The 132,654-nt window shown below is 36.3% G+C and overlaps 3 protein-coding genes across 3 annotated transcripts; 1 reads left to right on the forward strand and 2 right to left on the reverse strand.

The window, feature by feature from the left end:
• Positions 1-49,857: 49,857 nt before the first annotated feature.
• Positions 49,858-54,796, reverse strand: LOC117315687 (sterile alpha motif domain-containing protein 9-like). Its single transcript, XM_033869999.1, has one exon. The coding sequence runs from the start codon at positions 54,500-54,502 to the stop codon at positions 50,804-50,806; it is 3,699 nt and encodes a 1,232-aa protein (XP_033725890.1). The 5' UTR covers positions 54,503-54,796; the 3' UTR covers positions 49,858-50,803.
• A 2,055-nt stretch (positions 54,797-56,851) lies between these two features.
• On the reverse strand, positions 56,852-82,939 carry LOC117315332. The gene is made up of 6 exons (XM_033869481.1): positions 82,899-82,939; positions 59,783-59,875; positions 59,317-59,388; positions 58,593-58,694; positions 58,324-58,419; positions 56,852-56,964 (listed from the first exon to the last, which is right to left on the reverse strand). Exons 3-6 carry the CDS (start codon positions 59,354-59,356, stop codon positions 56,852-56,854), a joined length of 351 nt encoding a protein of 116 aa, XP_033725372.1. The 5' UTR covers positions 59,357-59,388; positions 59,783-59,875; positions 82,899-82,939.
• Positions 82,940-93,012: 10,073 nt separating this feature from the next.
• Positions 93,013-104,332, forward strand: LOC117315333. The gene is made up of 6 exons (XM_033869482.1): positions 93,013-93,058; positions 93,476-93,736; positions 95,437-95,529; positions 96,916-96,978; positions 98,698-98,793; positions 99,310-104,332. Exons 1-6 carry the CDS (start codon positions 93,013-93,015, stop codon positions 103,308-103,310), a joined length of 4,560 nt encoding a protein of 1,519 aa, XP_033725373.1. The 3' UTR covers positions 103,311-104,332.
• The last annotated feature ends 28,322 nt before the right edge of the window (positions 104,333-132,654 follow it).

Here is a 132,654-nt window from a genome sequence, read left to right on the forward strand (position 1 = left end):
AATAATCACTCGATCATTATTTCAGTAGGCAGTCCCTGAATGGTCTTATATATTGAGTTGGATACTCATTTACAATATAAGTTGGTGGGACCCCTTCGTTAATGTTCAATTGACATTTCCTTCGAGTCCAGAAAAACAAATCGTTGTGTTATTATGAGAGTTTGAATGCTATACCCTTTTCAAAGGTCAAAATTCACTATTTTTCAAAATGGCTGTGATATCAATAACTTTGAAGGTGTTGGACAAGCACTACCGGATAAATTTCATTCTTAATATTTAAGAAGTTTATTTGGTGGTGGAATCACTCGCGGATGTCATACCGCCGAGAATCGACGCAACAAATTCAGGAAGAATGTATTGTATATCAAGTTGCAAATATGAAACATGTCGACACAATGAATGGCGCGACTGATACATTCTCACACGCAGACGATCTAGAATGTAGAAAACCTGTTGATATTGGACACAACATGAACTGGGGGAGTAAGTCTGCTGTTTGTAGAGTCTAATTAACTGTGCACGATACCAACCTGTTGAATAAGGCGTTATTGCATCGCAGAAATCTTCCCATTTTCCTCATTTAAAAATATCAAGATGCTAATCATGGCCATTAATCTCTGTAGCATCTTTCACATTTTTCAAAGATAACTTTTCTGGAACAGGATAGAACCATAGGATATGCTATTAAAATATGCAGTGTCTGACTGCAAGTCTTAGGCTGGTAGGTTGATTATTCTATTGGTACCGGATATGAAATTCTTAAGAGAAAACCACATTAAAATTGAGTTAATTTTGAAATGTAAATTTTAATATCTTGATAAGCTTTGAATTTAAAGTGATGGCTTTTGGTTAATAGCCAAGTATAGAAATCGTGCTACTCAGAAATATAAACCAATAAGATATAGAATAAAGATCAGGGGGAGATAACTCAATGTTATCTCCTCCACCCCCTAATTTCTGGTCTTTTTGTAAAAAATGAAGAAAAAAAGGCCGAACGAGAAAAAAAATTAGGAGTGGAGCCATTATTTAGATAAATAAGTCGAAACACAGACACAGAACACGGAACTGGGCAAGTGACAACAAAAAATAACCAGATATATCACCAAACACTGAACTGGGGTAGTGACAACAGAACAACCAAACATATAACCGAATACCGAATCGGGGTAGTGACAACAGAACAACCAGACACACACCCACACATTGAACCGGGGTAGTGCCAGCAGTACAACCAGCATACCACCGTACCCCGAGCCACGATATATACCGCTACAATTGAAATATAGAATGTATGTCCGTATCTGTCCGGTCTATGGTCCTCCTTGTAACACTACATGTGTCATATTTTCATCATCAATCCCCCCTGAATCTCAATTTCTCTCTAAATTCTGCTACAATGCCTCCAAGATGAGAATCCCGTCCGAAAATGTGCTAGTCGGTCCCATCATCTGGTTTCCAGGGACGCTAGATGGCACAAAATGTCATATGCGGTAGCTATATGTAGCATCTTTCACATTTTTCAAAGATAACTTTTCTGGAACAGGATAGAACCATAGGATATGCTATCAAAATATGCAGTGCCTGACTGCAAGTCTTAGGCTGGTAGGTTGATTCTTCTATTGGTACCGGATATGAAATTCTTAAGAGAAAACCACATTAAAATTGAGTTAATTTTGAAATGTAAATTTTAATATCTTGATAAGCTTTGAATTTAAAGTGATGGCTTTTGGTTAATAGCCAAGTATAGAAATCGTGTTACTCAGAAATATAAACAAATAAGATATAGAATAAAGATCAGGGGGAGATAACTCAATGTTATCTCCTCCACCCCCTAATTTCTGGTCTTTTTGTAAAAAATGAAGAAAAAAAGGCCGAACGAGAAAAAAAATTAGGAGTGGAGCCATTATTTAGATAAATAAGTCGAAACACAGACACAGAACACGGAACTGGGCAAGTGACAACAAAAAATAACCAGATATATCACCAAACACTGAACTGGGGTAGTGACAACAGAACAACCAAACATATCACCGAATACCGAATCGGGGTAGTGACAACAGAACAACCAGACACACACCCACACATTGAACCGGGGTAGTGCCAGCAGTACAACCAGCATACCACCGTACCCCGAGCCACGATATATACCGCTACAATTGAAATATAGAATGTATGTCCGTATCTGTCCGGTCTATGGTCCTCCTTGTAACACTACATGTGTCATATTTTCATCATCAATCCTCCCTGAATCTCAATTTCTCTCTAAATTCTGCTACAATGCCTCCAAGATGAGAATCCCGTCCGAAAATGTGCTAGTCGGTCCCATCATCTGGTTTCCAGGGACGCTAGATGGCACAAAATGTCATATGCGGTAGCTATATGTAGCATCTTTCACATTTTTCAAAGATAACTTTTCTGGAACAGGATAGAACCATAGGATATGCTATTAAAATATGCAGTGTCTGACTGCAAGTCTTAGGCTGGTAGGTTGATTATTCTATTGGTACCGGATATGAAATTCTTAAGAGAAAACCACATTAAAATTGAGTTAATTTTGAAATGTAAATTTTAATATCTTGATAAGCTTTGAATTTAAAGTGATGGCTTTTGGTTAATAGCCAAGTATAGAAATCGTGTTACTCAGAAATATAAACAAATAAGATATAGAATAAAGATCAGGGGGAGATAACTCAATGTTATCTCCTCCACCCCTTAATTTCTGGTCTTTTTGTAAAAAATGAAGAAAAAAAGGCCGAACGAGAAAAAAAATTAGGCAGTGGAGCCATTATTTAGATAAATAAGTCGAAACACAGACACAGAACACGGAACTGGGCAAGTGACAACAAAAAATAACCAGATATATCACCAAACACTGAACGGGGTAGTGACAACAGAACAACCAAACATATCACCGAATACCGAATCGGGGTAGTGACAACAGAACAACCAGACACACACCCACACATTGAACCGGGGTAGTGCCAGCAGTACAACCAGCATACCACCGTACCCCGAGCCACGATATATACCGCTACAATTGAAATATAGAATGTATGTCCGTATCTGTCCGGTCTATGGTCCTCCTTGTAACACTACATGTGTCATATTTTCATCATCAATCCCCCCTGAATCTCAATTTCTCTCTAAATTCTGCTACAATGCCTCCAAGATGAGAATCCCGTCCGAAAATGTGCTAGTCGGTCCCATCATCTGGTTTCCAGGGACGCTAGATGGCACAAAATGTCATATGCGGTAGCTATATGTAGCATCTTTCACATTTTTCAAAGATAACTTTTCTGGAACAGGATAGAACCATAGGATATGCTATTAAAATATGCAGTGTCTGACTGCAAGTCTTAGGCTGGTAGGTTGATTATTCTATTGGTACCGGATATGAAATTCTTAAGAGAAAACCACATTAAAATTGAGTTAATTTTGAAATGTAAATTTTAATATCTTGATAAGCTTTGAATTTAAAGTGATGGCTTTTGGTTAATAGCCAAGTATAGAAATCGTGCTACTCAGAAATATAAACAAATAAGATATAGAATAAAGATCAGGGGGAGATAACTCAATGTTATCTCCTCCACCCCCTAATTTCTGGTCTTTTTGTAAAAAATGAAGAAAAAAAGGCCGAACGAGAAAAAAAATTAGCAGTGGAGCCATTATTTAGATAAATAAGTCGAAACACAGACACAGAACACGGAACTGGGCAAGTGACAACAAAAAATAACCAGATATATCACCAAACACTGAACTGGGGTAGTGACAACAGAACAACCAAACATATCACCGAATACCGAATCGGGGTAGTGACAACAGAACAACCAGACACACACCCACACATTGAACCGGGGTAGTGCCAGCAGTACAACCAGCATACCACCGTACCCCGAGCCACGATATATACCGCTACAATTGAAATATAGAATGTATGTCCGTATCTGTCCGGTCTATGGTCCTCCTTGTAACACTACATGTGTCATATTTTCATCATCAATCCCCCCTGAATCTCAATTTCTCTCTAAATTCTGCTACAATGCCTCCAAGATGAGAATCCCGTCCGAAAATGTGCTAGTCGGTCCCATCATCTGGTTTCCAGGGACGCTAGATGGCACAAAATGTCATATGCGGTAGCTATATGTAGCATCTTTCACATTTTTCAAAGATAACTTTTCTGGAACAGGATAGAACCATAGGATATGCTATTAAAATATGCAGTGCCTGACTGCAAGTCTTAGGCTGGTAGGTTGATTATTCTATTGGTACCGGATATGAAATTCTTAAGAGAAAACCACATTAAAATTGAGTTAATTTTGAAATGTAAATTTTAATATCTTGATAAGCTTTGAATTTAAAGTGATGGCTTTTGGTTAATAGCCAAGTATAGAAATCGTGCTACTCAGAAATATAAACAAATAAGATATAGAATAAAGATCAGGGGGAGATAACTCAGTGTTATCTCCTACACCCCCTAATTTCTGGTCTTTTTGTAAAAAATGAAGAAAAAAAGGCCGAACGAGAAAAAAAATTAGGAGTGGAGCCATTATTTAGATAAATAAGTCGAAACACAGACACAGAACACGGAACTGGGCAAGTGACAACAAAAAATAACCAGATATATCACCAAACACTGAACTGGGGTAGTGACAACAGAACAACCAAACATATCACCGAATACCGAATCGGGGTAGTGACAACAGAACAACCAGACACACACCCACACATTGAACCGGGGTAGTGCCAGCAGTACAACCAGCATACCACCGTACCCCGAGCCACGATATATACCGCTACAATTGAAATATAGAATGTATGTCCGTATCTGTCCGGTCTATGGTCCTCCTTGTAACACTACATGTGTCATATTTTCATCATCAATCCTCCCTGAATCTCAATTTCTCTCTAAATTCTGCTACAATGCCTCCAAGATGAGAATCCCGTCCGAAAATGTGCTAGTCGGTCCCATCATCTGGTTTCCAGGGACGCTAGATGGCACAAAATGTCATATGCGGTAGCTATATGTAGCATCTTTCACATTTTTCAAAGATAACTTTTCTGGAACAGGATAGAACCATAGGATATGCTATTAAAATATGCAGTGCCTGACTGCAAGTCTTAGGCTGGTAGGTTGATTCTTCTATTGGTACCGGATATGAAATTCTTAAGAGAAAACCACATTAAAATTGAGTTAATTTTGAAATGTAAATTTTAATATCTTGATAAGCTTTGAATTTAAAGTGATGGCTTTTGGTTAATAGCCAAGTATAGAAATCGTGCTACTCAGAAATATAAACAAATAAGATATAGAATAAAGATCAGGGGGAGATAACTCAATGTTATCTCCTCCACCCCCTAATTTCTGGTCTTTTTGTAAAAAATTAAGAAAAAAAGGCCGAACGAGAAAAAAAATTAGGAGTGGAGCCATTATTTAGATAAATAAGTCGAAACACAGACACAGAACACGGAACTGGGCAAGTGACAACAAAAAATAACCAGATATATCACCAAACACTGAACTGGGGTAGTGACAACAGAACAACCAAACATATCACCGAATACCGAATCGGGGTAGTGACAACAGAACAACCAGACACACACCCACACATTGAACCGGGGTAGTGCCAGCAGTACAACCAGCATACCACCGTACCCCGAGCCACGATATATACCGCTACAATTGAAATATAGAATGTATGTCCGTATCTGTCCGGTCTATGGTCCTCCTTGTAACACTACATGTGTCATATTTTCATCATCAATCCCCCCTGAATCTCAATTTCTCTCTAAATTCTGCTACAATGCCTCCAAGATGAGAATCCCGTCCGAAAATGTGCTAGTCGGTCCCATCATCTGGTTTCCAGGGACGCTAGATGGCACAAAATGTCATATGCGGTAGCTATATGTAGCATCTTTCACATTTTTCAAAGATAACTTTTCTGGAACAGGATAGAACCATAGGATATGCTATTAAAATATGCAGTGTCTGACTGCAAGTCTTAGGCTGGTAGGTTGATTATTCTATTGGTACCGGATATGAAATTCTTAAGAGAAAACCACATTAAAATTGAGTTAATTTTGAAATGTAAATTTTAATATCTTGATAAGCTTTGAATTTAAAGTGATGGCTTTTGGTTAATAGCCAAGTATAGAAATCGTGCTACTCAGAAATATAAACAAATAAGATATAGAATAAAGATCAGGGGGAGATAACTCAATGTTATCTCCTCCACCCCCTAATTTCTGGTCTTTTTGTAAAAAATGAAGAAAAAAAGGCCGAACGAGAAAAAAAATTAGCAGTGGAGCCATTATTTAGATAAATAAGTCGAAACACAGACACAGAACACGGAACTGGGCAAGTGACAACAAAAAATAACCAGATATATCACCAAACACTGAACTGGGGTAGTGACAACAGAACAACCAAACATACATGTATCACCGAATACCGAATCGGGGTAGTGACAACAGAACAACCAGACACACACCCACACATTGAACCGGGGTAGTGCCAGCAGTACAACCAGCATACCACCGTACCCCGAGCCACGATATATACCGCTACAATTGAAATATAAAATGTATGTCCGTATCTGTCCGGTCTATGGTCCTCCTTGTAACACTACATGTGTCATATTTTCATCATCAATCCCCCCTGAATCTCAATTTCTCTCTAAATTCTGCTACAATGCCTCCAAGATGAGAATCCCGTCCGAAAATGTGCTAGTCGGTCCCATCATCTGGTTTCCAGGGACGCTAGATGGCACAAAATGTCATATGCGGTAGCTATATGTAGCATCTTTCACATTTTTCAAAGATAACTTTTCTGGAACAGGATAGAACCATAGGATATGCTATTAAAATATGCAGTGCCTGACTGCAAGTCTTAGGCTGGTAGGTTGATTCTTCTATTGGTACCGGATATGAAATTCTTAAGAGAAAACCACATTAAAATTGAGTTAATTTTGAAATGTAAATTTTAATATCTTGATAAGCTTTGAATTTAAAGTGATGGCTTTTGGTTAATAGCCAAGTATAGAAATCGTGCTACTCAGAAATATAAACAAATAAGATATAGAATAAAGATCAGGGGGAGATAACTCAATGTTATCTCCTCCACCCCCTAATTTCTGGTCTTTTTGTAAAAAATGAAGAAAAAAAGGCCGAACGAGAAAAAAAATTAGGAGTGGAGCCATTATTTAGATAAATAAGTCGAAACACAGACACAGAACACGGAACTGGGCAAGTGACAACAAAAAATAACCAGATATATCACCAAACACTGAACTGGGGTAGTGACAACAGAACAACCAAACATATAACCGAATACCGAATCGGGGTAGTGACAACAGAACAACCAGACACACACCCACACATTGAACCGGGGTAGTGCCAGCAGTACAACCAGCATACCACCATACCCCGAGCCACGATATATACCGCTACAATTGAAATATAGAATGTATGTCCGTATCTGTCCGGTCTATGGTCCTCCTTGTAACACTACATGTGTCATATTTTCATCATCAATCCTCCCTGAATCTCAATTTCTCTCTAAATTCTGCTACAATGCATCCAAGATGAGAATCCCGTCCGAAAATGTGCTAGTCGGTCCCATCATCTGGTTTCCAGGGACGCTAGATGACACAAAATGTCATATGCGGTAGCTATATGTAGCATCTTTCACATTTTTCAAAGATAACTTTTCTGGAACAGGATAGAACCATAGGATATGCTATCAAAATATGCAGTGCCTGACTGCAAGTCTTAGGCTGGTAGGTTGATTCTTCTATTGGTACCGGATATGAAATTCTTAAGAGAAAACCACATTAAAATTGAGTTAGTTTTGAAATGTAAATTTAAATATCTTGATACGCTTTGAATTTAAAGTGATGGCTTTTGGTTAATAGCCAAGTATAGAAATCCGTGCTACTCAGAAATATAAACAAATAAGATATAGAATAAAGATCAGGGGGAGATAACTCAATGTTATCTCCTCCACCCCCTAATTTCTGGTCTTTTTGTAAAAAATGAAGAAAAAAAGGCCGAACGAGAAAAAAAATTAGGAGTGGAGCCATTATTTAGATAAATAAGTCGAAACACAGACACAGAACACGGAACTGGGCAAGTGACAACAAAAAATAACCAGATATATCACCAAACACTGAACTGGGGTAGTGACAACAGAACAACCAAACATATCACCGAATACCGAATCGGGGTAGTGACAACAGAACAACCAGACACACACCCACACATTGAACCGGGGTAGTGCCAGCAGTACAACCAGCATACCACCGTACCCCGAGCCACGATATATACCGCTACAATTGAAATATAGAATGTATGTCCGTATCTGTCCGGTCTATGGTCCTCCTTGTAACACTACATGTGTCATATTTTCATCATCAATCCCCCCTGAATCTCAATTTCTCTCTAAATTCTGCTACAATGCCTCCAAGATGAGAATCCCGTCCGAAAATGTGCTAGTCGGTCCCATCATCTGGTTTCCAGGGACGCTAGATGGCACAAAATGTCATATGCGGTAGCTATATGTAGCATCTTTCACATTTTTCAAAGATAACTTTTCTGGAACAGGATAGAACCATAGGATATGCTATCAAAATATGCAGTGCCTGACTGCAAGTCTTAGGCTGGTAGGTTGATTATTCTATTGGTACCGGATATGAAATTCTTAAGAGAAAACCACATTAAAATTGAGTTAATTTTGAAATGTAAATTTTAATATCTTGATAAGCTTTGAATTTAAAGTGATGGCTTTTGGTTAATAGCCAAGTATAGAAATCGTGCTACTCAGAAATATAAACAAATAAGATATAGAATAAAGATCAGGGGGAGATAACTCAATGTTATCTCCTCCACCCCCTAATTTCTGGTCTTTTTGTAAAAAATGAAGAAAAAAAGGCCGAACGAGAAAAAAAATTAGGAGTGGAGCCATTATTTAGATAAATAAGTCGAAACACAGACACAGAACACGGAACTGGGCAAGTGACAACAAAAAATAACCAGATATATCACCAAACACTGAACTGGGGTAGTGACAACAGCTCAAATTTTCTCCAGGGTAGCCATTTTGAAAATAGGTGAATTTCGCAGTAAAAATTCTCAAAAATCTTAAATGTTTACCTGTTTACTATTATTACGTGAACTTTTGGGAAAAAAAACAATCGGACTTAAGAAATTTATATCAACATTTCTTATTGATAGTTACCTATCAGGCTACATATCTATTTTCTCACTTCATAACATACTGGCCAATCAGTGGCTGCCAGACATTTTATCCTTGGCTCAACATTCTATACACAGGGGCTGTTTCAAAAATATATTTTTCAATTGGTTGGTTGTTCCCAATAGGGGATTAAATTCAGTGATAAAACACTATTATCTTAAAAATGTAATTAACTGTATGTGTTATTCATTTTTACATATTTGTTTGAAAGTGTTTGATTTCAAAGAATTAATAAAACTAACAATGTTTTTATGATATTTGGGCAGATATAAATACATACATGCAACAATAAAAAAACCCAGCTGAAATGTCACTTTTCCGTCGACCCCTAGTAGCTTCATTATAATACTCGTTCAACTAGTTTTGAACATTCTACTTAATATGCATCTTGTCGACATTGGACACTGTATACCGTTGTGACGTCAGGAAATGTCCCCGTTAATACCGGAGCACACTTCAGCTAATTTGAATTCTACTCGTCTTTATCCCGAGGGGAACCTGTTATCTGTAAGCACTGTAAATAATGCAACTGGCCCTATCGAGTAGAATCGTAACGCTCCCTTAATCTATGGCCATAGAGACATGTATTGTGTGTCAAAATTTGCATTTTTGGAAAAGAAAAGAAAAAACCTACATAACATGTGTTAAAAATATCCAGTTACGGTTTTTGATAAAGTATTGCTTTAAATCTAAAACAGGAATTGTCATAATTTAGAATTATGGAGAATCATGTGAATGGTTTCATGATAAATAAGGATGACTTTGACTTTTATCATGCCTGAAACGAGGTACGGAGCTACTATAGTCCTGCAGAGAAGGCCTATTACCACGTGTGTGTCGTCAACATTCACATATCCCATGGTCAAATCAGTCCCAACCTAATCAAACTTGGTTATACTAACATCACATAGTGGACATTACAACACAGCTTTGATGGTACAGTCACTGAGCATATTAGGGCTGCTGGGAAAGTGAACTTAAAGATATCATTGTTATTTTAACCAAACATAAAATATATATAATAATAGATATATATAGTTGTACTGTAGTATAGGCATCTCAACATATCCTACAGATTGGACGAGTTTTAATTTTTGCTGAATTTTTAGCTTAAAATCTTAGATTTTAAGAAACTGATATAAAATCTTCACTACCTCTAAATTGGTTTATAAAAAGACTATAATGAATGCTACATTATCATATTGTACATGTACATGTAAGTCAGATCGGTTGAATTTTTCTCTCCATTTTTAGAACGAGTGATTTTTGTATCAATACCTTTACATGTCTATGGAGTTAAAAGGGTCGATCCATAGTGTCAAGTGGATGTTTTATGTTTAGAAAATTTTAGATACACATTAATATGACTATACTGAAAAAAAAACGAGTCTGGCGAATTCTTATTTTACATATGAGCTACATTGTAATCACAAAGAGTTAAAATGACAGTCTGTAGCAAAGTGAATGGAAATCAAATTCCCTGAAATCCAATCCATCCTTATCTTTCGACATGCTTTATAAAACTAATGCTATTAACACAACATGTTTCTGCAGAAATTAGACGACATTTCTGTTTTAAACGTTTAATCAATAACTTAAATAATTTAAGATTTTTTGAAAAACCTGATAAGAGCCTGTTTGTGTGCTATAGGATTCAAGAAAGATTGAATATAACATCTTGCCTTTCATGTTATAAAAACAAGACACGATTTAACATGATGTGGTTTTTGAGTTCTTATACAAGAGAATGAAAAGAAAATGTCAACTTATGTGATTCTAACATATGCTTTCAATGATAATATGAAAACAAAATGATGCATTAAAAAACAACAAAAGTCTAAAGTGTCTCAACAGTATAGGGTAAGTAATAATGACGGTATGGATTTAAAAAGGTACTGGATCTTAACACAGAGATGTTTGCTGGACGCGTATTACTAGTAATAGATCATTAGTCATGTAGTAATAACGACAGTACAGACAAGTGAATTGTCGAATTTTCGAGGTAATCTGCTCCTTTATCAAGACAAGAAAATTACAAACGATCGCATACAGTCATAAATCATAAAAACAGTTACACAAGGCCAGAGCCGTCTTCGGCAAAACCGCTCCATTATATTTATTAAGGTAGGGCATTTAAAGAGACAAACACAAACGGTATCCCAACACACACACGAATAAAACACACTCATGCGTCTCACACCCAGGGAATCCATGGTTAAATGCCATTAGCTGTCAATAGAACGTTTAACAATCAAACCAAACACCGTCCATAAATGACACTACCTGTTGATAGGACGTTAAACGATACAAACCAAACCAAACCCACACCCACACCATAACAGTTCAAATGGCGCAAATTCGGAGGAATTACAGAAGTAATTCATTCACTAATTGCAACGAGACTTGCATGTGTTCCGAGCTAGTGCAAACGTGTATAACCATGTGTTCTATTTAAATTGTAAACCGTAAAATATAAGGGCCAAGTGGAAAATACAGTAGCCAAAGGTACAGAATTAGAATTCCGAAGTCGTTATACTCTGGTTCAATGTGCAACTCCAATAAGCAAAGCGGAGTCGGTGGGTGCTATGGTGTTGCTCCGGAAACATTTACGAGGTGCAAGTTCATAAAACAGAACTTAATGAATCTAATCCAATCATGAGTGCTTACGTGTATAAGGAAGAATTAGCAATAACACATGACCTTCAATATATTATATTATGGTTAATACATTCATTGTCTCTTTGTATCTTACCAGGTCATCAATACTTAAGTTATATCGGTCCAATAATAAAGTAACATCAGGTCATTAATGACGTCATGTCGGGCCTATAATATAGTAACATCAGGTAATTAATGAAGTACAGACCAGTTTATTGTCGAATTTTCGAAGCAATCCGCCCCTTTATCAAGACAAGTAAATTAATAACGATCGCATACAGACATATAACATGGAACAGCTACGCAAGGCCAAAGAGGCCTTCGGCGAATTAATTATCGACCGAAATGATCATTAACACAAACATAACGTTATTGTTAGCTGTTTATCTACTAAACCTTTCCATTATATTTATTAAGGTACGGGCACTTAAAGAGACAAACGCTAACGGTACCCCAACACACACGTACACTACAAGCATTCATCTCACACCCAGGGGAACCATGCTTACATGCCCATAACTGTTGATAGGACGTTAAACAATACTTGATCTACACAGGCAAAAGTGCCACACATGTGCCACATGCGTAAAACGCAAGAAAATCATATGGAAATTTACATGCGTGGTTAAGCAGAAAAGAGCACGCGCGTAAATCGTGCGTTGAGTTCATATGAATATCGTGCGTAATACGCATGTGTCTCGTGTGTAAATTTCCACGTGCGTGGATCATGCGTAGTTACATGCGTAAATTGTGCGTATCATATGCGTTACACGCATGTAAAATCAGTCATGCGAGAATCGTGCGAATCAATACGCATGTGGAGGAGACGAAAAGAGCTACGCACGTATCTCGTATGTAAATTACGTGTATAATATGCATGAAAAGAGCACATGCGTAAATCACATGATCTCTGAGAAAGTCTTGAATTGTTCTAGAATTAATTTAGAAATGTACTAGATAATTCTCAAACAATTCTATTACAACTCAGAATGTGTCATGTCAGGGTCCGCAGTGGCCGAGTGGTTAATGTGTCCCAACATTGTTCTATTATAACCCTTCACTTCTGGATTGCGAGTTTGAAACTCACATTGGACAATTGCTAGGTACTGATCATAGGTCTTTGGTTTATCTCAGGTACTCAGGCTTTCCTCTATACATTCAACACCTGACATCCCTTTAATGACTCTGGCTGTAAACAAAATAAAGCAAATCAAACTGAACAATGTCAGATGCCCAATGGACATATTATCTTAAAGTCTAATCAATAATAACCAGATAAAAATTTGTCATTTAGATTGAAAATATAATTCATTTAATACTTGCTCATGTAAAGTAAATCCATACTAAAAAAGTTACACTGTAAATAAGACTTCTCCAATAATTTACAATTAATAATGTCAGTTTATGTTGTGGTAATACAGATAATAAAGACTACACATGTATATACACATTAAAAACCACTATCCATGTCCTTGGCCTTGGCATTATTGGCATAATCACTCGTATAGAGAAAAACATCACTTTTTCAACAAGACCGAGATTCTGTTGTCTTATTCATATTGTTTGCCTCTCCAACATCATTACTTCTAGTTCCAGAAATCACTTTTGTTGCATGGAGATATTTATACAGAATCATATGATATACAGTTCCTTGAATCTTTTACCTTGAAGCTTAAAACACTGTTGACATGGGTTTCAAAACTGCTGAGCCTTGCCTGCTGTGACTGACTGACTGTCTATTAATAATGCTAGTCCTATATAACTTGCTGAAAGCAGCTTCACCATGTTGCAGATCTGTCTTTCAGCTTCTCCAGATGTTCACCTTTGTTGAAGTTTCCCTTCTGTAAACAAAATTAGGAGAACAAAAAATCAAAATTGGGTTTTCATGGTACATTCACACATGATGAATTATATTTAATGATGAGATGATAATCAACATCTCAATAATATGACTACATTACTTTTCAAAATGGATTATTTGGAGAATTAATCACTGAATCATTGCAATGACAGTATCATACAGCTTTATCAGCAGAGGTTAAATGCCTTCCCTATATAAACTATAGTAAATTTTACCCCTTCTCAGTGAAGACGCTTGACCCCAGGGTTATGAAATTCACAATTATGGTAAAGGAACTTAAGACCTTTCCATCTATGTATTTGATACAAAGAGTATTTGATTCCAGCTTAATCTGGGAGTGGAGAAGAAGATTTTCAAAATTTCAGTCAATTTGACCCTTTTTGACCTGCCCCTCAGGCTTCTCTGTTGTGAGTTTGAAACCCAAGTGGGGCAGCTACTTGGCACTGACCAGAGATCAGCGGATTAAACACTGGGGTTTCCAGCGTTCCTTCTCCTCCAAACCCATTACATCCTTAAATGATATTGGCTTTCAACAGCTAGGGCGTAAAAAGAAACCAAATTGACCCGGACGTTGGAAAAGTCAAAGTCAGTGCTTACACATTGATGTTTCATATTTATTATTCATAGAAATTTATAAAAATTATCACATTTTTTATGAGCTTGATGTCAAGGTAACGGTGATCAAACAAACAGCAGTTGGTTAAGTGTCCAATTAAATAAGTGTTTTTTAAAGATCATTATGAAGTTACAAGACATGTGTGATTACCTAGACTTGAAGCTGACAGTAGTTCTTACAGCTGGTGTCCCTCTAGGAGCTGGATGTTGAAGCTATCTAAAACATAAAGACAACAAAATAGTTTTCAGAAAATAAAAATATCAATTCAGCTTCATTTAATCATTGATGTCAATTTGTTTGTAAACTGTATGAATAAATAAATGTTTTTAACCTCTTATATGGTAGCAGTGTATACCAGTTTTAATAAGATATCTAACAATTGCAGTTGTATTAAATAGGTGAACAAGAGGCTCATGATTTCAAATACTTCAGTTAATTTAATTGACCCTTCTTGGCCCCGCCCCAAGGGGTTAGTCAGGGCCAACATGTGTATCCCATTAAGCTGTCATCCCATGCTGAAACAAATCATAGTCAAATATGTGATTTCCCTATATAAAGTATAGTAAAATTTACCCCCTCCCCAGGGGCAAACTTGTGACCCCAGGGTCATGAAATTCACAAATTTAGTAAAGCACCATTAGACCCTTCCATCTATGAAGAGTATTTGATTATACCTTATTTGGGTCTTGAGAAGAAGATTTTTGCAATTTCAATCAATTTTACCCTTTTAAGTCCCGCCCATCAGCCCCAGGGGGTCAGTCAGGGCCAATATGTGCATACCATCAACTGCCATCCCAAGCTGATAATGTGAATGAAATTAGAATGAATTCCAATAGAAATCAAACGAATCATAATCTATAATAAAATTTACCACCTCCCCAGGGGTAAATGTGTGACCACAGGGTCATGAAATTCATAATTTTAGTGAAGCACCATAAGACCCTTCCATCTATAAAGAGTATTTGATTCTACCTTATTTGGGTCTTGAGAAGAAGATTTTTGAAATTTCTGTCAATTTGACCCTACAGCCTGAGGTACAATTTTCCTCTGGGCAGCAACCTATGTACAACTTACCTGTAAAACGGACCTGTTGGAACTACATCGTTTTCATTTCCCATTCATTCAATATATATCATAGTATGTGTCACTCTTACATTTTATGTAACAGATACAGGTCATGAATGTAGGATGGTTGTTCAAGCCAATTATAAAATCATAAATTCAAATGTTCAAACTTTTAAAAAAATGACATAAGGCCAGCTGCAGTTAGTGTATGGAAAGTTTGATAAGTATTTGCTTAACTCATACATGAAAATTATATTAATCTATGATATTGAAAAATTTGCTATAACCATTTCATTTTCCGAAATTTTGACCCCAGACCCCTCGCCAAAAAAAATTACTGGACAACACCATTTCATTTCTCCAGTTTGCTAAAAAAAATTGCCTTAAGTTTATAAAATATTGTACTCTTCAGCCAATTTATACTTGAAAACTCTTGGCTGTTAAATATATCTAATAATGTACATTCTTCAAATATATTTTTCACATGTCTCAACCAGGACGAGTTATAATATGACATAATCGTTACGAGTTTGTTGCTCAACTTATTCTGTTTATTTTTTGTCAATTTAGCCCAAAATCCAATCATTCTGACTTTAACATTAATATCAAGTGGGAACCGACCAAGTTCTCCATATATCATAAAAAATGGGCGTAGATGTTTTAACATTAAGAATATGTTTACAAAATTTTAGGTGCAAACGTTCAATAAGTTTATAGTTACAGAAACCCCAAACTTCACATCCATATAAAACAATAGGTTTTATAGCTTTATCAAATATATCAAGTTGACAATCTATAGACAAATTATGATCTCTACATTTAGCAATAGCACCATACATTGCTTTAATCCCCTTTTTATAAAGCTGCTTGATATTGAATTGTGTTAAACCAGTTTGGTTAAAATAAACCCCAAGATACTTAAATTCTTTGGTTATTTCTAGATTATATTCACCGTATGTAAAATTCAGATCGTTAGGAATTATTTTCCTTCCAAAAATCAATACTTTGGTTTTACTGGTATTAACTATAAGATGCCAAAGTTTAGAATATTTCAAAAATATATTTAGCTGCTTTTGCAAGTCATCAGCATTTTCTGATAGTAAAATAGTGTCATCAGCATATACCATTACATACAATTTCAAATATATATTCAATTCTTGTTCTAATTTGTCACTTATATAAGACAAACCTTTACAATCATGTGACTTATTAAATCTTCTAAATCGTTAAGAAATAGTGAAAATAAAAACGGGGATAGGTTATCGCCTTGCCGGACCCCGGATGTACACAAAAATACATTTGAGGATACACCATCTTTACCTACTTTGGCCTTGATACCATTGTACATATTTTTAATAATCCGAAAGCATTTACCATCTATATTATTTATCAAAAGTTTATTCCAAAGACCAATTCGCCATACACTATCAAATGCCTTTTCAAAATCTATAAAGGCACAAAATAATTGTTTTTTTAAAATGTTTAGATAACTCAATTAATGTATAGAGCGTGAAAATATGGTCAGTTGTGGAGTGGTTTCTTCGAAACCCTGCCTGATTTTCGAGAATGAGTTTAACATTATCAGCATATTTATTTAAACGTTCGTTTATTATAGCTATAAACAATTTACCCAGGCAGCTAATCAAAGTAATAGGTCGATAATTATGGGGATCATACAAACTACCATTATTTTTAAAAACATGGATAATATTTCCCATAAGCCAGGATTCGGGCACATGACCAGTATTCAAAATATAATTGAATAATTCTACATATAATGGCATCAATAAATCAATAGTTGATTTGATATACTCGTTACATAGCATATCGTCACCAACAGCCTTATTATTTTTAAGCATTTTGACACAATTCATTATTTCATTCGGTAGTATTGGTTCATTGATAAAACCATTACCTTCAAGTGTAGAGAGCTCAGTGAGCTCATCGATAGTCAACACGTGATTATCTTCACCTTCAAAATTTTTGTTAAAACATGTCTTAAAAATTTTGAAAAGATCTTCAATATCAGCTTTACAACTATTTTTTTTGGAGCAGCCATTATTATTATTTTTCAGTACTCCTTAGGATTTCTTGATCTCAGTGATCGGAGTTTATTTTTAATATATACCTTATGATTATTTACACATCGATTTATTGTCTTTTTATATGACTTTTCTTTTACATACATTTCCTCTCTGAGGTAATCATTACCAAACTTTTTATACAATCGCTTTGCTTTTCTGTAGTTTTGTCTAGCAGACTGACACTCTCTATTAAACCACGGTTTTTTAAATTTAAATGCATGTTTATTTACAGAGTTTGGTTTAGTGTATATAGTTCCAAATGCATGTTTGGCACCATCTATAAAAAGATTGCATATATCATCTACTATAGAGTCGATGCAATCATTGTTATCTTCAACAGTTATATGATTGTGTAATTTATTTACAAGTTTATTTATGCAAGAGCTTTTTTCAGTTAGAAAATTTACAAAAACATCTTTCTGATCATCATTCCACTTTCTGGGTTTGCATGTATTATATCCAACATCCGTATCAAAGTTATCGCCTACGTTATTTGTTACACACAATAGTAGGCCTATATGTATCGGAGAATGTACATCGGATAGTAGGGGAGAAAACTCGTTAATAGTAAATTCATCCACAATACTAAATGTATCAATATTACCTATACAGTAATCAATTACACTTACATTTTTGCATGTCGTATTTCCTATACCATTATCATCTCCCATTCGGCCATTGAGTATACATATATTACAATGTTTACATAGCTCAATTAACCGCTTCCCATAATCATTATATAAAATATCTTTTGATGACCTTGTTCTAGGTACATTAATATCAATTAGATTATCAACATCTGAACAATAGCCATAGTCACCACTTTCGGGTTCAAAGAAATCTGAAAGAGCCGCCGTCCTACCATTGAAATCCCCAAGCAGGCAAACATACTTGTTATTTTGTGTTCTGAAAGATAATAAATCATTTTCAACGTCATCAAAAAGGTCAGGTGAGGATTACTTGGAGCTACTGGGCGGGATATAGACGATTCCAAATAGCATATGCCCTTTGTGTTTAAAGACGTCCCCCTTCATTTGAAGCCATAAAACGTGACTACAATCAGTTTTGATTACATTTACATGTTTCATATATTCATGTTTACAGTAAACAACTATACCACCAGATTTCACAGAGGACAAACATTTTCTGTGTTTACAAAATGCTGTACAACCATTTATATCAATGGGGTCAGCATTATCAGTTTTAGTTTCGGTAAGACATATTAAGTCATAGCTGGAAAGATACTCAATAAAATCGGGACACTTAAGCTTACCAACAAGACCATTGACATTAATACTCAGGATTTTAAATTGTTTTTTTATTATTACAGTCTATGTGGACTCCCTCCGCGGCATTGTAACGCGCAGCACGTGTACCGCAGGGGTGCCACGTGTGTCGGACTGCTACCAAGTTTTTGCCCAGGGTTCGACTGCCGCTTTCGCTTGCAGATTCCAAACACAAATGAATTTTCAAGTAATAGACAGCATTTAGTAAACTGGTGAGAAAGAAAATAGACTCGTCATATAAAGTTCAACAATTTATTAACATGTGTAAAAATAACAAAGTACCAAAATAATACCCGCGAGGCACAGTGAGGAATTCACAATTATATACGTCTAGCCTGAAACATTTACCAACCATCTTTTAATCACAACTAACCATATAAATGAAATAAATGTAGTTTACCCCGAGTCTCAAGCACGTGGCATGTCCGGTCAGAATACAACATTTGCTAACCACCCGTCTTTTCTCCCGTATCTACTTACGAGGTTACCAACAACCATCCCTCGCTTAACCGGTATAGAAACAGCCCGAGAGGCGGAAATATTCACTAGCCACTCCGCGAGTGCTCTCAAAATGGAATAATCCCTTCAAGCAACAACCTGACTTCCGACATGACACAGGCACACGAGACTCAAATTAAACAAAGTTCTATACATCGAAAATACATCAAAATACTACACGTGAAAATAAAAATACATGTACGATAGTGGCAAATAATATCCAGCAGACAAATTAATATGAAATTTAGGAAAGGATGGGCGACGGTTATCTAATTAATTTCACAGATTAAAAGTCAACACCACTTACCCTGCTGACACCCGGACGAAAAGTGCTTGACCCCAGAGCAGCACGGGTATCTTGCGTAACCGGATGTTACAATTTTCCGGAACGAGTCCAAAAATAAACGAGCGAAACGCAACTGCGTTACATACCCCCCAACCACCTGAATAGGCTACGACCCGTAGCCGGTAACAGTCAAAGGGGAGATAATTTACAAACAGCCAAAGGGAGATAATCTAGGTGAAAATGCTGGACATCAGTTGCCACATCAACATGTTACCTAATTGCCTACCAGGAAAACAAAATTAAGTTCACAAGAGAAGAAGTTCCTCACTGGCCCACGATACATTTCATTTTCCACAAAAATACACCAGGTAACAACTGGTACAACATATTGAAAGAAAAATGGAGGCGACTCCCTGCAATCAGGTTTTACAACCACACAATTTTAGTTATATCAACACATATACATTTGTATCATTTAAATTAGATTCTAATGCATTGTAGTTAGCACAATATCAATTCATGATCAATAATTATACCTATATTTCCTTTGTATTGTCAATCTACAAGGACAAAGTTAGTTTTACAGGCAATTAGTACAGAGGTGATCATAGCACCCTAAGTCATGATCATCAAAAATTGTACATAATGACAAACTTTCCATAAAATGTCTATTCAGAGAATGTTAAATTTTAAAGGTTCAGCTGCTTTTTATACAGTGTTCCTTTCTTTCAAGCTCCTGGGAATAATCTAGTTCAAGGTGTCATTTCGGATTACACAATTCTGTATAGTGGACATACTCAACATCCTTTTGTTTTCACATAAATTTTCTTCCAAATTATGATTTTACATCCGAGATGCTCGCCCATTATAGTTGCCAGTTTACATGATTCAGCATTTCTTATGCCTAATATAAAACATGCTCGCCCATATTATATTTGCCAGTTTACATGATTCAGCATTTCTTATGCCTAGTATAAAACAATATTTTTGTTGTTTTTTTTCCCTGGCAGCATTTCTTAGGCCCAGTATCAAACAATGCATAAATGTGTTTAGCATTGATAATTAGGCCTCAAGCACTCTGAGCATGGAATATGTAGACCTTGAGCATTTCCATTCAAGTTCTGGATCTCAAGCATATTGAGATTCAAGTATAAACAAAGTATATGTTTAGTATTTAAGCCTTGAGCATTGACATTTGGCTTTCAGCATTTTGAGATTCACTATTTGGGCCTTGAGCATTTTGAGCATTGAATATTTGACCCTTGAGCATTTTGATTCACTCCTGAGCACATAAGTATTTCAAATTCCAAAAATGAATATTGTCATTTTCTTTTCTTTTCTATTTTCCAGCCTGTCATTCAATAGGAATATAGTAACCATATAACATCTGGTCACATAAAAAAATAAGTTACACATTACATTAACAAATTGCACATGTTACTTTCCACTGTGCAACCAAACTTGACACAATAAAAAAACCTAGACTTTCACAGTTGATGCTGGGTTATACTCAATAATATGTAGACAAGTGCCTTATTTCATTAGCAGAGATCAAATTCTAGGTATAACTGGTAATTTCTTTATCCTACAGGAACCCTGTGGCCAAATATCAATTTTAGGAGAACTAGGTGTTCCTTAAATAGAACAGTTAATGACCTTAAATTTAACTGGAGAGAAACCTCAAGGATGTAATTTATTTATAAATTTCGCACATGTAGAGTCAGCACATTTGTCAGGGGTCCAGCAACAGCTGTTAGTTTGCAGGGATTTAGCTGTAGTTCACCTCCATAACTACATATTACACCAAAAAAATAACACATTACACACTACAATACAAACATAAAACCCCAAAATGAAAAAACATGGACTTTTGTCCGGTGTCAGCACTTAACCCCCCACCCTGACTAAATTTGGGGAAGCCACTCCCATTATATATAATTAACCACTATAGACATTCTAAAACAATCTGAACTTCCTCCTTGAACTTAATATCTTGCCCGATCAGAGTTGACACAGTAGCAGACTATACCCACCCAACCTATCTATAACCATGCAGTCGCCCATACCCTGTGTTGGTCATATCAACTCTAGCCACAAGGACCAGAGCTCCTGCAACGGTTACACTAACCTATGTGCCAAAGAAAACCCACCCGAACAATTTAGGGGAGGGAGTGTCTTGGTTGAGTTTGCCTCTCAGTGTTGGTCATATCAACGCTAGCCACCGAAGGGACAACCCCAAACCGGTGACCTCCCAGCTAAGAAAAAAGACCTCTAATCTACAATACCCTTACTGAACCCCCCCCCCCCCCCCCCCCCCCGTCATCTCTGATTGAGCCCCAATATCTAGTAAATAATACATTTAGTGATCACTTACACACTACTACAAATAAAGTGACTCCATACACCAACTATTGAAAAATTCCTTCCCCCTCCAGTATCCAGTTGATGTCTACCCCCCTCCCCTCCCCCACTCCCATTCTACCTACTTCAGAACCCCCCCCCCCGCCCCCAAACTAAATCTTTCTCAACTCCCTGATGGCCACGTGCTGCAGCTCATGGTAGTATCTCCTCATGCCGGTTGGGTTCAGGTGAACCCCATCGGCCAGCAACCGAGGGGACATGAGGCGCCTCCGGGCGACCCAACTTTGCCCACGGTCCCTGAGCTCAAGGGACATGGCAAAGTTGAGACGCGCCCGGCGTGCCCCATATTCCGCCCCAGTTACTGCCCGAAACCGGGTGCGAGGGAATACCCTCATGACCGCAACACGGGCCACCCCCCACCTATCCAACTTATCTAAAATCATTCGCAGTACCCCCATAAACTGCTTCCACCCCTCCCCCCGTGAATCTAGGTCGTTCCCCCCAATTTGTAGAATAACCACCCCTGGCCGAAATCCCTCCCCAATCATAGTATCCACTAACCCGACTACGTCCCATATCCTCCCCCCGGACCTGCCATACATTCTAACCTCCACCCCCCTCAATCCTAAATTCTCCCTATAATGCCCACCCCTGTTAGTCTTTATCAAACCCCCCACCCGGTTGACAAAACTATGCCCCACAAGGGCCACCTTGCCTGTTACTTGTCTATCCATGTTTAATTGTACCTACAATAAAAAAAAAAGAAAAGAATTTTTACAATTCACCTCAATACATTACCATACTCCTCACATCCAGATTAATACAACTATAATTACTGTCCATGGTATTACTGTCACTAAAGCGTCACTGGCACACCTCCTGGGGAAGGGAAGGAATTCCAGGGGTCGACTCCAGTGTCCTCCAGGCCCCTGCCCATGTTGCCTGCCCGTGCCAACAACTTCACTCAACCACCACATGTATTAGAACAACTGTACCTGTTATATTTCTATGAAAGTTCCTCCAGCCGTCTTTGGATGGACCTTCCAGTCACATATATATATAAAGCACTGCGCGGTTGGGGGTCACGGTCAACCAGGGGGCAAAGTTGACTACCCCAATGTCCTGTGTTCACATCCACCACCATACAGCTCAACCCTGGCGGCCGCACAAGGTATTTTGCAAAAGTTTGTATGCAATTCCTATGTGGTTATTTCACATGCACCATCAGTTGATCAAACGCCATGTGCTGTCTTAAGGTCATAATCATGGTACCTCTGGAAGCTGAGTGTCTATGTCCGGGCAGGTCTACTGCATGCAGTCGTGTTGGAGCTCCATATGGTCACAGGGGCCTGGGTCCTCTTCCGTGGTTCCCTCCCCCAGGTCAGAGGGGTGCCAGCAACACAGGATTTTACATGAAAGTAAATAACAAATAATCTATTAGTTATATAATTATGACTTAAAACATTCTCTCACATGATAAATATCCTACACTACAGGAAGTGAAAATTCTAATTAGGTGAGGTCATAGGCCCCAGACCTCATCCAGTCGGGCGGACGCCTCCGACGTCCCCCGGCACGAGGGGCTGGGTATCCCAATAAATTCAAACTCCGGCTTAAGTCCCAAAGGATTATCTATATTACCCCCAACCCCCATACTAACGAGTGGCTTCCCCTCGATAAATCCGTCGCCCATCCTTTCAGAACCTTCCATTCTCACCAGTTTTTTTTTAACAAAATTATCCCGGCAAGCTCGATCAATATTACATCCAAATTTATTCCTTAATAAAAAAAAAACTACTGCTTTACTTTACAAAACGGAGACCGCAATATCACAAAAATAAACCGGTCCCGCCGGAGGTTCCAATTGTAACGCGCAGCACGTGTACCGCAGGGGTGCCACGTGTGTCGGACTGCTACCAAGTTTTTGCCCAGGGTTCGACTGCCGCTTTCGCTTGCAGATTCCAAACACAAATGAATTTTCAAGTAATAGACAGCATTTAGTAAACTGGTGAGAAAGAAAATAGACTCGTCATATAAAGTTCAACAATTTATTAACATGTGTAAAAATAACAAAGTACCAAAATAATACCCGCGAGGCACAGTGAGGAATTCACAATTATATACGTCTAGCCTGAAACATTTACCAACCATCTTTTAATCACAACTAACCATATAAATGAAATAAATGTAGTTTACCCCGAGTCTCAAGCACGTGGCCTGTCCGGTCAGAATACAACATTTGCTAACCACCCGTCTTTTCTCCCGTATCTACTTACGAGGTTACCAACAACCATCCCTCGCTTAACCGGTATAGAAACAGCCCGAGAGGCGGAAATATTCACTAGCCACTCCGCGAGTGCTCTCAAAATGGAATAACTCCTTCAAGCAACAACCTGACTTCCGACATGACACCGGCACACGAGACTCAAATTAAACAAAGTTCTATACATCGAAAATACATCAAAATACTACACGTGAAAACAAAAATACATGTACGATAGTGGCAAATAATATCCAGCAGACAAATTAATATGAAATTTAGGAAAGGATGGGCGACGGTTATCTAATTAATTTCACAGATTAAAAGTCAACACCACTTACCCTGCTGACACCCGGACGAAAAGTGATTGACCCCAGAGCAGCACGGGTATCTTGCGTAACCGGATGTTACAATTTTCCGGAACGAGTCCAAAAATAAACGAGCGAAACGCAACTGCGTTACAGCATACTATACATTTTCAACATAGGTTTCATCAGAATCGACTTCGTCGTGGTCACCTCCATGTTTGGGACGTTTAGCAGGTGGTGTTACTTTGTGAGTCTGATAAGTAGACACTGGTGTTGCGTACTGGTTAGACTTATCGTATGACGTCGGGTATGACTTGGGCGTTGCAAATGACGTTGGTGGATACTGTTGGTTAGTCAGGTTAGATGACCTTGATCCAACGGCGGTGGGCTGCGACCTAGTGACGTCACTGTATTTTCAATTCCCGCTGGCGTCATTAGCAGTTGTACCAGCGTCGGGGGACTAATTTTACCCGTTTCCCTTGCTGACGGAACTCATCACGGGGTAGAGCGCACGCCGTTTTTCCTCGATCTCCATGGGAAATTGTTCATTTATGAAGTACGGAGTACCTTTCAGGCGAAGCGCGTTGTGGAGAATATTAGCCCTCTCGTGATGATATATGAATCTTGCGACAATTGGGCGAGACTTGCCTCACACAAATTTACCAAAGCGATCAATCAAAATTGATTTCAATTCTCTTTTCAAATGGTAATGCTTATACAACAGTCAGAGTAGCATTGGATGTGCTCGTTCACGAGAAAATGTCCGAGAGCACACAGTTCTCTGTACATTTGTGACCTCAATCTGGCGATTATCGTTGATATTTTAGACGTAAACAATCACTCATGAAGCTAGTCACAAAAAATTACACAGACTAGGCCTATCGAAATCTAAAATTAATTAAATTTGGAGACAAAGTATTACTGCAGTAAATATCAAATAAACGGGAACTGTTTTTCTTGCATATTTAGCGTCGTCTGTTTACATCAATGTCAACAAACAAGTTTACTTACAGTCAGCGGTACCGGTACCAGTAGGCCTACGAGCTCGAGGCTACGGGAATTCGTTTGACATTATGAACGCTGGGTTGATTTTTTGCACTCGTGCTTGTGCAAAGCAACATACAATGATCATGACAAAACATCCATATCCTGGAACATCGTCTCTGATATTCAGATATTGTAAGAAATACTGGCAGTGACAGTAAAATACAACAGCCCATCGACCAATACAACTTCACTCAGACAGGCGGAGCAAACTTGGTGACGTCACGTTTGACGTAACATCCGGAGTAGACGCTACTCTGGAAAAAAAAACACAAAAACGCATTTCACTTACCTATCTGTTATCTTTTTCCAGCATTTATTTTTCACCTCGTTGCTTACGTTAAGGGAAAATTTGCCGCGAATCACAGATATGTTTTCCGCCACGGACTGCGCTAACGATTTTCCGATTCTGTCAAATTTGGTTTTCCATGTTTAAAGTGACAGTACAACTAACCACCCGAATCCAAACGCAATGGACCGAAAAGACCACATATCTTTTATTGTGTTTTATTCTTACATCGTTTAAATTAAGAAAACTAGGCATATTATTTCCCAAAACCTGTTATATGTTATTCAAAATTCATTATTTATTAATTATAAGCGGTAAAATATATGAAAATAAATGTTGTATTTTTTTTTTTATTTTCGCTCCATCGTGCAGTGATTAGGGTAATTAGGCGACCCGCGACCTACACAGTTAGCAATATGGCGTAGAGTCAAGTCTGAAATTTTGACCAGCGTAAAGCGATGGCCTATACAGACGAAAAAAACACCTAGATGGGACTAAATGGGTGTTCCGAGATAAATAAATATCTCATTTATCCATATATATAAGGTAGGTGTTATGTCACACCTGATTTTATTGTATTTGCACCAAATTCTTAGCGACACCAAACGGTTTTCATATAGTAGTGCGCACTGGCCCTACACAAGACATGGTGTTATTTGTGATACAGTACGTGGACGTGATTCAGGTATCCGTTTCTAGTGGTTTTCCCGACGTGTTCATGTTCATAATTTTTGTCTCAATTGTCTTAATATATATGCAGCATGGCTGTGGATCATGGTTACTGCCGTAATATTTATCACATGAAACTAAGCCTATGATATTTACCAGTGTTTACATGTACTTCGCATATGTAGGCCTATATGTTAACTGATTTATGTGTAAGCTATATATTGTCAATGTCTTTATGATCATTAAGTGTCGATTGTCAATTTATAATTAAAGATGTAAACACCTTCATTTAACAAGAGCAACTATATAGCTACTGTAAATAAAAAAAAAGGGTATTATTATGATTTCATTTATGATTTCATGGCTTCTTTAGTCTAACTTAGTCAAATTTACCAATATTGGTGTATACCAGAAATGGTCTACTATATTGACCAGGTAATCTTGATAATTTGAATTTGTTTAGGAAAAGACATACATATGTACAGTATATATGTATTCATGTTTCTTAATCGATACCATTTGAGTGAAGTTATGTATAAATCTTGAAATTTGTTTTCAAGTTTAAAAGAATTTGTTCAAATAGTATACATTCATTTTTTCTGGTTGCATGCATATGTACCATGCATGCCAAACTTAGGCCTAATGTAAAATTTAAAACAATAAAAAGATCTCACTAGGAAATCAGTCATTTATTTGGACCAAAAATATATGAAAAATAATAAAAAAAACATATAAACACTAGAATATACCGTAAGTGCTGAAAGAATGAAAAAAAAATAAAATAAATAAAAATGAATAAAAAACAACAAAATATATATTTACGCATGATTCTGATGCGTAAAATCTTTAATGTGATACACGCATGTAAATTTCACATGCATCTCGCATGTAACAACAAAACATGCGATTCTCATGCGTGTCAAGTAGACATGTAAATTGCATGATAATCGCATGTGGATGACATGAACTTTTCATGCGAAAATCATGTGTGTGGAAAATCATATGATATACGCATGAAAATCGTGTGAAAATCGCATGAAAATGCTACGCATGTGGCACATGTGTGGCACTTTTGCCTGTGTAACCAAACCCACACAGGGAGGCCGTCCTTAAATGACCCTAACTGTTTATAGGACTTTAAACAAAACCTAATCTAACCAAACCCACACAGGGAGGCCGTCCTTAAATGACCCTAACTGTCGATAGGACTTTAAACAATACTTGATCTAACCAAACCCTCACAGGGGGCCGTCCTTAAATGACCCTAGCTGTCCATAGAACGTTTAACAATACAAACCAAACCCACACAGGGGAGACCGTCCTTAAATGACCCTAACTGTTGATAGGACGTTAAACAATACTTAATCTAACCAAACCCACACAGGGGAGACCGTCCTTAAATGACTCTGGCTGTCGTTTAACGTTTAACAATACAAAACAAAACAAAACTTACACAGGGGAATGATAATTTATTCACACTATCGTTATTGAACAAAGACTCAGAGATCTAGACTTTAAAGTCTATAATTGTCTATATTGTATATAAATAAATAAAAGATATATAGACTCCAAAGTATGTAGCAACTTTATTTTGTGAAAATACAGAAAAGATATATAGACTCCAAAGTCTATAATTGTCTATATTGTATATAAATAAAGAGAAGATATATAGACTCCAAAGTATGTAGCAACTTTATTTTGTGAAAATACAGAAAAGATATATAGACTCCAAAGTCTATAATTGTCTATATTGTATATAAATAAAGAAAAGATATATAGACTCCAAAGTATGTAGCAACTTTATTTTGTGAAAATACAGAAAAGAGATCTAGACTCTAAAGTCTATAAATATCTTTATTGTTTATATAACTGTAAAAGTTACATGTGCGACCACAAACTCGAGTTATTTGTACCTTGTTTGTGAGGAGACGCCTGAATATAGCATGGGAAAATGCCAAACAAGAATTGAACAAGCCACCTTCTTTTTTTATGAATTATTTTATAACTCAATCGCTAAATGAATTAATCTATCAATACATTGAAAATCACTGAAGTTCTTCAAATATGGAAGAAACATTTTTATCTTATCTATTTATCCATTAAGACGCATTGAATGTAATCGAATGTTTATTATTTTCCAGTTAAGATCAGTAGACGTCCGAACTACAGGAGGATGAAGATCAATATTCGTAAACAAGCGGTGAAGAAGTGCTCGGCATGCTTCATCTTATTTTTTATCATCGTTTTTGTATACCTGTTTTCGTTCTCGAATTCTGCACAAAAAACAGTGAAGCAAAAACAGCACAAGATACACCTGATCGAGGACAAGAGACCACACCTTGTGTTAGGTGTACTGACACCCCACACAAATATTGATTTGAGGGAGGGCCAGCGATCAACATGGTTATCCACTATACGGCAATTACATCACAAGCTGCCATTTAAAATAACCTACAAATTCCTAATAGATCGCCCAACAAATGATACACTATTAGAAAACAGGAAATACAATGATATTGTTTTTCTCAATTCTACAGGCGAAGGTCGAGCGGTGAAATTCGGAGAAAAATTGTACATATGGTATAAATATATCTACGAGCATCACCCAGATGCTTTACTTGGAGCCAAGGTAGATGATGATGTGTTTTTGTGTGTTCCTCAGATTTTCAAAAGGATTGATCAATTCAAATCTTCAAAACTGTACTATGGTTGGTCACATGGCGCCGGATGTAACGTCGACATAGACCGGAGGATAGATGAAATGTTTGTTGTTATCGGCAAAGACCTGATAGAAAGAATCGCGAAGCGTAAATATTGTATAGGAAAGCATTGCAATCCTAGTGTGGATTTAATAGACACGAACTACGGAGGGACGTCTATTGGATCCTGGCTATCAATATACAATGATATCGACCACCAGCCCGACAACTATAGGATCGCCCAATTTGGCAGAGGTCATCTTAAAGAAATGCTAAAAAACATCAATGAAAATTTCTGCTCAAGATTTGTTCTGAACCATAAATCAACTGTTGAAGTGATGAAACAGCTTCATGACTATAACAAACCCGGATTTAAAGTACACAATGGATTTATTGGTGCCGTGACAGGGAATCTATTTTCAGGGGATATCGTGAGGACATCTATGCCAAGGACGCTGATTAATCATCCATCTCCTGTAGCTAAATTGGACAACATGGCGGCCTGTGATGCCTGGGCAGTGGTCACAACTATTTTCTCTCCTTCGCATGCCGTAAAACATGTCTCATCACTGTCAAACTGGTGTTTAGTCATCGTAGCTGACACGAAAACCCCAGATAAAAAAACATATCTTCGTGAAATTGGAGTCACTGATTATATCTCCAAAAGAGTAAAATATCTTTCAGTTAAGGAACAGCAAACACTTTATCCATTGTTATCAGAAGCAATACCAACCAAACACTTTGGACGAAAAAATATAGGATATATCTACGCTATACACCACAAGGCGAAATATATCTGGGACTTTGATGATGATAATTATGGTACAGTGAATTTGAATGACTTCATAACAGATTACCCATTGCCTTATGTTACAGTCTGCAAAGGAGCGCAGAGTAAGATTTATAATCCATACCCGTATTTTGGCGTGTCGGAAACTCTCACCTGGCCGAGAGGTTTTCCGCTCCAGTACATAAAAAACAAAACCACCGTACCTGTCCTTTGTAAATCGAGATCTCCTGTTGAACTCGGAGTAGTTCAATCATTAGCTAATGAACAACCCGACGTAGATGCTATTTATAGAATGACACGCGAAGCACCTTTCAACTTCACCGCGACGAGAAAGTCTCATCGACCATTTGTTCTACCAAGAAACACGTATGCGCCATTCAATGCTCAAGCGACATTATGGTTAGCGCCAGCTTTCCCTTACATGGCGCTTCCTATCAGTGTGAATGGCCGAGTTAGTGACATATGGAGAAGCTATATAGCACAATACTTCTTTCACAAAAATGACATTCGTGTTGCATTTTCGTCACCTTATGTAATACAAGAAAGAAATGATCATAATGACTTAAAAGACTTCAATGCGGAGTTAGATATATATCAAAAGAGTAAACAGCTCGTAGATTTGCTTTCGTCTGATAATCCGGATGAAGGTGATGACATTGATCTGGTCGATATGTATACAAGTCTTTATTCGAGAGAGTATTTAGAAGAATTCGACGTTCAATTCGCTCAAGCATGGATTCAGACATTGGCGAACATTAGCTAATTAATCTAGATTACAAGAGTAAAAATATCCTATATTAGAGAGGTTCCGAGTTTAGGTAATTTTTCTCGGTAATACAAAGGTCACGTAGAGGTTAATATTTTGAATTGCAATATGGCTGCAATACAGCTACGGTCATTTAAGGACGGTCTCCAGTGTGTGAGTATGGTTAGGTTTTTTCTTTCTTTTTTAAACGTTCTGTTAATAACTTTGGTCGGATATGAATAGTTTTTTTGATGTTGTATCATCAAACTTTATTCCAAGGCAATATACAACTACATATGTTCCGAGCTTGTGCAAACGTGTGTAAACATGTGTTTTGTTCAGCCATACTGGTGCTTTGATATTTAAACTGTTAACCGTACAATATCAGGGCCTAGTTTTGTATATTTTTGCCTTAATATCGAACTTTTTTTATAAATAAAGACGTGTTCATTTTCTCTCTCTTTCTTTGTTTTTTGCTTAATAGCATGATTGACAATAGAGCAAGTGGGCCGATTTCAATATCTACTGGACACTTAAACAATTTGATACTACAAAAAAAAAATCAAAACTTAATTATGTGAAAAGACAAATTCATAAATGACAATATGTAACATTTCGGAAATATGTATTTCCATATAGTACATAATTTATGTTCTAACTGTTTTGCTTAATTTAGTAATTAACGAATCATAGATTTTTTCAATTGGATTTACTAGTTGATAGTAGAAAATCTTTTGTTTCCAGATATTGAGATGAAACATAGTTCATTATCCTGTCATTAAAAGGTTAAAATCAAATGAGGAAAAAAACATGATCAATGAAAACTATCATCAGAGAATGATTTGATCCATGATATGAATCTATATATTTACTACACGGTATCGTCATGCCAGAAATATCTGCACCACTACACCACAGGCACGGTCTAACGGAGGACATTATAAAGGGACAGTGATGGTCAGGCCCTGACATGATGTTATAACTCGTGACAAATCGTCCATTAGATGATAGGAATACAAAAACGATGTACCTGTATAGCAATGTATATGCATACAAGGATGCGAATTGTTATTTGTAAATCTGTTTGTAAATTTCAACAAAACATACGAATATGCATGTTTCAGATGGACATAATTAGCTCAATTGTATCGCATATGTTGCACAAACTTGTCACGTCATTTTGCTCACTAGTGTCTAAAGCACACAAAAAAGAGCATTGGTTTAACCATATTTTACTTTATTATATGTATTAACACTGTTTTTATTTTGACCTTGAAAATGCAAATGGCGGTCGTGAATGATATCACTCAAATATGCTAAATTAGGAGGTATTTCAAACATCAAAAATGCTTTATTAGACACATTAATAAATTCTAGAAATATCAAGAAGACTGCTTTTACAGCAAAAAATGTTCAACCGTTGAGTTTGGGGTAAAATATGCATATTTCTGAAATTGGCTACAAATTCACCAGTTAAACAATTTGACTTAAAAGCTCCTTCTTACTATGATCAGATGTCTTAAAAGTATGATATGGGAACATTTTTATTTTTTGAAATGCCTCCCAATATGCCATATTTTTGTAATATTATTCACAGCCGCCATTTGCATTTCAAGGTCAAAAACAAAATAAGCGTTTATACGTACATAAAGTAAATTCCGGTCAAACAAAAGCCCACACAAACATTTTGGTCTATTACATGACTATTTTTCTGAAAATCTTTAGATATTTATTCGTGTTTGAAATTCGACATTATTCTCCTATAAACAACACATAGTGCAGATGATTCATTGTGTTAATAAATAGATAGGTAACATAATAACACAAATGACGGAGGAAGACAATTTTATATCTCGTATATTGATCATGTATCAATCTATGTATAACGGAATTGTCCTCTATATTAAAGCTCTTTCCGTTTTCCTTGTTAGCTATCATTTAGATGTCTGGACATGGGCATTTAACATACAGTATATACAGTAAAATATCACATTTTCGCCCGTGTTTTCGTTCGTAGTTCCAATATACATGTATCAAAATACGTTCAAGGAACAGTTTTTGCTTCGGATATCTCGAATATCTAAGATTTCTCGAATATCTTGGATATCTCGAATATCTAGGATATCTTGAATATCATCCAGATTTATTGCGTTGTTTGGTCCTTGTTGGCCGAAAAAAAATTGAAATCGAAGAATATCATACAAGCAGGACAAATCCACAAATATCGCAAAAACAAAACAAATAAGGATTTAAGATAAACAATATAACATGGATCTCCATGATATCAACGTTCAATAGAGGCAACCAGCTCCATTATTTATTGTGTATCGATGAAAAATGAAACTTGTGACAAATGTTTTTTTTTTTTTTTTTTTGATGTTGAACATGAGTCTCAATCCTATTATAATTGAGAATAGCTAACTAACTTCATAATTCAATTATTTTGATAAGGAATATTTATGTTATGTTATACCGAGAAAACCTCGGCGATCACAATATGTAGACTAGAACATCATTCTTTTGAAATAAAGAAATACCCAAACCAAAATTAAACCGACAGTCACCAGGAAACCATCGTATAAAATATCCAAGGTGTAATGTAGATTCAAGACTCAAGATTCATTTATTTCTCATTGAAAGGACCAGTATAAGCTAAACCTGTTATCTAATTAATTTATTTACACATCTTTATGTTATTGTACATGCATGTATTACTTGATAATACAATATTTTGAAATGTTTATTTCTCATCCAACTTAATAGTACAGAGATACAATATTAACATCATATAATATACATATATCTGTGTGTTCAGAACAGCATATATTGTAGTTTTGTTTATTTCTAAGATTTCTCGAATATCTCGGATATCTAAGATTTCTTGAATATTGTTTATTTACACAGGAGAACAGACTTTGTCATTAAGACATTTGATAAACTTACATAGGTTTGTAGAAAAATAACAACGAAGCTTCGCCGTCGTCTACAGGAAGAATTAAAATATGTCACGGTTGAGCAAACATTTTAGAATCAATATAATGTCACGTGATGCAAAGACAAACCAGCTTAATTAGTCGTAATCAAAAAAGTATAGCTATTGTTGATTGGTTACATGGTATATGGCGAACTGGGTACAAAACCACTTGTAATTGACATGAAAATAAAGATGATTAATTATTGGTCAAATATGATTATATCAAAAGAAAGTAAATTGAATGTTGTAATATATAATATGTTATATCATGTATTTATTAATGAAAATAGAGTTGTTCCATACTTAAGTTTTATACAAAATATTTTAAATGATTGTGGTCTGATGTATATATGGAATTCTCAATTCCATAATAATTTGAACCCACAATGGGTTAAAGCTCAAGTTAAGCAGATATTGCGTGATCAATTTTTACAAAAATGGAATAATGACATTTTTAATTCATCGATGTCAGTCTGTTATAGAGTATATAAAAAAGAGTGTAATTTTGAAAAATGTTTTGATATATTAAGTGACAACGACAGAATTTTGATGTGTAGATTTAGAACAAGTAATCATAAACTCATTGTGGAAACTGGTAGATGGAATAATGTAAATTATCAAAATAGAATTTGTCCTTATTGTGATACCAATGACATCGGTGATGAATTTATTATCTATTAAAATGCCCATTTTTGACTTTGGAAAGAAAATTATATATTAATAAATACTATTATACGATACCAAATATTATAAAATTTGCACAGCTAATGAACTCTACAAATATCAAAACATTAAGAAATTTATGTAAATTTATCAAAGTTCTGTTTAAAAAAGTTATATAATTTGTCCTCCTTATATATTGTATTTGTTGAACGTTGTAAATATGTTTCTCTATACATTGAACTTTTGTAAAGAGATTGAATAAAGAAAGTTGAAAGTTGAAAGAGTTAAATGTTTTTATGTGTATTTCATTCATTGGGATTAATAATAAACAATTCAATCCAATTCTTTATCAATCGTAAACGGATACAGTTTTTGGGTACAAGATATGCATACATTAAATTACAATAAATATTTCCAGGCTCAATCATACAAAATCTAATTTTCTACTAAACAATTTCTTAATAATATGTATGCACGATGAATTGTTTTTTCCTAAATTACACAATGATTTTGTATTATCAGATGATAGAAATATAACTAATTTAAAGACGGAGGGATTTATTCGATAATAGGGCTTAATATATCTGAATCTCAGCTCACTGTTCAAGGGCCATTTCAAAATGAAGTGATATTCATCCTTGCTGTCAGTACGACAAACAGGGTAGGTTGGAAGATGCCTAGGAACCAATCAATAACCATGTACTACATGGAAAGAACTCCTCGGGTCTTATTATGCACCAATTAAGAGGGGAAAACCTGGACAGTATCCTGAGTATCCTGGGTATCCTGGGTATCCTTGGTATCCTTGGTATCTGGGTATCCTGAGTATCCTGGGTATACTGGGTACAGTGTATCCTTGGTATATGTGTATCCTGGGTATCCTTGGTATCCTTGGTATCCTGGTTATCTGGGTATCCTGGCTATCTTGAATATCCTTGGTATCCTTGGTATCCTGGGTATCCTTGATATCCTTGGTATCCTAGGTATCCTGGTTTTCTTTGGTATCCTTGGTTTCCTTTGTACTCTGGGTATCCTGACTTTATGTATACGTTGTCCTTTTATATTTTGTAATACTTCGCTTTACATGATACTGATTATTATAATATATCAAATTTAGTCATAAAACATAAATTAGATTTTAGATAATGAAACATGCTTGATCCTTTACTGTACACCATCAAGTATTCCTCTGTAAATTCAATAATATTGTATAATTGCATGCTAATAAGAAAGGTTAACATGTCCATGAGTACAGTAGAACAGTATAATCTATGTTATAAGATTGAGTATGTCGAGGTGAAACACAGTGGAACGAACTCCTCGGGTCACATCATGCACCAATTAAGAGGGAAAAACCTGGACAGTATCCTGAGTATCCTTGGTATCCTGGGTATCCTTGGTATCCTTGGTATCTATGGTATCTGAGTATCCTGGCTATCCTTGGTATCCTTGATATACTTGGTATCTGAGTATCCAGAGTATCCTGGGTATCCAGGGTATCTGGGTATCCTTTGTATCCTGGTTAACCTGGGTATCTGGATATCCTGTGTATCCTTGGTATCCTTGGTACCCTTGGTATCCATGGTATCCATGGTACCTGAGTATCCTGGGTATACTTGGTATCCTTGGTATCTGAGTATCTGAGTTTCCTGGGTATCCTTGGTATCCCGGGTATCCTTGATATCCTTGGTACATGTATCTGAGTATCCTTGATATCCTTGGTATCTCAGTATCCAGAGTATCCTGGGTGTCCTGAGTATCCTGGGTATCCTGGGTATCATTGTATCCTTTGTATCCTTGGTATCCTTGTTTTCTTTGGTATCCTTGGTTTCCTTGGTATCCTGAGTATCTTTGCTATCCTGAGTATCATTGGTATCCTTTGTATCCTGGGTATCGTGAGTATCTTTGGTATCCATGGTATCCTTGTATCCTGGGTATCCTTGGTATCCTGGTTTTCTTCAGTATCCTTGTTTCCTTTGTACTCTGGGCATTCTGAGTATCCTTGATATCCTGAGTATTCTCGGTATCCTGGTTTTCTTTGGTTTCCTGGGTATCCTTGGTATCCTGGTATCCTGGGTATCCTTGGTATCCCGGGTATCATTGGTATCCTTGGTATCATGAGTATCCTGAGTATCCTGGGTATCTGGTTATCTGGTTATCCTTGGTATCCTGGGTATCTAGGGTATCCTGAATATCCTTGGTATCCTGGGTATCCTGAGTATCCGGGGTATCCTGGGTATCTAGGGTATCCTGAGTATCCTTGGTATCTGAGTATCCTGGGTATCAGGGTATTATGGGTATTCTGGGTATTCTGGGTATCCTTGGTATCCTGGGTATCCTGGGTATCCTTGGTATCTGGGTATCCTGAGTATCCTGGGTATCCTGGGTATCCTGGGTATCCTTGGTATCTGTGTATCCTGGGTATCCTTGGTATCCTTGGTATCCTTGGTATCCTTGGTATCCTTGGTATCTGAGTATCCAGAGTATCCTGGGTATCCTGGATATCCTGAGTATCCTGGGTGTCCTGAGTATCTTTGGTATCCTTGGTATCATTGGTATCTGGGTATCCTGGGTACCCTGGGTATCCTGGGTATCCTGGGTATCCTTGGTATCTGGGTATCCTTGGTATCCTGGTTATCTGGGTATCCTGGCTATCTTGAGTATCGTTGGTATCGTTGGTATCCTGGGTGTCCTGAGTATCTTTGGTATCCTTGGTATCATTGGTATCTGGGTATCCTGGGTATCCTGGGTATCCTTGGTATCTGGTATCCTTGGTATCCTGGTTATCTGGGTATCCTGGCTATCTTGAGTATCGTTGGTATCGTTGGTATCCTGGGTATCCTTGGTATCCTTGGTATCCTTGGTATCCTTGGTATCTTGGTATCCAGAGTATCCTGGTTGTCCTGAGTATCCTGGGTATCCTTGATATCCTTGGTATCTTAGGTATCCTGGTTTTCTTTGGTATCCTTGGTTTCCTTTGTACTCTGGGTATCCTGACTTTATGTATACTTTGTCCTTTTATATTTTGTAATACTTCGCTTTACATGATACTGATTATTATAATATATCAAATTTAGTCTTAAAACATAAATTAGATTTTAGATAATGAAACATGCTTGATCCTTTACTGTACACCATCAAGTATTCCTCTGTAAATTCAATAATATTGTATAATTGCATGCTAATAAGAAAGGTTAACATGTCCATGAGTACAGTAGAACAGTATAACCTATGTTATAAGATGGGTATGTCGAGGTGAAACACAGTGGAACCAACTCCTCGGGTCACATCATGCACCAATTAAGAGGGAAAAACCTGGACAGTGTCCTGAGTATCCTTGGTATCCTGGGTATCCTTGGTATCCATGGTATCTGAGTATCCTTCCTTGGTATCCTTGGTATCCTTGGTATCCTTGGTATCTGAGTATCCAGAGTATCCTGGGTATCCAGGGTATCTGGGTATCCTTGGTATCCTGGTTATCCTGGGTATCTGGATATCCTTGGTATCCTTGGTATCCTTGGTATCCTTGGTATCCATGGTATCCATGGTACCTGAGTATCCTGGGTATACTTGGTATCCTTGGTATCTGAGTATCTGAGTATCCTGGGTATCCTTGGTATCCCGGGTATCCTTGGTATCCTTGGTACATGTATCTGAGTATCCTTGATATCCTTGGTATCTGAGTATCCAGAGTATCCTGGGTGTCCTGAGTATCCTGGGTATCCTGGGTATCATTGTATCCTTTGTATCCTTGGTATCCTTGTTTTCTTTGGTATCCTTGGTTTCCTTGGTATCCTGAGTATCTTTGGTATCCTGAGTATCCTTGGTATCCTTTGTATCCTGGGTATCGTGAGTATCTTTGGTATCCTTGGTATCCATGGTATCCTTGTATCCTGGGTATCCTTGGTATCCTGGTTTTCTTCAGTATCCTTTGTTTCCTTTGTACTCTGGGCATTCTGAGTATCCTTGGTATCCTGAGTATTCTCGGTATCCTGGTTTTCTTTGGTTTCCTGGGTATCCTTGGTTTCCTGGGTATCCTTGGTATCTGTGTATCCTGGGTATCCTTGGTATCCTTGGTATCCTTGGTATCTGAGTATCCAGAGTATCCTGGGTATCCTGGGTATCCTGGATATCCTGAGTATCCTGGGTGTCCTGAGTATCTTTGGTATCCTTGGTATCATTGGTATCTGGGTATCCTGGGTATCCTGGGTATCCTTGGTATCTGGGTATCCTTGGTATCCTGGTTATCTGGGTATCCTGGCTATCTTGAGTATCGTTGGTATCCTTGGTATCCTGGGTGTCCTGAGTATCTTTGGTATCCTTGGTATCATTGGTATCTGGGTATCCTGGGTATCCTGGGTATCCTTGGTATCTGGTATCCTTGGTATCCTGGTTTTCTTTGGTATCCTTGGTTTCCTTTGTACTCTGGGTATCCTGACTTTATGTATACTTTGTCCTTTTATATTTTGTAATACTTCGCTTTACATGATACTGATTATTATAATATATCAAATTTAGTCTTAAAACATAAATTAGATTTTAGATAATGAAACATGCTTGATCCTTTACTGTACACCATCAAGTATTCCTCTGTAAATTCAATAATATTGTATAATTGCATGCTAATAAGAAAGGTTAACATGTCCATGAGTACAGTAGAACAGTATAACCTATGTTATAAGATGAGTATGTCGAGGTGAAACACAGTGGAACCAACTCCTCGGGTCACATCATGCACCAATTAAGAGGGAAAAACCTGGACAGTATCCTGAGTATCTTTTGTATCCTGGGTATCCTTGGTATCCATGGTATCTGAGTATCCTGGCTATCCTTGGTATCCTTGGTATCCTTGGTATCCTTGGTATCTGAGTATCCTTGTTATCCTGGTTATCCTGGGTATCTGGATATCCTGTGTATCCTTGGTATCCTTGGTATCCTTGGTATCCATGGTATCCATGGTACCTGAGTATCCTGGGTGTACTTGGTATCCTTGGTATCTGAGTATCTGAGTATCCTGGGTATCCTTGGTATCCCGGGTATCCTTGGTATCCTTGGTACATGTATCTGAGTATCCTTGATATCCTTGGTATCTGAGTATCCAGAGTATCCTGGGTGTCCTGAGTATCCTGGGTATCCTGGGTATCATTGTATCCTTTGTATCCTTGGTATCCTTGTTTTCTTTGGTATCCTTGGTTTCCTTGGTATCCTGAGTATCTTTGGTATCCTGAGTATCCTTGGTATCCTTTGTATCCTGGGTATCGTGAGTATCTTTGGTATCCTTGGTATCCATGGTATCCTTGTATCCTGGGTATCCTTGGTATCCTGGTTTTCTTCAGTATCCTTTGTTTCCTTTGTACTCTGGGCATTCTGAGTATCCTTGGTATCCTGAGTATTCTCGGTATCCTGGTTTTCTTTGGTTTCCTGGGTATCCTTGGTTTCCTGGGTATCCTTGGTATCCTGGGTATCCTTGGTATCCTGGGTATCCTTGGTATCCCGGGTATCATTGGTATCCTTGGTATCATGAGTATCCTGAGTATCCTGGGTATCTGGTTATCTGGTTATCCTTGGTATCCTGGGTATCCTGGGTATCTAGGGTATCCTGAGTATCCTTGGTATCCTGGGTATCCTGAGTATCCGGGGTATCCTGGGTATCTAGGGTATCCTGAGTATCCTTGGGTATCTGAGTATCCTGGGTATCAGGGTATTCTGGGTATTCTGGGTATTCTGGGTATCCTTGGTATCCTGGGTATCCTGGGTACCCTTGGTATCCTTTGTATCCTGGGTGTCCTGGTTTTCTTTGGTATCCTTGGTTTCCTTGGTATCCTGAGTATCTTTGGTATCCTGAGTATCCTTGGTATCCTTTGTATCCTGGGTATCGTGAGTATCTTTGGTATCCTTGGTTACCATAGGTATCCGTTGTATCCTGGGTATCCTTGGTATCCTGGTGTTTCTTCAGTATGCCTCCTTTGTTTCCTTTGTACTCTGGGCATTCTGAGTATCAGGACACTGGTTGATCCTTGTAGTACACCATCGAAGTATTCCTGGTAATTCTATTTGTATTGCATGCTATAGAAGGTACTGGATCCTGGTATCAGTGAGTATCCAGTATACCTTGTTTGATGAGTATGTCGAGGTGAACCAGTAATCCTGGTCCAGTATCCTTAGGTAATCCTGGACGTATCCTGGTATCCTTTGTATCCTGGTATCCTTGGTATCCTGGTATCTGAGTATCCTTGGTATCCTTGGTTATCCTGGGTATCCTTGGTTATCCTGGGTATCCTGGGTATCCTGGGTATCCTTGGTATCTGTGTATCCTTGGTATCCTTGGTATCCTTGGTATCCTTGGTATCTGAGTATCCAGAGTATCCTGGGTATCCTGGGTATCCTGGATATCCTGAGTATCCTGGGTATCCTTGGTATCTGGGTATCTGGGTATCCTGGGTATCCTGGGTATCCTTGGTATCTGGGTATCCTTGGTATCCTGGTTATCTGGGTATCCTCGCTATCTTGAGTATCGTTGGTATCCTGGGTATCCTGGGTATCCTGGGTATCATTGGTATCCTTGGTATCCTTGGTATCTTGGTATCCAGAGTATCCTGGTTGTCCTGAGTATCCTGGGTATCCTTGATATCCTTGGTATCTTACGTATCCTGGTTTTCTTTGGTATCCTTGGTTTCCTTTGTACTCTGGGTATCCTGACTTTATGTATACTTTGTCCTTTTAAATTTTGTAATACTTCGCTTTATATGATACTGATTATTATAATATATCAAATTTAGTCTTAAAACATACATTAGATTTTAGATAATGAAACATGCTTGATCCTTTACTGTACACCATCAAGTATTCCTCTGTAAATTCAATAATATTGTATAATTGCATGCTAATAAGAAAGGTTAACATGTCCATGAGTACAGTAGAACAGTATAACCTATGTTATAAGATGAGTATGTCGAGGTGAAACACAGTGGAACCAACTCCTCGGGTCACATCATGCACCAATTAAGAGGGAAAAACCTGGACAGTATCCTGAGTATCCTTTGTATCCTGGGTATCCTTGGTATCCATGGTATCTGAGTATCCTGGCTATCCTTGGTATCCTTGGTATCCTTGGTATCTGAGTATCCAGAGTATCCTGGGTATCCAGGGTATCTGGGTATCCTTGTTATCCTGGTTATCCTGGGTATCTGGATATCCTGTGTATCCTTGGTATCCTTGGTATCCATGGTATCCATGGTACCTGAGTATCCTGGGTATACTTGGTATCCTTGGTATCTGATTATCTGAGTATCCTGGGTATCCTTGGTATCCCGGGTATCCTTGGTATCCTTGGTACATGTATCTGAGTATCCTTGATATCCTTGGTATCTGAGTATCCAGAGTATCATGGGTGTCCTGAGTATCCTGGGTATCCTGGGTATCATTGTATCCTTTGTATCCTTGGTATCCTTGTTTTCTTTGGTATCCTTGGTTTCCTTGGTTTCCTTGGTATCCTGAGTATCTTTGGTATCCTGAGTATCCTTGGTATCCTTTGTATCCTGGGTATCGTGAGTATCTTTGGTATCCTTGGTATCCATGGTATCCTTGTATCCTGGGTATCCTTGGTATCCTGGTTTTCTTCAGTATCCTTTGTTTCCTTTGTACTCTGGGCATTCTGAGTATCCTTGGTATCCTGAGTATTCTCGGTATCCTGGTTTTCTTTGGTTTCCTGGGTATCCTTGGTTTCCTGGGTATCCTTGGTATCCTGGGTATCCTTGGTATCCTGGGTATCCTTGGTATCCCGGGTATCATTGGTATCCTTAATATCATGAGTATCATGAGTATCCTGAGTGTCCTGGGTATCTGGTTATCTGGTTATCTGGTTATCCTTGTTATCCTGGGTATCCTGGGTATCTAGGGTATCCTGAGTATCCTTGGTATCCTGGGTATCCTGAGTATCCGGGGTATCCTGGGTATCTAGGGTATCCTGAGTATCCTTGGTATCTGAGTATCCTGGGTATCAGGGTATTCTGGGTATTCTGGGTATTCTGGGTATCCTTGGTATCCTGGGTATCCTGGGTACCCTTGGTATCCTTTGTATCCTGGGTGTCCTGGTTTTCTTTGATATCCTTTGTTTCGTTTGTATCCTGAGTCTCCTGGGTATCCTTAGTATCCTGGGTGTCCTGAGTATCCTTGGTATCCTGAGTATCCTAGGTATCCTGAATATCCTTGGTATCCTGGGTACCCTTGGTATCCTGGGTATCCTGGTTTCCTTTGTACTCTGAGTATCCTGGGTGTCCTGAGTATCATGAGTATCCAGAGTATCCTGGGTATCTGGGTATCTAGGTATCCTGCCGATCCTAGCTATTGTGTGTTTGATGTTTCTTTGTTGTTTGTTTTAAGCGTACAATTCCTGTACTATAAAACGAAATATAAAGATTATCAAAGTGATAACCGAGTAATTAGTGTATCCTACTTTGTACCACATAGTGTCGATATCATGTCCCGAGTATCCAATACCTCATTCCATTTCCTGTGTATTCTGGCTATATTCTATGTAAACAAGCTATTGATTGGAGTTATTTTACTATAAGATAATGTACGATACTCTGTTGCTCCAGTGAGGATGGAGTTTGACAATTCCACGGGTTATATACAGAGGGATTTAGGGACAGATCCCCGCATACGTCTCTAGGCAGAACCCAAAATAAAATGTCGGTGTATCCTTCGACACGAAGACCGGGATAAACTGTTAACATAGGAGAATATCTCAGAAACGATTTCTGAATACTAAAACATTTTAAAGGGTCATTTAAGAGCTATTAAAGGGAAATAACTCGTATGTTTTCTGAATCATTTCTGCACGTGACGTGAATGACAGCTGTGTAGTAAGTACGTACACTAACCCCCTATATCTGCCTTGTCCTACCCTTCACACCTGACCGGCACCTGATTCTCTGGTATGTGTGTACATTATCAGAGGTGTCGTAAGGCTAGTACTGTAAAATGATGTTCATCTTACACACAGTAATTAAGTTATACTTCTGAGTTTTCGAAAATGTATGTTTTTTTTTTTTTATTTATTTTGTTTCTTTTTTTTTTGTATGGAAAGCGCGTACAACTCCGGCATTATAAAATGAATTTTACAGATATATCCAAGCAATAACCTGAAATTATTAACTTTATTAAAGAACCGACTCGTGATTTGATAATAAATGTTCATATGTAACATAAATGTTTCGATGTTTTTTTCATGTCATAATTTGTTTCCAGTTAGATTGTGATGTATTTTATTGCAGTAGGACTATATTGTACAACAGCTAAAGTCATCTAAGGACGGCCTCTCCTGTGTGGTGTAATTTGGTTTGGTATTGTTTAACATCTCATTTATACAACATGTAGCTTACATCAGTTAAGGATGGCCTCTCCTGTTTGGTTAGGTTTGGTTTGGTTTGTATTTTTGAACGTCCTATCAATAGCTATGTTCATTTCAGGACAACCTCCCCTGTTTGGGTTTAGTCTGGTTTATTCTTGAATAACGTTCTATCAACAGTTACTGTCATTTAAGGACGGCCTCCCCTGTGTGGGTTTGGTTAGTATAGTTGAATGTCCTATCAGCAGCTTTGCTTAAAAAGGCGATGTGTACGGGTTTTTTGTATTGTGGATCGTCCTATCAACAGTTATGTCCATTACATGACTGTCACCCCTGTGTGTGGTTTGGAAGGCTGTTTGATAATCATTTCTGGTTAGGGGTTTAAACTGATGTCGTTGTAGATGACAACTCAATATCGCTCAATATACACATGAATATTTCGGAATTCCCCAGTATCATGGGGACAGAATTATCACACAGGTGACCTGAATTCAATTCCTGTCGGGACATTCGGCAGTAATGTATTTTTACCTGTATCTTTATATAGAAAAAGGAAATATCGTTATAACGTAGGATTTGTGCATATTCCGATCTGGTGGCAGAGTTCGTGTACTGTAGACATAAAGTGTAATTACACACTCCAGGGACTGAAATTCCTTCAGAATTAGAAGATGACATTAAATTACCCTTGAGTGGCCATGGTCGGGTAATAAGATGTTCAAGAACAACAAAAACAACTGATTGTAAGGCATTTTTATGTCATTATATGTTTTACAAGATATGTTTTCAAAGCACACCGGTGTTTTATTTGTATAATTTACACACAAAGAATGGTTACAACACCTATGCAAATAATCCATCACATATTACATTGATGAATTTAGAAAAGAATAAAAATCAGTTGCAATGAATCTTTTACAGTTAATCATTCCATAATGTACTCGACTATCATAAACATATTCGTAATACAACTTTGAGTACATAGATTAAATGTACCAGAACAGCGGGCGTTGTTAGAACGTTTTAATGGTCAATGACATGCTCTCAAATTCGCACGGGAACAATGATGTACTGCCGTTTACATCAACAGAGAACACCTATGTAATTAGATACATCATGACAATGAGATCGATCATTAAAATTTCTAATCATCAAAATACATCATTTCATCTTCATCAATATTCATATAAAATGTTAATACTATAAACCTTCAAAAACATAATACAATTTTTGTGTTGCCTTACTCTGATGTATGTTGTGCACGTGTTGCCTTACTATGATGTATGTTGTACAAGTGTTGCCTTACTCTGATGTATGTTGTACAAGTGTTGCCTTACTATGATGTTTGTTGTACAGGTATTGACTTACTCTGATGTATGTTGTACAAGTGTTGCCTTACTCTGATGTATGTTGTACAAGTGTTGCCTTACTCTGATGTATGTTGTACACGTGTTGCCTTACTATGATGTATGTTATACACGTGTTGCCTTACTATGATGTATGTTGTACAAGTGTTGCCTTACTATGATGTAGGTTGTACAAGTGTTGCTTTACTATGATGTATGTTATACACGTGTTGCCTTACTATGATGTATGTTGTTCACGTGTTGCCTTACTATGATGTATGTTGTACAAATGTTGCCGTACTATGATGTATGTTATACAAATGTTGCCTTACTATGATGTATATTGTACAGGTGTTGACTTACTCTGATGTATATTGTACAAATGTTGCCGTACTATGATGTATGTTGTACAAGTGTTGCCTTACTATGATGTATGTTGTACAAGTGTTGCCTTACTATGATGTATGTTGTACAAGTGTTGCCTTACTATGATGTATGTTGTGCACGTGTTGCCTTACTATGATGTATGTTGTACAAGTGTTGCCTTACTATGATGTTTGCTGTACAAATGTTGCCGTACTATGATGTATGTTGTACAAGTGTTGCTTTACTATGATGTATGTTATACAAGTGTTGCCTTACTATGATGTATGTTGTTCACGTGTTGCCTTACTATGATGTATGTTGTTCACGTGTTGCCTTACTATGATGTATGTTATACAAATGTTGCCTTACTATGATGTATATTGTACAGGTGTTGACTTACTCTGATGTATATTGTACAAATGTTGCCTTACTATGATGTATGTTGACAAGTGTTGCCTTACTGTGATGTATGTTTTACAAGTGTTGCCTTACTATGATGTATGTTATACACGTGTTGCCTTACTATGATGTATGTTATACACGTGTTGCCTTACTATGATGTTTGTTATACACGTGTTGCCTTACTATGATGTTTGTTGTACAAGTGTTGCTTTACTCTGATGTATGTTGTACACGTGTTGCCTTACTCTGATGTATGTTGTACACGTGTTGTCTTACTATGATGTATGTTGTGCACGTGTTGCTTTACTCTGATGTATGTTGTACACGTGTTGCCTTACTCTGATGTATGTTATACACGTGTTGCCATACTATGATGTTTGTTGTACTAGTGTTGCCTTACTCTGATGTATGTTGTACAAGTGTTGCCTGACTCTGATGTATGTTGTACACGTGTTGCCTTACTATGATGCATGTTGTACAAGTGTTGCCTTACTATAAAGTTTGTTGTATAAATGTGGCTTTACTCTAAAGTTTGTTGTATAAATATGGCCTAACTCTGATTATGTTGTACAAGTGTTGCCTTCCTCTGATGTATGTTGTTCAAGTGTTGCCCTACTCTGATGTATGTTGTACAAGTGTTGCCTTTCCCTGATGTATGGCGTACAAGTATTGCTTCATTCTGATTTACTTTGCACTTGTTCTTTTCTGTCCTTTTTGTTGTTTTTTTTGTCTTTGTGTGCTTTGTTTTCTGTTATTGATTGCCGACTCCTCAACACCCCCAGCTGATGCGAGGACGTTTAACTCAACACCCCCAGCTGATGCGAGGACGTTTAACTCAACACCCCAAGCTGATGCAAGGACGTTTAACTCAACTCCCCCAGCTGATGCAAGGCCGTTTAACTCAAGCAAAGAAAGATAACCGGCATGTTACCCTCATAACACAATGACAAACATCATACTCCTAACATTACATAGGAGTCACTGGTAATAAGCTCTAGCCAATATTAAGCATCAATGGTCTGGCTATAAGTATATAAGATACAAAAACTATTTTAATAAAATTAATAAAAAAAATAATCGCATTCTTAAACATTCGCAGTATATAATTTTTCGTTGTTGCTATGTAACAACAAACATAAATATAATGCATATTGTCGTATGTATTATTGTTTTTACATGGGCTAACCACGAAAATAAGTACCCGCCAAATAATTTGAAAACCTCCAAACCATGACAGAAAGTACACAGTGACATTTTATTTGATACACTGGTTAGTCGAATTATTTTACAGGTCGACTCAAGCGAATACAAGTGGCACATTGTCCTTAACGGTCACCTGAGTTTTGATATAGTTTAGCATATATGGCCCCTGTGACCTTGAAAGGAGGTCAATGTAATCCATTCGAACAAACTTTATAGGCTTTCGTCCCACCATGCTACATACCTAATATTAGGTCTCTTGGGCTTTTGGTTATCAAGAAGAAGTCGTTTAACGATTTTAGCATATTTGACTCATATGACCTTGAATGAAGGCCAAGGTTATCCATTTGAACAAACTTGGTAACCCTTCATCCCAGCATACTCCAGACCTAATATTGGGTCTCTGGGCCTTTTGGTTAACAAGGAGAAGTCATTTAAATATTTTAACCTATATAACCCCTGTAACCTTGAATGAAGGTCAAGGTCATCCATTAAAACAAATGTGGTATCCCTTTATCCCAGCATGTTACATACCAAATATCAGGTCTCTGGGCCTGTTGGTAATTGAGAAGAAGTTGAAAATGTAAAGTGTTTACGACGGATCGACCCTCGACGCACGACGCACGACGGACGACACCGGACAAAAGGCGATCGTCTCAGGTGACCTAAAATTATAAGTATTAACACATTCTTTATAATGACAATTGATAGATAAAAAATAGCAATAGGCTTTATTCAAGGTCTACAACACTTTGAGTTACAAAACTCCTCTCCAAGTGGTCGACATCAATGTACACTGTTTACAAAAGGTAAAAGTATAGCATGATATACCAATAGAGTAAATTAAAGAAACATCTAACCAAGAGAAAGTCATGATAAAAAATGTACCATGAATCTGTATAAAACATGTGACTAACATATATATCAATATCATGTCATATATCTAAAATAATTATCATAGTAGGGGCTGATAAGTACATCAAATAAAATAAGTATCATAGTAGGGACTGATAATTACATCAAATAAAATAAGTATCATAGTAGGGCTGTTAGATACATCAAATGCAATAAATATCATAGTAGAGGCTGATAATTACATCAAATCAAATAAATATCATAGTAGAGGCTGATAGTTACATCAAATAAAATCAACAGGTAGGGTTTCATTAATAACTTTAAGCATGTTAATACACATATATATTTCCGCCTTTCCAGTTATTAAAAAACAAATCTGTTAGAGTACTATGATGAATGAAGAAAGTTATTAAACAGTTAAAAATTCTTGACTTTATAAGTTACATCAAATGAAGTAAGTACCATAATAGAGAATACTAGTTTCATCAAATAAAATAAGTATCATAGTAAGGAATGATAGTTAAATAAAACAAAATAAGTATCATAGTAGGGGCTGACAGTTACATCAAATTGAATAAGTATCATAGAAGGGGCTGACAGTTACATCAAATAGAATAAGTATCATAGTAGGTAATGATAGTTACATCAAATAAAATAAGTAGCATAGTATGTAATGATAGTTAAATCAAATATAATAAGTATCATAGTAGGGGCTGATAGTTAAATCAAATAAAATAAGTAGCATAGAAGGGGCTGATAGTTAAATAAAATAAGTATCCTAGTAGGGAATGATAGTTAAATCAAATAGAATAAGTATCATAGTAGGGACTGTTAGTTACATCAAATAAAATAAATATCATAGTAGGGGCTTACAGTTACATCAAATAAAATAAGTATCCTAATAGGGAATGATATTTACATCAAATAAAATAAGTATCATAAAAGAGACTAATAGTTACATCAAATAAAATCAGTATCATAGTTGGGGCTAATACAAATGTAGTTACATCAAATAAAATAATGAACAGGATTTCATTGATTACTTTAAGCATGAATATACACATATATTTACATCTCCAAATTCTTCAGCTAAGAAAACTCTGACTGCGAATAAATCAGCGTATACGCAGTAGAAAAAGGCTCAAAGGATTAATAAGCGCGGAAATCGGTAACAAAATAATGACGTCGTCTCTTTGGGATATAACCGTAACGTCAACAAGATGGCGACATTTTAAAAGGACTGATCAATACTATTTTAGCGTTTTCACCTGCTTCCCGATAATCTCTGCACTATATTATCTTAGCAACCACGACTGCCGTAGTTACATTGTAGCTACAGAGCCTGAATTTAATTTTCTTCGTGCTGTATTTAAACGATTTGTTTGACGTATTTATAGGGGTTGTACCTCATTTTTACCTCGTCTACGGTAGTATGCCCGCAGTTGGCAACGGACACGTCAATAGGAGATGTTTGTTGGCAACTGCGGACATACTACCATATACGCAGTCAATATGCGGTACGATCCTTAAATACACTTCCAGACCAAGGTTATTCGTAAAGAAATAAACACGCCATCCATTCATTATTTTTTGAAAGAGCATTAGTATACCTTTCGTTATTTTACACTATATAAAAGGTAGACAATAGAGATGCTATTTGAAACACATCCTCCAAAATACTATTTACCAGGATAATAGTGGAATGTGCTATTTACCCGGAATGAGCGCATTCATATTTTCGCGGATTTTCTTTTGCTTTGTTTATTCTGATTGGACAATACATTTGTCGTATCCCTTCGGATCGTTTCTACCGCCATCCCTTGTATTAGGATAAAGTCTGAAAACTCTTTCGAAAATGAAAGCGTCCAACACGAAACAGTTAACTAAAATCATTCGAGTGAATGCTACAGAAGAAGTGGGTTTTTTTTGTTTTTTTTTTTAGTTGTTGTTATTGTTGTTGATTTTGAATTAACAATAAATTTGATCATTGAAACAGACTTTGCTTTTATTGCTTGTCTTGAACAAAATGGAATAATTTAAATGTGGGTAAAATATAACGGTTATTTTATTGGTATTTCTGGAAGTAGTACTTTTATCGTCCCCTTGACATTAACTATTTCCCTCGACTTCGCCCCGGGAAATACTTAATGCCCCGGGGGACGATAAAAGTGCTATCTCCCTCACACCCATACAATAAGTGTTTACTATTGGATACTATGATAATATAAGGAAATATTATACAGTTGAAATCTCTCGACCTTATTAATAACACGACATATTTTCAGTATATAGAAGTTTCGATGTTGACCAGGAACTTGGAATAAATGTGAAAATTTCTTGCTCTTGAATCAAAACTTTCAAACTCCATACAAACAATGTTAGCCTATGTTGACTAATGAGTATCGTCGAATGAATACACACAATAATATAATACAACTGTATTGTTAAGGCGTAAAGCTTCGAAAGAACAGGCGTTGAGACTATTGTTAGGAAACATAATCATACTTAGATATTAAAGAATAACTTCTGGCAAACATATGTCAATATCGCATCATGTTACACATATCAATTCTGTCAACCTCAAGAGCAACTATTTTGACAAAATAAAATAGCAAACATTAAGTCCATTTAATTCGACAGAAAAGGAGCAAATATATGCAACTATCGATAAACATTTGGAAAACTAATGTGTGAATGTACAGTCTGGATTTTGGTCTTTTTTTTTACACAACACAAATTACCTTGGAAAAATGTCCCGGTATGTGTATTTGATGTACCTCGAAAAATGTACCCAAACCAAAAACTGTCTTTACCTTATTGATACGCTTTATGATTTGAATGTAATAGAGCGTGCTTTCTTTCTTACAAATGTACATTTAACGAACCAAAGACCTTTTCCCACCATAGATTTTTTTTCGAATCTGAACACAAACATCGTTTTCAACAGTTTCTCCACATTGGCAAGTTCTGCTCTTTTCTATGCTAATAATCTCAATTTTACGCCCACAGCATTTACAAGCAGATTTTTCCAATGTCATAACATTGTATGCCTCGAATCCTGATTGTGCCGTGAATGCAAGTGTAAACTCGACACGTCTGCCTGCATAAACCTGTCCCACGAGGTTATCTTTCGTTCGAACAGGACAGAAGTGAACGTTTACTGGAACGTCAACGTTGCCAGCTACATCCATACGTATGTAGCCATCATTACGGTATGTGTTAGGGGACCCGATCGTTCCCTTCATCACACGAAGTCTGTACCTTGCGACTTCATCATTGATGAATTTGTTCCTTCCGTCGCATTTGAAAGTTTCCCCCGGTAGAAGGCATCTTATCCCATGCTCTGTTCCTAACCATTCTCTCGGTCGCTCCGGATTGGATAGCGTTTTAGCTGCTGGATACCATTCCTTGTCCTTCTTCAATGATACAGCTTCTCTTAGCATTTCTTGGTTGCACGGACCATCCAGGGGTACTGCATACAGAAAGAGAAGGACGAACCGATATAAACGAGCGTAAGGGCTGCGGACAAGTTTGAACCACCAGCGAACGTTTACAAGTACATCTTCTATCGTGTAAAGTCGTCTCTGATTTGCAAGTCGAATGACATGTATCCAATCAAGAAGATCATGGTCTAAACCGGTTTTGGAAGTCAACTCATTTGCCGTTTTACTATCGTCAATATTTTGTTCAAGTAGAGAAATCAGGCTTTTGATATCTGTTTCTGCAGTTATATCATTGATAGTTCCAAGTTGTTCACCATTTCCGTATTTCAGCTTGATTGCTGCTATTTTGACCCCTCTGGTGTGGATATTATCAGGGAGGTTTATGCTGTCTAAGTACTTATTTGGGATCATTCCCCTAAAAAGTGTGTTATACAGTGCGATTTTTTTGTAGAATTCGTCTTTGATTTCAGATTGATCAACAACGTTATAGCACCGTAGGAACAATTGCTGGACAAGCGATAAACTTTCTTCAACAAATGATTTGAAATCGATATTTTTCGATATCTCAAGAAGTTCTTGAATGGTTTTGAAACGATAATGCCTTTTGAGAAACTCGCATATTGCTAGGCGTACATCTATTTCCCCAAAGCATCCAAAAGATTCTTGATAGCCTGCAAATCGAAGTCTTCTTGAATCATCAAATGATCTGCATGCAGTTTTTGCTAATGCTAAAATATTTCTCATAAGATCTTGGAATTTAATCTCGTTGCATGAATGGCCCTGTTCGATTTCTGCACGAATCTGTCTCAGGTAGAATGTTCCATACATGTGGAACACATAGCTTAGCACGGTATCTTTTTCGTCAATATCCACGAGAGATTGGCGCTGTTCCTTGCAACCGTCAATTGCTTTTCGGAAATAAGATTCAGTTTTCTCCCTTTCGTTCAGGCGTAGTATTGCATACGCTCTACCAAGATGTGCCCAAAGACTTGGGCTACCAGGAAATGATTTTGCCAGGGTCTCCATAACTTGGAGACGTTCAGTAAAAGGTTGTTCAGATGGTATACTTTCTATCAGCCTTGAAAATTTTGATCGACCTTTTCCTTGTTGATTCTGGTTAGAACGATCCTCTCTATATATGAAAGTTTGCAATATGATATCAAATACTGTCCTTGAAATGTTACCAAGATGGTCTTGCCTAATTCTAAGATCTTCAATAAATTCCAAAACAAATGATTTTAAGTTTTGTTTGGCCTTCATTTTCAACTCCGGACTCTTTTCAACACTTGCCCCGTTGGACAGAACCTGATCAAGGATTTCTTTGGCTATTAAATAGTGACATATACGAACACTATTTCGAGTAAAATCTGAATCTACGGGTACCGTGAATTCTTTGATAGTTCGGTGGAATTTCTCATAATGGAACGTGTAATCTGGCGATTTCCCAAGCATAGTTCCAAACAACTGACAAGGCATGATTCCTTGACCGAAAACCTGGACAAGAGAAAGATATCCAAGTACTTTCCTATAGTTGTCGAATTCTTTACTCTGATTGTCAAATTCAAGGCACGCATACACATACGGGCCTACTCCTGTGAATTCATCTCGAAACGTCACTAATCCAAACTCTATGAGATGATGTTTCTGGCCGGAAACAACTTCATCTACAAGTTTTTGAATTTGGTCTTTTTTCTTACTATCATTCCCACAATACCTGATGAATTTCGGCCCCATACGTTTCGCTTCGTTTTTTGACAATGCTCCTGGAAGGAAATATTCATGTGTCTTCAAATTCTTTCCTATAGCAGAAACACGTTTCAAATGGATGAAAATGACACATATGTCATTACATTTTCTCCGTATGAAGTCAAATGCATTATCGTTTGATGATCCATCAAACAAAACGACGATTGGAAGATGTGTTTCTGTATGAAGTGTATTGATTTGTTTCGCAATTTTCTTTGAACTTACCAAAGTGTCGGACCTTACCTGAACACACGGTGTTAATTCGTGTAAATTCCAGATGATGTTTTGTCCAAGGGTAGTACCGCCAGCACCTGGGGCATGATATATCGTGACATCACCCGCATTACAGGTATCTATGAAATCTCTCCGTATATCATTCACAATGACAGGGCAAATATCTCTCGCAACATAGAAATGTTCTGGACCGTAATTGTAGTAAGCCTCCCAACTTAGGGTGCCACCTTTGAGAAATAGTGTTTCCTCTTCTTCAGATGCAGTCAGATCTGAAAGGTCAGTATGGAATGGATTGTCAAGATACAAAACCTGCATACTATCTCTGAATGTGGCAGCTGATGCATTATCAATACGAGTAGGTCTAGGACCGTCAGCCGCAGGCAATTCATAGGATGATCGTTTTGATCCATGCCGATGTTTTACATTGGTCGACAGATCATGGAAAATGTGCTCACATTTTTCGAACAGAGTATAATCTGGTTCTATGGCCTCTATGAAAGATTTGTTTAATGTTGTTGGATTATCAATGATAACAACAACCTGTGGAAGAGGTCTGATAGACTCAGTCAATACCGATAACACTTTATGAAACTTTTTACCAGTATCGTTATCTTCCGGCCAAAATGCTATTACCGTCAGTTTCATCACCGTATCTAGCAATTTTGTCATATATGTGATATGCTTTTCAAAACTGTCTTGAATATGTGAATACCACATTTTAAAATTGGCAGGCGTGCTACTACCCGGAGCGTGTGCAGAACCGGAAATAAAGCACCACTCAGTCCCAAATGCCTGGATATTTGGGGGTTCTTTCCACGTACATGGGTATACTGCTCCCCGTTTAGCTCTTAATATATCTTCAATCCTATAAAACAAGCCCTCTGTAAAACTCGTTTCATCAAAATCAAACACGCAAAGCCAAGGAATATTTGTAAGTGCTTCCTCGTGTTTGATATAATCCATTTTTGAGATCATTAGCAGATAATGGCCGTCGTGGAAACGTCCTACCATGTCTAAAAAATCACCGAATTCAGTACATTTGTTTGGAATATAGGAACTTTCTTTCTTGTGATCATGAATAGGTCTTGTCAAAGCTTGATTACTTAATGTTTTCTTTGCACGGAGGTCCTTTTTAGATTTCGATAAAGACATTTTAGACGTTTCTTTAGAGCTTTGAGTTTGGGTACATTCTTTGGGTGTAGTATCGGAGTTAATATGGACGAACCACTGACTACTTTGCTTTGTCAAAGTGAAATAGTCAGTTAATTGATGAAGATAAGTCAACAAACCTTTACCGTGAATACTTTCAAAATGTTTGCCACAATTTCGTTGTCGAAAGCATGATTCTAGTGTCTGAAGGTTTACTTTGTTCTTCTTCGACTTACTCCCTCCAGCTCCTTTAGACAGTATTATGTCAGATAATTCCTTCCTTATGATTTCTTCCTTATCATCTGCAAGGGATGGACGCAAGAGTATTAGTGTCCAATAACCAACAATAACAAATTTAAAACGATACATGCACATAACTGTATGCATGACAATGTGGTACACTTTCATAAGATTACATCATATGAGTTCAACATCGCATTACGCATGTGGGTTAATGTTGCATTTATAATTAAAAAGAACAAAAAACATCATGTTTTAATATAAATTCAATATTTAATGATTTCCCGGTTAGTTCTGTTTGTTTTTTTTGATCGGATTTTAATGTTAGATGTCCAACGTCTTTATCGGGATGTTTTCGTCGTTCCTCGTGTTCTCGCGTGGTCACGTGACCGGCACGAACGACTACATTAACACTTGGTCGGTAAATATGGCCAGAGCACCCGACCAACGTATTTTGTCGTACAAACAAATATGATACACTTATTCATCGTGCTAAGAAACCGAGAAAACGTGCTGTACATTCTTCTATTTATTCAAGTATGGTTACATAACGGCGTTATAAACTGGTGTTAATTGAAGAAATGCCGATTAATTGACTACTTTTTAAGTAATTTTGACGATGTTTGTCGTTTTCGTAAGAATGTACAGCACTTTTCGTTGCTCCCATACAATTACCTTCACGCTCGTATCTGTTTCATAAGTATTGATTTAGGGTAGTCGGGTGCTCTAGGACGATTCATAGAGCAAGTGTTAATGTTCATTCTCCAATATTGGAACTCTTCAATGTTTTAAGTATCGAAATCGGCATATAGAAACGAACAAACGTTAATAAACGAATGCAATGGATCGTAATTAATTCAATTAATTATTTACAGATGATTTCCAAAGACATAAGGTATAGTTAGAAGTTTTCGGTTGTACACATGCAAGTTTGTAAATTCGTCACTGTGATGAAACCACCGTCCTCGTCGTTGCCATGACAGCCGATCGAAGCTGCGATCACGAATGCACTGACAAAGTGAAAGTTGAAGTATTTTTCGCAACATGCGGTTTAAACTTAAAATTACAATCACACCTCATATTGATTGGGGTTGTTTAATCATACCTGATCAATTGAATTATCAGAAAACTAACAAAAACATTAAAAAACACAGAATGAAGCCTTCGTGTCAGGCAGTGCAGACACAACGCGGGATCTGTAAACAATGTGACGTCATTGGAATGTATAAATTGCAACAATGTACAACAATGTATATTTTACATGAATACACTAATGAGCAACAAAACGGGACGCAACATTAACCCACATGCGTAGGTAAAATGTCTTTTAAAACATTTGAAATGAATTTTAAAAAAGTATCTTATAGAAATTACCAGGAATTACGAACGATTGTAATCATTCTTTGAACATATAGCAAACAGGAGAAAAAGTTCTGCTTTGTATTTTGCGATAAAAAGCATAGCAGAACTTTGTACGGTTTCTCAGCTTTGTTATCATTTTTGTTGGCTTTTCATACGAGTACATGTGGGTAATACGAAATTAACGACATGACAGAGAATCATAATAAATCAGTGTATTTCATCACACTCTCACTTATGCTCGTTGATACCTTGAGAGTCTCTGCTTCTCTTGTCAACAATTATTTGGCCTTTTTCCCCCACGACCACATCCTCGGCATATATATTTATTACCGGTCGCTGCTGCATATCTATTGAAGAGAAGCATCGCATTTACCTTCGTCAATACCATGTTACAAAGCTCTTATTCTCAAAGCAACAAATTTAAAGTAAAAATATTCCTTTTGCTCTGTGGCCCATTGCAAGAAAAACTTTTATTTAATATATTGATACCTTAAATTCTGCGAGCTTTGTTTGCTTTTTATACAGTTGACAATGACATAGAATAATGACAAAATATTTGGTCCCACCTCTGTTAGTAGCCTTCAGTATTTTTAATTTAAAATGAACATAAAAAACACATAAAAACACATATAAAAAGCGAGGGTGAGCGGCAAAATTACACCAAAATGATTTCATACGAGTACATGTGGGTTATACAAAATTAACGACATGCCAGAGAGTCATAATAAATCAGTATATTTCATCGCACTCTCACTTATGCTCGTTGATACCTTCAGAGGGTCTGCTGCTCCTGTCAACAATTATTTGGTCCCCAATGACCACATCCTCGGCAATTACATTCATTACCGGATGCTGCTGCATATCTATTGAAAAGAAGCATCGCATTTACCTTCTTTAATAACATGTTACAAAGCTATAATTTGTTTTTCTCTGATGTGCATAAAACATTTATCGAAAGATGAATTAAACACAGTGGTTTATGCAGCTGAACTGTTTAAGATAGTATCATACATGTATTGTATGGTATCTTTTGTGTTCGTTCATCTAATTTGATTCAGACGGGATTTGCAGAATTATGATATGAAAAAAATATTGATTGAAAAGGAAATCATGACTGTAAGAATTATCTCCCTTTACTTCGATATAATAAAAATACAGACATAAACAAAAGTTATAAGTATATTGAGGATTATTGTATGCTATTAGGATGGTGTATTTTGGGCACAAATCCAACAGGCAATTCCTACTTAGATCAAACAGGAGGCCGAATCATTTGAATTTGTAAACTTTTCTAATAATGTAAATTAAATGGAAAATACACTTACTTACTGGATTGCTAATTCTTATTTATCTCATCATTTGTTTTTCTCTGATGTGCATAAAACATTTATCGAAAGATGAATCAAACACAGTGGTGTATGCAGCTGAACTGTTTAATATAGTATCATACATGTATTGTATGGTATCTTTTGTCCTCGTTCATCTAATTTGATTAAGACGGGATTTTAAAGACACGGAGTTAAACAGCATGTTACTTGTATAAAAAAATATCAGATTTATTTTTGAGGTCAATAGCGTTTAGGGCCTGGTCATTTTAAGTCATGTGAGGACAACGCAAAATTATGATATGAAAAAAAGTTGATTGAAAAGGAAATATTGACTGTAATAATTATCTCCCTTTACTTCGATATAACAAAAATACAGACATAAACAAAAGTTATAAGTATATTGAGGATTATTGTATGCTATTAGGATGGTGTATTTTGGGCACAAATCCAACAGGCAACCCCTGCTTAGATCAAACAGGAGGCCGAATCATTTGATGATAAATTCAACTAATTAAAAGTATAATGTATAATCCACTAGCTGGAGAATTTAGCTGAATTTGCGAACTTTTCTAATAATGAGATGGAAATTGAATATGGTAGTTTCATTTTATTCGATGATAAGAGCAGCTACCTCTCTACACTTACTGGATTGCTAATTCATATTTATCTCATCATTTGATATCATGTCACACAAGTGTCCTTCATGTGTAGAAATCCATTTATGAAAGATGGTATATATTCGTATCTGTGTACCTCTGCGTGCACGTTGGCCAAGAGCAATCAACAGAAAACCGTACTGATTTTCATAAAAATAATACTGATACATAGGTAGTCTGGGTAAATCTAATCAATATACTGATACATAGGTAGTCTGGGTAAATATAATCAATATACCTGTAGTTGGAAGTATCCTCGAATCGTCAGACAAAGAGGAATCGTCTCCCAATTCCACATTGTCCCTTTCAGCCTCCTCTGCCATGGATTCAACATCTAAATAAACAAAAGAAATACAAGTGATGCAATACTGTATATAGATTTTAATTCAGGCAATATCAATGAAATATGATAGTAATTTTGTCTAGCATAAACGTCTAGAAAAATTTAATTATTTGATAAACACGTAGAGCAATATTGATATCTTAGATGATATTTCCATAATGTACCTGAATTAGGCAGGATCACATTGTCATCACGTAAAGTTTCATTGTCTCCTACAATCTTGTTGTCGACATCCTTTTTATAGACCTCTGATTTAACACCAACATCTAAATGACATATAACAATGCAGCTTTAGATAAATCAATACATCTATACGGTATTCACGGCACACTTGAACAAGCCTCTTCAACAAATCGGACCCTACGACAACAACAAAACATTCATTCTGAAGCAAGACCCATTGCTAAAGTTGTAATAACGTTATACCACATTCAGTGAAATTAATCATTTAAAAACATTTTTAAAAAACTTTTTTTCTTCCTTTCATTTCAAAAGATTATTTCAGTTTCTTACAGTGTTTCTCTATATGGAAATATTTCTGCGTTTAATTGATGAAAGAAATTATCCAGAAACGTTACTGAGGTAAATAGCAGATTATGTGTATGCACCCAATAAATTATACATACGCAAATGTTGTGCTTTCGATCTTGGTAAGATTTAGTCATGATGTGAGCATGATGGTGAGTCATTAAACCAGCCAATCACATGATGGTGAGTCATTAAACCAGCCAATCACATGATGGTGAGTCATTAAACCAGCCAATCACATGATGGTGAGTCATTAAACCAGCCAATCACATGATGGTGAATCATTAAACCAGCCAATCACTTGGTGTCTCATCTACACCGAGCCCCAAATTCCCCAAATTCAAAGATACATATTCTTACCGCTCAATTTCTCCTCTTTTGTTTTCTTGGTGTTCTTCATCTTTTTCTTCCTCTTGACATCGGGTTTTTTGTCTGGAATAGAAATAGAGACTTGAACTTATTGCGTAGAGTATCGTTTAAACAGAGGCATGTAATATTGTCATATCCATCTCGGAGTCTCTTATGCTACTTGGTGTTTGTGTGTTTTTTATTAAAAACTAAACAATTGCAGATGTACAACATTTCTATTTGAAATATGATTTTATCGGATATAATGTATTTTCCATTATCACTAGATTATTTCTGATGTATATTTCAGTCTCTAGTGTATCTAAGATGTAAAGCATTGTTCATGCAAAATACATTATTTCAGATGAATATCATTTTAAATCAAAATTAAATTATTTCGGACGTACAGTTTTCCAGCCAACAATATAATGTACTTATATTCATTTATCAAAGGGTATAATGAGAATGACATTTGAACCTTTTTCTTTTGATTCCAGATTCACTACATCAATAGCATGTAGTTCAGTGAGAAAATCGTCCCATATGTCTTCAGAATGCTTGCTGGGAGCACCTAGGGATTAAAATAAAGCAAATAAATCTAACTATATACAAGACTGTTAAATGTGCTTACCTGGGTGTTTGGAAATTATTTTTGACAAAGGATTATGTATTCCGTATCGATACAATTTTGCAAACAATCTACAGTGTATTTGCTATACTTCCTTGTAAAAGATCGTAACGTAAAAACAATGCATTGCAGTGTTCCTTAAACTGTACCCGCATATTGCTTTGCATTGTTAGTACATTAAATAAACTAAGATCTTCATAATTTATAATTTGGCATCTTAATGTTGAGAATTTGAAGATTTGTTAACCTGAATGTGACCATAAATATACATATTGACTACCTTTCCTGTAGTACGTATCTAACAGGTCTTGTCGATTTAACGTCACCAGTGCTGTGTAGATGATATGTTCATATTTTGTCGTGTGACGTCCGATTGTAAAAAGCCATTTTTCTGTCAACAGTTGGTGTACACGGTCTCCTGTGCCTTCGATAAGTTGCACCTGTGCTTCACTGAACCCGATTTGTAGGGCAAATTTGGTGTAATCGCCCCCGAGGTTAACTGTCAACTCTTTTAACCACTGGTTTCCATTCAGACCTGCAAAAAATTGTGTACGGAATTCGGGCAAAACACGCAAATTGTATGTACTTATATATGCCACGTTCCAAAAATGACTTAACAATTTCTTTTACCAAAATATGATATAAAGTAACATAAGAAGAATCATATGTAGACAAACTATTCTGACAATGTAATAGGTAATGAGGCATCATAAAAAGAAAACGAGAATGGGGATAACCAGTTTCCGGCTCTTTTCTTTAACAGCCTCCAGAACGGATACTTTTAATTTCTCTTGTAAGTAATGAAATATGGACATGATATCCCGCCGAACATGACAAGCCCTTCACACATAAACACTAATACAATTGTCTTGAAAACAAATGGAAGTGCGAGTATATGTTGTCCTAGTTTTAAAAATGGTAATGAGATATGTTGGTTAGGGTCTCTCAGAATATTTTATTTAAAAAAAAATCCAGTAGGTCGAGCTTTTCTGCAGGGCCACCACACACTATCGGTTAATAAGACTTTTTCCCCATAGGAATAGCGTGGTACTACATCAACCAATGAGGAAGTATGGCACATATAATGACATGCACAATTAATTTACTTATATCAATCAAATGCTTTACCTGTTTTATTTGTTGATGCTAGCCGCGAACCAGCTGCACATGCCATGCTTCATGTATGTTACCATAACCTATAACAATAAATACTTACTTAATAACTATTTAAACCAAATTAGCACTTCAGACTAAAAATACTATAATGTCGATGTTAATCGATTTGTTAAACTTTTATTTACCAAACGGATGTCCTAGTTACAAGATACATTCTGTTAACGTTTCTTTACAATATTCAGTTCTATCATTTGTTTTAATGATATTTATCTTAAACAACTGGCGTCAGCATAAAATAAGGATCATGTTAAGATGTCTTCTGAATTCGGCGAATGATTGTGATATGATTTGCACACACATACAAGGTGCATTTACCGAATGTTTCAACGGTAAGTCAGTTAATTATTTAATCATGGCACGAATGTAAATACAATAAACTAAAATGCACTAAAGTGATAATATTAGGTAGATATTTTGCGACATATTACTGTGATTTGATAGATTGAAACCTTGACTTACTTCGTAAATCAGAAGTCATATTATCAAATAACTGTTTATCATATAGTTGACCTGTTTTACTATGTTATACAGTTATCATTCACATATATAGGTGTCATAACACAATTGTGAATAAGGTTTGATATCACAGTAAAGATAAAATGCCGCAAGGCTTACGGCTATCTGTTTTATCAGCACATAGTGAAATATAAAAATGTTGTTAGAGTCAAAGTATCCGAACAAAAATCAAAATCTGGGGAAAATAAAGCAAAATATGCGAAAAATGTAAAAACAATAAGAATAATTGCTGTATAACAAAGAGAGGCACCTGGCAGTACCAAGGACATAAAATCGTAGTTATAAACTTGTAATCCTGTGCTCGGCTAAGAAACCATGCTAACAGGGATTTGGTTGTTAGCTTTGTTAGCTGAGAAATCATGCTAGCTTAGATAAAGAATCCAAGCAGTAAGTAGGTATATTCAAATGTAAGTTAAAGCATGCTAGCAGAAATATAAGTCAATTGTATGGTAGCATATTACATCATTTGTTTTAATCACAAACTTGTATTATAAATTAAATCACAATTAGTAAATTATTAAATCAAATAATCCTAGTTAAAGTTAATATTAAAAGAGATAAAAGGCTGGTTTGGTATTATGTACTACAAAAGTCTACTTCATGCAGTGCGTTCTAAATTTAGAGACTTTTTATGCAGAATGCATATATTGTACACTATTAAAATAAAAGTATATTTCATCTCATTCCAGTAGGAGGGGTACACCCATGAGTCCGTAAAGTAGCTACTCCTCAGTGTATGTATGTATCAATGTACGAATAGTGTGGCTATCCTGAGGCGGGGGAAAGAAAATCATTCAAATACATACTTAAAATATTTTGCTCACATCAGATGGGTGAAAAAGCAAGGTTCTACTTTCATGTAGAAAGTGGCTCTCATGGGCCTTGTGTGGTGGGGTCAAACCGTGAGATTATATGTACAATGTAGTAGCAAATTCTGTTTTTAACTTTAAAGGCTAAGTTATTTTTTTCTAGATAAAGACATTGAGGCAATTGGATCAGATACTACTGAATATTTTTCAAATGAATATACCTTGATTACAAATTACCTATGAAACAAGATTGTTCAAAGCTACTTAAAATTTGCCTGCAATGGTATTATAATAAAGAGAAAAATATGGTTTTTTGTTTCTATTTTTTCTGTTAACCCATCTCTATGAATCCAATCCCCAAAGTATGAAGTGCCAGTATTTAAACAACATTTTTGATCGAGAAACTTAAATGAGAAAAATATCAATGTACTCCCACTACTATGGAACTTATATGGAGGATTCTAGGATGCTTTATAAAATTTGGCAATTTTATGACTTGATGTTCACTCTGCCTGGAAGCATTTTTTATTTTTATTTTTTATTTTGTGATTTGCACAGGAAAGCATTTGTTAAAGAGGCTTACCCGCAGACGGACCGGTAAACGGCACATCTCCGATCACTAAATAAACTTCAGTACACGTTTCTATGTGACAAAATTAGAGGCTTTCCGACTTTATTTCTTGAAAACAATTACAGAATATGTATTTAAAAGACGTTTTAAAACTCAACCTGAGAGGGAAATGTATGGAATATAACGGCAAATCTTCTTTGTAAATCGCCGCTGCCTTTGAAGTTATCACTGTGCGGCACTGTGCACGTGCTTGTTTCTTTGATGTGTCAATCAAATTAGACTCCACTTGATAGCGGGGACTTATTGCGGGTTGCGATTAAATAAATAATATTTAAAAAATGAGGTTTTAATATCACTTTTCAGCGTTTTATAAGGAAAATAAAATGAAAAACTCAACAATTCCAACAATCTGTCATGTGTAAAAAATCTTTTTATATTAGCCAATTTTTCTGATCTCTCTGCGGGCAAGCCTCTTTAATGTTGTTCCTTCACAATCAATACAATTATCCAATACATTACTGTTATGAACTGCATAATGTTTTATATTCTCATGACATGTCAGGATTTGACTCTTCATCGGAAAATAAAGATATTGTTTAAAGTGTAAAGTAATGACCTAATCGGCATCAATTAAATTTGTATTAATTTGTGCAATAAAATTAATTGATATGAGTGCATTTGTTTCTTTTGTTGATTGGTTGTGCTATTGGGGTTAATTTGAAGGGACTATAAGTTCAAATATAGTGGTCTTTAAATTTACTAGTAAATTGCTAGAGTAAAAACAGAAAACTGTAAATGGGAAATCATCAACATGTCTTCAATATGCAAACTCGCATCGCCTATTAGCTGAAGTATTGGTTTAAGAATGTATTTGTTACTAAAAATAACAACAAATCGCTTGAACAGTAAATTACCAATATTTTATTTAAAGACCCGTTAATTTTCGACATTTTTTTTACTAAAGATGTCTAATGAAAGCGTCATAGAAACTTTACGTTCCTACACGTTAATGTCGCTGAAGATATTCACGATTATTAGTTATACAATATCTACGGGCGGCTATCAAATGCCAACATACAGTATTGTTTTAGGCATCCATGATCCACTCTGTACGGTATCAGATATTTTTAATTTGAAATGTCATTTTCACGATCATGGGGTTCTAATCCATCTTTCTTATAACTCTACTGCAGTTACCTGTCACTTGCAATGATAACAAATGTGTATCCTTGTTATAGGCTAAAGAACAAACAAAATGAACTACGGTCAAAATGCAGTTATTACTTCCGGTTTCTTTCAGTGTTACGAACACGCTTGACAGGACTGTGGTTTTGGTGCCACAATTCAATTTTATTAATTATTTTGTAAAATCATACTGTTTTTAGGCACGATATTTTTGAGACCTGTTTGTAAATCATTTGATAAAAACATCTTACGGTAAAGCATTTTCTAATTATTTTTTGGACAGCTTGTTAACAAAACTAAACGACAGAATTACATGCAGATATGGCTTTTTTCATGTTAGGAAATAGGCAGTATTGAAGGCTGAATTGGGGTATTTGTAACGTAAAAGAGTTAAATCACTTGACAAAAATGGCTTTACTGAACAAAGTTTAGATCCTATTTAGAGAGACTGTTCTTGTGAAAAAAACTGAAATGCATTAAAGTCTATTACACCATATTGTTTGCATTCATAGCCTAACCTTACTGTATCGGTTAAAATATAAAACGCTATCAAACATTCTGTTTACACTGTGCGCCGTAAATAAATCCCCCTGGGTGCCCCAATAATGTTAAAGCTATGTGTAAAATGTTTCAAACTATTTATAGACCCTTTCTAAATTTAAAAATGAATCGAAAAACGAAGAAATAAAACAGACCAGATATCAGTAAAAAAAATCGAATTATAAAATATTTTTTATCTAAATATTTTAAGCAGGTAATCAATCAACACAATTAACAGATATCGATTGATTGTAACAAACACGCTTGGTATTAATTTAAATATCTGTCAAAGAAACCGAATTTGTATGCGTATTTTATCATATTTAGTTGAGATAATATCATCCAATCCCACGTTCATTGTATGGAAAACATAAGTAGTTTTTAGTATATACACAACCTGATTCTAGAAGGTTCTTTGTATTACTGTGTTTTACCAGAATCAGTAAGCGATATCGAAAGTACAAATTCCAGAAACGTAGCGATACTTCGTACAAAGTTCATGATAAAGGAAACAGCGCATGCGTAAAGCAATTTAACAAATTGTTTGTTTTTTACACAAATTATAGGCAAATAGTCAAACTCTTACCCTCAAAATTGCTTCCGAAAATGATATTTCTATCACGTAATATCGAAATATAACACGATACATTAGAAAGTCAAACATTGTACTCGGTGATAATGGTCTCAATAGTCATCCACTATATATATATACATATACTATGGGGGCATACAGAAAAGTATATATATCTAATAAATGCTTACATCAAATTAGGACTTACCTTGCTCAGATCTTCATTAAACAGATCACATCAACAAATTTCGGGAAACCCATGACTGATTAAAATGAATCTACGTCCTCATTGTGAATACAGGAAGTAAAACACATGTGTTTCTGGTATGTGTGTCAAAACTTCGTATTGAATTAAATAAACAGAACTAACTAGAGTCTAGTTGATTATTATTTAGAATCCACCTGTCACAAACCGGCTCTTCACACACCTTTTTCCAATCACACAGTACATTATTGTGACTAACAATCACATGGACGCAGTATATTGTGGTCACTCTTGTTGTCAATAATGACCTAGATACCCATCAAAAAGAACATGGTAGCTGTGCATTATATGTCTGACAAAACATAGACACTATTTATATACACACGCGTACGTATAACGTACGATTGGTGCCTGAGCCGTATAAAAAGGATTGTATACCATATCGAAAATTAATTAAACGATATGCGATGTTTAGCTTATTAAGCTTCTTGTTTCGAAACTGCTGTAATATAAGCATTATATAATAAACAACTATTGGGAATTGGGAAACTACATGTCTATTTTATTTGTTTTTTATGATGACCAGGTAATGCAATTACCTTTATCCTAGGTGGCCCGGGTTTGTTTCCCCGGACTATGTGGGGTTTTGGTCGGATAGACCATAGCCGTCGTCCAGACAGCGTCACGTGGTGTTCAGTGTTTCCGTTGAAAGGTTCATTACTTTTTGTCAAAAACTTCTGATCTAAAGAATAGTCCGTGTAAAATAATATTCGAAATTTCGATACTTGCTTTTAACACGAATCATTGGAGTCTAAGTAAATTAGCAATGGTTGTTTGTTGTACTTACAATGAACCAAATGCGAATAAATACAAGCAAAAAAAAACAACTAATTAGCATATCAATACACCGTTTATGAGTTCCGGTCGGTGTAGCTGTGTAACACTACATGTGTGTAGTCTGCTACAAATTGCCCTATTCCTATTCTCTTTGTATATTATGCATGTACTTGTGCGTTTGGTAGGACGTTGATAATATTGGTCATAAATGATCTGTGGTAGAGTTAAAATTAGAGAATTCAGTTTAATAAGGAATATTGGTTTTAAGAGTTAGTAATTATGTCATGGGTCTGACGCGAGATTCTCATATTACATTGTATACACGTGTCACCGTATACGTACTAGGCTAGCAAGTGTAACTCTGCTATATCACCTCGAAAAGACATTGATTTTAATTAGGAACACTGTCTCGGAATAATATTCCGGGCTAGTGGTGTCAAGATACGTTAAATCAAAACTCGTGTAAGATGTGACTAGATGAAATCTAGGCTACAACTGCACATTGTATGAAACTTTTTCTACAGCGACATAAATAATATATATAATTATTGATAAACTATTTGTCAATCTAAGAAATCGATGAATTGCTAATATTATTTTTTTTTCAATTTTGTATTATTGATCAGTTAATAAGTAGAGTATAATGTAATAATACAACTATATATACATGTATTTTAAATCAGGGCTAATAAGCATTATTTAGATAAAGACTGCGAAGATAAGGGGAAAATAATAAATTGAGTTGAATACATTTTCTGAAAGCCCATTTGGTGAAATGTGTAAATCAAAAATATAAGTCATCTATGCGTGACCATTATGGAGAAAATTCACTTGATATAACATGTCCTAGAACTTAAAGTGTACCACAAAAAAAGTGAAATTATGATATAGAACAGCTACAGTTGCAACTTTGAAAGGTGACTCATGCCACTTACATTACCAACCATGGTGGTCAAGGCATAATGATTGTTAAATGTTTTACACCGAAGGTATTATTGAATCAACATGTTAATTATATTAACGATCTACACGCATCTAATGATATGTTAACAAAGAAGATAAAATATGGTTTTGATAAACTAGTTTATGTGTGATATTTATCTTCCTATATTTAGTGGTTAGATTAAATATTCCATATTAATTTTGCTATTGAAAATTTAAATACACATGTAGAAGACTTAAAAACTTAAAAAATATATGGTTGCTGTCAAAGTAAACAAAATACCATTGATTGACTGAACAATTTTTATAATTAAATGATTGAAAGAAAAAAATAGAAAAAATAGAGAAAAATCAGCCTATCATAGAACCAATACATTATTAAATGTTGATCACGAACACTAGTCCAACTCAGGAATTTCTTACTGAAATAGCTTGTACATATTCTTCAGAATAGAAAGAGCCCACAAAGAGGTATTGAAACTGGATATTGTCTGATGAGTAGTGTATTGATTTCATCTTGTCCTGAATGAAAATATAACTGTCTCAAGATTGTTGTCCTTTTCCTTACAATGTTTTTTTATTGGTGAGTTGTGTATTTCCATCATACTGTAATAAGGGTATAATTACATATTAACAATTTAAATTGCTATCTATTCCTAATAAAATGTAGATTTTCACATTTTTAATTGAAGGAGATATAATGACATACTAATGGAAGTTGGTGCTCCCTTGGGTCCTGAGGGTTGAGTCCAATTAAGGGTTATATAGTTAAATTCTATAAAATCTAAAGACCTAAATTACACAAGGCACAATCAAGTTTTATGAAATATGCTGGGATTAAATAGAGGAGATCAATTTTTAAAAGGAGGTTGCAGTTCCCTAGGAGCTGGAGGAATGGATCGTCAAATAGATGTAATAAGGTCTGAGGCAGTATTAGGTGAAGGAAACTCAATATGTATATATATATATATATATATATATATTACAAATATTATAAAAGACCGCCGATGTGGCGCAGTGGTATAAGCTGCGGGTATTTCTGGCAAGTCGACTGGGTGCCGTAGATTGTGAGTTCGAGGCCCGGTCAGGGCACGAGTCAAAAAGTTGTCTTCCTTCGTCATTTTAGTAACTATGTTATATAATATATATATATATGTATCAATGTACGAATAGTGTGGCTATCCTGAGGCGGGGGAAAGAAAATCATTCAAATACATACTTCTTCTGAATGAATTAAAATATTTTGCTCACATAAGATGGGTGAAAAAGCAAGGTTCTACTTTCATGTAGAAAGTGACTCTCATGGGCCTTGTGTGGTGGGGTCAAACAGTGAGATTATATGTAGTAGTAATGTAGTAGCAAATTCTTTTTGAACTTTAAAAGTCTAAGCTATTTTTTTCTAGATAAAGACATTGCGGCAATTGGATCAGATAATACTGAAAGTTTTCAAATGAATATACCTTGATTTCAAATTATCTATGAAACAAGATTGTTCAATGTTACATAAAATTTGCTTGCAACTGTATTATAATAAAGAGAAAAAGATGGGTTTTTTTTTGTTTCTATTTTTTCTGTTAACCCATTTCTTTGAATCCAATCCCCGAGTATAAAGTGCCAGTATTTAAACAACATGTTTGATCGAGAAACTTAAATGAGAAAAATATCAATGTACTCCCACTACTATGCCTATATGGAAGGATTCTGAGATGCCTTATAAAATTTGGCAATTTTATGACTGGATGTTCACTCTGCCTGGAAGCATTTTTTTATTTTTTTTTTTTTATTTTGTGATTTGCACAGGAAAGCATTTGTTAATGTTGTTCCTTCACAATCAATACAATTATCCAATACATTACTGTTATGAACTGCATAATGTTTTATATACTCATGACATGTCAGGATTTGTCTCTTGATCGGAAATAAAGATATTGTTTAAAGTGTAAAGTAATGGCCTAATCGGCATGAATTAAATTTTTATTAATTTGTGCAATAAAATTAATTGATATGAGTGCATTTGTTTCTTTTGTTGATTGGTTGTGCTATTGGGGTTAATTTGAAGGGACTATAAGTTCAAATATACTGGTCTTTTAATTTACTAGTAAATTGCTAGAGTAAAAGCAGACAACTTAAAGCCTAACCTTACTCTATCGGTTAAGATATAAAACGTTCTCAAACATTCTGTTTACACTGAGCGCCGAAAATAAATCCCCCTGGGTGCCCCAATAATGTTACAGTTATGTGTAAAATGTTCCAAACTATTTTTCTAAATTAAAAAAACGAATCGAAAAACGAAGAAATAAAACAGACCAGATATCAGCAAAAAAATCGAATAATAAAATATTTTTTTTGTTTTTCTAAATATTTTAAGCAGGCAATCAATCAACACAACAGATATCGATTGCTTCTAACAAACCCGCTTGGTATTAATTTATATATCTGTAAAAGAAAACGGATTTGTATGCGTATTTTATCATATTTAGTTGAGATAATATCATCCAATCCCATGTTCATTGTATGGAAAACATTAGTCGTTTTTAGTATATACACAACCTGACTTTAGAAGGTTCTTTTTATTACTCTGTTTTACTAGTATCAGTAAGCGATATCGAAAGTACAAATTCCAGAAACGTAGCAATACTTCGTACAAAGTTCATAATAAAGGAAACAACGCATGCGTAAAATAATTTAACAAATTGTTTGTTTTTTACACAAATTATAGGCAAATAGTCAAACTCTTACCTTCAAAATGGCTTCCGGAAATGATATTTCTATCACGTAATATCGAAATATAACACGATACATTGCAAAGTCAAACATTGTACTCGGCCATAATTGTCTCAATAGTCATCCACTATATATATACATATACTATGGGGGCATAAAGCAAATAATATATATTTAATAAATGCTTACATCAAAGTAGGACTTACCTTGCATTTGCTCAGAGCTTCATTAAACAAATCACATCAACAAATTTCGGATAACCCGTGACTGATTAAAATGAATCTACGTCATCATCGTGAATACAGGAAGTAAATCCAATGACATAGACACTAAATATATACACACGTATAACGTACGATTGATGACTGAGGCGTATAAAAAGGGTTGTATACCATATCGAAAATTAATGTAACAATATGCGATGTTTAGCTTATTAAGCTTCTTGTTTCGAACATGCTGTAATATAAACATTTTCTAATAATCACCTATTGGGAATTGGGAAACTATACGTCTATTTAACTTGTATTTTAGGGTGACCAGATATCGCAGTGGTAATGCACTTGCTTTTCTCCTAGGTGGCCCGGGTCTGATTCCCCGGACTACGTGGGTTTGTTTCTCCGGTTTCCTCCAAAAGCCATATCCCTTACACCTTCAATCAGGGCAAATAAGCGTGATAAATATAGAATGCGAAGATAAGTAAAAATAATAAATTGAGTTGAATACATTTTCTGACTGCCTATTTGGTAAAATGTGTAAATCAAAAATATAAGTCATCTATGCGTGACCATTATGGGGAAAATTCACTTGATATAACATTTCATAGAAATTAAAGTGTACCACAAAAGAAGTCAAATTATGATATAGAACGTGAGTGTATTCAACATCACACTCAACAATTACGTCTGTATTGTATGTAGTAACTTCAGAGAAGAAGTTGTTTTAACAGATAATGTCCAATATACCCAACAATAGTCTCTATGTCATTGATGAATGATTTGGCCTGTTTTATGATAATTTGTGCAGGGATCCGAAAACAGCTAGAGCTTGATGCAACTGAAAAGTGACTCATGCCACTTACATTACCAACACGGTCCAGCCGTGATGGTCAAGGCATCATGCTGATTGAATGTTTTCCATCGAAAGTATTATTGAATCAACATGTTAATTATATTAATCATGTACACGCATTTGATAATATATTAACAAAGAAGATAAAATACGGGCATCGTAAAAAGTTTGACTGTCGCATCTACTGCAGAATAATTTAGGATCGCGTGTAAGCATTGGCTGTCATATTGCTTCTACATTATAACAAATACCCGAATAACTTATAAATCATATACAGTGGAACTTCGTTAACTCGAACTCGGATAACTCGAATACCCCGCTTAACTCGAAGTACCTCGTCGGTCCCGGCCGAATTCTCTCTTTATCTTAGTAAAATAAACTCGGATAATTCGAATTCGGATAACTCGAAAAACTCGGATAATACGAAGTAAAAATTTGGTCCCAACAATAAAAATCCTACTTGAAATGTTCGAATAACTCGAAGTATAAGTTTCGTCGATCGGTGGCAAACGCCGACATTTTTTAAGAGCTAAATTCCGTTTGTAATACTGAACATATCGGCACTACTAACCTACATGCTATTATAAGTGTTTCATAAATTCATAAAAGAAATTGTCGGTTGAATCTTATAACAACAAGTCTTGGTGATAAAAAGTACTGCTTTACTTACATCAGGTAATTTCCCAAGGCGGTCGCCGATATCAGTACACACGATAGTCAACAACTCATCTACCCGTTCGCTCAAGCGGAACTAATCTCTGACACACCGGTAGATCTACCCGGCTGATGTTTTTACAGGTGTAGAAATGACACAGTCACCGGCGCCTATTAAATCTTTAAACTGCTGAAACAATAGCGTTATTACTGCCGAGGTGTTCAGAGTACAACTGTAACGGTCAGTGCTGTCTATTAAATCGGGTAAAACGCCAACTCAGTTACAGTAACATTTTATACGCACATGCGCAGCCCAACTTCCGGTGCTAATACACATGGAAATGGCGTGGTTATCAATAAAAAGTAAGTAGGCCGATCAAACAGTATTTTATATATGTCCAATAAAAGGTAATGGTTCTGTTACGTTTTGTATGCAATCTGTGTTAAACTTAAACGGTTATTTGTTTTGACATTAATAACTTGTTATTTTGTCGAATTCCGTTTTATCGTTTACCTTTTGCAAACATGACTTGCACATCAGATCGTTATTGAAGTGACTAAGTGAAAGAAACTTTATCGTGACTGTATAGCGGCAAAACTACACCAAATTACAAGTGACATAACGAAACATTACATATATATTTACATGTATTGACCAGTCTTCACACTAAACTGATGAGCGACAGAGCGAAGTTATAATGATTATATAATGTTGACAAATATTGACCAAACTTTTCACCAAAAACGATAACTCGCTTAATTCGAACACTCGGATAACTCGAAGTTTTTTCGTGGTCCCGTCGACTTCGAGTTAACGAAGTTCCACTGTAGTCAAATATAAGGCGTTCCTATTGGGTACCATTCATACCAAATATATACGATCTTATCAAAATGACACGCAATTGAATATCTAGTGATATTCCAAAATGGCGGCCGTCATTCACTTCAAACATGAAAATCAATTATTTTCCTGTTCTGTCGAGCATTTACATAGTAATTTATCGCACCAAAAAATAAAGTATATTAGCGTGGCATATGAAGAATCACAGTCCGCTATCTTGCACCCAAATGATAATTACGGAATAAAAAGATCCTAGAGGTTAGGTTCTGCTGGTACAGCGCGTTCAATTACGAGTACCGGTTTGGTTCTGCTGGTACAGCGCGTTCCATTACGAGTACCGGTTAGGTTCTGTTGGTACAGCGCGTTCCATTACGAGTACAGCAAATTCGTGCTGGTACAACTGGTACGAACCCGATAAAGGAACGCACGTTGTAATATCTACTTATAGTGAGTCACAGTGATCACTACCAAGTTTAGCAGTCTCTGGTTTTAGTCAGTTACTCTACACAAAACACATATGAGAGTCGCCTTTGATGTCTGCTAGGGTATTTCAAAAGTAGGAACATGGAAGTTTGAATACAGTTTGCTGTTAATGTATATGTTATTTTGGACTGTCGGCCATTATGATATCTGGAGTTTGACACTGTTAAGCTATTTCTTCAGGTATGTTACCAAATAAGTTAACTAGTTTTTCAGGTACGTCGTCATAAAAGATACATACATGTGCAAAAATTAATTGCAACCAATCAAAATTGAACAATACACACTGTTTTTGGCATATTTCATATATTCTGAACCAGAAAGTCTACTTTGTTTACATTGGTTGCTATGCTATCTCGTTCTAAAATAAATTTTAACCGTTTGTAGCATGGCCAACGACATGACCTATTTTTGAACACATTTTACAGGAAATTGTGGAAAATGTCTTTCAGTAAAAATACAAAAATTGACTGTGCTTTCATATCATCACTTTTTTTTCATATATTCGCTAAAAATATTTTTTTAATACTTTTAGAATAACTTTGTTTTACATAGAATGTAAGCATTCAATGCAACTATTTTATCGATCTACCTTTCTCGAAAGCCAATTTAAACATAGGATAATTGTTTAAACTCATATAAACCAATATGATTAGTTCTTTTGTTAAACAATGATAATGTACCTCGTGAACTTTTATTAAACTGACAAATATCAACCATATATCATTTTGATATCATTTCAAAAAGTTACCAGGCCATACACATTGTGTTTAATTGTTAATTTGTCAAAGACACACCGATATTTAGTTTAATTATGTAAATTCATAAAACTACACAAAAATATTTAATTGTTGGTTAATTGTGTGAATTCATAAAATACACACCGATAATAAGAACTTGTGTAATTGTGTGAATTGATAAAGATGCACCATGACATTCAGGATTCGTTTTATTGTGTTTATTCATAAAAAAAATACATAACGGTATTCAATGTTAGGATTCCTTTAATTGTGAATTCGGTGTAATCCGGGAAGCACAAATATAAAACTCAAGGTAACTGAAATGTAGTTAAGTTAACTTTATTGATAGGTTTTCTGTACAGTGTCCACATAAGGCATTTATGTAAAATAAATAATGAGTAACTAGATATCTAATTGTAATATAGACGCATATTGTGATAAACGACACTGTAATGTTTATCTAAAAGTTGCTGCCGGGATAATTGAAGTAGGTGTGTTTTCACGAAGCATACATTTGACACATTACCTGGAATTCTACTGTCACTTTCGGCAATGCAATGCAAATTATAAAATAGTGTCTTGTGTAGACATATTTCATTTTGTATGAGTCACTAAATACACCGAGTACAGCAGGCTATCTTATCTGTTTGTTACCATTTAAATATTGACCTACGACGGGACAGTATATGTACACACTAGCTTTACAGATAAAGATAAAGATATAGCGCTTGACGTACGGACCATTATGTGTAAAATAAAAACACACACACATTTATATATGTATACAAACCTAACTGTAAACATGTATCACGACTTATTATCCAAAAGAATACAACTCAAACAAATAACAACAAACAAAAATTACACATATTATTTTGGGTTTATTTTTTGCTAACTGTTATGATTATGTGGGGAGGAAACTGGGAGCAGAAAATCCCCCCCCCCCCCCCCCCCCCCCCCCCCCCCCCCAAATCATAGCAGATACTAACCAATACTATTTGATATCTTTTGAAATCAAATTTTAAGTCAAAGTTCAAAAAAACATGTAGCAGCAATCTGTTGTGCAGGAGAAACTCGGCTACCTCATGGTCTGTGGTCGAAGTCTTGACGTTTCCTTAGTGAACCCTGCGAACATACAATGGAAAAAACCACAGCAGACCCAGATTTCCATCTAAATTGGGAGGGTGGAGGGCATTTGTATCTCACACGCTAGCAATGCATACCAAATATCAGGAACTGCCAAGGGCGATAACTCTAATTGCTAATATGGAAATAAACTACCAAACCAAGGGAAGTAACTGTACAGGATAAATCAAACTATATTGCTACCTAACAACAAATTACCAGTACAGAAATTAACAAGCAGTCTTCATTATGGTAAATTAAATTATATTCTAGGAATATTGTTTACTATATGTGGTGGTGTAAACTGTAAAGAACTGTACTGTTGCACACATGGAACTATCCTCAATTTTCCGTGATTTCTTTTCCACCAATTCAGACTGATTAAGTTATGATTTTGCTGTGGTTCATTTTTGTAAGTAATAACACGACCTATGTTAATGACCATAAACTGTTTGTGCATTAAAAGACAGCTAATTAATTAGCTAAATTTATGCTAACAAAAACTTAATAATAATAACTTATTGATAAACTCGAGATTAATATTATTAGTTTGTTATATAATGTAATGCTGCAGCAGTTTTAATTTGTTTGTTTATTTGCCACAAATGTATGGTAAAGCATCTTTAACTTGAGATTATTTGTAAAAAGTATGGGTTTAGCATCTTTAACATGAAATACAAATGTATTTGTAAACAAAGGGGTATATAATTCTGGTTAATCTGATTGGTCTAAAATCATAGCTTAATATTACAGCCTTTGGCGCATGCGCATTCATATAAAGAAAAGAGAAATCCTTTGTTTACGCCAATTTGATCGTCATCAGGTTTTTTTTATCAATTTAGTACCTGTTAATCAATTTTATTAATCCAACCACTTACCAACCCATTCAATATCCATAACTTTGGTGTTGTGTATAAATGGTTAGACTTGTGTTTTAGTTATGGCGGAATGTAATGTAACTTACTTGTGGAAAAAACTTTACTTTGCACTTATGCTTTGTTAAGTAATTGTTTTAACTTTTCTAGAATTATTATTAAAATGTCACTTATGGTGACCGTTTTCAATGTCTTCATGTATTTTGTTATTTTTAAGCATGAGACACAAAAAGGAATATAAAGCTTAATGGATTAAAATGACATCATGGCGAATACATTCAAGAATGTGTAATGAAATAAAAGATATCTAACGCAAGAATTAAGCAAATGACACTAAAGTATATAAAATATATTTAGTTAATTGAAGTATCCATTGAAATGTTTCGAAATGTTATATGCATTCAAGTTAGTGATCTATAAATTTTCAGATATGAGCATTTGGGAGGAACAAGTATGATTCAATTAACCTAACAGACGCTTACTGGTAAGCTTTCACATTGTTATTTGAAATACGTCATATAATATAATATACAACATGCATTGTGTATATGTGGCTAACATTAACTGATATTCATCTGTTTGACGGATAATGTTCTTTTGATAAGGTTGACCTTGTAATGATAGGAAGGGGTAGCTACAATACATGTTATAAAATGTTTGTAATGCTCATAATTACAATTACATAACCTGCTATTAGCCCATCTTCTATTTCGTATACCAGAGCCATTGTGAAAAGCACCAGATCCAAGTGATGTAATGTTACTTGCTGGCCAGCTAGTCACCATTAAGGTATTGTATACCTGGCATCCTGTCCCGATGGTAAATTGGGTAGAAGTTATGGACTATGTGGCCTTTATCTGCTGGGGATTTTCCTCAATATCACCAAATATTTATGTTTAACAGTATATTCATATGAATATTAATATTTTATGGCTTTGTATTATTCACTGGTAACATAATAATCCAGTATTTAAAATCAAGTACCCTTATAATAGCCAAAGGGTTACTCTCCTAAACAACATTGATTGAGTTTAACAACCTCAAGGAATTACTTCCCCTTAAGTCATTTTATCATATCAATGTGTACATATACATTATATTTGTCTGTATTTCTTACCACCTGTTGTCCCTAAGGAGAAGACTTAGCTAGTCTATACCTGATGGTTTGGTTTGGTTTATTTTTGTTTAACGTCCTATTAACAGCTCAGGTCATTTAAGGACGGCCTCCCGTGCGTGCGACATGCATGCCTGTGGTGAGTGCGTGGGGGGGGTATGTTTGATGTCGAGTGTGAAGTGCTACCTCTATGAAGCATACTGCCGAAGACACCCAGCATCACACCCCACCCGGTCACATTAAACTGACAACGGGCGAACATGCATGATGTCTAATCCTATTCACTTTATTTGTCAATAAAATTTGTTGAAATTGACATTGAAGAGGGTAGAGGTTAGCGTCGATGTATACGAACCACTGCTTTCAAACTAAAGCTGCCATAACCAATCAGACCTTACTGGTCCATCCCTTTCAATATCCAAAGAAATGTATACAGTTTTGTAAGAGTCAGTTTAAAGATATAAGCTCAGCTGCAGCAAAAAAAAGCTTTAGTGTTTTGCGTAGATCTGAATTAAATCCATAACATGATGAATGGATAACGGGATGTCTTAATACACTGATAATTTAGTCTGTATTATTTTAGACTGAAATGTATTGCAAAAAGACAAGTTCAAGTTTATGATATTCTTAATCTTTAAACTCCACCATCTTTATTGATTATAGACTTTACAGATATAAATCAGGAAACATCACAAATGTACACACCCGTGTACGTTCGCAGTTCCGATTTAAGCGTAGCGTTTCCGTAGCATTACCGTAGCATTTCCGTAGCATTACCGTAGCATAACCGTACAATTTCCGTAGCACTTCCGTACCGTTTGCGTCAACTTACCGTAGCATTACCGTATCATTTGCGTTCACCTATTTTCACTCGCAGACCGTCTCATAACCGTTAGGTAGAAAATTTTGCGGAGTGTATTTTTTTTATCGAAACGAAATTTAGTTAAATATACTAACCGAACGTCAAAAAAGAAATGTAGCGACAGCAAATAATTTCATAAGAAGATGAGAATTACATATATACGGCTCTAAATCTGTCGGTATCTTTGTATAGAAAAAATAACACTGTCAAAAAAAACAAGTCAAGTCGTTTGGTCAATCGATCTTAGTGTAATAAAAAATAAATGGCGGATCCTAGAAGTAGTAGACGCATTACGATGGAAACCAAGATGAAGATCTTGTCAAATAAACAATATTACCTTTACTGTGCTATAGTCCAACCTTTAAAACAGTGACATATAATGTCATAATGATACAAACAACACAGCATGTTGTATACAGGTAAACTAAAGGTAGGGTATTTTGTGGACCAAGTAATACTAGGTGTGAAAGGTAGAACAATAAGAGATAATTATAGACTACATGTAAGGCTATAGACTGCTTCATAAAACGTCCAACTTTAATGAGAATGCCATCGTGATCTATGGAGTTATTCATTATTTATTTCAATTTTAAAACCCAAAGGTCTAATTACAGAATTGATAACAAATTGATAAAATCAGAGACGTATATATCACATATGTGATATATATATATATATATATGTCTCTGATAAAGTGTAACAAGAGTAAATTAATTACATAGTAAGAGCAAATACGGTATATAAAGTGCATACACATGTGAAATAGAACTGATGTTCTAAATATAAATCATCCAGACAATCAAGTACATGTAAGTCTTATTATGAACAGTAAAAAAGAGACCTAATTCTGAATATAAATATTCCTCCGACATAAATCTCTCAAGTGAAACGTTAAAAAACAGTCAGGAACATGACGAAGGTAGTTAAAATTGATTAGGACTCTTTTAAGAACATTACAATTTCTTACAAAAATCCAGCATTTACAGGGATAAAGCACAGTTGAGCTACTCGACCTAGTCAAAAAAGATGTGGAACTAAAAAGTTAAATTATCCTGCAAAAGTTCGATCAAGCAGGCTATGTACAGATTTGAATGAAAATATATGTATTTTTGCCTACATACAAGACTAGGTAAGTTCAATTGTGTACAAATTTACCTGTAATATAGACTATTATCGTTTAATTTTGATTTAAAACATAGAAATAAAAAAATAAAAATAAATGTACAACTTCAATCTGGTGAACGAGTGTTGCTTGCTATGGTGACCATATTTCAGAGCAGTAATCTAACTGACTGCACTAATGTATAGAGAGCGAATAACATTTTGAAAATCCAAATATGTAGATTGGCATGACATAACCAACCACTAATCTTACATGTAATACAAAGTTATGATTCGGAGTGAGCCATACACCCAAATCTTTAGCATGTGTTTCGTTCTTTAGAGATTCCTCACCCAAGCTGTCGGGATACTCAGTTGTATATCTTTTGTTGCTAAACGTTAAAGAGGCTTGCCCGCAGAGAGATCAGAAAAATTGGCTAATAGAAAAATTAAGTTTTTTTTTTTTTACACATGACAGATTGTTGGAATTGTTGAGTTTTTCATTTTATTTTCCTTATAAAACGCTGAAAAGTGATATTAAAACCTCATTTTTAAATATTATTTATTTAATCGCAATCCGCAATAAGTCTAATTTGATTGACACATCAAAGAAACAAGCACGTGCACAGTGCCGCACAGTGATAACTTCAAAGGAAGCGGCGATTTACAAAGAAGATTTGCCGTTATATTCCATACATTTCCCTCTCAGGTTGAGTTTAAAAACGTCTTTTAAATACATATTCTGTAATTGTTTTCAAGAAATAAAGTCGGGAAGCCCCTTATTTTGTCACATAGAAACGTGTACTGAAGTTTATTTAGTGATCGGAGATGTGCCGTTTACCGGTCCGTCTGCGGGTAAGCCTCTTTAAATAACAATATTTCTTTATATAAAACGTACATTTTAAAGTTTTACACCAGTCGTAGACTGTGTCAATATCGGATAGGAGTTCACCACAGTCTTGAATATAACGTGCTGCTTTACAAAATTTACCATCATCAGCAAAAAGGAAAGTTTTGAAAAAATGTAAAAGAGAGGGTGAATCATTTGAATCGCGTAGTTTCAGGACTGATATTATACATATATATTTTTGTATCATCACACTAACATCATCATCAAAGTCTCTATCGCGGAGTTCGCCGAATACCTCGTCAAAGTTGGAATAGCAAAAACTTTTCTTCGCGGCAACGTTGCTTTACTTCATTAAGAAACACATCCGCTGCTAGTTTGATATAATTTTATAATTATTGGTATGTACAAAAAAAAATGTCCTTTGATGTATTTTCTACAATTGTTATTTTGTACAAAAAAATAACACACCCTCACACATATACACAGATTTAAATAACAGTCATTAAAGACACTTGTTAATACTTCTTTTATTAAAAGCATATATTTGTAATTTAAACTCTTGAGATGGTGGTTTCATGATATATGTAGACTAATAAATTTCGGTTTTTACCGTGAATATCTAAGATTTGTTATGATAAGTAGCCAACATCAATTCATTTGAATAATTATTTTCTAAGTCATATTCAACTTGACGTTTTCATATTTTCTTTCAGGAAAGTAAGAACAGGATACTGCTATAGTTTACACTCACTCAGGTGTAAAATTTGACATGTTGGCCTGGTAATACAGGTACATTTCTGTATGTTGGCTAAGTGAGAATGAGCCATAATGGACCCTGGGGGGTTAATCGGGAACAGGTCACCTGGCCAGGTATACCATGTGCCAGACACAAAAGAGCTAGACTGATCAGCATCGTACAGGTAAGGTGTGATAGGATGCATGTCCTCAAGGCTGTAGGGTTGCATATTGCACCCAGTTGACCATTGGCAACAGGCCTTTCCTAGATGTTTGACTTCAATATAATGTACATGTAGTCTGGACAAGTACATTTACTTGTACATGTCTCAAGATCTGTCGACAGAACATACAATGTATAAATCATATAGATTACATGTACTGTAAAAGAAACTTCCAAGTGTAGAATTACAATGTAAAAGTTAAACCTTGAGTAAATTAACATTCAATAAAAATTTAAAATATTAATATTTTGTCTGACAAAATATTTACATGAAGTGCATGTACACCTGAGTCAGCCATTATTAGGCCACTGACACAAACTGATGTGTTGTAATAGAAATATGTAAATGATTAAAATAATCGCAAACACCATCAAAATTAATTTTAAAGGTAAATTCTTCACTCTACAATGTTGAAGTCTTTGTATATTGAAACAATGTATTACCGGGTTATGTCCTTTGTGATAATAAGTTTAAAAAAACCAAAACAGTTGTGCACTAGTTATACGTTTACTTGAGTACCTTAAATCTCGTGCACTCCTCACTTCTCCTATGGTGCAAAGGTTAACTGATTGTCACTCAACTGAAGGTTCAATCACAAAACAAGTCAATTAATAAAGATTTTCAGAGTGTTATCCATTATCACGTAAACACACAGAATCCGCTCCATTGCAGACGTGTGCTTTACACGTATCTGATTGCACATGTACTTTGTATATTCTTAAGTATATAATTATTGATGTCTTGTTTTTAGTTTCTATCCCCCCCCCCCCCCCCCCCCCCCCGCCAGAGTTTCCTCTGATCCGACATCAGACTTTTAAACAAATCGTCAATGCTTACACACCAGTAATATGTACCAGTGATTATTATATATAGACATGCCAGGCATGTACATGTACTTGACTTAAGTGTCCCCCTAACTTGTTGCCATGGGTACTAATCCCCACTCCCCACCACCATCAAGTTCACCTGATGGCCATGGCTATACACTTGATTAGGAGTCATCGGGCTCAGGAGTGTAAGTCATCACCACATCTGGTCAGTTTCTCCTTTTTACAATTAGCCCTATAGGGGGTCTATTCATAGCCTGGTCAATCTGTGTTCAGAATTCTTGATATGTTTATCTGTACCTAAATTAACACTTTGATACAAGTTTTTCAATTCAATTAGTTTATTACTTAAACCTTGCGGTTTATCATTACAAATGCAGTGAATTAATGCAGTGAAAATATAGATAAATACATAAAAACAAAACAATATAGTTCGGACACACAGAGACATAACATACGCGACCGCAGCGCTTGTGTACAGAGTGATTTATTTTAAAATAAAATGCTATCGTCTTTTGTCGCCTACAATAATACACTTTCCTAAATTTGAAAGATCCTTAATATTTCCGGTTTCTAAATGTTGTACAATTGTTTGCATACTGAGGTTTTCTATAGCAGTACAGTTTGATAAAACGTTCTTCCACTTCCCGATATAACATTCACTCCATCAAGCAACATTGTACTGTCGTTTCTACGGGTTCGTTTCGTCTAGGATCCACTTTTTATCAGAACCAGACAATTTATTCAGAAACGGTCGATAATTTGTGAGCATTTCCGTAGCATTACCGTACCATTTCCGTACCGTTCCCGTAGCATTACCGTACCATTTCCGTAGCACTTCCGTAGCACTTCCGTAGCACTTCCGTAGCATTTCCGTAGCACTTCCGTAGCATTACCGTAGCATTTCCGTAGCACTTCCGTAGCATTTCCGTAGCACTTCCGTAGCGTTTGCGTTTAAGACGGAACAGCGAACGTACACGGGTCTGTAAGTAGCAGGCAGGGACATGGCATGCGGCGGGACATTTCACGATACATCCAGCGGTAATGGTGGTAAGTCGTCAAACAATAGAACTGTAATGTTATTTCATTTTCTCCCGGCCAACATCTAATAACGTCCATGTAGTTCTTCGATTGTACAACTATTCTGAATCATGTATTCCGTATCAAAACAATTTTGCAAATGATCTACTGTGTATTTGCTATAATTTGTTGTAAAAGATCGTAACGTAAAATCAATGTATTGTAGTGTTCCTTAAACTTTACCCGCATATTGCTTTGCATTGTTAGTACATTAAATAAACTAAGATATTCATAATTTATAATTTGGCATCTTTACGTTGAGAATTTGAAGATTTGTTAACCTGAATGTGACCATAAATATACATATTGACTACCTTTCCTGAAGTACGTATCTAACAGGTCTTGTCGATTTAACGTCACCAGTGCTGTGTAAATGATATGTTCATATTTTGTCATGTGACGTCCGATTGTAAAAAGCCATTTTTTTGTCAACAGTCGGTGTACACGGTCTTCTGTGCCTTCGATAAGTTGCACCTGTGCTTCACTGAACCCGATTTGTAGGGCAAATTTGGTGTAATCGCCCCCGAGATTAACTGTCAACTCTTTTTCATTTCAACAAATTTTATTGACATTTGATGTTAATTGTCAAAAGGATTAAATAACAGGCCAAGCCTATATAAATTTTCTCCTATGGTGGCAGTTGGAATGTATAAATATAAAATTAATATATAAATTTACCATGAAATGAAAAAATTACATGTATAACTAACATTTAAGGGAGATAACTCAAACATAAACATTCACACATCATTCATACATTTTGCTTATATATACATGTATACATAATATTTGATAATATTTAAGAGTGGATGTCAGCAAGCATCGAGCAATTTTGGCAAAATATGGAAAGTGTCAAAATTACCAAAATGCTTCAAATTTACATATGTTGGTCTAAATGTAATATCATGCAAGGAAATAGGTATCAAGTATCAAAGTGATCACCGTTGCCATGGAAACCGACAAGTCTTTAAAAAACCCAATCAGACTCAGTGGGATATTACAATATTTAAAGAAATTAATTTACTTATAAATTTCTGGTGTTACATTTTTTTACTTTTTAAGTTTATAGTTACTTAGTGCATATCATATAATAATTTTAGGCTGAAAAGTATAACATCTATCAAGACTTTTAGCCTGTATAATAGAATTGTCCCATATACTACCTATTTAAATAAGGATATCATGTGATAAAAGTATTGCTATTTTTGTTCTTAATCATTTGCCAGCCAATTTTTCTTTTGATTATAATGCAACATTAAGTACAGAAAATATAATGTATAATCATTAGCTTCATCGAGGTTGTAGATTGTAAAAAAAGAGGATTTAGTATTACTACCATTAAATCTAAGCTATTGAGAGGGGCGAGTTATCTCCCCTGTTGGAACTCTTTGGGGAAAGGTACAAAAAGTTCATTGTTTACATGGAAAGATGGATACCACAGTTCACAGCATTCTAGACAGTTATGGTAATTGAAAAGGCATGAACTTCTTTTTAGACATGGAAATCGGTTAGAATAATGTTTGTATGGAATTTCCCTTCGATGGTATACTAGAGATACAGTGAAATTGTTAGGAGATTGCTACCCAGCAGTAATCAGTAAAAGTTCCTAATTCTAAAAAATAAGGCACATGTTTTTTAAATATATGTAACAACCGGTTATTCCTGTAATAGTAACTATACAAAAGTATACATAATTGTAATCTGTACAATATTTTCAATTATAATACAGTTGTTAAAAATTAGTAAACTTATTCTTCTCTGTTTTTCAGACCTGTGAAAACCATGGTAACCACATAAAAAACTTTTTTTAAAAATAAAGAAATCACAAATTAAGGCCAAAATAACCTGCGCATAATTTTTCGGATAGCTATTTCAAAATCTAAGATATTCATCCCAGTAACAGAATTAAAATTGTTTTGACATACAATGTATGTTCATTTGCATAGTAGGATTATCTGCAATCGAAGAGTTATAACAAAATGTGCTAGAAATGGCTGACATCTTCTAATCATTGGTGTCTAAGAAGAGGTACATGGAACAAATATTGAATATGGTTGAATTTGACTGCAAAGTAATAAAACATATTTACCCAAACTATTAATTTTCACACCCAATATGGTTTTACAGACTGCATGAACCAAATTCACTCAGAGGAAAGGATGTGTACAGATATTTTAATTGCTTATTTTTTTAATACCAAGAGATGTACATGTCGCATGATAGACATACAATTTGCAGAGGTATTTCGCCTGTAAATGGATACTGTCATACATAAATATGGACTCAGGAGGTAGGGTCAGGGATTATGTTCTGGGTATTCAGCAGGAATGCTTTTCTGTTTTATACTGTTATATACACGTATACATTTGTAATGTTCCAAATATACACTTATAAATTTGGAATGTTCAAAATTCAACCAAAAGTACTTCTACAGCAATTCAAATTAACAATCACTGATAACTATTTTTTTCAGCTTCTTTATACTTTTTTTTAGTACTTTTATCACCGAATGATAATGTTGACCTTGACTTTAAGGTCAAATGCCAAATTAATGTGAATTTCCGTCCAGTGACCACTGATTACTAAACAATACTTTAGTTTTTGACACATTTGAGGTATATCTGAGATAAAATCACTTTATATTTCATATGATATTGGGTTTTACTCTAATTACAGGATAATGAATGTCTTTTCCATCTCTAAACAAAAACCAATACTTCACAACCATGGATGCAGCCATTACAATAAGAACTATCATGCCTGAAATCCATTCACATTACTTTTCTTTCATATACAAGGTCCGAGGTCCTTAATGGTCACCAGAGTTTTGCAATATTTTAGTTTATTGAACCCTTTTGGACGCCACCCATCAGCCAAGGGAGTCAGTCAGGTCACACATGTACATACCATCAAGCTGTCATCCAAAGCTGATAATGTTAACCATTACCAAGTTAGAATGAATTTCAATAGAAATCAAACAAATGATAGTAAAACATGTGATTTTCCTATATAAAATATAGTAAATATTTCCCCTCCTCAGGGGTAAAGGTGAGACTCAAGGGTCATGAAATTCATAATTTTGGTTAAGTACCTCAGACACTCACCTATGAAGAGTCTTTGATTCTACCCTATTTCTGTCTTGAGAATTTTTTTTTTTAATTTTAGTTGATTTGACCCTTTTCGATTAAGTTTCTCAGGCCCCTGGTGGTGGTGGTGGGGGGGGGGGGGGGGGGGGGGGGTTGACCATATATAATTCACAATTTTGGTGGACCTTTGATCATGAAAGGTTCCTGTCAAATTTCATTGAATTTGGTTTGGCAGTTTTGGAGAAGTGGAAAATGTAGCTTGTTTACTGTTGGAAGACGGACAAGGACAGGCAAAAGGCAATCAGAATACATGTCGGTCACTACAGACTTTGTCTCAGGTGACCTAAAAATAAAGTGTGGTATACCTCATTACCTCATTAAGGCAAGGACAAGATATTTTGAAGTTGAAAGCCATACTATATAGGTATACTTTGTCATTACTTATACTGTTTCTGGGGAAAGGGTGGAGAAACAGAGTATGCATGGCCAGAAATCCACTGAGAAGTTGTTCAAAAAGGGGGATAACTCTTATACAATTGTCACAAAGGTGACTTGTGTCTTTAATACCCCAGTAGGCCTAATTTGTCAACATTATAAAGTCTGTAGAAGAAATCAACTTTACATCTTAATTTAGTTAAGTTACAGTCATTAGGAACAAAAATCTACAGCAACTCTCATAATGACACTTTTGATTTCAGCTTTGTGTTCTTTCATTTTCTTCTATGCTAAGTATTACTATTTTTTGTTAATATCTGACAACTTCAATATTTTTGGTGACCATATCAAAATGTGTCAAAGTAAAAATTCTTTAAGTGTTCAACATTGAATCAGTTCATTTCTTTGATTCAAAATTATTACAAAAAAGAACTGTAAGTACATTTTCTCTAATTAAATAAGTGGTTGCCATGACAACCAAAATGCAAATAAACCTCTTTTTTTTTAAATTTCATAATAATTGTATCATTGAAAATGTCCATTCTTTACTTCTTTTTAAGGAGATGTTAAAAAGTTCAATTTGTATATACATTGTTTTGTGAGAAAAAACCACAGACATAATTGAAATTCCATTTTTGTTATTCATATCCACCAATTATAACATAATTTAACATTTAAGGTCACTTTTTCTAAAATCTATTTTTTTCACTTTCCACCTAATGCTCGATGCTTGCTGACATCCACTCTTAATATGAACTTTATCTATAAGAATTATTCATTGATAGGCATTGATCAAAAGTCCATGTGCACAAATTCCAGAAACCTAGCGATACTTCGAACAAATATCATAATAAAGGAAACAGCGCATGCGTAAAACAATTTAACAAATTGTTTGTTTTTTACACAAATTATAGGCGAATAGTCAAACTCTTACCCTCAAAATTGCTTCCGAAAATGATATTTCTAGCACGTAATATCGAAATATAACACGATACATTGCAGTCAAACATTGTACTCGGTGATAATTGTCTTAATAGTCATCCACTATATATATAACATATGCTATAGGGGCATAATGAAAAGAATATATATTTAATAAATGCTTACATCAAATTAGGACTTACCTGGCTCAGAGCTTCATTAAACAAATCACATTAACAAATTTCGGAAAACCCATGACTCATTAAAATAAATCTACGTCCTCATTGTGAATACAGGAAGTAAAACACATGTGTTTCTGGTATGTGTGTCAAAACTTCGTATTGAATTAAATCAACAAAACTAACTAGAGTCTAGTTGATTATTATTTAGAATCCACCTGTCACAAACCGGCTCTTCACACACCTTTTTCCAATCACACAATACATTATTGTGACTAACAATCACATGGACGCAGTATATTGTGGTCACTCTTGTTGTCAATAATGACCTAGATACCCATAAAAAAGAACATGGTAGCTGTGCATTATATGTCTGACAAAACATAGACACTATTTATTTGGAGCCGTATAAAAAGGGTTGTATACCATATCGAAAATAAATTTAACAATATGCGATGTTTAGCTTATTAAGCTTCTTGTTTCGAAACTGCTGTAACATAAGCATTACATAATAAACAACTATTGGGAATTGGGAAACTATATGTTTTTTTTATTTGTATTTTATGATGATCAGGTAATGCACTTACCTTTCTCCTATGTGGCCCGGGTTTGTTTCCCCGGACTATGTGGGGTTTTGGTCGGATAGACTATAGCTGTCGTGCAGACAATATTACGTGGTGTTCAGTGTTTCCGTTGAAAGGGTCATTACTTTTTGTCAAAAACTTCCAACATAAAGAATAGTCCATGTAAAATAACATTCGAAATTTCGATACTTGTTTGTCACACGAATCATTGGAGTCTAAGTAAATTAGCAATGTTTGTTTGTTCTACTTACAATGAAACAAATGCGAATAAATACAAAAAAAAAAAAAAAAAAACCAAACAAATTAACATATCAATACACCGTTCATGACTTATGGTTGGTGTAGCTGTGTACCACTACATGTGTGTAGTCTGCTACAAATTGCCATATTCTCTTTGTATAGTTTGCATGTACTTGTGCGTTTGGTAGGACGTGGATAATATTGGTCATAACTGATCTGTGGTAGAGTTAAAATTAGACAATTCAGTTTAATAAGGAATATTGGTTTTAAGAGTTAGTAATCATGTAATGGGTCTGAATCGAGATGCTCATGTTACATTGTATACACGTGTCACAGTATACGTATACGTACTAGGCTAGATAGTTTAACACTGTGGGTTTGTTAGGGTGCGTGAATCTGCATTATCACCTCGAAAAGACACTGATTTTAATTAGGAACACTGTCTCCGAATAATATTCCGGACTAGTGGTGTCAAGATACTCGAGTACGATGTCACTAGATTAAATCAAGGCTACAACTGCACATTGTATGAAGCTTTTCCTACAGCGACATAAATAATATATATAATTATTGATAAACTATTTGTCAATTTAAGAAATCGATGAATTGCTAATATTGTTGTTTTTTTTTTCAATTTTGTATTATTGATCAGTTAATAAGTAGAGTATAATGTAAAAATACAACTGCATATACATGTATTTTAAATCAGAGCTTATAAGCATTCTAGATATAGACTGCGAAGATAAGGAAAAAATAATAAATTGAGTTGAATACATATTCTAAAAGCCCTTTGGTGAAATGTTTAAATCAAAAATAAAAGTCATCTATGCGTGACCATTATTCGGAAAATTCACTTGATATAATATGTCATAGAACTTGAAGTGTACCACAAAATAGTCAAATTATGATGTAGATTAGCTACCTTTTGTTGCAACTGTGAAAGTTGACTCATGCCACTTACATTACCAACCATGATGGTCAAGACATAATGATGATTAAATGTTTTGCACCGAAGGTATTATTGAATCAACATGTTAATTATATTAACGATCTACACGCATCTAATAATATGTTAACGAAGATGAAATACGGGCATCGTAAAAAGTTTGACTGTCGCATCTACTGCAGAAAAAATTAGGATCGCGTGTAGGCATTGGATGATTAGCGGATTGCTTCTACATTGTCACAAATAACACAATCATAATAAAATCATATAGTCGAACCTAAGGCGGTCTTATCGGGTACCATTCATACCAAACACTGTATACCCGATAAAGGAACGCACGCTGTGTCTCCTTAATATTGAATAACCCGAGATAAGCAATATCCAGTGCATTACATATGTGCATTACGGTTCTTACCTGTCGGACATATACCGGGTCTTCAGTGATATCTACTTATATTGAGTCACGGTGATCACTACCGAGTTTAGCAGTATCTGATTTTAGTCAGTTACTCTGTATAAAACACACGTGATAGTCGCCTTTGATGTCTGCTAAGGAATTTCAAAAGTTAGAACATGGAAGTTTGAATACAGTTTGATGTTAATGTTTATGCTATATTTGGACTGTCGGCCATTATGATATCTGGAGTTGGACACTGTTAAGCTATTTCTTCAGGTATGTTACCAAAGAGGTTAACTAGTTTTTCAGGTACGTCGTCATAAAAGATACATACATGTACAAAAAATAATTGCAACCATTCAAAATAGAACAATACACTCTGTTTTTGACATATTTCATATATTCTGAACAATGAAGACTACTTTGTTTACATTGGTTGTTATGCTATATTGTTCAAAAATAAATTTCAAACAACTGTTTGCCAAGGACATGTCCTCTGTTTGAACACATTTTACAGGAAATTGTGGATAATGTCTTTCGGTAAAATTAAAAAAATGACTGTGCATTCATATCATCACTTTTTTATATATTCGCTAAAAATATTTCTACTTTTAGACTAACTTTGTTTTACATAGAATTTAAGCATTCAATACAACCTATTTTATTGATCTACCTTTCTCGAAAGCCAATTTAAACACAGGATAATTCTTTAAACTCATATAAACCAATATGATTAGTTCTTTTGTTAAACAATGATAATGTACCTCGTGAACTTTTATTAAACTGACAAATAGCAACTTTATATCATTTTGATATCGTTTCAAAAAGTAACATCGCCATACACATTTTGTTTAATTGTGAATTTGTCAAAGACACACCGATATTTAGTTTAATTATGTAAATTGATAAAAATACCCCATGGCATTCAGGATTTGTTTAATTGTGTGAGTTCATAAAATATACAAAACATATTTAATTGTTGGTTAATTGTGTGAATTCATAAAATACACACCGATAATAAGAACTTTGTCATTGTGTGAATTTATAAAAATATACCATGACATTCAGGATTCGTTTAACTGTGTCAATTCATAAAAAAATACATAACGGTATTCAATATATAGGATTCCTCAAATGTGAATTCAGTGTAATCCGTGAAGCACAAATATGAAACTCCAGGTAACTGAAATGTATTAAGGTTTACTTTATTGATAGGCTTTCTGTACAGTGTCCAGATAAGGCATTTATATAAAATGAATAATGAGATACTATATATCTGATTGTAATATAGACGTATATTGTGAAAAACGACAGTGGAATGTTCATCTTTAAAATATATAATAGGCAAAATGAATGGGATTTACTGCCGGAATACTTGAAATAGGTGTGTTTTCATGAAATATACCTTTTAAACATTACCTGGAATTCTACTTTCACTTTCGACAATGCAAATTATATAATAGTGTCTTGTGTAGACACATTTCATTTTGTCTGAGTCACCAAATACACCGAGTACAGCAGACTACCCTATCTGTTTGTTTCCATTTAAATCTTGAGCCAGACCTATGACGCGTGAAACATTATATGTACACACTTGCTTTACAGGTAAAGACATAGCGCTATGTAGGTACCATTACGTGTAATATAAAAACGCACACACGTATATATGTATACAAACCTAACTGTAAACCTGTATCACGACTTAATATATGTGCTCGTGTAAAATGTAAAGAAATCTTGCACACATGGAAATATCCTCAATATGAATTAACTTTCCGTGATTTCCTTTCTCCTAATTCAGCCTGATTCAGTTATGATTTTGCTATGGTTAATTTTTGTTAGTAACAACACGACTTATGTTGATGGCCACACCAGCATAAACTGTTTGTGCATTAAAATAATATTAAACTCAATGGATTAAAAATGACGTCACAGCGAATACACCAAGGAATGTGTAATGAAATACAAGCTTGTATCTTTTTAAATAAAATATATCTAATGCAAGAATTAAGTATATGAAATTAAGTATATTTTCCCAGCACCATGCCAATTGAAGTATCCATTGAAATGTTTCGAAATGTTGTATGCATTCAAGATAGTGATCTATAAATTTTCAGATATGGGAACTTGGGAGGAACAAGTATGATCCGATTAACCACACGGACGCTTACTGGTAAGACATAACATTGTTATTTGAGAAACGTCATATAATACAATATACAACATGTATTGTGTATATGTGGCCATAAATCAACTGATAGTCAATTTGACGGATACTGTTTTTTTTTTTTTTTTTTTTGAAAGGTTGACCTTGTAATGACAGGAAGGGGTAGCTACAATACATGTTATAGAATGTTTGTAATGCTCTTAATTACAATTACATAACCTGCCATTAGCCCGTCTCCTATTTCGTATACCAGAGATTTTGTGAAAAGTACCAGATTCAAGTGATGTAATGCTACTTGATGGCCAGCTAGTCACCATTAAGACGTAAAATACCTGGCATCCCGTCCCGATGATGAAGATGGACTAGATGGACTAATAATATAATCTATCATGGGTCTGTTTCGTGGACAGGGATATCTCAACATAAAAAAGTTTTTCATCGCACCAACTTCAATTCTCCTCGGAATGAGCGTCAAAATTAATGACGTCATCATTTACGACTTGGTTACTCAACGTAAAATAATGACGTTACGTTATTGTTACAGCGTCATATAGTGCGTGCCAGCTGTCTTTACACACCCTGTGTAAGATCGATTTATCTTTTCCCTAGCAACAGCTGGATAACCCTGTGAAGTATGGGAGAATATGTTGCCTATATCTGTTGAGAGTATACATTCAATATAACCAAATATTTATGTTTCACAGTACATTCATATGAATGTTAATATTGTATGGCTTTGTATTATTCACTGATAATAGAATAATCCAGTATTTAAAATAAAGTAGCTTTAGCCAAATAGAGTTACCTCAAGGAGTTACTTCCCTTCAAGTCAATTTGTCATATAAATGTGTACATATACTTCATAATTGTCTGTATTTCTTACCATCTGTTATTACGAGGGAGAATACTAGATAGTCTATGCTTGATGGTTTGGTTTGGTTTATTTTCGTTTAACGTCATATTAAAAGCTAAGGTCATTTAAGGACGGCCTCCCGTGCGTGCGACATGCATGTGTGTGGCGAGTGCGTATGTGTGTTTTGTGTATGTTTGATGTCGACTGTGAAGAGCTACCTCACTTAAGCATACTGCCGAAGACACCCAGCAGCACACCCCATCCGGTCACATTATACTGACAACAGGCGAACATGCGTGATGTCTAATCCTATTGACTTTCTTTGTCAATAAATATTACTTTCAAATTGTAGCTGCCATAACTTGGAGTCAGTTTAATGATGTTAGCTAAGTTGCAGCAAAAAAAAACTTTAGTGTTTTTGTGAAGATCTTAATTAAATGCATAACATGATGAATGAATATAGTTGGTCAATAAGAGGACGTCTTAATACACTGATAATCAAATATGTACTATCTTAGACTGATAGTGATTGCAAAAAGACAAGTTCAAGTTTCTGAAATGATTTATGTTTAAACTCCACCATCTTTATTGTTTATAGACTTTAAGTAGCAGGCCGGGACATGGCATGCGGCGGGACATTTCACGATACATCCAGCGGTAATGGCGGTAAGTCGTCAAACAATGGAACTGTAATGTTATTTCATTTTTTCCCAGCCAACATCTAATAGCGTCCAATTCTTCGATTGTACAACTATTCTAAATCATGATAAGTTGCATTAACAAAGATTTTTTTTTCTTTTTTCTAAAGACACGGAAAAAACACTTTTCAATACAAAAATGAATGTGACTGTATCATGCAGCTTTTATGGTCTCCTTGGAAACGTCAGTGATGTTTAGGGTTTAATGATGATAATGCCTGGGCTGCAACATCATTTCAAACTATATCCATGTACAACGCTTATATATGTATTTCTAATTAAAATACAATTAAAAGTGCTAATGGTTTTAGATTTTTAAAAATCCATTATTTACTTATTATTAGAAAACGATGACGTGAATATACGTGTATATTTTCTCTTTAAGGCTCAAAATCTAACAAATGGATTTATAATCTGCCTGAAGAATTGGGGGAAGATTTCCCAAAGTTTGCATTGGAAATAGGATTCAAAGATACGCAAATACCACACCATGAAGATGCCGACCACAACCGTCAACAGTATAATATATTAATGGGGAAATGGCTCAATACCATAGGCCGCCACACGCTCAACCATCAATATGTCGTCTTTACAGCTTTGAAGAAAGTTGAACGACAAGACCTGATGGATAGACACTTCGAGAATGGTATGTACTTTTTACATTCCTATATCAGATAAAAGATATTTTTTATTTATATTTGTTTAACTTTTTAACTCGTGATTTTGATGGTGATACTTAAAAAAATATCTTCCATTAAAGAATTGTACCTCATTTGAGTGTATATACGCTCCATACAATAGGTTCGTTGCCTGCTGCGAGCATACGTCCGTATATGCAGTCAAAATGAGGCACAATTCTTATATTTACTTCAGTCAAATCGTTGAAGTATCGTACGTTAGTAGCTACAGTGGTTGCTAAGATGATATAGTTCCAGTAAATCTATATATACACCAGTAGATTTAAGAAAATTAAAAGAAACAACTCATCATTTTAGTTTAATATCTTATACATTTAATTAATATATAGACTGTATATATATTTATGTCTTTATCACGATAACAAAGTCACGGCTTATCTATGTTTTTGGCTACATTTAATGTGTCGTAAGTATATCAAGAACAACAGAGAAGAACTGTTTCCAGTAAATGTCATTTTATTAAATGACGAATAACATGGCAGGCATGGTAACAACAATGTCAGCCATGCTGCCTAAACATATTTACAACATAAACAGTATCTTCATATTATATACAACATAAACAATATCTTGATTTAATATAGCAAAAATGTGGAGCACAAAATACACCAACAACATACACAGTATATTTATATATATATACAACATAAGCACAAAATACGCCTATTATATAGCCAAAAAGGTGGAGCGCAAACTACGCCGGAGATGAAGTAAATCTTTTAAACGAAGAGTGGGATGGTGGGACAACGAAATTCCGAGCACCAGTCTTTTGAAAGTAAATATCAGAAATGATCACGTGGCATGAATCCGACTGTCTGATTGGATGTCGGATCATGTGTGGGTGTACTTGGTTCCCCTCCATAGTGATATATTACCGTCATCGATTATGGGGTTTTTGTGGGAGAACTCGATTTACTTCAGCCGTGTTATATAAGTATTTACTCCATCAATTTGGCTACTTTACAAACATGCATAATACTACGATGTACAACATAACTTTATTTATTTGCATAAATTGTATATAATTTACATTATTTTTATTGTATCGAGCACTACAAAGTTGTTCAGCAAAAAATGAGCTTGCAGCATTTAAACCCTGCCACACACTATTAGTTTGAGTGATTTATCTAGAGTTAAAAAAGAGACATAGTATGGCCTTTTCATGAAGGCCAAGAAATACGCATTATCAAAATTGCTGCGAAGTGTTTAATTTATCAAACTTCTTGTTGTAACTGATCTATGTTGTTCAAGTGTTCGATTTGTAATGATTTACCAGCACATATAGAGCAAGAGTGCCACGGATGCACCTTTCTTGAAACATATGTTGAAAGCATGCAGCGTTGAGCGGGGTCTAAACGTTATATTAGAAAAAAAACAGAACTTGTTTTTGCCATTTCCGCTAGTATAAAATTTCAACAGTCAAGCGTAAATGTATTACCCCGCGCTGCAGGGAAACCCCATGAACTCTTAATCAACGCCATACTGTTGTATGAAACAACTGTATAATATAATATATTCGTCTTCCGTACGGAAATAAGACATGACAACGCTCTTTTGACGTAACGCTTTGATGATTCGTTACGTTGAGAACAGTTTAAGAAAGTGGAGCATAGCTATATTATAAATCATTACATCATTGCATTTTTAGAAGACCCCGAAAAATATTCTGACGATATTTGGGAAGATTTTCTGGAGGAGTTGCAAGACCTCGACCTTATAAATGAAAACCTCCAATATGAAGGTAGGTACTAATCCTAAATATTTCATACGATCGATCTCGAATTATTCTACACTCCAAGAAACAAGGACACAAGTATACATTTCACTTGGATAATTTGAGTAATGTCAGGAGATAAGTGTGTAGAGTTCTTAAGAGAGTGTAGTTGTTATTATGTAACCAGAAAGACTAATCAGGTATACAGGTGTTTAGGCAAAGTTTAATTTTCCGTATTTGTTTCTGGTTGACAAGACAAATGATATCTAGTATCACTGAGGGGCACTGGGGTGGAACAATATTCTGTTAACGTTTTATATCATTTGTTATGCAGATATTAGAACCAGTTTTATTTGTCTGACGTTTTATCGTGTGCTAATTTTAGCACCACGTGACAATGACCAGAGTCATCTGTAAATAAACACAGATACAATTACTGAGGTCGACAACCAATAGTTAAAATGTCAATCTGAACATACAATCACACACTGATGCTGTATTTACAACGTACCTACTAGGGTTTAAATCAGTAAATAAACTCAGATACAAATTCTGAGATTAAAAAGCAATAGATATATAATATACATAACTAACAGTTAAAATGTCTATCTGAAGATATAATCAAACACCGATGATGTATTTAAACCGTACCTACGAGGGTTTAAATCAGTAAATAAACTCAGATACAAATTCTGAGGTTAACAAGCAATAGATATATAATATACATAACTAACAGTTACAATATCTATCTGAAGATAAAATCAAACACCGAAGATGTATTTAAAACGTACCTACTAGGGTTTAAATCAGTAAATCAACACAGATACAAATTCTGAGGTTAACAAGCAATAGATATATAATATACATAACTAACAGTTAAAATATCTATCTGAAGATATAATCACACACCGATGATGTATTTAAGACGTACCTACGAGTCTAGCCGTTGGCATATAACGGACCAATGTGCCATGATGTGGTTATATATCATTGGTTGTAGTTCTGAGTAAGCCGGATGTTATCTGATAACTTCTAAAAACAAAAACGGCACGCAAATAAAATCAGTAAATAGCTGATCGCTCACAGCCAAGGGGTGATAATCCTCTAAATACTGTATGTGTGGTTGACCTGTATTACTATAGTACAATCCTTGTCATATTTCTTAAAAAAAAAACTTTCCGTTTTATATATTATTAATTATATTATACTATACTATTAAAAGGATGGCATACTTATTAAGTTGATTGAGAGAAGTATTTGATCCATACTAACAACACACCATGGTTATGATTAGGAAACTATGTAAAATGTTAAGTCTTGATAATAGGTAGTATGTGATTCGCTAATTGACCGATTCAAACACCTTGTTTAATTATATAGTTATTTTAAATGCAACCCTGTCCATACTTTTAGACAAAACGGAAACAAAAGCAGCAAAAAAGAAGAAAAGAAGTACAAAGGGAAAAGAAGATCACGGTAAGAATACGGTATCATTAATTCTCCAATTTTAATCATTATTTCTCCCACTTAAATAAATATTTCTCCGACTTTAATAATGATTTCTCAGACTTGAGTAATTATTTCTGCGAATTTGATAATTATTTCTCTAAATTCAGTCATTATTTCTCCAATTATAATCATTATTTCCCCGACTTTTATCATTTTTTCTCCAATTTTAATTATTATTTCTGCGACTTTAATAATTATTTCTCCGATTTTAATAGTTATTTTCTCCGATTTTAATAATTATTTCTCCGATTTAAATAATTATTTTACCTACTTTAATCATTATTTCTCCGATTTTAATCATTATTTTTCCTATTTTAATTATTATTTCTCCGATTTTAATCATTATTTCTGCGACTTTAATAATTATTTCTCTAATTTCAATCATTATTTCTCCGATTTTAATCATTATTTTCCCGACTTTTATCATTTTTTCTCCGATTTTAATCATTATTTCTGGGGAGATATGCGGTTGTTAGTGTAGACTAAGACGTCAGGTCGTAGGTCTCTCAATGGTGCCCAGCTTCGATAACATATACAACCTCATACAGCGGGTCCATAACCCCGGGGATGGCCTAAAATAAGTAACATGGCATTTGTTAACAAGACATCCAGTTATAAATCAAGCACGTTAATCCACATTCTGCGTGGTCCGTGCCCTGATAACAACATAGCAAGAGCTCGTACCCTCCCTATCCCACTAATATAATGGAACCACCTCTTTCCAGGGCATTTCAGCCTGTCCTGATATCTATCTTATGATTCTAAATAACATAGCATCATAACGTTTTCCTTTCCCCTAACAACTTCAACAAATCTAAAAACCATAATAGTACATCAGCATCTACCGTCTATTTCAGTTTAGATCTTTTTTATATTCTTCTACTTCGTCCTCACTACTTTCTAAGGTATCCAGCGAAACACCTCACCTGGTCACATTTGACTGACGGAATCAGTCGTCCAAATTCCTAAATGCTGAATGTTTAGCGGGGGTAGTATTTTTATATCAACTGGTATGTCTTAGCCAGGGGACAGGATCTAAAGTCTTCTCCATAAAGGCAAACGCTTAACCACTGGCGAAAAGTGAGGACGTATCACGGGCGACATTAGGAAAAAGAGCAATGGTTAGATCAAAGATTTAGTCGTCTTTTATGATGATGCAATGCGGGTATTTGAGGTGTAGGTACAATTGTTACGCCTTACCTGTAGTTCCCATTTTGCTTTGAATCTCTTCCTTATTTTCAAAGTTTTGGATAAACATCATTTTTATATCATTCCTGGTAATGTTCATATGACTAATGCAGTGTTAAACACATATTGATTTTAAATAGTTTGCAGCTATATACCATACAGTATGTACATTGTTATCGGGTAAGCAAACGTAATTAACAATAATATATTTTTAACTAAAATTATTGAAGAAGCAAAAAAATATCATTGAAGACATATTGAACAATTGCATGTTACTGAGTAATGTGAAATTGCAAATAACGACATTCATGAATTAGAATTTACAATAAAGATAAACCAAATTAAATCAAAATAATGTCGGATGTGATGATCGTTAAAACATCAACAGAATGCGGGATACATGTATTGAATTAAAATTTGACATCTCAACATGCATTCATGAAAGATACAAGTATATTATTTAAACTCTTTTTTATTGTTTATTTTCCCTCCCAACAGACACTATAGAGCAGAACATTTATATTCAAGGAGGAAACGTGATTATTGGAGACAACGCTACTATGTCCATACAGGCTGAACAATCGTCATCTGCAGGTAAACTATCGTGTATCAATATACGTATGTATAATAATAATAATACAGATTATACATGTACTCTTCACCATGCTATCACATGTGGAAATTAAGGAAGTATCCTAGATAGTTACAATGTATGCAATATTTCATACCAGATTTGTAGAGGATATCGACATACAAATGTTCCTTTAGCTCGTTATGGAGGGGAATATAAATAATGTAACAAGAAACAATTGTAAACATATAAGGATAATATAACTGATTATTTCGTTTACTACATCGATGCTATCAACGTAAATACATAAGCAAATTATTTTAAAGAAAAATGAAAAAGAGGAGGAAATATCTCATTAATGTAACAGTAATATTTCGGTAAGGTCAAAAAAGTTGTTTGTCAATATTCAAAGTATATACATTTATTTATTATTTCGATTAAAATATTTGATAAACAATATGGTATTTTCAAAATTATAGTAAACAAGGTTGACCACAGTTTACACCAGTAAGATTGTTTTGTATTTGTATGTGGTTTAGATGACGAGAATATCAGACAAAAACTTCACGATATTATGAAAGAGCACGGGGCAGTTGGAGGACACGCCACAAGGAATACAATGAACCTACAAACCCTTGAATCATGTTTTCACAAGAGATATCGTAAGAGTTTTAAAAGCGAATATGGAATTCAAATGTTAGGGTTCTTTGAAAAGGCCACCGATTACTTTGTTGTAACAACTATTGGCAATCAACGTTTTGTAAACATGCGCACACCACAAATTACTTCCCAAACTCAGGAAACTAAAGAAAGTTCGAAATCAACAGTGCATAGTAAGTCTGTTACTAGTAAAGTAAAATCTGTTCAACCTGAAACGAAATCATGTACAACAGATACATCACCATTGGCTCGCCCTGTGTATGATCATAAAAGGGATAAAGGGTACATCCCAAACAAATGTTCACAGTTCGAAGACTTCTTAAAATATGTAGATTATTTTCGTGGAGGGAGTAATTTGCTTTTGATTTCCAAAACAGATTTGAACAAACACGTGGATGCCCTTGCGAATATCCAATGGCTTTATGTCTTTGATTTCGACATAAATAGCCGCGAAGACGGATTGTTTCTCAGACTCGAAGATGTCTTAGTGAAAAATACCGGTTTGCCTGTATACTCTTGTACTTGGAGCGATCCCCCGAATAAAGAAATGTCTTGCACTCAGTGGTGTTTTATTTCAGGGTTGAAAAACCAACCAGAAAGTAACACACCAGATAAATTCAAAACGTGGTATCCGCATATAAAATCTAAATTTGAGGAACATGTTAAACATATCAACTACATGCTTGATACTTTAAATATCTTGACTGTAGTTGCGTTTTGGCCAGAGGATAACGCTACTGGAATGAAGTTTCAAAAGATCATTTCTGTATTAAATGAATCCATTTCGCCTGCTCCCCAGGTTGTACTAGTTGGTAATCCAACAGCAGAACAAACAACACTAATTGACATGATTTCGCCGGATTATTCCTTAGAAGAAAAACTGGAGCATGTTCTGCACGATCTGTCCACAAATCTGGCCATACAACCGCAACCGAAGGAATTTAAATACAAATTGCCGACCGATGACGGTAGCAATAACACCCAAATAAACGATACATTAGCAGCATCGCTGCGAGAATGTATGGACGTTCTGTATCTTGACAACCCATATCCAAACAGCGGCTCTGATCTTTCTGCTTCAGAGGAGGAAGAAAGACTATTCTTTAAGGGTGGTACTTTGAGCTGGCAATCTTACTATATGAACACTCCAAAGCATTTTTATGTATCGCGACATCTTCTTTCAGCAATTTTGAAAGATATCAGAGGAAATTTTGTCGACGAATTGAAATCGGGAGTTGTCAAGGTATTCCATGCCCCTGGGGCAGGGGGTACAACCCTTGGTCAGGGTATTCTATGGGAATTACATACAATCACCCCGTGTGTTCAGATAAGACCAGACTCAGTTGCCAAGCCCCATGAAATTGCAGAGAACATAACTGCCCTCTACAAAAAGACCCATAGTCCCATTGTCGTATTATTCGACGAAGGAGATGAGGACAACTTTGATCAGATACAACAACAACTGAATGATGTGCCAGTCATCTTAATTAATCTAAAGCGTACTTCGGACATCAAGCAAGATCTTAAGGAAAACGAGTATTTTCTTAAAGGACATTTGTCCTCTGATGAAGCCTGGCGTATGGGACCCACATTTATCCGATGTTGTCATGATGATGTGAGGAAGAAAGATCAGATACAAAAGCTTGTTGATGAAGTTATCAAAGGGGTGAATCATCACCTTATAGAATTCGGACTGGTCATTCACCTGCAGGAATTCAAAGGACTGCCAACTTATGTAGCGGAGTACTTGAAAATTGACAAACGTAACAGAAAGATTAGCCAATCGCAAAAAGTTCTTGGATATCTCTCATTGGTTCAGTTTTTCGGTCAGGGAATCATGCCATGTCAAATGTTTGAAACTATGCTTGAAAAATCAAAAGATTTCAAGTTCACATATGACAAATTTCCGACTAGCATCAGTGAATTTACAGTGCCCGTAGGACCGGAATATCACCAACACAGCATTAGAATATGTCATTTTCTAATAGCAAAAGAAATTCTTAATCAACTTTTATCAAGATCACCTAGCAGTGGAACGGGCATTGACTTGAGCAAGCCGGCAAAAGACCGTCTCCAACCGTTTGTCCTGGACTTTATAAAAGATCTGAAAACTCGGCAAGACGAAGTGGGTTGTATGTCGAAAAGGGTACTGGATATAATAATACAAACGTTCATTTATCGTGAAGGTGGCTCAAATGATAATCAGCAAAGAAAAAGAAGGTTTTCACGGCTGATAGAAAGCATTCCTTGCGAACAACCATTTACTGAACGTCTTGAAGTTTTACAAAAACTCGCAGAGTCGTTTCCTGGTGTTCCAAGTTTATGGGCACATCTTGGAAGGGCATATTCATTGCTTCGCCCAACACAACACGAAAAAACTGAATATTTTTTTCAGAAGGCGATTAATGGTTGTGAAGAAGGTGAAAGTAGAACTGATTCTGATAATGATGACCCTGATGTTGTGCTGAGCTACGTGTTACACATGTACGGAATGTTCTATATGCAACGGGTTCAGACAGAAATATCAAAATGTCGTCTACGAAAGCTTGCAGAAATGGAATTCCAGGAGGAAGCTAAGAATATACTTAAATTAGCAAATTCTGCTTGTGAATCATTTTCAAATTGTCGGCGGTTTGGTGTTGCAGGTAGTCGAGAATCATATGGGTGTAGTGGCGAGATCAATGTACGTTTGTGCGTATGCGAGTTCCTTAAAAAACATTACCAATTTTGCACGATTGATGACCTCAGGGAAAAGTCGAGAAACAGTTCGTTGTTTTCATTTGTTCAGGAAAGCGTATCAAATATCCAGCATCTCTTCATAAAGTGTTTTAACGTCGTTGATCAGGCCAACATTGACGACGAATTCTACCGAAGGTTGACATGGTACCAAACCCTCTTTAAAGGAATGGTTCCACCCACATACATCGATACAGTCAATATCCCTGATTCATTCGAAAGCAGATGTGCGAAAATCGCCGGCATTAAACTAAAGTATGGGGCAAAAGATCACATTGGAACAGTCAATGACATAAAAGACGAGAGAGATATAAAACTGATTGTTTCACTGATAGAACAAAATATCGAGGATGTAAAGCGAGACAGAAAAACATATTCCAATATGGATGTTGACTTCATATTCATTGATTGGATCTATGCTATTCGACATCCACAGCAAAAGAAATATTATCCATTGGAAGACGTCCTGATTACAATACGTCTCTGGAACAAGTGTGTGAACAGTCCATACTCCAAATTCTACCTCTTTGTTGTATTGTTTACCTTAGCGATCAGTCTAGGGTATTCATGTGAAGAAAGAATTCTGAAAGAAGCGATGGAGTTTAAACATGACCATATTGACAGAAAACAAATAGGTAAAGTTGTATCCGATCCATCGAAACCAAGAGAATGGCTAGGAAAGGAAAAAGGAGTTAGGTGTCTCCAACGAGGAGACACTTTCAAAAGTAAAAGAAGTGGAAAAGTGATATCAGACGAGGCAGCAAGCTTCACGCTTACTATATTCAAAGGAACAATCAAGCCAGAAAATAAATACAGAGAAAAGGGCTACATCAATATGACTATCCAGGGTAATCTACATGTCCCGGTTAAAGTCACTTACTGCCCATTTAAGACGGCAGAAAAACTCGTGGGAATGAAATATGCAGGATCTAGCGTGGAATTTATCCTCGCGTTTACAGCTCGAACTGGGCTGGAGGCATACAACGTGAAACTAGTGAAGAAATCTACTTGTCCGAATTGTGGAGAGAAAGTAGAGATGTTGAGTGTAGAAAGTCACAGGATGTGCAAGTGCAAAGCAAAAATTGAAAACCAGTACTCTATCAAGAAAGCAGAAAATGGTGAAGGCAACAGCTATGATGAGTAATTAATGCAATGCACTACATGATACATATATTGAGGAGGTATTACATTTCCTCAAAACTTCACCTGTTCATTCCAGCTCTTGTAAAGATAGACGAGCCACAAGCTCACAGGCGTCTTATTCTGACAACGTTACGACTCCCAAAAATGATGACGTCATGCTGTAACTATATCGAAATTCAAAAGCGTCATCCGGGTCTTGAGACTTCTATGCGTCTTCTGTGATGTTGTGATGTATTTGAATTACTATTACAGCCTGTAGTGTATTAGGACAGGAACGAAGGGAAACAATACTTCTGTTAAGTTTAAATGTCCCTCCTCGGATCGAGGTCCAAGTATTTCTATATCCCACGAGAGTGACGGTTTATTCTAATCTACCGCTGATAGTATAGCATACAAACTGGTCGAATGCCAATGTTAAGCAACTACGTGTATCGGACAAAGCAAAATACTGAATACATGATTTAACAAAAACTAAATAGTATAGTTGCAGAGTGTAGATAGACGCAAAAATGACAAAAAAGGTTAGGGAATGTGCAAATGACACTTTGATGATTTAGGTTTTCATAAAACGTCAATACATTAACATGTATCCAGTGTAACATACTGTCATATATCATCACATTGTGAAATTCTACAGTTGGTTCATAATGACAAAGTTAATCCCTACAGCTTACAAAGATACAATCCCTGGACAATTGATTGTGCTTAAAAAGCCAAACACGATAGTTCTTAGATGCAACACTGAACTCTTTCTTAACAAACTTTGTCGTGATTTCGTTTCATGTTTGCACGTTTTCATATGTTAAATGACTTATTATCAGAGTTAGATAATGATCCAAGCAAAACGTATTCTAGAGTTTCATGAGTTTGGGAATAAATTGTGTAAATGCATTTAATACATATCAGAAGTAGCAGTACATGTATATGTTGTAACTGCATGTCAGTTCACTTATACACAGCCAATGTTTCTTCACGTGAATTTCATGTGAATTTCACGTGAAAAAAACAGCATATAAAAATCAAATGGACAAAAATTTCACGTGAAATTCACTTTTTTACCGCTTTTCACGTGAAATTCACGTGAAGACATATTGACTGTGTACTGCTCTTTCCTGATTGAAAATACCATTTCATGTCTCATTCATATATCATATTATGAGGACTTTTGAAAATCTATTAAAATATATAAGCACGACTTTATGTACATTAAAACATATTTTTAACTTGTGTAAAGACATATACTTTTTAATTCGAAAAATGACTTTGTGTAAATACAAGATGCTTTTTAACATGTTTTAGAAACATACTCTTTAATCTAAAAATGGAATTTGTGTAAATATATACAAGTTGCTTGTTAACATGATTTTGGAGAAATAATTTTTAATCTAAAAATTGACTGTGTAAATACAAGTTGCCTGTTAACATGATTTTGGAGAATTAATTTTTAAACTTAAATTGATTTTGTGTACATACAAGATGTTTTTAATTTGTTTATAGTGAAATACTGTTTATACTAAAAATTGACTACCTACATACAAGATGCCTTTTCACATGTTTAGAGAGAAATATGTTTAAATTGAAAATTGATGTTGTATATAGACAAGATGTTTTTTTAACATGTTGTAGAGAGATATATTTTAATATGGAAATTGACATTGTGTAAATACAAGTTGTCTGTTAATATTATTTAAGAGAAATTGACAATGTTAACATACAAGATGCCTCGTGACATGTTGATAGAAAATACTTGTCAAAGTGAACATTGATGTTGGGTGAATACAAGTTGCTTGCCTAATCTAAAAATGTCGGTTGAAGAGGTCTGTATTATGTTTTCGAACGATTTTTTAATAGACCGGAATGAAATAGTTCATTGTCAATAAATAATTGGTCCCTTTTTCATTGTGTAAAAAAGATGAATATTTAACTGGGTCATAAATGAATGGCACTCCTGATTTTGTCAAGAGTTGATAAATACAATGTATATAATGCACCTGTTTTCTTAGAATTAAAAGAATAGACAAGCTTCTTGTTATCAAATTTTAATTGTTCGGTTTAATTTGGGTTCCTGTTGTGTGAAATCTTCTCAGTAAGTGTACTTGATAAGTATGTTTTCCGTGGTTGTTGTCTAAAACACATTATTTGTAAGTAGAAGCACTATTGTAAAGGTGCGTCAAGCTTGTGTGATTTCTGGATTACACATTTTTTGCATAGACTGTAATAGTTCAATATTTACGGAAGTAACACAGACAGTAGCATATAGCATATCTAACACTTTACATTGATAAATCTGTACAGTATCTTGAATACACTGTTACAATGTTGAATGATCGAGATAGCTCAATGGGCGACCGGAGGGCATCATGCTAACGGAAAACATTAACTTGAGGTCTGAGATGTTTGGAAAGATCCATACATGTGGCAGTTTATGTTTCTCTGAACGCGCATTTCGATGGATGTTCAGTGTGATTACTACGAGATTTAGCAGAGTCATTTAACATTCCAAAAAAAAGAAAACACATCCTCTTGTATATTTATAAAATTCATGTTCAATACCGTATAAACAAGTTAGAAGACGAGTTCTTGAAGATATCTGATTAAAATTATGTATTTAAAACAAGTCAGAAGCTCCATTTGAATGAATTCAACTGAGATTCATCCTGTCCCGAACAAACTATCTACAATGACAACAACACAGTGTATGTGAAATAGTTTTCATTCCATCAGTCGCGGTAATAGGTTGATGTTTCAAATACAAATTACATAGCATGCTATTAGTAATAGAATGATGCGAGTAATTTAGTGCTATACTGTATATGGGGTCTTCCCCGAACACCAACTCTGGTTAGGGTGGGGTGTTTACATAGGGGTTAAGATGTGTTGATAGGGAGTTATAGTCTGTTACAGAAATGTTCTCTGTGTAAGAACACAGGTAAATCAGAACCCAGGTAAATCAACTCACCTAGGTGATCAGAAAATCATTTTGCTATTAGCTGCTAATCAAATATTTTTTGTATAGAGGATCCAAACTGTTTCAGAAATAGTGTATAAAACTGAAACACACTTTGGAAAATCATCATATTTTGCTTTGATATTTGAAATATCAACATCTTGGCATACATATGTACTTACTGAATCTTGAATTGTAAAACAATTGTATCGTTGTATACTTTTGAATCATATTTTCTGTAAAAACGTGCCATATTGATTTAATTTGTGCTTGTTTTCACATTTAGTGTAAATATTTAAAAAATACTCTAATGCGATTATTCAATTTACATTCTTTTATATCATTTCAGCAAATTCAGCCTGGTATCATTTTTCATTGATGGTGTAAATATATATCTGATTAGCAATATTTAAATACTTACAGAATCTTAAATTTATACTTTTTCACCGTAAAGTAGTAAAGCAATATTAGTTAGACTTTATATTTTTTTCATACTGATTAACTTTTTCAAATTTGTATAGATAATTAAGTTATTGTAGAATTATTGTAAAATTCTTTAAAAGTTATATATGTTTCAGGTTTAGTTAATAGTAACCATTTTTGTTTATATTTCATTTTTCCTAGAATAGCTATACACGTACATTTGTATTGTATTGGATTTTTTTTCGGCATAGCCGTATAATACTCTTTTGGCCCTGGATATAACGCGAAAGGTGGCGTTACTGGTCAAGATGAAGTATGTGATTGGTCAATGTACCGGTAAATGCAAAATGCAGATATGCAGTTAAAAACGAGACAAACTTAAGATTGAATGCAAGCTGTATAAGCGGTCATATCTTTTCAAATTACAAATTGATAAAATCATATTCCTGATTCAAATGCAGTCTTATTATCACCAAACATGATTCAAACTGATATAATTTGGTTACCGTGCTGAAACGCATACGTTCATTTTTTTTCACCAGCAGTTTTACATTATAACCACCAGCATAAAACTATGCCGTTTATCTTTTTTAAAGATGTTTCTTGTTTATATTTGTTATTATATATTATATTACATTTTATGTATATTTATCTATATAATATTGTCATTTCATTATTACTATTAAAATTTTGTATATGATAGTGCTTTGAATTTAGAAAACTATATCTGATTCATTTTTTTACCTGAGTTGGTATTTCATATTGAAACAGACTATAACCAAACTTCAAAGACCTTCCTATAGAAACACCTTCCTTTGTCTTTACCAGAGTTGGTGTTCGGGGAATGAGCCCTGTATATGCATATGAATATATCATATAGATGATGTAAAAAATAAAAACAAAAACAAAAAAAACAAAAATATTAAGATCTGTCCCAGAGTTATATGTATGTATGTTTTAATCAATGGGTCAAGTAGTAATAACGACATTCCATATAACTGAATTGTCGAACCTTCGATACAACTCGCCCCATTTTTCAAGACACATGTAAATAACAAACAAATCATATACAGACAGATGTTTGTGTTAATGATCTGTTCGGTCAATCATTCGTTTGTCGAAGGCCTATATTTATTAATTAGAAAACATATTTAATGTGTACATACGGATATATATAAATAGCTTTCCACAAGATATTAATTGTAACAGCGCAAATTAAAAAGCTGTGATAATAGCACGTGCTTTGTAACAAATGTTTTGTTTATCTCCGCAGTTAGTTCATATCGTACCACAAAACTGGCCGGGGGGGGGGGGGGGGGGGGGGGGGGGGTGGCTGTGGAAAGCTGGTAGCAATGCCAGTTTCGGGTGGCAGCTAGTGTGATTAAAACCGAATAGTAATTAGTATAATTAAAGATTGATAGTAATCATACATATATCATTTTTACAATGCAAGGTTAGAAAGGTATCGATGATACTATAGTATAAATGGATATGAAGTTCTCTGTTTGAGTTTCACCTAATACAGATGATCTTGTCATTAAAACGTATTGATAATACATGTATATTGATATATTGTTTCAATGTATCTCAATATTTACATCATTTTGTAATGTGTATGCTGTTGTTAGCCGATACTAATGGAGAAGCGATTGTGTTTAAAGGAGTTTACATAGATACGTATAAGGTATAAGTTATTGAATATGTATTTAGCAATAGAAACAACACATGCCGAATAACGGATATAGACATGCATTGTTGTCCTATCTAGGACTGTTTTGGTGAAGAAGACTGGCAATCTGGAGTGAAAGTCAGAAAATTGAAAATATTAAAATTTATAAGGAACATTATTTGACAAAATGGCGGTGATAAAGCAGGTTCGTTTTTCCTAATAGACTTGCGGCATAAAAGAACATAAATCGGATGTAATGTAATGTTAAATATGATATATGGTATGTGTCGTTTCTCATTATTTTCTTTCGAGAACAGATTTAATTTATGCGTGTGTTTAAGTACATTGTATAGCAACTATGTATTCCATGTCGTACTTTACATGGTGTGCATTCCGTTTGCAGATATACCAGATTTGTATTTTATAATATATATATTATTACATGTAATAATTACCATTTTTATTTTATGTTCCATTTTGTAATATCAAATTAGCCATGCGTTTGTATAATATGACTAAATGAAGGCTGAATTACATGTAAAATCTTACATCGTTAATGTATCGTGTGATATGAAACTCATTTCTTATATTTGCAAATTACACATGAGGCAAGTCTCCATGGGGTTTCATAAATAGTTTTTCAATTAGTGTTATAAATTTAACATTAAATCTACACTGGCCATGTTGGGTGAGGAAAACACACGTGTTAAATGATAGTTTTATTATTAACCATTCACAGGTAGAGTAAGAACCGAGTCGGGGACTGAAAAATGTCAACCAAGAAAGTAATCACCCAGATAAATCAAATGATTGTATAGGAGGCTCACAAAGGAATAATACTTTACCAAGTCAGTAGAGATAAATTATTGATTTGTTTTGTGTACTACCTATTAAAATGCCAAAATAACATTTTACACTGACGATGCTATACAAAAAACATTGTTACACCGAATAGATAAGATTTCTTGTTCCATAATTTGATGATATCTGTGGTCGATATAACGTATACACTAGGACCTATATCAATGTCACCAGACTATATTCAAAATGAATGAGATTCCGTCCGATTGGCATTAAATAAATTCATATATAAATGAAGTTCCATGAAGTATGGGACAGATGTATATTATATCTGATGCATTCAGCTGTTTTTTTTATAATATACATGTATATGAGTCTCATAACTGTATGAATCAGGAAACATTGAATAATCACATTTAACAGATGATAACGGTATCCAATATTACAATTATGACGTCATGTGTAATACGTACCAAAATTGTCACCAGGTTCCCACAGGTCATATATGCACGTGTCCAATTAAGATTCAGGTGATGAATACATATAATATTTTTATATTGTTGATAATTAGTGTCGTCCCACCTTAAACTACAATAACGTAATAATCTCCCCTTATGTTATTGATTGTATTACGTCATAATCATGTTTCCAAAACAATTAAAGACAGCCGATACACAGCCTGAAAAAAGAGATAATCAACTGCAATTGTCATATTGAGTTCTTTATGTTCACATATTTTTTTACATGAAATGCCATGTATGTTTAAAACTGTATTTCATAGTGTATTTTTTTTCAAATAGGAATAACCTTATTTGATGTTTAATTGTAATTATGCAATACATTAAAAACTTCAATTCAAAACGAAATACGATTAAATTGTTACAAATATCAATGTGGATTTGTTATTATTGTGTTTGAGTTCATATTTTAAATTGATGGTTCAGCAAATATCTTCCTCATCCTGAAGCTTACAGATTCGTTCAACATTGTTTGTGTAATGAATTAATTTCATATTACACTTCATTCTCCTAAACAAAAACATTGCACGTATGGATTGCATATATACACACGATTAGCGTGAAATATTCCTTATTATTTGCACATTTTTATAAGCCATCAGAATGTTCATAAAACATGTTCATAAAATCTTATGTCTGTAGGGGTTATCTCCCTTATGATACATAAGACACACCAAAGTCATACAGGGTCTTTGCCAATTGAGAACATTTACTGATGGTGACGGTGGATAGTTGTCATGACACTGATCACAGTAACACAACTGGACACACTAGTGATGTTGTGGATAGTTGTCATGACACTGATCACAGTAACACAACTGGACACACTAGTGATGTGGTGGATAGTTGTCATGACACTGATCACAGTAACACAACTGGACACACTAGTGGTGTGGTGGATAGTTGTCATGACACTGATCACAGTAACACAACTGGACACACTAGTGGTGTGGTGGATAGTTGTCATGACACTGACCACAGTAACACAACTGGACACACTAGTGATGTGGTGGATAGTTGTCATGACACAGATCACAGTAACACAACTGGACACACTAGTGATGTGGTGGATAGTTGTCATGACACTGATCACAGTAACACAACTGGACACACTAGTGATGTGGTGGATAGTTGTCATGACACTGATCACAGTAACACAACTGGACACACTAGTGATGTGGTGGATAGTTGTCATGACACTGATCACAGTAACACAACTGGACACACTAGTGATGTGGTGGATAGTTGTCATGACACTGATCACAGTAACACAACTGGACACACTAGTGATGTGGTGGATAGTTGTCATGACACTGATCACAGTAACACAACTGGACACACTAGTGATGTGGTGGATAGTTGTCATGACACTAGTCACAGTAACACAACTGTACACACTAGTGATGTGGTGGATAGTTGTCATGACACTGATCACAGTAACACAACTGGACACACTAGTGATGTGGTGGATAGTTGTCATGACACTGATCACAGTAACACAACTGGACACACTAGTGATGTGGTGGATAGTTGTCATGACACTAGTCACAGTAACACAACTGTACACACTAGTGATGTGGTGGATAGTTGTCATGACACTGATCACAGTAACACAACTGGACACACTAGTGATGTGGTGGATAGTTGTCATGACACTGACCACAGTAAGACAACTGGACACACTAGTGATGTATAGGATAGTTGTCATGACACTGATCACAGTAACACAACTGGACACACTAGTGATGGTGGATAGTTGTCATGACACTGATCACAGTAACACAACTGGACACACTAGTGATGTGGTGGATAGTTGTCATGACACTGATCACAGTAACACAACTGGACACACTAGTGATGTGGTGGATAGTTGTCATGACACTAGTCACAGTAACACAACTGTACACACTAGTGATGTGGTGGATAGTTGTCATGACACTGATCACAGTAACACAACTGGACACACTAGTGATGTGATGGATAGTTGTCATGACACTGATCACAGTAACACAACTGGACACACTAGTGATGTGGTGGATAGTTGTCATGACACTGATCACAGTAACACAACTGGACACACTAGTGATGGTGGATAGTTGTCATGACACTGATCACAGTAACACAACTGGACACACTAGTGATGTGGTGGATAGTTGTCATGACACTGATCACAGTAACACAACTGGACACACTAGTGATGTGGTGGATAGTTGTCATGACACTGATCACAGTAACACAACTGGACACACTAGTGATGTGGTGGATAGTTGTCATGACACTGATCACAGTAACACAACTGGACACACTAGTGATGTGGTGGATAGTTGTCATGACACTGATCACAGTAACACAACTGGACACACTAGTGATGTGATGGATAGTTGTCATGACACTGATCACAGTAACACAACTGGACACACTAGTGGTGTGGTGGATAGTTGTCATGACACTGATCACAGTAACACAACTGGACACACTAGTGGTGTGGTGGATAGTTGTCATGACACTGATCACAGTAACACAACTGGACACACTAGTGATGTGGTGGATAGTTGTCATGACACAGATCACAGTAACACAACTGGACACACTAGTGATGTGGTGGATAGTTGTCATGACACTGATCACAGTAACACAACTGGACACACTAGTGATGTGGTGGATAGTTGTCATGACACTGATCACAGTAACACAACTGGACACACTAGTGATGTGGTGGATAGTTGTCATGACACTGATCACAGTAACACAACTGGACACACTAGTGATGTGGTGGATAGTTGTCATGACACTGATCACAGTAACACAACTGGACACACTAGTGATGTGGTGGATAGTTGTCATGACACTGATCACAGTAACACAACTGGACACACTAGTGATGTGATGGATAGTTGTCATGACACTGATCACAGTAACACAACTGGACACACTAGTGATGGTGGATAGTTGTCATGACACTGATCACAGTAACACAACTGGTCACACTAGCGATGGTAAGTAGTTGTCATGACACTGATCACAGTAACACAACTGGACACACTAGTGATGTGATGGATAGTTGTCATGACACTGATCACAGTAACATAACTGGACACACTAGTGATGGTGGATAGTTGTCATGACACTGATCACAGTAACACAACTGGTCACACTAGTGATGTGGAAAGTTGTCATGACACTGATCACAGTAACACAACTGGACACACTAGTGATGTGGTGGATAGTTGTCATGACACTGACCACAGTAACACAACTGGACACACTAGTGATGTGGTGGATAGTTGTCATGACACTGATCACAGTAACACAACTGGACACACTAGTGATGTGGTGGATAGTTGTCATGACACTAGTCACAGTAACACTACTGTACACACTAGTGATGGTGGATAGTTGTCATGACAATGATCAAAGTCACACAACTGGACACACTAGTGATGTGGTGAATAGTTGTCATGACACTGATCACAGTAACACAACTGGACAAACTAGTGATGTGGTGGATAGTTGTCATGACACTAGTCACAGTAACACAACTGTACACACTAGTGATGTGTAGGATAGTTGTCATGACACTAGTCACAGTAACACAACTGTACACACTAGTGATGTGGTGGATAGTTGTCATGACACTGATCACAGTAACACAACTGGACACACTAGTGATGTGGTGGATAGTTGTCATGACACTGATCACAGTAACACAACTGGACACACTAGTGATGTGGTGGATAGTTGTCATGACACTAGTCACAGTAACACAACTGTACACACTAGTGATGTGGTGGATAGTTGTCATGACACTGATCACAGTAACACAACTGGACACACTAGTGATGTGGTGGATAGTTGTCATGACACTGACCACAGTAACACAACTGGACACACTAGTGATGTAGTGGATAGTTGTCATGACACTGATCACAGTAACACAACTGGACACACTAGTGATGTGGTGGATAGTTGTCATGACACTGATCACAGTAACACAACTGGACACACTAGTGATGTGGTGGATAGTTGTCATGACACTGATCACAGTAACACAACTGGACACACTAGTGATGTGGTGGATAGTTGTCATGACACTGAGTCACAGTAACACAACTGTACACACTAGTGATGTGGTGGATAGTTGTCATGACACTGATCACAGTAACACAACTGGACACACTAGTGATGTGATGGATAGTTGTCATGACACTGATCACAGTAACACAACTGGACACACTAGTGATGTGGTGGATAGTTGTCATGACACTGATCACAGTAACACAACTGGACACACTAGTGATGGTGGATAGTTGTCATGACACTGATCACAGTAACACAACTGGACACACTAGTGATGTGGTGGATAGTTGTCATGACACTGATCACAGTAACACAACTGGACACACTAGTGATGTGGTGGATAGTTGTCATGACACTGATCACAGTAACACAACTGGACACACTAGTGATGTGGTGGATAGTTGTCATGACACTGATCACAGTAACACAACTGGACACACTAGTGATGTGGTGGATAGTTGTCATGACACTGATCACAGTAACACAACTGGACACACTAGTGATGTGGATGGATAGTTGTCATGACACTGATCACAGTAACACAACTGGACACACTAGTGGTGTGGTGGATAGTTGTCATGACACTGATCACAGTAACACAACTGGACACACTAGTGGTGTGGTGGATAGTTGTCATGACACTGATCACAGTAACACAACTGACCACTAGTGATGTGGTGGATAGTTGTCATGACACAGATCACAGTAACACAACTGGACACACTAGTGATGTGGTGGATAGTTGTCATGACACTGATCACAGTAACACAACTGGACACACTAGTGATGTGGTGGATAGTTGTCATGACACTGATCACAGTAACACAACTGGACACACTAGTGATGTGGTGGATAGTTGTCATGACACTGATCACAGTAACACAACTGGACACACTAGTGATGTGGTGGATAGTTGTCATGACACTGATCACAGTAACACAACTGGACACACTAGTGATGTGGTGGATAGTTGTCATGACACTGATCACAGTAACACAACTGGACACACTAGTGATGTGATGGATAGTTGTCATGACACTGATCACAGTAACACAACTGGACACACTAGTGATGTGGTGGATAGTTGTCATGACACTGATCACAGTAACACAACTGGACACACTAGTGATGGTAAGTAGTTGTCATGACACTGATCACAGTAACACAACTGGACACACTAGTGATGTGATGGATAGTTGTCATGACACTGATCACAGTAACACAACTGGACACACTAGTGATGGTGGATAGTTGTCATGACACTGATCACAGTAACACAACTGGTACACACTAGTGATGTGGGATAGTTGTCATGACACTGATCACAGTAACACAACTGGACACACTAGTGATGTGGTGGATAGTTGTCATGACACTGATCACAGTAACACAACTGGACACACTAGTGATGTGGTGGATAGTTGTCATGACACTGATCACAGTAACACAACTGGACACACTAGTGATGTGGTGGATAGTTGTCATGACACTGATCACAGTAACACAACTGGACACACTAGTGATGGTGGATAGTTGTCATGACAATGATCACAGTAACACAACTGGACACACTAGTGATGTGGTGGATAGTTGTCATGACACTGATCACAGTAACACAACTGGACACACTAGTGATGTGGTGGATAGTTGTCATGACACTGATCACAGTAACACAACTGTACACACTAGTGATGTGGTAGGATAGTTGTCATGACACTGATCCACAGTAAGCACAACTGGACACACTAGTGATGTATAGGATAGTTGTCATGACACTGATCACAGTAACACAACTGGACACACTAGTGATGTGGTAGATAGTTGTCATGACACTGATCACAGTAACACAACTGGACACACTAGTAATGTGGTGGATAGTTGTCATGACACTGATCACAGTAACACAACTGGACACACTAGTGATGTGGTGGATAGTTGTCATGACACTAGTCACAGTAACACAACTGGACACACTAGTGATGTGGTGGATAGTTGTCATGACACTGATCACAGTAACACAACTGGACACACTAGTGATGTGGTGGATAGTTGTCATGACACTGATCACAGTAACACAACTGGACACACTAGTGATGGTGGATAGTTGTCATGACACTGATCACAGTAACACAACTGGACACACTAGTGATGTGGTGGATAGTTGTCATGACACTGATCACAGTAACACAACTGGACACACTAGTGATGTGGTGGATAGTTGTCATGACACTGATCACAGTAACACAACTGGACACACTAGTGATGTGGTGGATAGTTGTCATGACACTGATCACAGTAACACAACTGGACACACTAGTGATGTGGTGGATAGTTGTCATGACACTGATCACAGTAACACAACTGGACACACTAGTGATGTGGTGGATAGTTGTCATGACACAGATCACAGTAACACAACTGGACACACTAGTGATGTGGTGGATAGTTGTCATGACACTGATCACAGTAACACAACTGGACACACTAGTGATGTGGTGGATAGTTGTCATGACACTGATCACAGTAACACAACTGGACACACTAGTGATGTGGTGGATAGTTGTCATGACACTGATCACAGTAACACAACTGGACACACTAGTGATGTGGTGGATAGTTGTCATGACACTAGTCACAGTAACACAACTGTACACACTAGTGATGTGTAGGATAGTTGTCATGACACTGACCACAGTAAGACAACTGGACACACTAGTGATGTATAGGATAGTTGTCATGACACTGATCACAGTAACACAACTGGACACTACTAGTGATGGTAAGTAGTTGTCATGACACTGATCACAGTAACACAACTGGACACACTAGTAATGTGGTGGATAGTTGTCATGACACTGATCACAGTAACACAACTGGACACACTAGTGATGTGGTGGATAGTTGTAATGACACTGATCACAGTAACACAACTTGACACACTAGTGATGTGGTGGATAGTTGTCATGACACTGATCACAGTAACACAACTGGACACACTAGTGATGTGGTGGATAGTTGTCATGACACTGATCACAGTAACACAACTGGACACACTAGTGATGTGGTGGATAGTTGTCATGACACTAGTCACAGTAACACAACTGGACACACTAGTGATGTGGTGGATAGTTGTCATGACACTGATCACAGTAACACAACTGGACACACTAGTGATGTGGTGGATAGTTGTCATGACACTGATCACAGTAACACAACTGGACACACTAGTGATGGTGGATAGTTGTCATGACACTGATCACAGTAACACAACTGGACACACTAGTGATGTGGTGGATAGTTGTCATGACACTGATCACAGTAACACAACTGGACACACTAGTGATGTGGTGGATAGTTGTCATGACACTGATCACAGTAACACAACTGGTCACACTAGTGATGTGGTGGATAGTTGTCATGACACTGATCACAGTAACACAACTGGACACACTAGTGATGTGATGGATAGTTGTCATGACACTGATCACAGTAACACAACTGGACACACTAGTGATGTGGTGGATAGTTGTCATGACACTGATCACAGTAACACAACTGGACACACTAGTGATGTGGTGGATAGTTGTCATGACACTAGTCACAGTAACACAACTGGACACACTAGTGATGTGGTGGATAGTTGTCATGACACTGATCACAGTAACACAACTGGACACACTAGTGATGTGTAGGATAGTTGTCATGACACTGATCACAGTAACACAACTGGACACACTAGTGATGTGGTGGATAGTTGTCATGACACTGATCACAGTAACACAACTGGACACACTAGTGATGTGGTGGATAGTTGTCATGACACTGATCACAGTAACACAACTGGACACACTAGTGATGGTGGATAGTTGTCATGACACTGATCACAGTAACACAACTGGACACACTAGTGATGTGGTGGATAGTTGTCATGACACTGATCACAGTAACACAACTGGACACACTAGTGATGTGGTGGATAGTTGTCATGACACTGATCACAGTAACACAACTGGACACACTAGTGATGTGTGGATAGTTGTCATGACACTGATCACAGTAACACAACTGGACACACTAGTGGTGTGTGGATAGTTGTCATGACACTGATCACAGTAACACAACTGGACACACTAGTGATATGGTGGATAGTTGTCATGACACTGATCACAGTAACACAACTGGACACACTAGTGATGTGGTGGATAGTTGTCATGACACTGATCACAGTAACACAACTGGACACACTAGTGATGTGGTGGATAGTTGTCATGACACTGATCACAGTAACACAACTGGACACACTAGTGATGTGGTGGATAGTTGTCATGACACTGATCACAGTAACACAACTGGACACACTAGTGATGTGGTGGATAGTTGTCATGACACTGATCACAGTAACACAACTGGACACACTAGTGATGGTGGATAGTTGTCATGACACTGATCACAGTAACACAACTGGACACACTAGTGATGTGGTGGATAGTTGTCATGACACTGATCACAGTAACACAACTGGACACACTAGTGATGGTGGATAGTTGTCATGACACTGATCACAGTAACACAACTGGACACACTAGTGATGTGGTGGATAGTTGTCATGACACTGATCACAGTAACACAACTGGACACACTAGTGATGTGGTGGATAGTTGTCATGACACTGATCACAGTAACACAACTGGACACACTAGTGATGTGGTGGATAGTTGCCATGACACTGATACAGTACCACAACTGGACACACTAGTGATTCGGTGGATAGTTGTCATGACACTGATCACAGTAACACAACTGGTCACACTAGTGATGCGGTGGATAGTTGTCATGACACTGATCACAGTAACACAACTGGTCACACTAGTGATGTGGTGGATAGTTGTCATGACACTGATCACAGTAACACAACTGGACACACTAGTGATGTGGTGGATAGTTGTCATGATACTGATCACAGTAACACAACTGGACACACTAGTGATGTGGTGGATAGTTGTCATGACACTGATCACAGTAACACAACTGGACACACTAGTGATGATGGATAGTTGTCATGACACTGATCACAGTAACACAACTGGACACACTAGTGATGTGGTGGATAGTTGTCATGACACTGATCACAGTAACACAACTGGACACACTAGTGATGTGGTGGATAGTTGTCATGACACTGATCACAGTAACACAACTGGACACACTAGTGATGTGGTGGATAGTTGTCATGACACTGATCACAGTAACACAACTGGACACACTAGTGATGTGGTGGATAGTTGTCATGACACTGATCACAGTAACACAACTGGACACACTAGTGATGTGGTGGATAGTTGTCATGACACTGATCACAGTAACACAACTGGACACACTAGTGATGTATAGGATAGTTGTCATGACACTGATCACAGTAACACAACTGGACACACTAGTGATGTGGTGGATAGTTGTCATGACACTGATCACAGTAACACAACTGGACACACTAGTGATGTATAGGATAGTTGTCATGACACTGATCACAGTAACACAACTGGACACACTAGTGATGTGGTGGATAGTTGTCATGACACTGATCACAGTAACACAACTGGACACACTAGTGATGTGGTGGATAGTTGTCATGATACTGACCACAGTAACACAACTGGACACACTAGTGATGGTGGATAGTTGTCATGACACTGATCACAGTAACACAACTGGACACACTAGTGATGGTGGATAGTTGTCATGACACTGACCACAGTAACAGAACTGGACACACTAATGGTGTTGTGGATAGTTGTCATGACACTGATCACAGTAACACAACAGGACACATTAGTGATATGGTGGATAGTTGTCATGACACTGATCACAGTAACACAACTGAACACACTAGTGATGTGGTTGATAGTTGTCATGACACTGATCACAGTAACACAACTGGACACACTAGTGATGTGGTGGATATTGTCACGACACTGATCACAGTAACACAACTGGACACACTAGTGATGTGGTGGATAGTTGTCATGACACTGATCACAGTAACACAACTGGACACACTAGTGATGTGGTGGATAGTTGTCATGACACTGATCACGGTAACACAACTGGACACACTAGTGATGTGGTGGATAGTTGTCATGACACTGATCACAGTAACACAACTGGTCACACTAGTGATGGTGGATAGTTGTCATGACACTGACCACAGTAACACAACTGGTCACACTAGTGACGTGGTGGATAGTTGTCATGACACTGATCACAGTAACACAACTGGACACACTAGTGATGTGGTGGATAGTTGTCATGACACTGATCACAGTAGCACAGCTGGACACACTAGTGATGATGGATAGTTGTCATGACACTGATCACAGTAACACAACTTGACACACTAGTGATGGTGGATAGTTGTCATGACACTGATCACAGGTAACACAACTGGACACACTAGTGATGTGGTGGATAGTTGTCATGACACTGATCACAGTAACACAGCTGGACACACTAGTGATGTGGTGGATAGTTGCTATGACACTGATACAGTACCACAACTGGACACACTAGTGATGCGGTGGATAGTTGTCATGACACTGATCACAGTAACACAACTGGTCACACTAGTGATGCGGTGGATAGTTGTCATGACACTGATCACAGTAACACAACTGGTCACACTAGTGATGTGGTGGATAGTTGTCATGACACTGATCACAGTAACACAACTGGACACACTAGTGATGTGGTGGATAGTTGTCATGATACTGATCACAGTAACACAACTGGACACACTAGTGATGTGGTGGATAGTTGTCATGATACTGATCACAGTAACACAACTGGACACACTAGTGATGGTGGTTAGTTGTCATGACACTGACCACAGTAACACAACTGGACACACTAGTGATGGTGGATAGTTGTCATGACACTGATCACAGTAACACAACTGGACACACTAGTGATGGTGGATAGTTGTCATGACACTGACCACAGTAACACAACTGGACACACTAATGGTGTTGTGGATAGTTGTCATGACACTGATCACAGTAGCACAACAGGACACACTAGTGATGTGGTGGATAGTTGTCATGGCACTGATCACAGTAACACAACTGGACACACTAGTGATGTGGTGGATAGTTGTCATGATACTGATCACAGTAACACAACTGGACACACTAGTGATGTGGTGGATAGTTGTCACGACACTGATCACAGTAACACAACTGGACACACTAGTGATGTGGTGGATAGTTGTCATGACACTGATCACAGTAACACAACTGGACACACTAGTGATGTGGTGGATAGTTGTCATGACAATGATCACAGTAACACAACTGGACACACTAGTGATGTGGTGGATAGTTGTCATGACACTGATCACAGTAACACAACTGGTCACACTAGTGATGGTGGATAGTTGTCATGACACTGACCACAGTAACACAACTGGTCACACTAGTGACGTGGTGGATAGTTGTCATGACACTGATCACAGTAACACAACTGGACACACTAGTGATGGTGGATAGTTGTCATGACACTGACCACAGTAACACAACTGGACACACTAATGGTGTTGTGGATAGTTGTCATGACACTGATCACAGTAGCACAACAGGACACACTAGTGATGTGGTGGATAGTTGTCATGGCACTGATCACAGTAACACAACTGGACACACTAGTGATGTGGTGGATAGTTGTCATGATACTGATCACAGTAACACAACTGGACACACTAGTGATGTGGTGGATAGTTGTCACGACACTGATCACAGTAACACAACTGGACACACTAGTGATGTGGTGGATAGTTGTCATGACACTGATCACAGTAACACAACTGGACACACTAGTGATGTGGTGGATAGTTGTCATGACAATGATCACAGTAACACAACTGGACACACTAGTGATGTGGTGGATAGTTGTCATGACACTGATCACAGTAACACAACTGGTCACACTAGTGATGGTGGATAGTTGTCATGACACTGACCACAGTAACACAACTGGTCACACTAGTGACGTGGTGGATAGTTGTCATGACACTGATCACAGTAACACAACTGGACACACTAGTGATTTGGTGGATAGTTGTCATGACACTGATCACAGAAACACAACTGGACACACTAGTGATGTGGTGGATAGTTGTCATGACACTGATACAGTAACACAACTGGACACACTAGTGATGGTGGATAGTAGTCATGACACTGATCACAGTAATACAACTGGTCACACTAGTGATGTGGTGGATAGTTGTCATGACACTGATACAGTAACACAACTGGACACACTAGTGATGTGGTGGATAGTTGTCATGACACTGATCACAGTTACACAACTGGACACACTAGTGATGGTGGATAGTTGTCATGACACTGACCACAGTAATACAACTTGACACACTAGTGATGGTGGATAGTTGTCATGACACTGATCACAGTAACACAACTGGACACACTAGTGATGTGGTGGATAGTTGTCATGACACTGATCACAGTTACACAACTGGACACACTAGTGATGGTGGATAGTTGTCATGACACTGATCACAGTAACACAACTGGTCACACTAGTGATGGTGGATAGTTGTCATGACACTGATCACAGTAACACAACTGGACACACTAGTGATGGTGGATAGTTGTCATGACACTGACCACAGTAACACAACTGGACACACTAGTGATGGTGGATAGTTGTCATGACACTGATCACAGTAACACAACTGGACACACTAGTGATGGTGGATAGTTGTCATGACACTGATCACAGTAACACAACTGGACACACTAGTGGTGTGGTGGATAGTTGTCATGACACTGATCACAGTAACACAACTGGTCACACTAGTGATGGTGGATAGTTGTCATGACACTGATCACAGTAACACAACTGGACACACTAGTGATGTGGTGGATAGTTGTCATGACACTGATCACGGTAACACAACTGGACACACTAGTGATGTGGTGGATAGTTGTCATGACACTGATCACAGTAACACAACTGGACACACTAGTGATGTGGTGGATAGTTGTCATGACACTGATCTCAGTAACACAACTGGACACACTAGTGATGTGGTGGATAGTTGTCATGACACTGATCACAGTAACACAACTGGACACCCTAGTGATGTGGTGGATAGTTGTCATGACACTGATCACAGTAACACAACTGGACACACTAGTGATGTGGTGGATAGTTGTCATGACACAGATCACAGTAACACAACTGGACACACTAGTGATGAGGTGGATAGTTGTCATGACACTGATCACAGTAACACAACTGGACACACTAGTGATGTGGTGGATAGTTGTCATGACACTGATCACAGTAACACAACTGGACACACTAGTGATGTGGTGGATAGTTGTCATGACACTGATCACAGTAACACAACTGGACACACTAGTGATGTGGTGGATAGTTGTCATGACACTGATCACAGTAACACAACTGGACACACTAGTGATGTGGTGGATAGTTGTCATGACACTGATCACAGTAACACAACTGGACACACTAGTGATGGTGGATAGTTGTCATGACACTGATCACAGTAACACAACTGGTCACACTAGTGATGTGGTGGATAGTTGTCATGACACTGATCACAGTAACACAACTGGTCACACTAGTGATGGTGGATAGTTGTCATGACACTGATCACAGTAACACAACTGGTCACACTAGTGATGGTGGATAGTTGTCATGACACTGACCACAGTAACACAACTGGTCACACTAGTGATGGTGGATAGTTGTCATGACACTGATCACAGTAACACAACTGGACACACTAGTGATGGTGGATAGTTGTCATGACACTGATCACAGTAACACAACTGGACACACTAGTGGTGTGGTGGATAGTTGTCATGACACTGATCACAGTAACACAACTGGTCACACTAGTGATGGTGGATAGTTGTCATGACACTGATCACAGTAACACAACTGGACACACTAGTGATGTGGTGGATAGTTGTCATGACACTGATCACAGTAACACAACTGGACACACTAGTGATGTGGTGGATAGTTGTCATGACACTGATCACAGTAACACAACTGGACACACTAGTGATGTGGTGGATAGTTGTCATGACACTGATCACAGTAACACAACTGGACACACTAGTGATGTGGTGGATAGTTGTCATGACACTGATCACAGTAACACAACTGGACACACTAGTGATGTGGGGGATAGTTGTCATGACACTGATACAGTAACACAAATACTTAGATACAAACATAGTCATAGAAAATCGACACCAAAATAAAAAAGTATAAACTGAGGAAACCAAAAAACAAATAAAAAGCACCATGTTTTCCGTCCAGAACTGAACAGGGTGAGATATTATTTAAGAGTTAATATTTCCTGCACCATAGCTATGACAAATTGTATAGAATGTATCAAGTTTATTTGTTCCTACAACGTAATCTTCAAACTAAATTAACGACTCATAAGAATTTCCTCAAACGATTCCAGATATTTTAAACTTGGGGAGATTTGCACGAGGGTTTCTGGTGTTCATTTTCATAAGGTCATAAAGAATTATACAAAATGTTTTCGAAATAGTCAGTTTATTAAAAATATTCATCCACACATTAAAGCAACACATGACAAAACATTCCAGCTGGCAACATACTGACATAAACCAGTCAATATCACCACATTTGATGTCAAACGGATGTTAATCCCTAACCAACTAAAAAGATGTTTTGGCTTGTATTGTTTTATGTTGTATTGTTGAACGTCCCATCAACAGCTATGGTCATTTAAGGACGACCGCACTCTTTGCAAGAGGCAAGCGAGGCTGAGATGTGTTTATGTTTGATGTCGACTTTATAGTGCTACCTCACTGAAACTTACTGCCGAAGACACCCAGCAGGAAAACCCACCCGGTCACATTATACTGACCAAGCGCACACCAGTCCTTAATCTCGCAAAATTCTGAACGCTTAAAGAAGAAACGTTTCCACCAGGAAACAGAAGAACCCACGGACTGACTGAAAGAGGTGAACGGCCAAAAGTGAGGCACTTCGAAGGGAGACATCAGGGAGAAGAAAGATGTAAAGTTAGAACCAAAAGGTCATAATTTTATCCACAAATTAGTCGCTTCTTACGGTCATGCAATGGGGCGACAGGAATAATTCTTACGCCTAACTTACAAAGATTGATGGAAAAATGTTTGCTGTCGTGTGTTGGCACGTTAAATGTCGGTTTTCATGTAGTATAACCAACTTAAAATCAATATGTTAACTGTTTATATGTAATTTTCCTTGTGTATTCCTTGTTCAGAAACTTCCTCCAATAAGCAATTATGATACCTACGTTTGCTGCGTATGGTAAGAGTACTGACATACCCACAAGCCGTATCTCTTACACATTATCAACAACACAAGGGAAAAATACCAGCGAGATATGTCAATGGATGGAGCTTTTTGAAGTAGGAGTGAAAAAAAAAGATCAGATGTTTCGGAAAACCCAGCGTCTTTTGCTTCTACTGAACTCGCCATACAAATTTAGGTCACAAGAGGAGAGTTTCCATCTTTTATTTGATCTTGAACCAAAGTTTACTTTATACCTCTCCTCCTCTTTAGATTTAATGTCATGTATGATAAATAAAATCATACATGGATCTGATCTCTCAACTGCAGAGTTTAGCTGGTCAGCACTGATCCTCTTACTGACCAATCTAATTAAAATGATCATTCTCACTACGTTATATGAACATCTAACAACATCCCATAAGGGGTCACGTTCTGATGACCTTTTGGATTAGCCAATCAAATGACTACTTCCAGAAACTTGGAAGTGAATTTTATATGTCCGAATTAGCATGACTAGAGTACATAGCTTGTATAATCTGTCAATTTGTTTTAAGTCATTTCGTCTCATAAAGCATATAGCTATACACTGTGCCGAAATGGTTTGCTTCGATGACATCGACAAAATGCCAATTCGCCCTGAAAGTGAAATACACACATCTCAGAGGTCATCAGAACGTGACCCCTTATGGGATGTTGTTAGATGTTCATGTAACGTAGTGATAATGACCATCTAGATTTTAATAAGATTGCTTACTGACCAGCTAAAGTATAACACTGGTTCAATGGTTAATTTCTCTCATAGTTACAAATGTAGGAAATCAACTCGAAGCAATCATTTATCTTAGTCTTCTTTTTTAAAAGAATATAAAACCGTGGGTTGCGACGGAAGATTATTCATTTACATCAATTATATGATGTCACGAAAACAATTGATTAGTATAACTTGATAGCGCATGTCAGCTGTGTTTCCCTACTCCGTAAGATATAGTGCAGCAATGGAATAACCCTCTGTAGTATATGAATTGTCCACAGGAAAGCGATCCAAACAGATTTATTTTATCATATTATAATTGACACACTTTCAGCCACAGCTTGCTCCATAAAAGATGAATGGGTAGGAATTTGCCATCATTTTTTAAAGTAAGAGCAGAAATAGTTCGGTCTTTAAACATCTTTGGTAACAGTGGACTCCCCTAATACAGAAATGTCCAGAATGACTGTAAACGTACGTAATCTGACACATTTCAATTTTAGCGCCAAACCAAATAAGACAGATTAGCAGAATGTTGAATCAGCACACCAACACTGATTGTTATAGAAATCAATGTAGATAAACTACAATTAGTGAAATTATACTTTAACAGAATGCTTCCACAATAAAAAAAAATATGATACCCGCTAAAATAAAACAAAAACATTTACCGTCTTATAAGACATACATACATACTCTTTATATCTTGCAAGCCAATCTCATTGAATACTTGTTTAAAAGAATTTCGATTTTTTACAGGAAGTTGAGCCTTGTTTGTGTCTAAATAAATAAAAAGTTGATTGAGATGAATGATTTGACCGAGAATGTGTAGAAAAATTCCGATTTTTGAATAATCGCTTCGCCCTTGGGAATGACAAAACGGCGTATTTAACAGACAGCGTTCAGTGAAATAACTATCATCAAAGTGCTCACTTAGCCACACTTCGTTGCCAATAATGGATATGGGTCACAGCGAATGGCAAAATAGCACCTCCAAGACAAAGATCATTTAGAAAATGAAGCGACGGAGGCTTGTAATGGAACGCTGCGACCTAGGGGTCTAGGGGAACTAATCTCTTAGTGGCGATGTCCCTTAATTCAATAAAAGAGCGTTGACCCTAGGAAGTGATTGAAACATAACACTTTGTGTCCAATGCTATCTTTGTTTTGGTTTCACTTTGGTTTCAGTAATTTGAGAATTGGAATAACCTCTACAGTGTTGCATTAAATGAACCACATCTTAGCAATATTCTAAATGGGACTTGATTTCCTTGTGGTATTGCTCTTGACTTGTTGATGTTAATTAAACCTTAACTGAAAAATAAATGGATGTACTAGTGTAAACAAACGTACGACAAGCATGCAGCCCACACACGGATGACGCTGTCCTCAAACGACCACAGAGTCACAGAGGACGGTAAACAATACAAAACCAATACTATCTAGACGATCAGAATTCTATACATATTGGGTGTGAAAAGTCATCGGGGATTCCTGTCGATCAGATGAATTTATTGACAATTAATATGCTTATAGAAAAAATCAATATGATAAGAGTTTTTATTGTGTAATCCGAAGTTTGAAGTTTGGGAATAAAACTGTGTTTAAATATCAAAAATTAATACAAAATTTTCAATTATACTAATATATATCAATAACTATTTTGATATTTTCAGGAACATGTGTCAGCAACAAGAAACCAAGAAACTTTCTTCTTCCTACTGTTACCCTTGTCAATATCACTCTGTCGGCCTTTCGTTGAGTCTTCGTCCCTGTGAGGAAGGCTTTAGGTTCTGTCCCCTGGCCGAGAATTGGTACTCATACTTACTCCTCAGCAGTTTGTAACGAGACAACTGGTCCGCCCACTGTCAATTTTGTGTGACCGGTCGAGATGATCTGGTGGATGTCTTCAGCAGTGTGCTTCAGTGAGGTAGCACTATAAAGTCGGCATCAGTTCCGCCCAATCACAAGGAGACAAAGACGAGCATACCCTACACGCATGCATCTCGCATACATTGGATGTTGTCCTAAACTTAAAATAGTTGTAGGACGTTAAACAATACAAAACAAAACAAAATATATTTTCAGGAACATGTGTCAGCACTAATAGTTGCAGTTACTATACAACATGGCTGTCCTCGCTGAAGTAGAAGACGCTTACTATCCGAAACATCTGGTCTTGTTTTCACCGCTGGAGCTTAGGTCATGGTAACGAAGCTACGCTCTATACCTAGGAATGTAAGCGTCACCTCTTACTCTTCGTGTCCCTCTGGCTCAGTACAATGTGGTCATGATAGACAAAATATTCCGCCAGCAGCTGTTCCACATTTATTTAAACGTCTGTATTCAGTGAGCACCAAAAGAAACCAAAGAAGGGGTTACGGATTGGTTTGGTTTATTTTGTTTAACGTCCTATTAAGAGCCAGGGTCTTTTAACGACGTGCCAGATTTTGGAGTTGGAGGAAAGCCGGAGTACCCGGAGAAAAGCTAATGTACCGTCCTACGGTCAGTACCTGGCAACTGCCCCACGTAGGTTTTGAAGTCGTAACCCAATTGGTGGAGTGCTAGTGATAAAATGTCGGGACGTCATAACCAATCGGCCTCCGCGGCCCCCAGACTTAGCGGACTCAAACGACTGTAAGCAAATATAAATGTACAATATACGATAAGTAGATATTGTCATATACCTACATAGATACATGGGCATTACATGTATTTGGTATTGAGTACACAATAAATACTAGACTGGCCCCCTGTCTCTAGAATATCGAAATTATAAATAAAATTGACCTTGATGATTTTGGTCACTAGGATATGTCTGATTCTAGCCTAAATTTCAAACTAGGGGGAGATAATCTAGTATCAAAATTTATTAGAGCAGTTCTACAAATGTAACAAAAAACTTAGGGCTGGTGGCCAGTCTAAATAAGTACCAACATCCTGATATATTGATGGTTTCCGTATAAGGTTTGAACAAACATTAACATTAAACAATAAAATAACACAATATCACTACTTACAAGTTATTAAAGGGATAACAGACACAAAGAGTCATTAAGAGCCGCCAGATTGTGAGTTACAACTCGAGGTAGGGGAATTGGATTGCTCAAAATTATTTTCAAAAACACGAATATAATGGAAATATTTTCATTTCTCATTTGCCCTTTCTTTTTTAGATAACTCCAAAGTAATATCAATAAAAAATGTGTTAGTTTCAAGATTTTCGAATCACTTGTGTCATTTTTTCTCGAAAAACTGGATAAAACTACAAACATCAGAACAATCATGAAAATTATTTCATGTATCCATGATAAATATTTTCATGAAAAAGACACCGTCTCTATGTAACGAGCTATGAGTCTGAAATAATTTCAGTGTATAGATATATGAGATATTCTCGGGAGGACCTAACAAACCAGTCTATACAAGGTAGATCATTGCTAAAATAATATTAAGAAACTGCAGCTTTGCATGTGAAACTTTCATGTCGAGAATATCAATTTTGGGTTTTGGGACTAAAACCCTTCCAATATTTCTTCATGAGCAGCAAAGTAGGAATAACAACTTCAATATAAACGAATTTTCGCAAAATATTTTCTGTATATTTTTTATCCTGAACTTTGCCATACAGAATACACAATCCATTGCCAGTGTTGACGGGTCCTGGGCGTGATGAATGTGACTGTTGTTTCCCTCTATTCTAGATGAATCACTGTTGCGTGTACGTCACTTAAAGGGTATCGATTTTCACAGCCCAGTGATTGAGAGGCGTGTATTGGTCACATTCATCAGCTTTAACCCTCACGAATATTTATTACACTGTAATTTTCTTGGGAAATTTGAAATGCATGAGGTTTGTCCCAGCAGGCCATGTGGCCTGATGTCTGCTAGACACATGACACCTGAGAACGGTACGGCTTGGAACATCAAGGTGTGAGTGTCGGGCGAGGATATCCGTCGGATAGTCAAAAGTATAACACGGGTCTGGATTGACTGGTGACGTTATGGAATTACAGGACGTCATATTTCTAGGTGTTTTATTAAGTTTACATCACCTCAGCATTGCTACTGTTGTTACAGAATCAAATGACGCTTTGGATAGGGATTGGAACTTTTTCTATTCTAATCACGATTCTTAGATTTTCTTACAAAAGTGTCGATGTCCTTCAGGTAGGCGTAAGAATTGTTACCTGCTGCCTCATTTCATGATCGTAAGAGGCGACTAAATTTGGGATCTTATCTTTTCTCCCTTTTCTAAGAAACTTCCTTCTTCTTACTGTTACCCTTGTCAATATCACTCTGTCCGCCTTTCGTTGAGTCTTCGTCCCTTTGAGGAAGGCTTTAGGTTCTGTCCCCTGGCCGAGAATTGGTACATGTACTCATACTTACTCCTCAGCAGTTTGTAACGAGACAACTGGTCCGCCCACTGTCAATTTTGTGTGACCGGTCGAGCTGATCTGCTGGATGTCTTCGGTAGTATGATTCAGTGAGGTAGCACTATAAAGTCGACATCAGTTCCGCCGAATCACAAGGAGACAAAGACGAGCATACCATGCACGCATGCATCTCGCATACATTGGTTGCTGTCCTACAAAGAAAATAGTTGTAGGACGTTAAAAAATGCAAAACAAAACAAAAGTGGTTACCTTTGTAACAAATATGCTGTTTTTCTACTACAGTATATTATGCACGTTTATCCCCTTTGTGGTTGGATTGTTACTATGGCTACCTTCCTTGGGACCTTAGGTTTGTTAATTATTCCCTGTTTCTATCAATTAATACCTGTCCGCTCGCGCTCACAAAACAAAACCAGAAACAAAGGATTTTGAAGATTTTACGTCTCTTCTGTCGCGCAATCTTTACATCAAAGCGATCACGTGTACATGTGTATGGGTTTATCTGCCCACAGTAAGACCTCTCCCGCGCTGTCATCTGGACAAACAAAATGGACAGTTCAAAACCGAGGACTTGATATGGCAGAGGTGTTCATACTCAAGTAATCTGAAGATTTCTGATTTTTTGAAAGTCGGAGTTGGTTTATAAATTGAGTGAGCTGTTTATGTGTGGTAACATGTATGGCTGTATGGTCAGGTATTTCGAAAATTGATCGATGTTTCGATATATGTATGTTTTCTATCTACACGACGGTATAGAGTAGTTGAAAAAAATACAACGATGTGCCAACCCGGAGACGGATCGGCCTTAAAGACAGATAAAACCAAGAGTCCGTCGTGTTAGAACACAAAGATACAAAGTCATACATGTGTCAATGTCTCAGATCAACACATTCTCAGATCAACACACGTCAGATCAACACATGTCAGATCAACACATTCTCAGATCAACACACGTCAGATCAACACATGTCAGATCAACACATTCTCAGATCAACATATGTCAGATCAACACATTCTCAGATCAACACATTCTCAGATCAACACATTCTCAGATCAACGCAGTATCAGATCAACACATTCTCAGATCAACACATTCTCAGATCAACACATGTCAGATCAACACATTGTCAGACCAACACATGTCAGATCAACACATTCTCAGATCGACACATGTCAGATCAACACATTCTCAGACCAACACATTCTCAGATCAACACATTCTCAGACCAACACATTCTCAGATCAACACATTCTCAGATCAACACATACCAGATCAACACATTCTCAGATCAACACATTCTCAGATCAACACATTCTCAGATCAACACATTCTCAGATCAACACATTCTCAGATCAACACAGTGTCAGATCAACGCAGTATCAGATCAACACATTCTCAGATCAACACAGTGTCAGATCAACACAGTGTCAGATCAACACATTCTCAGATCAACGCAGTATCAGATCAACACAGTGTCAGATCAACACATTGTCAGACCAACACAGTGTCAGATCAACACAGTGTCAGATCAACACATTCTCAGATCAACACATGTCAGATCAACACAGTGTCAGATCAACACAGTGTCAGATCAACACAGTGTCAGATCAACACAGTGTCAGATCAACACAGTATCAGATCAACACATGTTAGATCAACACATTCTCAGATCAACACATTCTCAGATCAACACAGTGTCAGATCAACGCATGTCAGATCAACACAGTGTCAGATCAACACATGTCAGATCAACACATTCTCAGATCAACACAGTGTCAGATCAACACATTCTCAGATCAACACATGTCAGATCAACACATTCTCAGATCAACACATTCTCAGATCAATAAAGTCTTATATCAACATATTCTAACATCCATAATGGCTCAGTTTGCTTTTGTTTGGTTTGATTTGTTTAAAGTCCTATCAACAGCTAAGGTCATTTAAGGACGGCCTCCCGTGCGTGCGACATGTATGCGTGTGGTGATTGCGTATGTGTGTTTTGGGAAGCTGCGGTATGTTTTTGTTAAAGTCTGCTTGTGATACGCCGGAACTTTTGTCGATTTATAGTGCTACCTCACTGAAGCATACTGCTGAAGACAACCAGCAGGACATCCCACCCGGTCACATTATACTGACAACTGGCGAACCAGTCGTCCCACTCCAAATATGCTGAGCGCTAAGCAGGAGTAGCAACTACCATTTTTAGGACTCTGGTATGTCTGGGCTAGGGGACAGAACCCAAAGCCTTCCTCACAGCGGCGAACGTTCAACTAAAGGCCAAAAGTGAGGCATTGTCAAGGGAGACATTAGGAAGAAGAAAGATGTTAAGAAAGAAGAGAAAAGATAAGATCCCAAATTTAGTCGCCTCTTACGATCATGCAATGGGGG

This window comes from Pecten maximus, chromosome 17, assembly GCF_902652985.1.
Source record: "Pecten maximus chromosome 17, xPecMax1.1, whole genome shotgun sequence".
NCBI classification, from domain to species: Eukaryota; Metazoa; Mollusca; class Bivalvia; order Pectinida; family Pectinidae; genus Pecten; species Pecten maximus.

Coding starts and splice junctions, on each gene's coding strand:
- LOC117315332 (XM_033869481.1), bottom strand. CDS start 59,356: ATGAAGAACACCAAGAAAACAAAAGAGGAGAAATTGAGCG. Junction 58,695..59,316: donor AAAAGAGGAGAAATTGAGCG/GTAAGAATATGT, acceptor TATGTCATTTAG/ATGTTGGTGTTAAATCAGAG. Junction 58,420..58,592: donor TGTGATCCTGCCTAATTCAG/GTACATTATGGA, acceptor TTGTTTATTTAG/ATGTTGAATCCATGGCAGAG.
- LOC117315687 (XM_033869999.1), bottom strand. CDS start 54,502: ATGTCTTTATCGAAATCTAAAAAGGACCTCCGTGCAAAGAAAACATTA.
- LOC117315333 (XM_033869482.1), top strand. CDS start 93,013: ATGGCATGCGGCGGGACATTTCACGATACATCCAGCGGTAATGGCG. Junction 93,737..95,436: donor GGATAGACACTTCGAGAATG/GTATGTACTTTT, acceptor TTGCATTTTTAG/AAGACCCCGAAAAATATTCT. Junction 96,979..98,697: donor AAAGGGAAAAGAAGATCACG/GTAAGAATACGG, acceptor CCCTCCCAACAG/ACACTATAGAGCAGAACATT.